At 41.0% G+C, this 118,252-nt stretch overlaps 1 protein-coding gene across 5 annotated transcripts; it reads right to left on the reverse strand.

Moving 5' to 3' along the window:
* Positions 1 to 274: 274 nt before the first annotated feature.
* On the reverse strand, positions 275 to 90,852 carry LOC124777624 (NADH dehydrogenase (ubiquinone) complex I, assembly factor 6). 5 transcript variants are annotated; one of them, XR_007015758.1, is made up of 7 exons: positions 90,484 to 90,849; positions 90,163 to 90,385; positions 70,588 to 70,744; positions 47,467 to 47,705; positions 33,019 to 33,241; positions 2,161 to 2,291; positions 275 to 2,022 (listed from the first exon to the last, which is right to left on the reverse strand). XR_007015758.1 is itself a non-coding variant. In XM_047253096.1 (6 exons), the coding sequence occupies exons 1-5, from the start codon at positions 90,681 to 90,683 to the stop codon at positions 33,056 to 33,058; spliced, it is 1,005 nt and encodes a 334-aa protein (XP_047109052.1). In that variant the 5' UTR covers positions 90,684 to 90,849; the 3' UTR covers positions 275 to 2,022; positions 33,019 to 33,055. The 5 variants fall into 5 exon arrangements, 4 of the variants coding, with proteins under 4 accessions (XP_047109052.1, XP_047109053.1, XP_047109054.1 ...); XM_047253096.1 differs by lacking the exon at positions 2,161 to 2,291; XM_047253097.1 differs by lacking the exons at positions 275 to 2,022; positions 2,161 to 2,291 and adding an exon at positions 22,727 to 22,744.
* Between the last annotated feature and the right edge of the window lie 27,400 nt (positions 90,853 to 118,252).

Here is a 118,252-nt window from a genome sequence, read left to right on the forward strand (position 1 = left end):
AGTGAAACACATGCAAGAATTACTTTCATCCTTAATTTTTGCACACCAGTGTACTTTGTTAACACACAGGTAGGCATGTGGGGTAGAGGTCCACTTACAGGTGCCTGGGGTCATTTAAGTCCCCATATACAATACATACCTTAGATCCTTTCAGTAACGATAATCTTCGCTGTATGGTCTTTGAAATATTCTTCCAGGATAGGGGAAACAAATAACTCATTTAAAAACAACAAACTTGAACAATTTTATTGAATAAACTTGAAAATAACAGTAACAAAAATGTAGTATGGGGAGTTTGCACTAATACTCCTAATACAGTTCATTCTAAATCATCACACATATTATGTTTGCATGAGTTTTGCAAACAAAGGGTTTGCATCTTGAGCATTTCTGTGAAGTTGTTTTTTTTTTTTTTTTTTTTTTTTTTTTTTTTTTTTTTTTTTTTTTTTTTTTTTTTTGCCGTCTTTTCGGAGGCACATTTTGCACTTCCCACGAGAAGGTCCAGGATCATCATGGACCACTACTGACAGTTTTATATCCTCTCCCAAATGTAATTTATCTATACACTGTCACATTCTGATGTGCTTTTCAACCAATGTTCCTCCCAAGTCCCTTGGCAATTTTCATCATAGCAGGTAATCATTTTTCGGGTCAATGTTATACAGCAAATGTGCATTTGTATGCATTACATTTAGAAAATGGAAAAATATAGCTGGTGGCCACCTTCTTGTTTGTCTACCGACATTAAAATTTGTCCATAACTGATCGCATGTATCGACCCCACCTTTGGTACCATTATATAAGGTGATTATTTTAGACTTCACTTTAACATCAGTTGATGTGTCAATGGCATCATCATGATACATTGTTGATAATACTATTACCGTCTTATTTTTGGCAGTAATGTACGATACTAAAGTCACATCTTTAGTGAATCCAGAAACACAGCTATACTTTGTTTTATACTTACTAGGCTGAAATTCTCGTCGAATTTCATGCTTATTTTTTCATAAGGTACCCACAACTGTTAACGTTCTTGTAAGGAGAAGCTGAGCTAGTTGGTAACTAATATTGTCACAAGTTATATTCCTGTTGGTACCTGCACCATGTTCAGTCGAGCTGTTCACAACTGATAATACAGCACTGTCTTGACGAAACAGTTCCTTCAGTTGTGTGTTTTCATATATTTCAAAGTTGACGAAATAATTCATTCTAGCGTCTATTAGTGCAAAAACCTTTATTCCATACCTTTTGGCTTTTTGCAGTAAATAATGTCTAAATGGATATTATCCCCTGAAAGTAGAAGCTGTTCTTCAATTGTACAATAATCACTTGGGCTGAACGCATTTTTACAATTATTATTTATCACAGTGGGAGAGTCCCTCACAGGTGCTAATTTATGTTTTCTTCTAGTTTTAAAGGTGTGAATGTCATCAAATCTTATGACTCTAAGTAAAAACAAAAATCATTTGCATTAAATTGTGAGACAAAAGATTTTTATGTCTTCCCATAAATCCTCATAATTCACATGAGTGGCTTTGTGAAGCCCAGCCAAATAGAGTAGCCCCAAAAATACTAGTAAGTCTTCTCTCATCATATGTTTGGCATCCCACTCTCTGAAATGTTTATTTTTTACTGACTTTATGTACATCATTGTGCAATTTACAACTGAGGTCACTATACGTTCATCAAACAAAATAGAAAATGAATTGATGACAGACACTACACTTCTGAAGTACTGCCTTTCTTCCAGGTAATGGGTTATGATATGTTTCCAAGTTCTGAGGCTCTGGCCAGGTTTTGCTTTTTCCATTTTATAGACTTGTCTTTGCATACAAAAAATTTACCCTCCGGACACTCAACATCGGATTCACTTTGTTCTTGTTCGGTGTCCGAAGTATGCTCACTGTTCTCCTCGTGATCCTCATCTATATCCGTACCTACTAAATCTTCATCTGCTTCGTCCCTCTCCCGCCAATGAAATTCCTCCCATATTTCTTCAGTCATGTGCGATGCAGCCACCTGAAAATATAATAACTGGAAATGGTACACTGGCAAAAGTGGTAATGAAGCATCCACACTTATTTCATCATACTTCATTAATAATTCTATCATTTATACCATTACTCATGGACGATTACAATTCAAAAAGCAACTTACCTCTATACGAAATGATGCACTTTGAGGCGCATGGGCCAGAAATATCTTGCAAGGCTCACAACAACTAGATGGTAAGTTGCAGGGCAATGAAAACACACTGATGGCTTACTGCAGGAAAGAGTGGGAAGGCACTGAAAATGTAAACAATGGCAGGCGGTGCATGTCAGGATGCAACAAGTTGAATCATGCACATGGACAGAAATGAACCCATGCTCCCAGTAAAGGGTTAAAGAAGGACATGTTGCCAGGCAACAAAACTTTATTTATTAAGAAACATCGTGGACTGAAGTTTTGTTTCAATAAATGAAAATAATTTTTAAATTTGTGTTTTTTGAGATAAAATTTATTTGAAAATATATCATCCCTGCCTGTCTTGCTTCCATCAATATGTCTAAGTTTGTCTCTTCTTGTCTGGATGTGTCTCCACAGAGATCTGATTTCCTGTACTCTTATTAGCACCTCTTCATTGGTAACTCTGACTCTTTAGCTACGTTCATTTAGTAAGCGAGTCAGACGGGCCCACCTCTTGGCTGATACATACTTACAGAGTGGGAAGTTAAGCGTTTATCTTTTCCTGTGTTTTTCTCACACTATATTTACTAAATTCCATGCGTGTTTTTCTGTTTAAAAGATGTAATCTCACATTTTGTAAGTGTAAATTTGGGCAATCTGTAGCACAGTTTTTATTTCTAATGAACAGCCACCTACATACCTCACTGAGGCACCAGTGTCCCTTGGTGACACATCAGGAGGGTAGCAAGTTGCATCTCTAGGGTTTGTCTGCTTTTATAGTTTTCTTTTCCAGTTTGTCTTAGTTTACTTTTCCAGTCTTGCTCGAACTGGTAGGAAGTGTGCATACTATGTACTAATGCAGGAGGAGCTGGCTGCAGTATGCGAACAGCTGAATACATTTTGGCTACCGTCAGTCACCTTCGGGCTGCTGCCTCAAGAGTGTAGCAGTGGCAGAGAATCTGGTATGTCGCATGGGACACCAAATTTGTTGCTCGTTTTGCTCACGGGCTCTGCTACTAAGTTACCTCCTAGTGTACCTGATGCTGTGGAACTGCTCCCACAGCAGAACGAATGGTGGGTGGAAGTGCATTTATGTCGCTCGAGGTGGAGGGTCAATGTGGAGACTGAGTGTCTGGCCTCATCCATTCATCCTGTGTGTGGGCAGATGACTGCTCCTTCAGCAGTGTCTGAGCAGGCACAAGGGGGGAGGGCTTTACTAATAATATGGAGCTCGAATGTTAAGTGTGTTATGGAGCCCCAAAGGCATATAGCATACAGGGATAGAAAGAAAGTCAATGTGCACCTGGTATGTCTGCAAGGGGGCCTCATCCAAGATGTGGAGGCTGCCTTGCCTGCGACTTTCGAGCATACAGGTGCAGTCATCTGCAGGTTGTGGTTCAGTTTGGCACGAATGACGCCTGTCCAACGGGTTCAGAGGCCATCCTCAATTCATATAGGCAGCTGGCGAAAGTGGTGAAGACTACTGGCCTCACACATGTGGTGCAAGCTGAGCTCACAGTTTGCATTGTTCCCAGAGTTGATAGGGGATCTTTGATTTGGAGCCGACTGGAAGGTCTCAATCACAGGAATCATCAGCTCTGTGATGGACTTTGGTGCAGCTTTCTAGACCTGTGTTATCAGTTGGGGATTTGTAGGACTCCTCTTGATAGATCAGGGGTGCACTACACAAAGGAAGCAGTTACTCGGGTTGCAGAATACTTGTGGAATGCACACGAGGGTCTTTTATGTGAAGTGGTAGTTTGAGGGACTCCAATGAACAACTGCCAGTTGCTACACAGCAAGGGAAGTCTGACTATGTCCAGATTAAATATGCTTCAACTGTCAAAAGTTAATCAGTAAACATCGAAGCACTTATAATAAAGTTTCCGAAATTTATTGCCCTCCACAAAAGTTATTGCGCTCAAATTATTTTCGGGACGAGGAGCTGAAACACAAGTGGAAAGCTCCAAGATATTTAGTGAGTCCTGGAAAGTAAATCAGAAAGAACGATTAGAGGCCACAGGAGTGGGAATGTTCATTGGAGTTGACAAAAATACTGTCTCTCTTGAGGTCAAAGTTGAGTGTGACAGTGATACTGGGTCACTTATAACAAGTCTAGATGAAATCAAGGAAACTTATGCATGTTTTTACTGGCTACCCGATTCTGTTGTAACAGCTCTAGAGTCATTCAAAGAACGTCCAGGGTGAGTAAATACCCAAATCATGCATTGCTAGTTGAAGGCGACTTTAACCTACTGAGTACAGTCTGGTATATTTATGGATTCATTACAGTGGTGCAGACAGACAGTCATGCAAAGTACTTGTGAACACTTTCTGAAAACTTGAGCAGCTAGGTCAGCAGCCCTTATACAATGAAAATATTTTAGACCTTGTAGCTACAAATGGCCAGATCTTCCCAACAACGTCAGTATAAAAACGGGTAGTAGTGACCATGGTGTCATTACAGCAACTATGCTTACGAAAGTTAATAAATCAGTCAAGAAGGCTAGCGGAATATTTGTGCTAGAAACAGCAGATAAGCAGTTGTTAGCATCTCACTTAGACAGTGAACAGTAAGATGGACATAGAGACATTATGGGCAAAGTTTAAGGAGATCACATATCGTGGTTTAGAGAACTATGTGCCTTGTAAGTAGATTACAAATGGAAAAGACCCAACATGGTTTAATAATAAGATTCAGACATTGCTGATGAAGCAGAGGCTGTTGCACTCTTGGTTCAAAAGAGAACACACAAATGACAAAGCAAAGGCTGGTAGAGATTCATGCTTCTGTGAAAATATCTATGCACAAAGCATACAACTACTACCAACATCATTTTCTTAGTATAAGATCTGGCAGAGAACCCAAGAAAATTCTAGTCCTATGCCCAATCGCTAAGTGGGTGTAAGGATTCCAACCTGTCACTTGCTGATCACTCTGGTGTGGCAGCTGGATAGTGAAACGAAAGCCAAAGTTTTAACTTTCACATTCAAGAAGTCACTGATGCAGCAGAATCATACAAACATATCTTCATTTGACCATCAAACAGACTTCCACATGGACAACATATTAATAAGCATCAATGGCATACAGTTACAACTGAAGGAGTTAAGAACAAATAAGTCACCAGGTCCAGAGCACTCTACATCATTGGCCCCTTACTTATTTTGCTTTTATCATGAATCTCTCACCCAGCACAAAGTCCCTATCAACTGGAGAAAACTCCAGGGACACCTGTGTACAAGAAGGGCAAAAGCATGTACCTGAAAATTACACACCAATATCCCTAATATCGGTTTGCTGCAAAAACCTTCAACATATTCTCAGTTCAATTATAATAAATTTTCTTAAGACTGAGAATGTTATATCAATGAATCAGCATGGTTTTAGAAAACATCACTCATGCAAAACTTAGCCTGCCCTTTTCTCACACAACACATTGCGAACTATGGATGAAGGGCAACAGGCAGATTCCATTTTTTAGGTTTCTGGAAAGAGTTTGACATGGTGCTTCATTGCAGGCTGCTAAAGAAGGTACAAGTCTATGGAATAGGTTCAAGATATGTACAGACTTCTTAAGTTATAGAACACAGTATGTTGTCCTCAATGCCAAAACTTCATCAGAGACAAGAGAATCATCAGGACTACCCCAGAGAAGTGTGATATGACCACTGCTATTCTCTACAGACATAAATGATTTGACAGACATGGTGGCCAGCAATCTGCAGTTATTTGCTGATGATGCTGTGATGTGGATTATGGTGTCATCGTCGTCATCGTTTAGTGACTGTAGGAGGATACAAGGTGACTTAGACAAACTTCGTAGTTGGTGTGATGAATGGCAGCTAGCTCTAAATGTATAAAAATGTAAGTTAATGCATAACAGTAGGAAAAACAAACCCGTAATGTTCAGATACAGCAGTAACAGTGTCTGCTTGACACAGTCACATTGTTTAAATATCTGGGCATAACGTCGCAAAGCCGTATGAAATGGAACGAGCATTTGTTGATTGTCAATCCTTTGGTTTATTGGGAGAATTCTGGGAAAGTGTAGTTCATCTGTAAAGGAGACTGCACATAGGATGCTAGTGCGACGTATTCTTGAGTACAGCTCGAGTGTTTTTCTTCACTTTCTTCTTTTCTCTCCTAAAACGGGTCCTGAAAGAACTGCTCTTCATATTCTTGCTTGCATTAGGGTCAAAGTGACGTATCATACACTGCATCATGCTTATTTTTATTAAGATAATCCTTAGATTGTATTCGCCATAGACAAGTTTGGCTTTCATATGACTGAATAAAATCATCAAGCTGATCATGATTGATCTGTTTCCAAATCACTCGACATGTTACTGGTATGGAAACAAACAGAGAACTCTGGTCTTTGCTTGAACAAGGATGCACAAATCTGATATAATGCTTAAGCACTGATGCTAGCTCACGCTTGCAGTAATGTGGGTGAATGTCTTTAACGACTTCTGGTGACCTGTACAGTCTAAGTATCAGATGTGGTGATTGCCTTTCCCTACAAGGGACCCCAATACAGTTTTTGTATGTTCAGCAAGAAAATAGAACATGTTAATTACATTGGGGCAAATGAGACATTGGACTAGGCCATGATCTAATCCTTGTCTGGGGCTCAGAAGAGGAAGCTTCTCAAAAAAGAACAGGAAGGTAAAAAATATAAATGGAGGGAACTAAAAGGTCTTGCACCTAAGACTTCCAAAAAAGACAGCCTCAGAGTGAAGGGGTTGGTTAGACCCCTTCTACCTCTATCACAGGGACAAGAGAACAAAGGAGGAGTCAGGTACTCCCACTGACACCGAAAAAGCCAAAGCAGGAAACAGGGAAACAGACCTATAGTACTCCCTTAAAGGAGACCACTCCCTGAAAAGCGGATGTGTTGAAAAAGCACACACCAAAGAAACAAAACTTGCTAGCTTTCAGAGTAAAGGAAAATAAAAAAAACACACACACACACACCTATGCCCCTGTGTGGTATGGGCTACACTAACAGTACAAATTCTATTTTTTGGCTGGTGAGATGGTTGTGGTGGGGGTAGTGTCAGGTGTAGTAGGTAAAGGGGGAGGGAGGGAAGAGGCAGGGAGAGGGACTGGGGTTGGGTGGCTAGTGGCTCAGAGGAAGGTGGCCGGTTTGCCTGATTGGAATATGGGAGGCACTGGTCGCAGGTATATGGGCTGGCACAACTGGAGCGGCCGGTGGAAAGCGTGCACTTAAGGTGAATGGGGACATGAACTGGGAGGGGTGACAGAATGGAGAAGGGAAAACTTATGGGTGAAAGGTGCTGGGACAGTGGGTTACCTGAGATTGAAGCCAGAATGTTTAAGGGAGTGGAGGATGTGTTGTAAGGATAACTCTCATCTGCATAGTTCAGAGACATTGGTCGTGGAGGAAAGGATCCAGATGGCTCAGGATGTGATGCAGCCATTGAAATTGAGCATGTTGTGCTACTGGGTGGTCACCTTTGTTCTTGATAACAGTTTGGTGGTGGCCATTCATCCAACTGAAAAACTGGTTAGTAGTCATACCAGCATAAAAGGCTGTGCAGTGTTTGCAGTAGATAGGATATACGACACGGCTGCTTTCACATGTGGTCCAGCCTCTGATGGGGTAGGATAAGCCTGTGACAGGACTGAACTAAGAAGTGCTGGGTAGTTGGAGTGGGCAGTCTCGCACCTTTGTCTGCCACAGGTATATGTTAGTCTAGCAGGCACCACGTAGGGGAAGAGACCTTTGAATGCATGTCTACGAGTCAGTGTATTAGTGTTAGTTTTCTTCCTACTGTGTGTGTCTCTCGACAACTCAATGCTTTTGCTTTTCAGTGAGTGGTATCCTTTAATCCTAAAGTATTTACATTCTACAAGAATTTTCCTACAACATTTATAGACTTGCAGTCTTGATTTTCAGGATGGTGGTTATCCAACAGGGACATCCATTGATCAACATCACTTCACAGCAGATGGTACTTTTTCATATGGCTCTCTTTGAGAAGACTGGGGAGGTGGGGGGGAGGGGGTCACAAGTACAGGACCCAAATTCAGGAGGGTCTATCTGGACAAAGATGCTTTTCTCCTTATCTATTGGGGGGATGGGAACAGTGGATTTTCTTAAGGAGAAGGAGTTCAAGGTATCTCTGTGGGAGGAGGGGAAGCTGCTGGCCAAACCACCAGTTGAGCTCTTTAAGACTACAGTGGTATGTATTTGGGTACCCATACTTCTTAAGCATACTCCCTAAAAGAAAATGTTCAAGCACAGAAGGGTGCAGATCCAGAAGGTTGCAACAGATGATTGGAGAGTAATAAACCTAAAGGTCGTACCGGAAAGCCAAACCTTTGCAAAAAATCCCTCGTGGCAGTACGAGAGCAGGACCTAAAATTATACTTAGGGTTTTTGCAAGTTGCTGTCAGAATAATCAAAGACATCAAAAGTGATCATAGTGGCAAGCTGGAGGCTGCAATTGTTGCAGATAAACCTGCAACACAGTAAAGAGGCAACAGCTACCCTAAGTCATCTTCTGGGAAGAGAGGAGGTGAATGTGACCCTGACTGAGGAACCGTATCTATAGAAACGGGGCCTTTCAAGTCTCAGAGAAACTCAAGGTAAATTGATCTATGCTAGAAATCTAAAGAAATGCAGAAAATGCAGTTATGTTAAGAACAGAATTTGATTCATGTCGATGGCGGACATCTGTTCAAAGGACCTAGTGACCATCAGGAAGGACTAATGTGGCGAAGGAAGCACAAGGGAAATTATATAGGCCGCCTCCTTCCCAGGAGGTAAGGAGACAGATTGATAGTAACTCACAACAGAATTAACAACTGCTGAGTGGATGTGAGGCCAATGTTCACAATGTGGTGTGGGGAAACAGTGACACTAAGAGCAAAACTGAGCACCTATTGGAATTTATACCAGAGAATAATTTGAAAAATCTTGAAACAGTGTAGTGAACCTACCATCAGGAATAGGAAGAGGGAAGAAGTAACTGACATAACTTCTGGGTTACCTCTAATGGGTAGGTACATCAAACAATGGTATGTAGTGATGGAACCATTTTAATCTGACCACATATATTTTAAGTTTGAGGTTGAAATGGGTGTTAAACAGACAATGCCCTACAAGAATCCTAGGAAAACAGATTGAGACTCATTAGGAAACACCTAAACTCCTACTTATTTGAAGCCAGAACTTTGGCAACAAACCCAGTATTTTGAAGAAATGGCAGATGCAGTAACATCTGACATTGCATCATATTTAGCAGAACTGCCCAATCACTAAGAAATGCATATACAGGAATATAACTTTGTAGAACAACAATCTGGAAGTGCAAAGGAAACAGCTAAGAAGACTGTTCATCCTTGCAAGAAAGAAAGGATAATGGGCAAAATATCAAGAGGCCCTTGTCAAATACAAACTTACAATCAAGTGAGTGAAACTATCATCCTAGAAGGTATTCTATGAGGAAGCGGAAGATACAGCTACTTGTGCTAGACTTCATAAAATCCTCTCAAGAATACCAACTAATGCAGGAGCTACTTTAAGGAAGGAGAATGGTGGTTGTAGAAGGGCAACGAGTGTGATACAGGATGTGCTCCTCAAGACTTGCTTTGCTCAATGCACTCTGGCAGATAACACAGACCAGGAACCAGTTCCTAGAGGTACTGCTTTATAGGTAATCACAGGTAAAACTGGAAATCTGCCAGAGGACGTGTTGATCGGGGGGGAAAAAAAAAAGAGTGGGTGCTGGGAATGTTGGTTGGTTGGTTTGGGGTATAAAGGGACCAAACTACAGGGCCATCAGTCCCTTTTTCCTCATGCAAAGAAGTCGCTAGGTAAAACAATTCCCAAAAGGAGTTGGGGAGAGTAAAAGGGTGTAAAACTAATGGGGAACCACAATGAAAGAGAAAATGAAAGAATCGAACCAAAAGGGAAAAACTTACACTAAAAGGAAAAGTAGAGAAAGGTGTTAAAAGCATATAGCAGATGGCCTGGGCTGGCTGATAACAAGAATAAAAATGGATGAGCCAGCCACTCTGAACACACTAAAATAAATCTCCAGCCTAAAAGACAAGACGAGATGAACACACACAGGGAAAGGACAAGCACCAAACCTAACGAAATGCAAAGACAGAGTGGCAAAGAGGTAAAATGGAGGGAGGGTGGAGGCCTGAGAGAGAAGGCTGGGCACCCACCCTTAGACTGTATGATAAAAAAAACCCTAATAAGTAAAACATAAAACTAAATTAAATGGTGGGGCATTGTCACCCAACACCATTGGTAGGGTGCCGGGAAGGTTAAAAGTCCGCTGCAGAGTGGCTAAAATTGGGCAGTCCAACAAGATGTGGATGACAGTCATATGGGAGCCACAGCAACACCGAGGTGGGTCCTTGCGAAGGAGGAGGTGACCATGTGTTAGCCAAGTATGGCTGATGTGGAGCCAGGAAAGGACAATAGAGTTTCTGCAAGTGGCTCGCATGGATGACTGCCACACATTTATTGTCTCCTTGATAACACAGATTTTATTTGGTGTACTGAGGGTGCAGGATACAGTATCCCAGATCGCGAAAACTTTACAACGGAGGGCCGATTGGAGATCAGTCTCCGGCAGGCCGATCTGTGGAGTTGGTTTACCAGTAGCCTGTTTGGCCAGGATGTCAGCAAGTTCATTGCCTGGTATCCCGACATGGCTTGAGATCCAAATGAAGGTCGCTGAACGTTCACTGTTGCTGAGGGCGTAAACAGACTCCTAGATAGTCATTACCAAAGGATGTTGAAGGAAGCACTGGTTGAGAGCTTGTAGGCTGCTTAAGGAGTCAGTACAGATGATGAAGGACTCCCTGGTGGAGGAGCAGATATGCGCAACAGCGCGATAGATGATGAGCAGATATGTGCAACAGCGCGATAGGTGGTGACCAACTCTGCAGTGAAAACACTGCAGCCATCAGGCAAGGAGTGCTGTTCAGTATGTCCAACATGACCATATGCGAAGCCAACAAGACTGTCGACCATTGAGCCATTGGTGTAGACTCTCTCTGAGCCCTGGCACTCACTGAGAAGAGAAAAAGTCCCGGCAGAGGTCCTCAGGTGGAAATGAGCCTTTTGGGCCTTGCGATAGGTCCAGACAAAGCTGTGGCCGAGGCACAGACCATGGATGTGTACATAAGTGGACCCGCAGGAAAAGTGGGAGAGGGAAAGTGCTGAGTTCAGTAAAAAGTGACCAGACATAGACAGCAAGAGGATTACCAGTTCTGGGCCACCATTCCAGAATGTGGATTGCCGTGTTAGGGAAAATGAGACAGTAATTTGGATGGTGAGGTGAACTATGAATGTAGGCAGTATAATTACCAAGCAGTAGTTGCCGCCAGGACCACTATGGAGGAATGGCAGCTTCCACAAGGAGGCTGTTTACTGGGCTTGTTCAGAAGGCTCCACAGTGGTGAATAGGGCCCAGCAGATGCACCGCAGAGGGCAATGCTGAACAATACACCAGGCTTCCATAGTCAATACAGGACTGTAGGCTTCCTTAGTCAATACAGGACTGTACAGGATCTGCAGCAGTGTAGGGCAGCAGTGTAGGACTATCAGTACCGTAGTCGGTGTGGCTCAGGCATTGAACAATATTGAGATGCCGCCAGCACTTATCCTTAATCTGATGAAGCCAAGTTAAGTGGGCATCAAAGACCAGTCCCAAAAAGTGGCAAATCTCCACTACATCAAGTAGTTGGTCATCAAGGTAAAGTTATGGATGAGTGTGGACAGTACGAAGATGACAGAAGTGCATGAGACAAGTCTTGATGGCCGAAAACTGAAAGTCGTGAGTGAGGGTCCATGACTGTGCCTTCCGCACGGCTCCCTGCAGCCGGCATTCAGCCACACCAATAGAATAGGAGAAGAAGGAAATACAAAAATTGTCAGCATATAGGAGGGGGGATAACGGGGACACTACTGCTAGTGCAAGACCATTGATGGCAATTAAAAAGAGTGGGACACTCAGAACAGAGCCCTGTGGGACCCCATTCTCTTGTACATGGGGTGCACTGAGGGGAGCACCAATGCGAACTCTGAAAGTGTTCCATATAAAAACTGGGTGTGGGCCACAGAGGCCCTAGTCATGTAGAGTAACAAGGACATTGTGTCACCAAGTAGTATTGTAGGCCTTCGTAAGGTCAAAAAAAAAAGACGACAGCAATAAGGTGTTGTCACCGCAAAAAGGCTGATTGAATGGCAGACTCCAGACCAAGTTGTCGATGGTGTAGCGCCCTTGGCGAAAACTGCCCTAGGACGGAGCCAGAAGACCCTGAGACTCAAGGAGCCAACGCAACCGCCAGCTAACCATACGTTCAAGCAGCTTGCCCAGATTGCTGGTGAGGCTGATAGGGCGAAACTATCCACATCTAGCAGGTTCTTATCAGGCTTTAGCACTGGAACAATGATACTTCCCACCACTGCAATGGGAATTCTCCATCTCTCCAGTTGCAGTTGAAGACGGCAAGGAGGTGGTGCTGGTAATCTGCTGACAAATGTTTAAGCATATGGGAATGGATGTGGTATGGGCCAGGGGACGTATCAGGACAGTCAGCAAGGGCATTGAGAAATTCCCACTTACTAAAGGGAGCATTACGAGGGGCGTTTGAAAAGTCCGTGCAAAGTCCGAGAGATGGCACCACTGGCGCATATCGAAACCATGTTTAGTTAGTAGCATCTTTGGAAAAAACGCACACCAAGTTTCAGCTATATTTGTCAATTTCTTTGTGTTTGGCATTCATGTGAATCAAGGAAGTCAAGTGACTGTCAAAAAATGGATGAAGAAGAATTTCGTGTGGTGATTAAACATTACTTTATGAAAGGCAAAATACCTCAGGAGACTAAAGAGAAGCTTAATAAACATTACGGTGACTCTGCACCTTCGATTAGAACAGTTTATAAGTGGTTTCAAAATTTTCAGAGTGGCCATGTGGGCACAAGTGATGCTGAACGTTCTTGATGCCCTGTGGAGGTTACGACTCCAGAAATCATTGATAAAATCCATGATATGGTGATAGATGACAGAAGAGTTAAGGTGTGTGTGATTGCTAGTGCTGTGGGCATCTCGAATGAACAGGTACATACTATTTTGCATAAATGTTTGGACATGAGAAAGCTATCCACAAGATGAGTTCCGCGATTGCTCACACTTGACCAAAAATGGAATTGTGTGAAGTGTTGCAAGGATGGTTTGCAGTTGTTCGGGAAAAATCCACAGGACTTTAGGGGTTGTTTCATCACTGTGGATAAAACATGGATACATTACTATACTCTTGAGACTGAACAACAATCTAAACAATGGGTTACCAAGGGAGAATCTGTACCAAAAAAGGCGAAGACCAGTCCTTCAGCCAGAAAGGTTATGGCGACTGTCTCTTGGGATTTGCAAAGGGTAGTCCTCATCGACTATCTGGAAAAGGGTAAAACTATTACAGGTGAATATTATTCATTGTTATTGGACCATTTGAAAACTGGGCTGCAAGAAAAACATCAGTGATTGGACTGCAAAAAAGTCTTTTTCCATCACGACAATGCACCAGCACACACCTCAGCAGTTGTGGTCGCAAAATTAATGAAAATAGGATTCCAACTCGTTTCACATCCCCCCTATTCCCAGAAGTGGCTCCCTCGGACTACTATTTGTTCCCCAATTTGAAGAAATGGCTGGCGGGACAAAGATTTTATTCAAACAAGGAGGTGATTGCAGCAACCAATATCTATTTTGCAGACTTGTAAAATTGCTATTATTCTGAAGGGATCAACAAATTAGGACAGTGTTGGACGAAGTGTATAAGTCTAAAAGGAGACTATGTCCAAAAATAAAAAAAAAGCTTTACCCCAAACACATAAGTAGTTGTTATTTTTGCACGGGCTTCTCAAACGCCCCTCGTATATGGCTCAGAGCACGTGGAGCAAAAGATAGGTGGTGTTGTTCCACTTGCTGCTTGAGGAAACAAAAGGTGAGGCGGTAATTCTCAGATGCAGAAGTGCAAGCATAATGCTCGGCAAGATGTTCTGCGCTTATGTCTGGATCAGCAGATACAGCTCCATGTGTAGAAATTCGGGTCAGAGCTTGGTCCAAACCTGGGAATGGGAGGTTTGTGTTCCAATGGTGGGGATGTAGAGTTCCCAACACTCCTGTTTCCTTCATTTGATGACTAGGCGGACCTGGGAATGGAGCTGTTTGAAAGCTATGAGCTTCTCTAGGGATTGGTGGCGCTTATGATGTTGGAGGGCCCGCCTATGGTCTCTAATGGCTGCAGCGATTTCTGGTGACCACCAAGGCACTGACTTCCACCGGTTGCAATCTGAGGAACAAGGGACTGCTGGTTCAGCTGCAACAACAATGGTAGTAGTGATCGTCTGGCTCACCTCATCAATGTTGCCAGGCAACGGAGATTCAACGGTGGTACTGGAGGTGAAGGCGTCCCAGTCAGCCTTGGGAAGTGCCCATCTGAGCAAGTGCCGACATGAGGGATGCTGGGGGAGGAGCAGGAAGAGTGAAAAGTGGTCACTACAGTATAAACCATCATGGGCTCTCCAGTGTATAGATAAGAGAGAGGACTGCAAACCGAGAGATCAATGGCCAAGTTTGTGCCATATACCACACTGAAATGTGTGGGGGTGCACCAGCACACACCTCAGCAGTTGTGGTCACAAAATTAATGAAAATAGGATTCCAACTCATTTCACATCCCCCCTATTCTCCAGAAGTAGCTCCCTCAGACTACTATTTGTTCCCCAATTTGAAGAAATGGCTGGCGGGACAATGATTTAATTCAAACAAGGAGGTGAGTGCAGCAACCAATAGCTATTTTGCATACTTTGTCATCGCATGCCAGTCTACAAACACATAATAAGCCTGGACAATAAACTTGGCACAAATGGAACTGCACAAAGTGTTATATTGAATGTCTCGATTTTTTTTCCATGGATGTCGAGTTAATTTCAGTCTTGACGTTGCCTCAGTACTGGAAGTGGATGGTTTACGCTTGTCATCGTCTGATGTGAGAATGCCTCTCTACCTGGACTTTAATCATTCGCCGACCGAGATGTCATCACTTACAAAAATGTCAAATTGAGTTAGTAGGTTCCCGACACTGTTATAACAGCCAGTACCCTTATTTCCACCCCACTAAGGGCTATGGGTATTAAAATCAACTAGAAGTAGAAAACAAGGAGGAAGTTAAAAAATTAGTACGGCCAAAACATTGGATGGCACTTCACCATCAGGATGATGGTAGATATTACAGATGGTAATTTCCTGCATTATCCTCACCCTGACAGCCACAGCTTTGAAAGGTGTTTGCAGGGGTACAGGTTTGCTACAGACAGAGGTAAGGACAGAGATAGAAACTCCACCTAACAGCCAGTCATAGTCAGTACAGTTTTTTAGTACCCTGATTGCCATGAAGGGCAGGAGTCTGCATTGCGGGAAACCAGTTTTCCTGAAGGGCAATGCAAAAATCAGATGTAATGCTTAAGAGTTGCCGTAACTCAGCCAGGTGAGAGAAAAAAACTGCTGCAGTTCACTGGAGGATGACATTTTCTGGAACTGGGGAAGGCATGAAGTGATTGAGGAGGCAGGTTATGCCTCAGTATCATCTGCTGCCACCAGTTGAGTATTTGTATCCATTGCCATTGTGGGTGAGGTATTGATCAGACACATATCCTCAGGGGATGCTAAAATCTCCACCTCGTCCTTAGACACCAGTAGGGAGTGGTGGTGTTGAGGCCACTGGAGGTTTCTTAGCAGACTTCTGCATTTGCTAGCCCTCTCACTTCTCCAAAGTAGCTTCAGGCATTGAGCAAGACCGTGAAGCCCTTCGCCCAGCAGCCTGTGGCTTCTTCAGCCACGGGTGAGTGTCCACTATGGCATTAGCGAAGACCTTGGAAGGGAGAGTTCCAAGGGACTTCCATGCGAGAGGAGCCAGAGGAGGCTGTGACCTCTCCAGCTTTGGGGAGGGGACCAGTTTCCCTGGTGTTTGGGGGGATATTGCTCCTGAAGTAGGTGCTTTGGAAGCAATGGACGAAGAGGTGTCCCCAACCACCAAGAGGGCAAGAGGGCAGATGTATTCGGGCAGCCTGGAGGGCCCACTGTATGTGGCACAGATTGTGGAACTACCGTCACAAGTGACGGTGATGTTGAAGTAGCTGCAGCACATGTAGATGTCAGGCAAATGGGATGCAACCTGTAACGGGACATCCTCATCTAGCATTACTTTTCCTCAACAGTAGTTGTCAACACCAGTATTATTTTTTGAACTTTGGACAGGTCAATATTATCTCAGTTGCTTTTCTAAAAACTTTCATATAATTTTATACACAGTATGTTATATTTCAAGCTAAAATTTATGAAAAGGAATTACTTTATAAAATATTTTAGTCTTGATGTTATAATCAATAAGTACTAGTTTGAAAGTACTGTTAAAATTATTTTTTACAAACATTTGAAATTATGAATTATTGGCAGACTTAAAATTTCTATTATTAATGACACAATCCTGTACTGTTTACTATTTCTGGATTCATTTATGAAATAACAATTGAAATTAATAATATAACAGAAACTGGTAAAAATTCATTTGTTAAGAAAAATTGCAAACCCTTTGGAATATTGTTATTTCCACAGAGGGCGAGAGTCGTAAGCATGCCTCTGATGTGATCGGACATATTTTTTTATTTTTGTGCAAACAATGTAATTTTAACTTTGTTAATGTGAAAAATGAAAATACTATATGATATACTAAAATGTGAGAAAATATATTTACATAAAAAAATGCTGCAACAACAATCTTTGAATTTATTTAGTTAAAACCAACAGTGAGGACCTGATGTGAGATTTTTGTATAATAGCTTCAAGAATCAGACCCCTACACAAGCAGAACTGTAGCCATCTCAACATGACAAGCTAAGTAAACTAGGAAGTTTACTGTGATCTTTGTTCCTCTCAAATCTTCATAAAAGACTTAAAAGTGGACAATAGATGGAAGTAGGATGGAGGGAGGAGATTACAAACCATTCAAATTTACGTTTAGCCTCTTGGTAAGTCAGCCAGTCCAGGGTCTTTTACTCCATAATTTTCCAATCCTTCTGGATTACTGTGCAGTCTGGTGAGCAGAGGAAGTGGTGCTCTCCACAGTTCACACATGTGGGAGGAGGTGCACATGGAGTATTTGAATGCAGTGGACGCCCAGTCTTGACATGTGGTGCTGGAATTGCAGTGGGAAGGCATGTGCCCGAATTTTCAGCACTTAAAGCACTGTGAAGGGGGAGGGACATATGGTTTTATGTCACATCAGTAAACCATCACTCTGACCTTTTCAGGCAATGAGACACCCTCAAAGGTCAAGATGAAGGCACCAATAGCAACCCTATCATCTTTGGGCCCCCAATAAGACACGCTAGTTGAAGTGAACACCCCACTGTTCTAAATTGGTGCAGAGCTCACTGTCAGAATGAAGGGAAGGTCGCGATGGGAAATAACTCCCTGGACCATGTTGAGGCTTTTATGGGGAGTGACGGAGACAGGAATATCACCCAGCTGGTCACAGGCAAGCAAAGCCTGGGACTGGGCTGTGGATGCTGTCTGAAACAACATTGACCATTTCTCATTTTGGACAGTGCTGTCACTTCCTCAAACTTATCCTCCAGATGTTCAACAAAAAATAGAGGCTTCGTAGCTAGAAAGGAGACCCCACTTGTTATACTGCAGATTAAATACTGAAGTGAATATAGCTCTCTTCTTTCTGTAGCCCTATGTTCCTCCCATGATGTAGCGAGGGAGGTGAACAATTTAGGATCATACACTAAGCGATCAAAATTATCCAGACACCTGGCTGGAAATGACATACAAGTTCGTGGCGCCCTCCATTGGAAAGGCTGGAATTCAATATGGTGTAGGTCCACCCTTAGCCTTGATGAAAGCTTCCATTCCCACAGGCACACGTTCAATCAGGTGCTGAAGGTTTCTTGGAGAATGACAGCCCATTCTTCACAGAGTGTTGCATTGTGGAGTGCTATTGATGTCGACCTGGCATGAAGTCGGCGTTCCACAACATCCCAAAGGTGTTTCAGGTCAAAACTCTATGCAGACCAGTCCATTACAAGGATGTTATTGTTGTGTAACCACTCTGTCACAGGCCGTGCATTATGAACAAGTGCTCGATCGTGTTGAAAGATGCAATCGCCGTCCCCAGATTGCTCTTCAACATTGGAAAGCAAGAAGGTGCTTAAAACATCAATGTAGGCCTGTGCTGTGGTGTGGTAGTACCATGCAAAACAACAAGGGGTGCAAGCTTTCTCTCTCTCTCTCTCTCTCTCTCTCTCTCTCTCTCTCTCTCTCTCTCTCTCTCTTTTCTACATGAAAAACACGACCACACCATAACATTACTGGCTCTGAATTTTACTATTGGCACTACACACGCTGGCAGATGACATTCACCAGGCATTCGCCATACCCACACCCTGCCATCGGATCCTCACATTGTGTACCGTGATTCATCACTCCACACAATGTTTTTCCACTGTTCAATCATCCATTGCTTACGCTCCTTATATCAAGCGAGGCGTCATTTGGCATTTACCGGCGTGATGTGTGGCTTATGAGCAACCGCTCGACCATGAAATCCAAGTTTCCTCACCTCCCGCCTAACTGTCATACAACATTACAACTCTCTTCAACTGTCTGCGGTCTCTATCAGTCAACAGACGAGGTCGGCCTGTACGCTTTTGTGCTGTATGTGTCCCTTCACATTTCCACTTTACTATCACATCGGAAACAGTGGACCTCGGGATGTTTAGGAGTGCGGAAATCTTGCATACAGACGTATGACACAAGTGACACCCAATCACCTGTTCACATTCGAAGTCCGTGAGTTCTGCGGAGTGCCCCATTCTGCTCTCTCACGATGTCTAATGACTACTGAGGTCGCTGATATGAAGTACCTGGCAGTAGGTGGCAGCACAATGCACCTAATATGAAAAACATATTTTTTGGGGGGGTGTCCAGATACTTTTGATCACATAGTGTACCTGTCAGCATTGTATTCTATCTTTCCCTTCCATTCTTAGAGACTGCTGGCACCATTCTGTTACCAACAAGAGCTGACTCAGTCCATGGCACCACCCAGCCACAGCAAAGGCCACCTGGCATGATGGCCACTGCCAGGAGTCCTGATGCCCCAAGAATATGGGCATTTACTCCTTGGGATACCTGTGGAGTTTGCAGCTCAGGCATCAGCAGTGCGATCCCTGTGTTGTCAGGGGGCTACCACCAAACACGCAGATGACGGCTCACCACAATGGACAGGCTATCGTGCTGGATGTTGGGTGCAGAGAAATTCAGTATTGTCATGGGGGCAAAAGAGGACAGTGAAGAACGGAAGAAGACATTAACCCAGAAGGCGTCCTCACCCAAACAGCTGAACTGCAGATGGAATTGCAGAACCATGATAATAAGAGGTGCAGAAGATCAAACGGCACGATGGATATGCGATGCAGCACATAAGGCATCCTTCCCCAAACGGCCCACACCTCTGTAGAATTCTGAAAGTGTGAGATCACACCCTTAAAGGGGACCAGAACTTAATAGGCCGAAAAGTGGGAGACTCCTTTTAGTCGGCTTACGACAGGCAGGAATACCTCGGGCCTATTCTAACCCCCGAACCTGTAAGGGAGGCGAGGGTTGGGCGTGAGGAGGGAGGGGGATGTTTCAACCACCCAAGTCACCAGGTCCAGATGGTAGCTTTCCAGATCTACAGCAACAAGGAGAAGAAGATTTAATTAGATTCTCACTTAGACTGTTCAGGTCACCCTAGCCATAGGAATAATCACTAATGCTTGGAGGACAGCAATGGCTGTTTTCATTCCAAAGCCAGGGGTTGTCCACAAGGAGGGGTTTTGTCCCCACTACTGTGGAAACTAGTGTTGAATGAACTCACTGAAGCTTTAAATACTAGAGGCTACTTTTGCCAAGGATACACGGACCATTCAGTCATAGTAATACTTGGTAAATTTGTTAATACTGTTAGAGCAATGGCACATTGTGCACTAGAGATTGCAGAAGATTGGTGCAGGAACAGCAGCTCAGGGTCAGTCCCAAGAAAACTGATATGCCATTTACAAGGAAACCAAATCGGGCACAAATACCAGAATCTCAAGCTCCTCAATGAAACTCGACCAGTAGAAGAGGCAGGGAAGTATCTAGAAATAACCTCAGATGAGAAACTGTCATATGACCCCTCACATACAGAATGTGTGTATTCTCATGAGCACTAAAAAGATCTGTAATAAAAATTTGGGTCTAAACTCCTGGAGTACGTATTAGAGGTAAAGCACTATAATAAGACCTATAATAATCCATGGGGCTGCAGTGTGGCGGAATAAAGCAGAACAGAAAGTGGCGGCTAAGGAGATTGGCAAGAAGCAGAGATTGGTCTGTTTAGCTATAACAGGTGGAATTAGCAGCACACTCACTGCTGCAATGGAGACCAGGCTGGACAGACCCCCATTACACCTTCAGGTTACAACGGTGGCAGTGACATGGGTGTGCAGGTTAAAAACTGGAAACAACTGGATCCCCTTAGGATATCCAGAACCTCTCACCAATATAGCGTGTGTGGTAATTATGGGAATTGCCAGGAAAATGCCGGCTGACCATACAGTGATTTCCAGCGCTTCAATAAACCTTTCAGTATAACAATCGGATGATGGGACCAGTGGAAGAATGAATCACAATACCATTCAGGAGACAATCTGGTTTACTGATGAGCTGAAAACAGATGAAGGCACTGGAGTCAGAACATACGCAGTACAGCCTAGAGTAGATAGAGCAGTCTCTAGGAAAGCTGACAACAGTATTCTAGGCAGAAGTATTTGTTATTAGAATGTGCGCGGAGGAGAATTTGCTCCAGTTGCAGAAGATTGTGTTGGAAGTGCAGATTACGCTCAGTTGTTGAAACAGACTGAAAAGAAAAATCTTTTGAATATAATTTTTACACTACATATGTGTGGTGCCTGTTATGCCAGACATGTTACTGCAAGCAAGTAGGTGAATGGACAGTGGGTGCTAAAACTAGCATGTGATAAGTTGAGAATTTGGGTCGGATGGGAAGCATGTCAAGATGGCTGAAGCAATTAAGGTGACTACTCACTTTAAGCGAGAGTCAACTTCCACCATCGAATTATATCGATGACAAATTGTGACTGGAGTCAGTCTCTCTTCTGTCATTTTTGTAAGTTCATAACTAGATTGTGCTAAGATTTTTCCTAGCAATGACGATATCTGAGAACTGAAAGTTCAAATCAATTCAGATTGGAAATAACACAGAGAAACAGAGTAAAAATAAAATGGAACTCCGTTCATTACTAAGTTCATGAAGGCCAGGAGTTGCAGTTCATTGGAAATTTAATCTACTGATGGGTTCAAATTTCTACCTGCAGATAAAGTGTCTTTTGCAATATACACACATACTTTCTTCCTCTCATCTTTCACAACTGTAAGAAACTAAAAAACAATAAAAAGAGGAATTTCATCTGTTCTTCAAAATGTCGTAACACGCTCAGTATTGAATTCTGGCACAGCACCCCTCAATACGTGTACACAGAATAAATGCCATAAACACGTGAATTTTAAGTTTTCCCTCTCTAATGAGTGTTCCAAAATGTTTTCAGATTGCAGCCACTTAATGTCAATTTCTTGCCATGATATTTTGACTAAAAACGAGGCAGCCATCTTTAGCCAAGTTCTCTAGTGAAAATCTCTAAATTTATACCAAAAATTGGAACAGCTACACATGCACATATGTCTTGACTGCACGATCACCAGCATTCTTAATTACTGTCCTCTGTCAAATGTGGCACCATCTAAGGGGCACATGCAAATGCATACCAGTATTATTACATACACTTCCTGCAACAAATTTTAGGTTGGATACATATTTAAAAGTAAAATTTGTCTTTGTGAAAAACTTTAACTACTAATTGGATGCCATGGATGCCACGTCTTAACCATATGAAACCCACCATCACAATTAACAAGATTGTCCGGAAAATGCATTTCTACGGATACCTTAATAATTGAATCTCAGAAGGATCTCAGCATGGCCAAGATTTTTATGGCTGACCAATGTAAGCTTTTCCACACTGACGTGGCAGCCTGTAGACTCCAGCCTTCCACAAACCTTTATGTACTTTATCAAGCCAAGAAGAGCACAGGTCTTTGTAGAAGGGAGAATATTAATTTAACATAATATTTCTTTACTATTCTTCACAAATTAAGACAACATGCTGCCTAAATATGGCAGACATTCCTGGAGTGAAACAACTTTATATTTTCTTTATCGTGTGAGCTGTCATGTTTATTCCTTGTTAAAGCCATGCTAATCTGATGCTGAAAATAACTATTTTCTTTGAACACTCACTGTAAGGGTTCCAGCTCCTTTGCAAGGTTGTCTCCACTAGACAACGTGTGCTTGGAGCACCAGCATTTGAAGGCTGCTCATATGTGACGTGTGGTGGCAGCTAAACATCTGTAAACACAAATCTGCATGTGTAGACTTACGGTAAATGGAATGTCCTGATGACCCATCTACTTTCAACTGACAAAAGGACCTAGAAAAGCTAGACATCCCACTATTACAAGACGGCTTTTAAGTGCCCTCTCTTCAAAGTATAACAGACTTCCATGAAAGATTCTGTGGAGACAGCACTTCAGCTGCTAGAACTTAATCCAAGGAAAAAAATTTACAGCGGAAACTTGGAAGAACATGCGAGAGTTAAAAACAAGTAGAGCGTTAACAATGAGCATCCTTCAAATTCTGGTGAACCCATTTCTGATGGGGACAGCATTGGAAAGGAGTTGGAACCTAAACAATTTGTGCTCAATGAAAATTAATATTCACCACATCAGATTAGCACTGCTTTAGAAAGGAATACATGTGATGTGTCACAAGATAAAGAGGACAAGGAGCTGTTCAACCAGGGCATGCCACACTTACATGGGAAACACTTTGTCTAAGTTAGGCAGAAATCTTTTTTGAAATAATAATAATTTATGATAAAATAATTTTCTGGCCTTACGGTGATGTATGTTGTTCTTGGCACTATAAAGGATGATCTGAGTTTGTGGTCGGCTTGAGACTACAGAATACCATTGTCAGTGTGGTAAAGCCTATATCCATATCAAATGGACAGTACATGAAAGGTACGTGCAACATTCTCACCGTACTCACCTACCACAGTCCAGTAAGGCCGCCATAGTTGAGCATTGTATCTCTAAGGGACATTGCATGAATTATTTTATCATGAAACTTGGCTATTATGAGATTCTTCTGTGTTTTTCTTATTAATTAAGATCTGTATCAACATATGTTAGGCAGAAGATCTTATTAACTGTGATGGTGTAGGACTTGGTGATTTTTTTACTTTTTCATAAAGACAATATTTTGTACTTCATACCACACATCTAGCAAGTATTAATTTTTTTAGTTTGACTACTTAATTTTAACTCTAAGGGCTTGCAATTTTATTGAGGGCATACATGCAGTAACACTGTTGTGCATGCACCTGCACACCTCAGATGGAGCAATATTTAACACATGGTGCTAAATTTGATAGGAAGGTGGTTATGCAGCCAAGACCTATGGACATGAGCCACCTCACCAATTTTTGGAATAAACTTAGCGAAGTGCACCAGGGCACTCTAATTATTAAACACTCCTGAAGACAGGTGCCTGTTTGTCAACTGAAATACTGCAGCAAAAAGTTAAACACTGTCTGGCTGCAACCCAAAACTTTATGGTAACCAATTTTGAAATTTTATGATGGAAAGTAAGTTCTCAACTCACCATCACTCAATACCAAGAGTGTTGTTTGATAGTGACTTGTTGAATGAAGCTTATATCGGTTACTAAGATTTTATTCTGCTCCAGATCTCGCTATGCAGTTAGCTCAAGAAGGTAATGATACTATCATCACTGTAGGTAGATTAGGATTAGTTGGAACAAAAATGAAGACAGGTAAAATGTGATGCGCATGTAATGTAGCAGAAGAAGGATATTCAGTGCCTGGAAGGCATACAGGATCATTTGGAGCACACAAAGAGAATGACATAGCTATGATGAAACCACTTCAAATACCATATTACAATCTTAACAAGCCTGATGATCCTTTAGATCAATGTTTGCAATACAATTTAGTTGAATGCAGAACATTCAAACAGCAAAGGAAGTTTTGCATATTGGCTTTACTATGCAGCAAACCACTAACAGTCACTGACAGCATTAACACACTTGGATCTGAACTCACTGGGTATCACATAAGTTACTACCCTTCTTGCAGTACCTGGAAAATCTTCTCACAAAGACACATGGTATTAATTAGAGCAATGTGGTGCTGATTTGTGTATAGAACCTTGTTTTAAAATATACCATGAGAAAAAAATGTATACATAAAACAAAACATCGCGATCGCTGCCCACCGTGAGACTGAATGCCACACGGTGGCAGTGCACTTTGGGCATATGACAAGGCAAGGAAAGTACATACATGAAGCAGAGATGAATGAAGAATCATTCCACCAATGATACATGCCACAAATGGGGAATTCTACTGACATAAATGACTTTACTTAGGACAGATCATTAGTGCTCAGTACCTGAGAGTGACCATCTTGGAAGGTGAAGCTTGTCAGTTAAGCATGTGCTACTGTCACAAGCATCTATGGCAAGTGGCTGAAGGATGGCCCAATCTTGAAAGGCAACAAGGTGTTGGATGTCCACGCCTTATCACTGAATGTGGAGGTCGGAGGCTTGCCCTCTCTATAAAGAAGTCTAGGTGACAATCTGTGGCAGATCTCGCAAGCAAGCACACTTCTGGTGCAGGCACAATTGTATCGAAATACACCATTCAGTGAACACTGCTGGACAAGGGTCTTCACAGCAGATTACCTCTATTCATTCTCATGTTGACCCAATGAAATCATCAATTACAATTGCAGTGTGCACAGAGACTGGACTGGACTGGACTGGACTGGACTGGACTGGACTGTGGATCAATGGAAATATGTCGTCTTGTCGGATGAATCACATTTCTTGTTACACCATGTCTATGGTTGTGTCTGGATAGGTTGTCATTTAAATGCCATCATTCAGGTGAACGGCTACAGATACGCTGTCGTTCAGGGGAACAGCTGTGGATATGCCATCATTCAGGTGAACGGCTGCAGGTACGCAGTGTTGCAGGTGTACAGCAGCTCTAAATATGCTTGTGGCAACGGCACAGGCTGGTTGGTGCATTCACTTTAGTTTCCATGGACTTGTGATAATATTCAAGGCACCATGAAAGCTGCAGACTACGTGGAAAGTATTGTGGACCACTTTCTTTGTGTCATGCTTGGTGTCTTTCCCAACAGCAATGGCATCTCCCAGCAAGATATGTTTCCATGTCAAAAAGTCAGAATCGTGTAACAGTGGTTTGAGGAACACAATAGCAAACTCATCTTGAGCTCTTGACCATGGAAGTCACCTGATCTGAACAAGATGGAAAACACATGGAATGCTGTCAGGCACCAGCTCTGCATGTACAAATCACCAGTGCATAATTTACAGGACCTGTGTACATGCATCTGGTGCCACATACATCCAGAAACCTATGAAGGTCTTATTGGGTCCATGACATACTGAACTGCTGCTGTATTATGCTACAAAGGCAGACCAACATGCTATTACAGAGGTGGTCATAATGTTTTGGTTCATCAGTGTAATGCTATACAAGAATTGACAAAGCATAGTGTGAGTCTGTAGAAGCAAGATGACTGTATTTAAAAATATGTTTTCTGAACTTTCTTCTACAATATGAATCCCAGTTTTTTCAAAAACATTGTCATGGATGATTCTCTGAAGGCTCATTTGGCAAAATATGAACAATTGACACAATAAAAAAATCTCTGAATACTGTTAAAATTGTCCATATTCTACAGCCCAATAAATAGACAGGCCTGGAAATGAGAGAGAAGGACGTTTATATATCTGATCATATTGTTCAGGATGTATAAGGTTAGTGAGTAAAACAACAGTTTGTAACATTTAACACAGACACTATGGAAGGCCTAATCTTCAGTACCTAGCCTACTTTAAGTTTCTGAGACTCTAGACAGCTTATCTATATAAATTTCAATGGCCTCATCATCAGCTGGTTGTTCACTAGTATCATCCATATCTAACACACTGCCATTTCCATCCTGAATTATGATCCCAAAAAGAAAAACATCATTGTTACGCAGCTGCCATTTATTGTTTATATGGACACATGCCACTTAATTTTTGCTAAAGAATACTTTAAAAAATAATATTTGCAATATCCATATCTAGAATGAATATTTTCATAATTCACCACATACAGATCAGAACTTCTTCATCGTAAGTCGCTGTGCTCATTGCTGAGTGTCGTGACCCCATGTACCAAGTGTCTCCATCCTGGACGGTTGCCTGCTGAAGAGGTAGACCAGAGATGATCTTGATTTGATCCACCCATCTGCTCGCTGCTCTTCCTCTTGGTCTCGTGCCCTCGATCTTTCCTTGCAAGATTATTTTCTCTACATTTTCTCCATCTCTTCTCACAATATGGCCAAAGAACTGGAGAATTTTTTTTGGTGACTTGAAAAGAAAGGCGACTGGAGATATCAAGTTGTTCAATAATGGGCACATTTGTCCTTCTTTTGGTCCATTTTATGTGTAGCATCCTACGACAGCACCAAAGCACAAACGCTTCAATGCGGTGTTTGTCTCTGGCCTTGAGTGTCCATGTTTCGCAACCATAAAAGAAGACAGAAAACACGAGAGTTTCAACAAGCCGGATCTTTGTGCTATTTGTTATTGCTCTGCTCTGCCAGATCTTGGTGAGCTGCTTCACAGCCACTCACCCTAGCGTGATATGTCTTCTTATCTCATCTTCACAACTTCCCGTGCTACAGATGGTTCACACAAGATAGATGAAGGAATCCACGACTTCCAGTTCCTGTAATCAACCTGTGTGCTGGATCTGTTCTTCTCGATCAGTTGTTACGAGTTAAGACTTGCTGAGGTTGATGTATAATCTATATGCTACACTAATATCCTTTATTCTTGTTACTAGCTCAGCAAGTTCATCTCTTCTGTTGACTAAAAGCACAGTGTCATCAGCAAAGTGGAGGTTGTTGATAGTTCTCCCACCAATTAAGATGCCTTTGGTCCGTCCATCAAGAGCTTTCCTAATGACATGTTCTGCATAGATGTTGTACAGTTGTGGGGATAGGACACAACCCTGTCTCACACCTTTTGATACTCTGAAGGAATCAGACGTGCCAGCACTTGTCTTTACAGCTGTGAAGTGATTATTGTACAGTGAAACCTCTTTATAACGTTCCTCCATATAATGTTTTCCTCTATGTTACGTCTGTTTTTTTCGGTCCCGACTAAAAGCCCATATAAACAATGTTAAATTTTACTCTTTGCTGATTTTCCTCTATATTACAGTTTCCTCCATGTAACGCTCATATTTTTGGAATCCTGGTCAATTATTTACCTCTTTAAGTGACTGGATGTAGACGCATCGTTTTCCGTTCTGTGGATTCACAGTTTGCACCGGCTCGGAAAGCCCGCGCTCAGCGTATCTGACATGTCAGCAGCAGAACCCTGTCACGTGACATGTGACGCACATTCTGCTTGTGATCTTTTTGGTGCCAATTCAGTCGATGCTTTCTTGCTTTGTATTCGTAGCGTGTTGTGTGAGCTGAGCAGCAAAAGTTCGTGTGCCTATAGTTCAATTCTTTTATCTTGGCGGTTCGCGCATGCCCGCCAAGACACGGGAGATTGCTGCGTTGCCAGTTGTATGCGCCAAGAGAAGCAGCGCCATAGTATAGTTCGCAAACTTACGTTTAAGGGGGAGCACGCAATTTATGAAGTAAAGCCACCACGGCCGCATTAACCCTTTCGCTGCTACAGAGACGTGCTCCCCGCATTCCGCGATGTGCACGATTTTGTCATCATTGCATTGCTCACCTGTGCAGACACATGGTGTTTCGACTGCTTTGACACACTTTATCATTCGATTTCATAAAAACTATTTGGCCCAAACATTTGATTTTTACACATCTTCTTGACTGATACCTTCCCCCCATAAATGACTTAATTTTGTTTTGATGTTCAATGCAGTTATTGTGCAGCATTAGATGTAAACCATTGCACGAAATTTTGAAGAGTTTGCAGAGGTAAAAGTCCATAGCGTATACTTTTCATATGGTCGATTTTAGTTGCCACTATAAATTTCAAAAAATTACATTCAAACAAATAAAATTCATGAAGTAAGACACTTCGATATTGTTTTTAAATAAAGAAAATATTAAGGATCGAGCAAGGTTTGAACCCAGATCCTTTCGCTTTGCAGCCATACACTTTAACCATTACGCTAACGCAGCTCATCATTCATTGCATCTCGTTAAGGACTTTAAAATATCACGCAAAATACCGACAAACAGTGTTGGTATGACTATGAATTACTCTCGTTTCGTCCAAGTACAATAGGAAATAACAATTACCGCTGTTTGTTATTGCAGAAAAGTGGTTAGTGAGAATGATACAAACACCTTTCCTTGCTATCGCCTGAATTAGGAGGCTTATTGCTTGTTTGGTTTAATTAATTAATAGAATATGAAGCAATTGGTATAAAGAATGCTTTTTCCAAACTTTCTATAAAAGAAAGTCTGCTATCAAGACATTGCTTTTTTTCAATTAGTTTATTTATGACTGAACGTTTCTAAAACTGAAGACACTCGTCCGTGCTCTGCACTGCAGTCGAGCCCTGGCAACGTCGTTCTCTGTTCATTGGCTGACTGTGTTTTGTGACGTTAGATGCGCAGAACGAACCTAAACCGGCCGCCGTCATAAATGACGTGCACTTTAGTAAGTGTGTGTCTTCGATATAACATTTTTTTAAAGCTTTCATCAGTGGACATGAGTGAAAAGTGGAAGAATATTTCTCTGGAAGAGAAGGTTTCTATTATTAAAAAAGTGGAGGCATCTCCTGGCGTGAGTCGCGTGGAGCTAGCAAAGCAATTGGGACTGGCCCCTTCAACACTCAACACTATTATGAAAAACAGATCGTCGATAATGGAAGGGTTTGAGAATTGTGGAAATCTGAAACATATGCGTTTGAAACCATCGACTTACGACGAAATGGAAAAAGTTTTATTAACTTGGTTTCAGCAAGCATGTGCTGCAAACATTCCTATAAACAGAACTATTTTGAAGGAGAAGGCGCTTCAAATATCACTGCAGTTAGGAATGAACAATTTTAAGGCGTCCAATGGATGGATTGATAAATTTCGACAGCGTCATGGTGTTGTGTACAAATCGGAATGTGGAGAAAGTAAAAGTGTGGACGAATCAACTGTAGCTCAGTGGATGCAGACTCTCCTTAATCTGATACAGGGCTACAAACTGCGTGACATTTATAACGCTGACGAAACCGGCATGTTTTTCGATTTAATGCCGGATAAGACATTTACTTTTCGTGGGGAAAATTGCCATGGCGGTAAGAAGAGCACGGAACGTCTTACCGTTTTGTTGTGTACAAACGCCGATGGCAGTGAGAAACTGAAACCTTTGGTTATCGGGAAGCCAAAAAATCCGAGGTGCTTCAAAAACATTTCCACGTTTCCGTGCAAATATACAAACAATGCCAAGGCATGGATGACGAGTGAAATATTTTTACGTTTTCTCAGAGAATTTGACACCAAAATGGGGAGTGCTGCAAGAAAAGTGCTGTTGTTTGTAGATAGATGTGCGGCACATCCATCAGACGTACCCTTTCTGAGAAAAGGGAAAGTAATTTTCCTGCCACCCAACTGCACCAGCCGCCTGCAACCTTTGGACTTGGGCATAATACACGCCCTTAAGGTTAAATATAGGGCAGCCCTTGTAAAAAAGGCCTTGAATTTGATGGGCCAAAGAAAACCGGGAAGCCAGCAAAGCTCACAACTGAAGCTGAGTATTTTACAGGCAATAAATTTAATTACGTACTCATGGAGGGAAGTCAGTGCTGAAACTATTAAAAACTGTTTCACAAAAATGGGATTCTGTGAGAATGAGATGGCAGCTCCTGTGGAAGAGGGGTTGGGTTGTTTAGGGAAGGAGACCAGACAGTGAGGTCATCGGTCTCATCGGATTATGGAAGGATGGGAAAGGAAGTCGGCCGTGCCCTTTCGAAGGAACCATCCTGGCATTTACCTGGACCGATTTAGGGAAATCACGGAAAACTTAAATCAGGATGGCCGGACGCGGGATTGAACCGTCGTCCTCCCGAATGCGAGTCCAGTGTCTAACCACTGCGCCATCTCGCTCGGTCCCTGTGGAAGAAGTTGCAAGTTATTTGCAAGAGTTTCATCAATTAATAGGCAGTGATTCTGTCACTTTTGAGGACTTTGTGGCTGTGGATGACAACGTGGCAACCACAGGAGTACAAAGTATTGAGGAGCTGACTGCAGAGAGAGGCTTGGAGAGTAATAGTGGTAGTGAAAGTGACAGTGACAAGGAAGATGACCGTGTGCCCTCATATAATAAGGCAGCTGAAGCCTTTGAAACATTCAGGAGATACATGAGGGCCCATAGACTTGAGGACAGAACAGTAGTTCAACTTGCTCATTTGGAGCAAGAAATGATTGCCATAGAGTCTAGAAGAAATAGAAAACAAGCAAGCCTGCTTGAATATTTTTAAAAATCATAGGTATGTTATTTTCAAATTGCTTAGGTTCCTAGAGTTTTGTGGAAATTTAAGTTCCATTTCATAATTTAATTATTGAAGTATTTTTTTGTAACTAATTCTTTTTTAATCTGTGCCATTTACTGTGTTTTTATGTAATATGTTCAGTATATCATAAACAAAATTTGGCTCATATTCTATAACTGGGTCAACTGAAGAATGGGATACCACCTGTCAGCTTTGGACAATGATGTCAATCTTAAGAATCGTTACAACTTTTTACCATACAAACTGATCCATTTACTTTCACCCATCCACCTACTGAGCCCCATGTTTTAATTAAAAAAACTAATCAGGTGATACATTGATCATTGGCAATGAATATCATATGTTGTGAAAATTTAAAATGTCATCTGTGGCACCATTTGTCAAAGCTGATTAGTGGTATCCTGATCTTCAGTAATGCCCTACAATTATTATTTGGAAGCCTTCCTCTATACAGTGTTCAGAATTTGTGGTCCCTTGAAAAACGTTATATAGAGGTTTCACTGTATAGACTTTTGATCAATGCTATCAAGAAGGGTGGGACACCGAACTCTGCAAGCACCTGCCACAACTTTTCCCAGACAACACAGTCAAAGGCTTTCCTATAGCCACGGGAGCAGATGGAAACAGGAACACAGAACTCTCACGATTTTTCTGTTATTTGTTTTATGTTGGGGATCTGTTCATGAGTTCATTGCCCTTCGACAAAAACTGCTTGTTCTGTGGATATGTGAGGCTGAATGTACAGCTTCAAACATTGGTTCAGGATGTAGAGCAAAATTTAACTTGCGTGAGATATGAGGGCAGTAGTTTGGTAGTTGGAGCAGTTCCTGATAGATCCTTTCTTGTGTAAGGGGATGAAGAGAGACTTTGACCAGTCATCCGGCCACTCCCCATTTTCCCATATTCTGTTACACAATTAATGCAGCACATCAATACCTTCCTGTCCCACTTCTTTGATCATTTCTCCAGATATACCGTCTACACTAGGGGCTTTATAATTCTTCAAATGTTGAATTGCATTCTATATCTCACTGCGTAAAATTGTAGGTTCCAAAGTAAGTTGCTCAACTGCTTGATCGTCTGTACTGTTGTTAATTCCAGAGTACAGCTTTTCACAGTACTGTTTCCAGCTCTCAACAACATTGTCCTCGTCTCCAATTGGGTTACACTTCTCGTCATCTACCACCCATGTACAAGGATTAAGTTCACCGGTGATGCTGCTGATTTTCTTGAAGAGATCATGTACCTGATTGTGATTTTAATGCTGTTCTATTTCATTACAGATACCATTAATGAAATGTGCTTTGTCCTTTTTACAATTCCATTGTATTACTCTGCACAGGTTCTTGTATCTTTCTTGATCCTGGGTAGTGTGGATACCAGTTTTCCTCAGATGGGTTCTCTCTTCTCACCTTGAACTTATGATTGTAAAAAAGCATTTACCTACGCCGTAAATCGCGGTTCTCTCTTTCATGTTACAGATGTTTGGAAGCTCACATTTATTTTACAGAAACACATTTTGAACTACTCTTGATAATTTATTTTTCAGTTTTCCACTGTACATAAAAGTTACAGATGCACATAAACATAAATTAAACACTATTTTTGTAACTCACAGAATGATAACACAATTAACAGGTTTTATGAGATAATTTTTTTTTATCATTCCAACAATATGTGATAACTTGAGCTAAACAGATATTTCTTGTTTGTGACACATGAGTGACTTCCGTAACGGAAGAGCAAGAAAGGGTTGAGTTTGAGCGAGATATCCAGTACATATTTATATACTACATCCTTGTATAATTAATGTTTCCCATTTCCTGTCTACTAAACAAACACTGCACCCCCCCCCCCCCCTTTTTTTAGCAGCTACTGTACAGAAGTGTGTCTCTAAAGCAGTTGAGTTTCATATTTTTCTTCTCTTGGGAACATTTAACACAGAAATCACTTAGTTCTTTATCACAAATAACTTCCTTTACTCAACGTCTGTAAAACAACGAGACTGATGCAACACTTACCAGCAAGTGTTTATGAACTAAAATGATGTCTCACTTTTCAGAACTTCATTCTGAATCTGTTCCAGTACAAGGCAAGCGGAAGGAGACTATTTCTCCTCTGCAATTTGGCATCAAATACATCAAAATGAAGTAGTCTCAATTTTTCTAGGTATTGACCAACAGGTACACCAGGCAAAAATATCCTGAAGGCAGGTTCTGGAAGATTGGTTTTAATAGAACGAGCCTGCAAGAGAAAAAAAATGATATTATACAGAAAAAGTTCAAAACAGACAGCTGCTAAAAATGGGTGGAACTGTTGTGCAGTAAATAAAACAGGTAATATATAAGGTGGCCAGATACACTAAAACTATAAGGCTGGCTGCAGTGTTACATCACAATTATTGATTCTGCTCCTAACAAGTGGCTTGGTTGTGTTTCTGCACCTATGAAAAAACTTTAGATAATAACAGAAATAACTGAATATGCAGAATGCAATATCAATTAAATACTACCAAAAATAATCTGCTCTGTGATCATAATTTATTGACACACAAGACCTCCGTAAATATAGTCTTCATGAGCTAGGTCCTTGTATGACATGTACACACCTCATGGCAGAGAGACCTTTTTTTGCCACCCATTATGGCAACTGTCTCTGACTGTAACCTTAGATCTGCATCTCACCTTCTGCTAGAATATTCTTAAGAGTGTTTTCATCATCATCTGCATTAGAAATTAGCAAATACTTTCCCAATGGTTTTGACTTGGCTCTATTTCCTACAGCATTTTTCCTACATGATTTATGAAAATAATAGAAAATCTAAACCAGGCAGCTGGGTGGAGATTTGATGCATAGTCCTCCTGACCATGACTCCAGTACATTACCCACTGAACACACTATTCAGCTACACTTATGTTGTGCCCTTGAAGATTTCTGTGAAAACTGCATGGCATAGTGTCCAAATCCTAGGTAGCTAAATAACAGTTATTAGTACCATGAATGATCTGATTAACACTTACAGTTTACAGTGGGCTTTTTATTTCTATAAAAAGATCACCCAGGTCTTTAGTGATAAATGCTCTGCTTTTCCAAAAACACTTTAACAATTACAACATTGCATACAATTTATTGAGTCCTCTGTGAGCTTTGTTAAACAACTGAAATGTTCACACAAATGTGTTTCCGTACTTGCAGAAAACTTCACACGAACTATCCTCTTACCATTCAATATGATCCTTGTTTTATAACCTCAGAGCAACATCTTTACTAAGATTATGAAATACAGATACACAAGAGGATGATGATTGTATGGTCTGTAACTTTATGCTTTGTATTGCTGTGTAATGGATATTCCATATATGTCACAGTGATCTACTGGATAAAAATGCATCAGCTACAGCTACCTATTACCTACAGCTACCTATTACCTACACCTACAAATCACAAATCACTTTAAATGAATGACAGTGGTTACTACACACTGTACCCCATATTAATGTTTCTTCCTATTCAATTCACAAGTGGTGCATGGGGTAAGGAGCACTTAATCCTTTGACTGTCAGAGGCGCACCACCTGCTTGGCGCGCTGAGGCACTGCAGCCCACACGTAATCCAACTACTTGCGCTAAGTATCTGTTTCTCAAGCCGCCGCCGGGGCCGGAGATGCCTGCACTGCCTTACCCAACCTGTGCTGAATATTTATGGAATGACTACGACTCCAGCTGAAGCACTGTGCCCTCTCACGGCTGATACTGGATAAATGCTCTCACTACATAGTTTCTCTGCAGAATCAAACTGAATCTATTTTTCCACCACTAAGAATTATATCTTGCTTGTAGTTTATTTTACACGATTTTTGTAGCTTATGCCGAAAGCTACATGATTCGTTAGATTTACCTCAATAGTTTACGTTCTTTCTTCCACACCTGTTTACAACATCTGCATTTCTCTGTGAGTTCCTCACTGTACTAACTCAATAGCGAATAAAATAAGCCATAGATTACAGATGACTGTGCATTGTTTTTGTTGTTCAAAACATCATATTACACTGTTTATAGGAGAAAGCGACATACAGATCATCATTCATATCGCTTTGCATCAGAATTTACTGTGAGAAACAGTAAGAACAATTATACTTCACTTCATTAAATTTGTTTTGTGATGTGTTTGGAAATTTCACATGGCCAACTATTTGTTTCTGAGAGCACAACAAATTGAGTGCTTTGTCATCTGCCGTCAGATTCTTTACCTGTATAGGTACACTGTGTAAAGTGTTCCACCCAGGTATAGATGCAGCTGTCATTTGCAGATGGTAATCAATGGTGTTATGATTTGGAATTGCCAGAAATGACTGACTAACTGCCACAGATATTTCTTCTTGTGCTGTACTTTTAACTGTTGCACATAAGCACTCAATAGATTTTCTGACATTTGAAAGCTGTGAAATCACTGTCTTTTATTAGCACATTAAATTCACTTATAGAGAAGATTGAAAGCTATTAACTGTAAATGTAGGAGTTCCTTTTACACTTTGTGAATATATTTTCCATCCCTCTTTTTGATCTGGACTTTGGACCAGCACTGGCAAACGTAAATTATATTTCTATTTTGTTTTTTGCTTTTCTGTAAATTTTTTTTTTTTTTTTGTTCTCCAAGTTTTTTTCTGGTAGCATTGCTGTATTCATTCTGTGCTGTGATTAGTAATTCATTTTTGTGTGGCAATTTTCAAAACAGGGTACGACAGACAATGGTACCTTGCAAGTTTTATATTCGTATCTGCTTTCTCAATGCACTTTCTTTTTCCAGCAAATAATGCATCTACAGGTTAGGATACTTTTCTTCGAATGCTCACTTGTTGGAATGTCTACAAAATGCCTTCCCACAAACCTTAGAGAATTATCATCAGAACACCTTCCCTTGCGCTCTGGTGCACATGTTTCCGTAAGTTCCCTTACCAGCGAAACTCTGCTATTGTCATTTTATGACCTGTTAGTGACCTGTGTAGGATATGAGCATTTAAAAATCTCAGTTTGAGAGCATGAAACAAGAACTTCTCACACCACTTCATTGTTTTTTGTATACAATTGGCAGAGCTAAGCAGCATATCAGAACTATCAACTGCTCACATATTCAAGTTGAAATCTACAACACTTTGTGGTTTCTTAATTTTCTCTCCAATAGTCCTGTCAGGCTTTCCTGTGTCAACCATTTCTGTGGTGTTACATGTGATCAACATCTACACCTCCCTTTTGTCACATCACTTTATAGCAAGCATTGTATTAGTGCACATAAATTGAATATTTCCTCATTTCAGTTTCTTCTGAAGTTTTGGCATGTCGCATCTGTTCTTACGGACAGCACCATATGCATTTGTCCCATGACTATGAAGCCAGGAAAATAAGTCTGGGCTTGAGTACCAATTATCGAAGTAGAGGATCTGTCCATATTCTAAACAGTGATTTATTAGTGTAGTCACTACGCACCACTTTCCCCCAAATTGTGGAACTCTCTGTTGATGTCCCTGTAGAAACAATGAAATCTAAGACATAGCCAGTCTCACAATCACATAACACAAATTTTTTTATTACGAATCTACTCTGTTTTGGTGGAATGAATTGTCATTTGGCCGCAGTGTAAGTGAATTATTAGGTCCTGTGACTCTGCCATGACAATAGCAAAACAGCTACACTGCACGCCAAAATGACAGATAGATGTGCTGTTGGTTGACAGGAAAACAGCAATCTGAAAAAGCGCCTATGTTCAATAGTCGCTGGCATTTGCGAATGCGCACGGTTTGGTGCAGCGTTGCCCAAGTTCCCTGAAACACAGTGGTACCAGCACACATCCTCCTGTGCGTCAGGTGAAGGCGTAGGCGTAGGCGTAGGCGAGCAGGGTGCTGACCTGCTGTGGGAGCGTCTTCTGTATCTTGGCCAACTGCGATGTTCACTGACACTGCAACATGCTACCAGCTGAATAATCTGTTATGTCAGTTGATCAACCTTCACCTCTAATGCATCGTACACAGCTTGCTCTACTGTGGTGGCTGTACCCGTGCACTGCATGGCTGATACTGTAATAGGCATGGGTGAGAGAGCATCCAGCACTTTGTCAGCCAATTCCGCCATGGCGTCTAATGATATCTGTGACTGCGTCATGATAATCACCTTGATAGATGGAGGTAAGCATCTGCTCCAGATTGTACACAGCAGATGATCAGGTATGGTACCAGCATCAGTTTTACTTCTAAGATGCTGCAGATACTGTGACAGTCTTCGGTCTCCAATGTCTTCTTGGGTTAGTACCTAATGGAAATCATGTCGGGGTCACCACTTTAGCTGCAGTGTAAATGAATTAGGCCCTGTGACTATGCCATGCCATTAGTAAAACAGCTACAATGCACACCAAAATGTCCTGTAGGTGTGCTTTCAGCTGACGGGAGAACAGCAGTCTGACAAAGTGCCTATGTTCAACTGCCGCTGGCATTTGGAAATGTACACGGTTTGTGCAGCTTGCACATGTTCCCTGATGCCTGTGGTACCAGTACACATCCTTCTGTGCATCAGGATCCCACTTCTGACACCAGAGTCACAGCATCTAATTCATTTACACTGCGGCTAAAGCGGTGATCCCGACATGATCTGGCCTGCCTGTGTGTACGTAACACCAGTAAAGAATGAATGAGAATCAAGTGGCTGCTAACCCAGCAGTATCTAGACTAGCTGTGGGGCAACCATCGTTCTGGCCACAAAACCCGATGCTGTGGTTTGCCCAGGTAGAAGCAAATTTTATTTATTCAGGTATTACCGCAGTCGCATCTAAATTTGAATTGGTGGTGAGCCAATTGGAGCAGCAATTGTGGCAGAAGTGCGAGATATCATCATTGCACCACCTGAAAGAAGTGTATAGATTAGATTAGATTAGATTAGATTTACTTTCATTCCAATTGATCCGTAGTGAGGAGGTCCTCCAGGATGTGGAACATGTCAGAAAAACAACAATACATGACAAATATTTAAACTAAAACAAATAAGCTAATGTACCATTCCACAGGTCCCAAGTGGAATGATCGTCATTTTTTAATGAACACTAAGAGTCATTTTACAAATACTATTGCACTGAATTTAAAATAAAAAAGTTTTTTATTTATTTATAAGGTAAGAAACATGTAATACAACTACTGTAATACTTATTTACAATGAACACATTACTGCACTGAAATGGTGCAGAAGTTAGATTATACTTACACACACACACACACACACACACACACACACACACACACAAATTTTCAGTGAACACATTACTGCACTGAAATTGTGCAGAAGATATGTTGTACTTATATACAAATCAGTTGGTTTTCCTCAGAAATTCATCAATGGAGTAGAAGGAGTTGGCCACCAATAAATCCTTTAGGCTTCTCTTAAACTGAATTTCATTGGTTGTTAAGCTTTTTATGGCTGCTGGCAAGTTATTGAAAATGTGTGTTCCTGAATAATGCACACCTTTTTGTACAAGACTAAGTGACTTTAAATCCTTGTGAAGATTATTCTTATTTCTAGTATTGATTCCATGAATTGAGCTATTGGTTTGAAAAAGTGATATATTTTTAATGACAAATTTCATTAAGGAATAAATATATTGGGAAGCTGTAGTTAGTATCCCTAGTTCCCTAAACAGGCTTCTGCAGGATGTTCTTGAGTTCACACCACATATAATTCTTACTGCACGTTTTTGTGCCCGGAAAACTTTAGCTTGGCTTGATGAATTACCCCAGAAAATAATCCCATATGACATTATGGAATGAAAGTAAGCATAGTATGCCAGCTTTTTCATTTTTATATCCCCTATGTCTGACAAAATTCGCATTGCAAACAGAGATTTGTTAAGACGCTTCAGCAGTTCTGTGGTGTGCTCCTCCATACAAATGGTTGAAGATGGAACTGATCCGCCGCTTATCTGCATCACATGAAGAGTGCATCTATCAGGTACTAACTCAAGAAGATACTGGTGACCGAAGACTATCACAGTCTCTGTGGCATCTTAGAAGTAAAATTGACACTGGTATCATAGCTGATCATCTGCTGCATACAATCTGGAGCAGTCGCTTACCTCCATGCAGTCAGATATGTCGTTAGACGTTGTGGCAGAATTGGCCGACAAGGTGCTAGATGCTGTCTCACCTGTGCCTATGATGGTATTGGCTGTGCAGTGTGCGAGTATAGCCACTATGATAGTGCGAGCTGCATATGATGCATTAGTGGTGAAGGTTGATCAACTGAAATTTGAATTGGTGGTGAGCCAATTGGAGCAGCAATTGTGGCAGAAGTGCGAGATATCATCATTGCACCACCTGAAAGGAGTGTATACAAATGGTTGAAGATGGAACTGATCCGCCGCTTATCTGCATCACATGAAGAGTGCATCTATCAGGTACTAACTCAAGAAGATACTGGTGACCGAAGACTATCACAGTCTCTGTGGCATCTTAGAAGTAAAATTGACACTGGTATCATAGCTGATCATCTGCTGCATACAATCTGGAGCAGTCGCTTACCTCCATGCAGTCAGATATGTCGTTAGACGTTGTGGCAGAATTGGCCGACAAGGTGCTAGATGCTGTCTCACCTGTGCCTATGATGGTATTGGCTGTGCAGTGTGCGAGTATAGCCACTATGATAGTGCGAGCTGCATATGATGCATTAGTGGTGAAGGTTGATCAACTGACGCAACAGATTAGCCAGCTGGTAGCGTCGGGCGCCACATCTAGTGAGAATTTTGGCACATACAGCTGTTTTACTGACGGCATGGCAGAGTTGCAGGTCCTAATTGTGGCTAAAGTCTGAAAGACAACTGTTCTTTGAATAATAATAAACTTTCATCAATGCAGAGTTTCTGATGTGGATCAATGCACAACAGAAAGCTGTTCAAACTTTATTGACAATATTCCTAATTTTGAATTATCTATCTCCTCCAGTATTGGCAGAGTTGTCACTGAAATGTAGCATTCTCATAAGTAACAAAAAGCGATCTCTTGACAACAGTTCACTAACAATTGGAGGATTTAGAAGAACATCTCTGGTCAATTATTCACTAATTTTCATTTTTTTCACACGAGGCATCAGAAGACAAACAGCTATGACACAATAAATTTATTCACATCCAGTATCTTTCCACTTTGATATTCGAGAATGCCCTGATTCTGGAGTATTCTCCTTGATGAATAAATAAAACTGATTCGTTTCATCACCTATATATTTCATCACTTCTTCTGTAAAGAATAACATGAAAACTGACTGAATACTTGGCTCATTCCCTATTTGACACATGTCCCAATAGCTTATCATCAAATGGGTGATTAACTGGCTGAAAATCATTTTACTTCCAGTCAAATTTTTTGCTATGATGTGATTTCTTCGTAGGTGTTTCGCTATCTGAAGATTCAGAACAAGTAACATCTCTTGTTGAAACACGAGTCTGCATTGACACCCCTGCTGATGTGGACTGTTTATGAGTACAGGTTTCCAATTCTGTGGAAGAGCTATCACTTTCATCAAAATCAAGCAGTTCGTCCTCACTGTCGCTCCTCGTAAGAATCTCCACGATTTTTTCCTCAGTGCACCCACTATATCTTGCCTTTTTCTTTGTAAAATACATGATGCGAAGAATACTAAAGCCTAGGCTCACAACAGACAAAGAATCAGATGACAAGCTAGCAGCCAGAACTGCGAAAAGCTACTCGTCAATAGCAGTGAAAGGGTTGAAATGCTCCTTTGCATGCATCTTGTAGGAAAGTTGTGGTAGAACATAAATAATTTAGGAGTGAAGACAACCACTCACCGGAAAGCTTAACTGCTGAGTCATCGACAGGAGCACACAAAACTTGCAGTTTGGTAGGTGGCCTAAGGTAAGTTGGAGGGGTGTCAGTTGGGTGAGGGAGAGAGATGGGAGGCAAGAGGAGGGATTAAGACTGGGTAATCAGCAGCTCATAAGGAAGCAGGAGGGAGGGGTGGCAGATGCAGGGGCTAGGCATGTGGGGAAAGGTGTCGGAGCCAGTGAGGAGCAGTACACAATGAAGGAGACATTGAGATGTGTGTTCGGAGGCGGTGATAGAACAGTGAAAGGGAAAACTTGGGTGGGGGATATGGTGATAGTGGAGGACATGGTGATGAGGCAAGGAGGGATACAGGAGCGAAAGGTGTGTTGGAAGATTATTGCCCACCTGCTTGGTTAAAAAAATAACTGGTGCTGATGGAAAGGATCCAGATGGTCTGGGTTGTGAAGCAGCCATTGAAACTGAGCGTATTGTGCCCAGATGTGCGTTTTGCCACTAGGTGGTCAACTTTGTTCTTGGCCATAGTTTGGTGGTGACCATTCGTTCTGGTGGACACCTTGTTGTTTTTCATACTGGCATAAAAATCTTTGCAGGGATTGCAAAAGAGCTGGCATAAGATTTGAGTGCTTTCACAGATCGCCCTGTCTCTGATGAGGTAGGATAAGCCTGTGGCACAAAATGGAATAGGGAGTACTGAGTTGATGGATTGGGCATGTTGTCTTGTACCTGGGTCTTCCACAGGGATATGATCCTTGTGGCAATGGGTTGGGATTGGGAATGTCACAGGGATGGACTAGGATATTGTGGAAGTTGGGTGGGTGATGGAATGCCACTTTAGGATGGGTGAGAAGTATCTTGGGTAGGATGTCCCTAATTTCAGGGTGAAGGATATGATTCAGTTGTTCCATTATAGGGTGATGAGTGGAGCATGTCTTTGTAGCTGATTCTTGGAGGTAGTGATAGGATTAGGCATAACCCCCCCTCTCCCCCTCCAACCTAGTCTGCGTACAAATTTCCCCTGCCATATCCTCAACCAACCCCAATCCCCACACAACATCTGAGAATTAGGTATAAAGGAGTACCACATCTCTCATCACCCAGTATCAGCCTGGACTCAAACAACCGTATCCTTTACCAGCACTTTGATTATCTATCACCACGCTCTAAATGAGGGACACATTACCCAATATGCTTCCCACCTCTCCCGGAGTGGTGTTTCATCACCCACCCAACCTAAACGTCCTCGTCCAGCCTTACGTCACTCTCACTGCCAATCACTTACCACAAAGATGATATTACTGTGCAACTGGGAACAATATGTTCAGTTTCAATTGCCTCTTCACACCTCTGGCCTCTGGAGTTTTCTTTCCACCATCAGCTTCTCCATACTATGCAGATGAAAGTTATCTTTGTAACACACCCTTCACTCGTGCAACCCTCCTAGCCTTGATCTCCATTAACCCATTGTCCCCACATCTTCATTCCAACAGTTTCCCCTTCCTCTGTCCTCCTATTTCACATATCCACGTCACCTTCATCATGAGACACTCCCCACTGGCTCTGACACCCTTGCCCAACATGCCTAGCCCATGCACCTGCCATGCCTCTTTCCAACATTGTTAGCCAACAAACTGGCTGCCTTCCTCTGATCTACTGACTACCCACTCCTAACCCCTCTTCCTGTCTTCTGCCCCTCTTCCCTTTACACATTCTACCCAACAAATTCCCCATCCCACCCTATTGCACCTGCCAAACTGGAATCCTGGCATTTTATGTCCAGCCGGTAGGTAGGGGCACATGTTTTTTTTGTGTGTGTGTGTGTGTGTGTGTGTGTGTGTGTGTGTGTGTGTGTGTGTGTGTGTGTGTGTGTTGCAGTGGTGGCATCTTATCTTCACACATCTACCAGTTCAGGTTTTTCAACATTTTCTGTCCTCCTTTTTATACATTTGATACAACCTGATTGTCCTATTTGGTAGGGTCCCACACACTTGAACAATATTCTAGGGTGTGTCACAAGAGTGTTAGGAGAACAATCTCTTTGTAGACTGACAGCTTTTTAAGTATCCTTTCAATGAACTTAAGTCTGCCACCTGCTTTACGCATGACTGAGTCTATGTGGTAATTCTAAGTCATATCCATCCACCCCCCCCCCCCCCCAAAAAAAAAAAAAAATTATTACACTGAGATAATAGCAGGACGTATGATTCCAAAGGCAACTTGTTGATATTGTAGTCATGTTTTTCTGTTTTGTGATATGCGCAATTGTACATTTCTGAAATTTTGGAGCAAGAAGTCATCTTTCCACCATTTTGAGTCCTTATGAAGATTTGAAAATATTTGTGTGGCTTTTTTCACATAATGCTTCTTCACGGATTACTGGATTATCTACAAATAACCTGGGGTTGCTATTAACTTTGTCTTCAGTGTCATTAACTCACAACATGAGTGGCATTGGTCCCAATAGTTCCGTAGGGCATGTCTGAAATTGTATCTACATTACTGAAGCTTGTCCATCTAAGAACTGTGCTGTGTTGTCTCTACTAAGAAATTCTCAATCCAGAGACATATTTCTTTTGATACCCATTCAATCATATGCTAATTAATAAATGCTGATGGGGTACTAAGAAATCCATGCTGGTTGGCATGGAGAAGGTCATTCTCTTCAATATACTTCAATATATTTGAGCTCAGAATATCTTGTAATATTCTAGCAAAGATTGATGTCAATGATATTGAATGGTAGTACTGTGGACGTATGTCTTGTAGCTGTGTGTAGCTTCTGCCTTGTCAGTCCAGTTCATCCCTGGTCTGGGGGTGACTTCACTCTCTAGCAGTACCAATTTGCTTAAGTTTTTTGTCCATATGTCTGGTGGATTTACATGAGTCTTTTCTAAACCCTTTTTGACCTGCTGGGTCCAGGGGTATGGTTTTGAGCTGTCGCAATTTTGTGATTGTGTCTTAGGTGTTGGATGTCTGAATACACCCATAAAATTTCAATTTTCTTTTTCTGCTGTTTGCCATGAGATTTGATAATTTTTTGGTTATTTTTCACTGCTGTGGTCCGTGTCCATCTTCTGTTCTTTTGAGGCCAATTATCTTTCTTAGAATTTTGTGTTTTTCTTTTAAAATATCTTCCAGATCACCTTTTCTATGGATAGTAAGCATTTCACTAGCATATACTTTAGACTTGATAACTATGTTATAGTTCCCAATTTTTGTGTCCATGAACATACATTTCTTGTTGTAAATGTTTCGGATTTTACCATATACTCTCCTAAGTTTTTGGATCCAAATTTTCTGTGCTATGTCCTCTCCCCCAGCAGATTTAAGGAGCTCATCTAAATACTTTAATACATGAAATGTATTTGAAGTTGTGAATATGGACATCCATATGGTAAGGTGACTTCTTGCGATAAGTGGGATATCTGGGTCCGAGTTCTAGTCTGGCGCAAATTTTCATTGTTGTCATTCCATTATAGAGCTGATGGTTGTCCATATTCACAACTGCGAACACATTTCATGTATTTCATAATGGATGCAGTCACCACAATGCCTTTTCCTTTGGACATGCATGCATGTCCGAACAAACATCGAGTCGTACTTCTGAACAACACAGACACTGAAATCACAAATACTTTAAGTATGGAACTCTCATTTTGTCTACATTTTGTGATCCGTTTTTGAGTAGGACTTTTGCGCAGATGTACTTAGTTTTTTTAGAGGATGTTTGGAGGCCAACTCTTTCAGTGCATTCTTTAAGAGAGTCTATCGTTTTAATTCACATTGTCTTGTCATCTTGCTAGTACTGCTATAGCATCTTTGAAAGCTATACAAGAAATTTAGATATTTTTAGACCTCTAAGTCATTTGGTTTCCAATAGTTTTGGTTTTTAAATTATTTATTCTACTCTTGCACAACTTTATCCAAACTCAGGTTATAGAGGGTAGGAGACAGATGGTCACCATGCCAAACACTAGTTCTGATCAGAAATGTTTCTGATGCCTCACTGATGAGTTTTACTTTGAAGGTTTTGTTGGAGAGAGTTTGTTTGATGAGATTTGGAGTTTTAGGGTCAGGTCCTTGTTCTTCAAGAATGATAAAAAGGGCCCGTTGAGCAAAGGAAATGCACATCATCTTGCAGTCCATGAAGGAAAGTGTGATCTGTCTGTTCCCTGAGTGCTTTGTATTTTAGTGTTATTTTTAAAGTGGATATTTGTTCTAAACAACTTTGACCAGTATGGAAGCCGGCTTGGTATTCGCCAATATCTCCATGTTTTATTTCAGATGTACTATGTTACGCTTTCTGTGTAAGTTTCTTTACCGTGCCTTTATACCATGGACAGTACTTCTTACAACCAGCTGTTCTACAATGTTCATATCTGTCCCGTGCCTGGTCAACTACTGTTCTAAAATAGTGCCACAGTTCATCTACATGCTCCTGCCCAAAGCTACATGTTCTTCTCTGAGATATGACACTACTGTCTATTTATCTAGTTTACTGAACATTTAAGTCTTCCTCCTTGATTTAATTGCCCTTTGTACTTTAATAATCTATGCTGCTGTAACTGCCTCATGATCACTGATGCCAGTTTCAACGTGGACATCTTCAAAGAGGACAGATCTCTTCGTTCCCATACATCTAATATCTGAACTATCTGTTCTAAATAAATTTCGCAGAAAGTACAGTTACTATTTTTCAGAATATTGTGACACACCCACCACTTCTAAAACTGTAATTATTCCATCCCATCAGGTGGATAATTACTGTCTCTTCTAATGAAGACAGTACAATTTATTTTGTTATGGAGCACAAAGGCTCTTCTCGTATTAACCTTCCATTCAGCTTTGTTTGATGTTTACTTTATTTGCAATCAGTTTTGTTGGCTGAGGTTTTCTCCAAAGTTATCAGTTACTTGGGGGTGACTGGTGGTTGATACATGGACCCAGTTATATCTTTATGCCCATTCTCAATATTAAATCTCGCACAAATGATCTCATTTTATTTACTATGCAATGGATTGAGTTTCTTGTATACTGCAATGAATACACTACCTTCACTTCTCATTCGCCTACCCTTTTGCTATTCACTCATACTTTGATTTACTCAAAAATCTCACAGTTTCAGGCTTCACCTAGTATTATGTGAGCTGTACTAATTTTTAGGACCACTTCAAATTCTGGGACCTTGCTGCCAGTATTTCAGCAGCTGATGACTGGCATTTAAATAGTCTCATTTGGGATAGGGGCATTACTTTGAGCCTTACAATAATACTTTGAAGGACAATACAGTTATTATCTGAACTAGATGAAGAGTCACCTAATTTAAAAAAAAAAAAAAAAAAAAAAAAAGAAAAGAAAGAAAGAAACCCTTGTGCATACCACCACACACACTAATTAGCTGCCTGGGTAGTAGCCTCTGATATAAAGTGCATCCTTTTGCCACTTATCAAGACCCTATGGTTTTGAACCACATGGTACAAATTTGAGAAGTTACAACCTAGATTGTCACATAATCCTCAAAGTCTCTGGTTCAGGCCTTCTACTCCACTAAGAACCAGAGGGATACAAACAATTCGAGGAACAATGTCGCAGATAGTTTTGTTGAAATTCTGTGAGCAAAGCTAGCCTTCTCAACCTTTTTTTGCCACTGGCTGTAAAAATCCAAATATGACCTTGGAGCATCAATAAAATCTCAGTTTAAAAGTCATGTTATTTTGAATAAAACACTTGAGCTTTCAATAACTATCTCTGCCACTGTCATCAGGAGCTGAAATCACTGACTATATTTCAACTCCTGATGACGATGGCAGAGACAGATATCAAAAGCCCAAGTGTTTTATTCAAAGCGGCAGACTTGTAAAGTGAGATTTTACAGAAGCATACCACCACGAAAGACTTGGAACCCAGATGACAGGCATTGTTTCTTGTGTGCACCACAATATACAGCTAGTTGCACCCTGTTCTCTAAATGGCTTCCACAACAGCATCTTCAAACCTGCTGAATGAGACCTCATGTGAGTGCACTATGTAGTCATTCTTATTCCTTACAGTAATTTCCCTAGTGGGTGCCATTAATTGCCAATCAACAAGCTGTTAACCTCTTGTGGTGACATCCCCTTGACATGGAACACAGCAGGCTTCCCAAACTGCGAAGTGTATCATATCAGCTCAGTTCCAATTTCAATGGGAAAGAGCACCTCAATCTTGTTGATTAGAGAGATATATGTGGATGTATTCAGAACATGCAGGATGCCTTACAACCAACAACAAATATGCTTTCTGTAAACTTAAAGGATAATTGTAGGACCATCTAACAAACGATCATAAGTCATAGTACTCTCAAACCACATGCACCTTATCCAGAATATAAATGCATATACGTTATTATTTTTAACTTATGGGGCAACAGGGTACCATTATGATGTAAAAATGAATTTCTGATCACGAGAGGGCATTCAAGCAGCACAGCAAGCTTGCAAGTTTTCTGTAATGCCACACTGTCATTTGTTGGTGTATTAGACTTCTAAAAAGGTATTCCCATTGTGTGTTTCATATGAGCTGCTCCATTATTTTTACAGCTGTTCCTACTCCCTTTCTCCTATCTATATTCCTGTATGCTATATGAGAACACACTGACCTTTTCAAGATGTTGTGAGGCTCTGGCAGCTACTGTGAAGATTATATCACGAGTGTTGTCTGAGCTGCTTCCACGGATAATCTCTTCCTGAGAGACACCTTTCTCCATCATAACATCTTGTGGTAATGGTGGTGCTAGTCTCCTCTCAGCACAATGAGGTACCGAACGAACCATGTTGGTAAGACCCTGTGCTTTTCCTAAGTGACTAGCAGCATGATCAGCATGAATGTTTTTAATGCCTGAAGAAAGAAACAAATAGTCAGCAGATTGTTCTAAGTGAAGGATATTTTCATACACATTTGAAAACTGATTCATAAGATGCAACAACATTAAATGACTTTTCCTTTTTAAAAAAGGAACAGCAGCATGCTTTGTGCAGCGTAATATGTATTTGTGTTATGCTGGTTATAAGATTTTAAAACTGAATTGTATCCTCACTGTGCACCACACACTGTCAATGCACTGATTGGTCTTTTTCTCTTCCCTGCTCCGCCACAGCCTCCTGATGCTGCACATGGCAGCCATGTCCTGCCACCATCAGCCACAGCATGCTCTGCCAGGAAGCACTCACTTCTCTCCTCCCAACGACACCCTACCCCACTCTGGATTGCTGCTTCTGTTCGATTCAGTTGCACTCTGGATGGAGATAGCACTGTGTGCATGAAATGTGCTTGCCTGTTTCTTTGAATGAGTATATGTGTTTTCTTTCTGAATGGGGCTTTGGCTAAAAGCTCAATGTTTAACATCTTTTCACTGTGGCTGTCTGCACCTCACCTTGTCATCTTTATGTCCAGCAGCAATCTATCCTTTTCATAATATTGTTGATAGTTAAAACCTGGACTTTCCTATGTTTGATTTTGTCTAATGGCTTTCCTTTCATCCCACAACCCAGTGATGTTTTCCTTTGTTACTATTCTCTAAAGCATTACTCTACTCAAGCGTCCATTCGTCCCTGCAGTTTTTCCATCACCTTCCAAATTGCACACGCTCTGACATCTGAACCACACTGAATCAACAGTCTCGACTGTGCATGACACTGCTACATGACCGTGCAGATTGTTGGTAAGCATCTCACACTCATTCTTCCACTAATAATTATAATTTTTCCTATTGATCACATTTCCTCCATCATCCTCGCATATTTTCACAAATTATTTTCCACACCTACCTGTGCCACATGCATTTGTGAACCTCGACTTAACCAATACACCCTCCCCCCCACCCTCTCTCTCACTTCCCTTATCCCAACATGTACATACTCCCATATCCCATTGCTTCCATCCTTTCTTCTCCATTTTTTAAACATGTTTGTTCGTATTTGTACATATTATTATTCGTCTTTTTCTGTTATCCGGCTCAAATCACAATCATTTAACACTTCCATTTGTCCATTTTCTACATCATTTCCCATTTCCCTAATGCCACAGTGGACCCCTGCTCCATCTTTTGGTTCAGGAAAGTATCCCTTTCCCTGGCTAAAATGCAGCAGCACACCCTGTTCTTTAAATCCTGCCTAAAACACAGAATTTGTCCAACAACCTAACCATAAAAATTTCTTTCTCTGGATCCTTTCACAATGACCTTCACTTTTTCAGATTCCATCAACCCGTCCCTCATAAACCTGGTTCTCTCCATGGTACAGGCATCCTAGAACCACCTCTGCAAGATACGGCTGCTGTGCAATCCCCTACTACACACATCATGTCTCTTGAAATTGAATCCCTTGCACTCTAGCATCTAGAAGAGCTTTCCAGACAACACCACCTTAAGTATCCACCCTGTCAACATCCTACTCCTGCCTTGAGGTACCACTACCTCATATCTTACACACAGTGTTGCTCCTTGCAACCCCCTCAGAGCACCCAGACCCTACCTGGCTGACTTTTCCAACCTGCCACAATCCCAAAACTCCCAACCAACACGCCACTAAATTGAGAGCCAAAACAATCCCAGAACATAGTTGTCAACGTTTCCACCAAAATCCTCAATCTCATAGAAGTTTCAGCTGCATCCAAAGCCCTCACTTTCAGCCAAATTTAACCATGTTGAACTGGTCAAAGACCTACTCTCCTCCCAATCCCAGCAATGGAAACTCTTCTTCATCACTGACCCCTCCCACCAAAGCCAACCTGATCCCAACACTGAACCACACCTCTCTCATTTTATACTACTCTCCAACTGTGATCCCCCACCTCTCCCACCTAAACACCCCATGGTCACCTTACAGACTTCCTTACCTCCAACTTGGCTCACCATGCTTCCCCACATTCGTCCCTAAGAACACCAACCTTTCAGCACACAAAAGGACAGCCATACACAGCTCCAAAACAGATTCTGATATAATCATCATACCTACAGACAAATGTTCCACTACTGTAGATGTGAATCACAGTGACTTCCAGGTGGAAGGCCTCTGCCAATTGTCTGACTCCTCCACCTACGAAGTCTGCCATAGAGTTCCTACCTCAGAATTTCAATGTAAGCGCCAGTCCCTACTTAAAACCTTAGGCTCTTCCCAGAACCTCTCTCTTGAACCCATTACTCTTCTCACTTTCTGTGACACCCTGCACACCCACCTTCTACACGTTCCCCAAAATCCACAAACCCAACAATCCTGTACACCGCATTGTAGCTGGTTATTGTGCTCCCACTGAAAGAATATGGGCTCTCATTGGCCAACACCTCCAACCAACTGTCCAGAATCTAGCCTCAAACATCAAAGATACCAACCACGTCCTTCAAATTCTCTCCATCATCCCCCACCCCTTGACCCCCTGGATCTTTACTCATTGCTGTTGACACAACTTCTCCATACATCAACATCCCACATGCCCATCTCTCTCCCAACATCCTTCAGACTCCAAACCCATTACCTTATTCCTCATACACCTTACCAACTTTATCCTAACATACAACACTTCTCCTTTGGAGAGAAGGTACACACATGAACCCACAGCACAGCCATGGGCACCTGCATGGCACCCTCTCACGCCATTCTGTTTACGGGCCAACACGAGGAAACCTTCCCAGCCTCCCAAAATCCCAAACACCTTTCTGGTTCATTGATGATATCTTCATGATCTAGACTCAGGGCCAAGACATCCTATCTTCATTCCTTAAAAATTCAACACCTTCTCTCCCATCTGCTTCAGCTGGTCCTTCTCCAACCCAGTAAGTCCTCCCTGGGCATTGACTACCTCTTCTCTGATGGCTCCATCACACATCTGTCCAGCTTAAACCCATCAACCACCAACAGTACTTGCATTTTGGCAGTTGCCATCCCTTCCTCTCATAAAAACACCTCCCAAATATCCTGGCCAATTGGGGACAGCAAATCTGCAGTGGCAAGAACTCCATTGTCCAGTATGTTGTAGGTCTCACAAAGGCCTTCACAGACTGACACAATCCCCAGACCTAGTCCACAAACAGATTTCCTGTGCCATAACCCCCCCCCCCCAAAAAAAACCACATACAAAAGGGCAGCATCTTTGTCATCTAATATGCAGCCTTGGCGAGGGCTTTAATTATCTATCATCATCACCTGAAATGAGTGACATTCTACCCATGATCCTTTCCACTCCTCCTAAAGTGGTGTTCTGATGCTCACCCAACTACCTTGACATCCCAGTCTATACTATGCCAACCCCTTGCCACACACAGATCATATACCTGTGGAAGACTCGGGTGCAAGACCTGCCCAACCCCCCCCCCCCCCCTCAGAACCACGTATTACAGTCTTGACACAAGGTTTCCTACCCAATTAGAGGCCAGGCCACCTGGAAAAGGAGTCATGACATGTACCACCTCTACCCCTGCTGCAATCATTTTACAGCTTTTTATATTGGTATGACAACGGACCAGATGTCCACCACGACAAATGACCACTGCCAAACAATGGCCAAGAGCAAAGTGGAAGTCCTGATGGTACAACATGCAGCTGAACATAACATGCTTCATTTCAGTGGCTGCTTCATAACACAGGCCATCTGGATCTTCCCCTCCACCACCAACTTTTCTGAACTGCACAAATGGGACTTATCTTTACAACACATTCTACACTAGTGAAATTATCCCATCCTCAACCTACTGTTGTACCTTACTGCCCCCACACCCTCCACCAAACAGTTTGTCCTCTCTGTCCCACCGCCTTCCAATTCACACCCTCTTACACTCATCGTCCACACCTCTCTATCAATGTACCCACTGATCTTCCCTCTTTTCCGCTCCTCTCCTTTTCTGCTCCTGGTTCTCCTCCCCGCCCCCAGAGCATCCTGAAGCTGTGCATGGCAGCCTTGTCCTGCGACCATTTAGTCCCTGCATGAGCTGCCTGGCTGCACTGACATCTCTCCCCCTACCTGTACCCTGCTGCCCCTCCTCCTCCTCCTCCTCCTCCTCCTCCTCCATCCCACTCTGGATTCCTGCTTCCACTTGACACAGTTGCATTCTGGCTGGAGCAGCCAGAGGTAATGCTCACATGTGTGTGAGGTGTGCTTCCGCGCGTGTGTGTGTGTGTGTGTGTGTGTGTGTGTGTGTGTGTGTGTGTGTGTGTGTGTGTTTCTTTTCTCCTTCTGATGAAGGCTTTGGCCAAAAGTTCTTTTCGTTGTGCCTGTCTGCAACTCAACATGTCATCTTAATGGTGAGTAGTGATCTATGCTTTTCACAATATTGATGCAGTTTAACGTATCCAACAAGATTAAATCTTTTTAGTTATTTTGTTGAAACATATACAATCTCATTTTCAATACTGAGTTGATACATATTGAAACAGATAATGTGAAATTAACATTTTGTTAACAACATACAGCAAAAATAATCAAATTATGGTATTTAAAGCATACAAAAGCCACAGAAAGAAAGAAAATACAATAAGCTATCCTTTAGTTGATGATTTAATTTGTATACATAAAATTAATTTTAAATTGTATACATGGATAATATTAACACATTTTTATATTTTAACAATGCTGAGGATAAGTTCAAGATGACAAAAACAAATCTAATTGATGATGGGAGTACAACTTAAAAGCTCCCAGGGTGGGCAAGTCTAATTCTCCCCTAGCACCTCATATAGAATAATGGTGGTGCACGTGTAAACTGACAGACTATTTAATCGTATACTTTTCATCTTTTATTTTTCACTTCAGCCTGATACCACGAATACAGATTGTGTGTCATAACTTATCTGAGTGTAGCATCCCTGACTAGGCAATAGTAGAACTATTTTCATTTCAAAGTTTATATACATACAATTCAAATTCACAAAAGTATTGGTTACTTTACTGTCTAACTGCTACTGTCACCTAGCTTGTCATGTCCATTATGCACTGTTATTTAAATAATAATGTTTGTTGCATCAAAGCATAGAGAAATTACAGCTTACATGTATTACCATTACCATTATAAAAAGAACGAACCTCTATCACTTGCAAATTCAGCAGAGGATAAAATATGTATTAAGTATGGTGGTCATGCAAAATTTCGGAGTTTCATGGCAAGAGTCAATTTCCATAAAATTCTTCTGGATTGTAGACCATGGCACATAAAATTATGCACCACTGCTGCAAATGTCTTCCATTAGTGTGTGTAGCATGACTGGGGAAACTCCACTTCAGTTTAATATACTGTCCCTATCCGGCCTCTGTAATTCCTTAAAAGGAGTGCAAATAAAAATCTGTCATGGAATACAAGGTAAGATTATCTGGTGATAACCAAGCAGCAAATATTTCCAATGACAAAGTTTGGAAAGAACAATATTATGAAAAGGACAGATTGCTACTACCTATATACAGGAAGATGCCGAGTCCAAGACATGCACATCAAAAAGACTGCTCTACATTTAAGCTTTCAGCCAAAAGGCCTTCTTCTGAAGTAAAAAATCACACACATATTCTCACAAGCACAACTCCCACACATGACTGCTGTCTCTGGTTGGTGTGATCAGACACAGCAACCAGAGACAGTGGTCACGTTGTCACGGCCAAGTTGTGCTTGTGTGAATGGGTGTGTGTGGTTTTTACTTCACAAGAAGGCCTTTTGGGTGAAAACTTAAATATACAGCAGTCTTTTTGTTGTGTATATTTTCAACTCAATGTCTCCACTATATGATGTATAGCAATCTATCTTTTTCAGAATATTGTTGTCATTCCACCCTGGACTTTGTTGTTTAAAGAATGCTTAGAACAATATAAGTGTATAATATGAAGTAAAACCTGCGACTAAATTCGAAAAGGAAACTGTAGGAATAAACAATAAATACTCCATTCTCACGAAAAGTGACTGTAAATGACATTAAGTAAAAACCAAGTCAATGGTTTCATTAAGAAACTGATCATAGTCCTTCCATTTTTAAATTTCACCAGTGTTATTATAATGACTTTCCATTCAGGTATGACCTACCTTGTTCGTCATGTGTTAATAGAAAAATTAGACAAACTAATTATGAACTATAGTACTTTTGCACTAAATTTGTGAACATTAAGTAGCTGCAAAAGGATATTTTCACCATATGTCATATGTACCTGAATCAGCTCAGCAAGAAGGAACTTGCTACATATGTAAACCAGAGTCTACAGAAAGCATTCCATGAGAAGAAAAAAAGACAAGTCTGTAATTGCGTTGGGTTCACTTTCATAGTAAATTTGCTAAAATGGGCCAAATAAATTGCAGATGCAGAGCAAATGCACAGAATTTAAACCAAAGGCCTATAGCACTGCAAATACTGGGAGGTTATATTTAAACTTTCTCTATTTAACACATTACGACACAGAAACTAATTACTGTACGAGTACCAAACTTGGTAGCATTAATGTCCAAAGTATGGGAAGCACGATTTCTATGCATCACAGCACCACTGCCCAGTTCAAAGTATGGCTACCAGGTGCTGTGATCATTGTGATCATAGTTTCACACACCTGACCAGTTGCAGTGCCCTTGTTGATGTGTCAGTATGACCTTGGACAAAAGGAGCAAGGCATTATTGGTGAAGCTCTATTATCAAACAACATTAATGCTGCAGCTGCACTTTGAGAATACCACCAACTGAAAGGATTACGGAAGGGTCATCTTTCTCCATCTACTGTGAGGAGCATGATGAAGTTCGAATCAACTGGAGAACTGGGCGTTGCTCTGGGAAGAGGCTGATGACCAGTTGCACCACAGGTGGTTGATGAAATTGCTGTTGCTATGGCAGACAACACTGCACGCAATTCCCGATCATTAGACAGTGTGCGTGCTGTGTCAAACAGTTGAACAGTCCATGGTCGAGTGCATAGAATGTGCTTCGAACCCTTCTCAAATGGTATCCATACGAGATCCATATTGTACACAGGACACACAATGGCGTATTGTTGTTTTCGTGCAAGATTGGGCCCCACTTCACATCATTCATTCATGAAGTTCACCTGCTTCTCTGAAACACATTTGGAAATGATCAAATCATCAGCCAATCATTCCCAATTGCTTGGCCGGCACAATCATCTGATCTCACTCCTTGTGATTTCTGGTTGTGGGGCTACCTGAAGAACAGGGATTACCAGAGGATCATTCACAGATGTGCTGCTCTGAAGTGCAGCATATCAAGAGAGGTAGTCAGAATACCTACAGACATGCTTTGTTCTTCTGAGCAGAATGCAATTCCGCACTTGTAGACTCTTCTGGACACTGATGGGCTGCATACTGAGCCCTTTTTGTAGCAGTAATGGTACCAGTACCAGTACGATTTACCACAGCAGCACATTAGAAGTGTTTCAATTGAATTTATTCTGCATTATTTCTCTTCTGTATGTCCTTGACATTAATGCTACCAAGTTTGGTACTTGTACAGTAATTAGTTTCCGTGTTATTTGTGTTAAATAAGGAAAGTTTACTTATAACCACCTGGTACAACTCTCAGTACAAAGAAAATCAATAGTCCACTCTAAAAACATATCTCAATGTTTAACTTCTACTTAATAAAATAAGCAAATTTAAAATTCTACTGCTTAATGAACTCAGAGATAAGCCACCCACTTCCACATCAGAATACTGGCTTACATCAGAGATAATTCATTAGGTGTCACTACATAATTTCAAAGTAAATGAACAGTATTCTAAAACTGAGTGCAAACATAGGTGAGTAGCACAACTGTACCTAACCTCAATGAATTAATTGTTGAGAAATGTTTCAAGTTAATTATCATAAATAGTAGCAAATAAAATCCTGTAGTCACCATTATCTATCCTTTTCCATGCTGGAATTTTAAGTAGTTCATAAATAAAATGGAGCTGTTCCTAAACAAAACAACAAACTGAAGTATGATATAGTAATCTTCAAGGGACTTCAACATCGATTGCTTCACGAAAAGTGGGAACAGGAGGGCACTTCTAAATCTCAGGAAAACAAACAATTGCCTAAAGAAACTAAACACACTCAGTAGAATAACACGCAACTCAATGGCAGCCTTTGACCACATTATTGCAAATGAGATGAAACACTCCTCAACTATGCAGTTCTGCAATGCAAGATTCAAAGATCATCTAACACAAATAGTAATGATCAATATAAATATGGTATACAGTGCCAAGTTACAGCACAAAAAAATCATTGATAAACTTTAAATCAGGAGAATGTTAACTTTTTCAACAACCTGCTAAGTAGAGACAAGTGGACTAAAATGTATGGAGTATAAGATGTAAATGAAAAAATTACCATATTCATAGATACTTGAAGCCACTACTTCCACATTGCTTTTTCCCCAGAAAAATGTAACTACTAAGAGCAAGGCCAGTATCAATTGCTGTATCACAACAATTACAGAATCTCCTGCCTGTAAAAGAGAGCTTTAACACTTGCTAAAATAATGCACAACAGTGATTATCTAAACAATGCACCAAACAAAGTAAAAGCTATGTGTAAGTTTATAAAAGATAAAAATGGCAAAAGATATGTTTCATTTTATTTACAGCAGTTTCAGTGGTCAGTTTTTTGGCTCTTATATTACACTACTGGCCATTAAAATTGCTACTCCACGAAGATGACGTGCTATAGACATGAAATTAAACCGACAGGAAGAAGATGCTGTGATGTGCAAATCATTAGCTTTTCAGAGCATTCACACAAGGTTGGCGCCAATGGCAACACCTGCAACGTGCTGACATGAGGAAAGTTTCCAACCGATTTCTCATACACTAACAGCAGTTGATCGGCGTGGCCTGGTGAAACATTGTTGTGATGCCTCATGTAAGGAGGACAAATGCGTACCATCACGTTTCCGACTTCGATAAAGGTCGGACTGTAGCCTACTGCGACATTGCTGCTCGCGTTGGTCAAGATCCAATGACTGTAGCAGAATATGAAATCAGTGGGTTCAGGAGGGTAATACGAAACACCGTGCTGGATCCCAACGGCCTTGTATCACTAGCAGTCGAGATGACAGGCATCTTATCCGCATGGCTGTAAAAGATCGTGCAATCATGTCTCGATCCCTGAGTCAACAGATGGGGACGTTTGCGAGACAACAACCATCTCCACGAACAGTTTACAGCAGCATGGACAATCAGCTCGGAGACCATGGCTGCGGTTACCCTTGACGCTGCATCACAGACAGGAGCGCGATGGTGTACTCAACAACAAACCTGGGTGCACGAACGGCAAAACAGTTTACAGCAGCATGGACAATCAGCTCGGAGACCATGGCTGCGGTTACCCTTGACGCTGCATCACAGACAGGAGCGCGATGGTGTACTCAACAACAAACCTGGGTGCACGAACGGCAAAACGTCATTTTTTCGGATGAACCCAGATCCTATTTACAGAATCATGATGGTCGCATCCGTGTTTGGCGACATCGCGGTGAACGCACATTGGAAGCGTGTATTCGTCATCGCCATACTGGCGTATCACCCAGTGTGATGGTATGGGGTGCCATTGGTTACACGTCTCTGTCACCTCTTGTTCGCATTGTCGGCACTTTGAACAGTGGCGTTACATTTCAGATGTGTTGCGACCTGTGTCTCTACCCTTCATTCAATCCCTGCGAAACCCTACATTTCAGCAGGATAATGCATGACCACATGTTGCAGGTCCTGTACGGATCTTTCTGGATACAGAAAATGTTCCACTGCTGCCCTGGCCAGCACATTCTCCAGATCTCTCACCAACTGAAAACGTCTGGTCAATGGTGGCCAAGCAACTGGCTCGTCACAATACACCAGTCACTACTCTTGATGAACTGTGCTTTCGTGTTGAAGCTGTATGGGCAGCTGTACCTGTACACGCCATCCAAGCTCTGTTTGACTCAATGCCCAGTCGTATCAACGCCGTTATTATGGGCAGAGGTGGTTGTTCTGGGTACTGATTTCTCAGGATCTATGCACGCAAATTGCATGAAAATGTAATCACATGTCAGTTCTAGTATAATATATTTGTCCAACGAAAACCCATTTATCATCTGCATTTCTTCTTAGTGTAGCAATTTTAATGGCCAGTAGTGTAGTTTCTCACGTTCTTCTACATACAGGCTTTTGGTTTTTAGCACAATGCACTACACTGATACACAATATTTTCTCTTTTCCATGTTTTTATATGTTATATGTATATCGACAAAGTACAATGTACATGTGGATGTATTAAGGGGGGATGTAATGGATTTTGGTCCAAAAACATTGATTTTTCAAAAATATTAATTTCTTGATTTACACAAATTAATCTACGTTGTGTGTGAATTTCATTGTGATAGCTGCTTTAAAAATGCATTTTAATTGTTAAACTGATTAGCTCTGCACTGACGGCTACTCCCACCTTTTTCAACATTTGGGAAACTGTTTGCTTCAGCAGAATTTTTGTCAGTGTGAAGGCTATTTTCTCTCGATATCTTTGGTTGACATCTACATCTCTGGCTGACATCTATCTACATCTCTGGCTGACATCTATCTACATCTCTGGCTGACATCTATCTACATCTCTGGCTGACATCTACATCTTTGTCTGAAAACTTTCTTGGATATGGTTTATTTACGTTTTGACAATACTAACACACATTGGTAGGTGGAAGGTTGAACTGACAAACCTTTATGTGGAAGTCAAGATTTATGCATAATGGGTGGTGGGAAAATGGTGTTTAGGAAACAGAGGTTTCATGGGAAAATAGTTTACCAACAAAAAAAGGGAAGCAGCTTGAAATGAAGAACACAATATCTCAGCGTTAGCATCAACACTTGGGACAGGAGAACTGTACAAGTGCGTGAATGATGTTGATATGGACTCCACTGGATTCAGACTTATTGATTTAGAGCTTCTCTGGCAGGCTATAAAGTTTTCATGTTCATGTGTTAGCACTAAAAATACAGAATACATGATTGTTGTTGAAGAAAGAACAGTGCGAATAGCTTGATAATTTGTAATTCATGTGGCTATGAATTTTCATTTTCCTCCTCCATGAAAACTGACACTGGTACCTATGAAAGCAATTTTAGGTTAGCATATACTCAGAGATGCCTTGGATAGAGCAGGGAAGGAGGTAATTAATTGTGTGGTTTTCTGAACAAGCCTCCACCTTGTGCAAAGTTTGAAAAAAATAAAGAAATGTCTGATGCTGTATGTGATACTTTAAAACTTTCTATGAAGGGAGCAGAGGAGGAATTGGTGGAAATAAGAAAATAGATCCTGGAGTAGATATTCATTACAGTGAATCTCCTACAAATGCTACTGACCTGTGGGTGTCCGCAGATGGGACCTAGATGAAAAGGGGTCACACATCTCTGTACGGAGTTGCATCTATTATTGGTATTGACTCAGGTAAAGTTTTGGATGTAGAAATTATGTCTAAATACTGCCATCAGTGCGCAAAAAGGAAAATGTCCAACAGTGAAGACAGTGAGAAACTGTGACAAGAAAAGCATGTAGTAGCATGCTCTAAAAATTGTAATGGCTCAAGTAGGGGCATGGAGGCTGCTGCAGTTGTAAAGATGTTCTCAGGATATGAGGACCAGTATGGTGTTAGATATACTAAATACCTTGGTCATGGGGGTTCCTCTTCATTCAAAGTTCTAACAGATAAAAATCCGTACAATACAACAATAGAAAAGTTGGAATGTGTTGGCCACACCCAAAAGAGGCTAGGTGGTAGGCTCCATCACTAGCTGAAAGAGAAGGAAGGTGAAGTACTTGAGGATGGAAAACCACTAGGAAGAGAAGGCAGACTTACTCTGAAGGAAATTGATTCTCTTCAGTTATTTTATGGGAGAACTATCAGGAAAAACACACATAATTTAGAGGCAAAGAGGCTAATGTGTGGGCAATTTTCTTCCACAAACTATCCACTGACCAAACACCAAAGCACAACCTGTGTCCAAAAGACGATTGGTGTAAGTTCAACAACAGAAATGAGACGTACTCACATAGACACTCATTACCAGAAGCTGTTATGAATGCAATTAAGCCCACATTCAGATTTATTGCAAACCCTGATTTATTGACGAAGTGCCTTCACGGAAAGACACAACATGCAAATGAAAGCCTCAATAATTTAATTTGGATTACATGCTCCAAAAGAACATTCTGTGGACTTTAAGTACTGCAAATACAGGCCAGGCAGATTCAAACAGGAGAGAAGAGAAACCTGGAGGATGAGGAGTACCAGTATGGAGGATTTTAAAACTGAGGTAAGCTTATTACATGTACAAGTATGAGAAGAAAATCTTTGAACACTATTTTCTCTGTTTTCCATTTTTTACATTATTAGAAACCTTTTCTCAAAAAGTATGTATGTTAATGCTATGAAATTTTCAGGAACTGTTTGCAATGAGTTGCTGTCTCCCTGGAACTAAAAAATAAGAGATCCTGCTGTTACATTCTGATTTTTAGGTGATTTTATGTAGAAAAAAAGTTAATTTTGGATGTGCAAAATTAAATACTCTTTTAGTGATACAATTTTTACCATAAATTAATAACTGTAGTTCAGTGGTGTTATAACCTTCTCAGAACACAACAATTAAATTTTCAGACTAATTGCATGATTAGAATTTGAGTTATGGCTCTTTATAAAAGAGACAATAAAATATTAAAAATTCAAATTTCTGGCAAAATTTTAATCCTGATTATTTTATTATATTTTTCTGTTAAAACACAGCTCTTTTGGTTTCACATGCAAAATTTTAGATCTCCACATTAATAAATATAGGTGTAACGAATTTTTAAATAAATGTTTACATTTTCCATTGCATCCCTCCCTAAAACATGTAAATGAGAAAGTATTGTTTATCAGTGCAGTGCATAGCGCTAAAAATTAAATACCTGTTTGTAGAAGAACACATGGAACTAAAAGTAAGAGCTGAAAAACTGGCCACTGCTTGAAATAAAGCAAAATGCTGTTGGTCCAAATAAGAATTCATACAGTCACAAAAGACTGAATTACTCTCATGTTTCTTTCATACAACCTTAGTTCTGCAGTATCACTGTTTCTACTCAGTAAGTGAATATATCAATATGTATATTACAATGCACACTTTCACATAATTATTTGCTTTATGTATATCCTATCTTAGTTTATATCACATCTTTAATTCTTGAAGTCTACATTATATACTTCACCGTTTGACAAACAAAGAAATTAATACACATGACTTTCCAAGTATCTGTAACACAGCACACTATTGCAGATAAAAGGACCAATAAATAAATTTGACTTATTTATTTCCTTCTGAATGCACTATTGCAGTTTCAATTTTGGCAGCTTTTGTCAACTGATTCATTACTGCCCTTTTGAAATCAACTAATTTTATTTGACTTATTTATTTCCTTCTGAATGCACTATTGCAGTTTCAATTTTGGCAGCTTTTGTCAACTGATTCACTACTGCCCTTTTGAAATCAACTAATTTTACACAATAGTATTTGCGGAAAATGTTTGAGAACCTACACAATACTTTTTAATTTGGTGCTTTAGCAAACCAGATCTGTAAATGGCATTAATTCAATGATCCTGAATGGTAAAATAATGAATATAATGTTCGAACAATGGAAAATCCAGGATGGATTCCTTCTCTGGTATTGAATATAATGTTCTTTATATTTACAATGAAACTCCTATTTTAAGTCTTCAGGTGGCCCAGACTTAAAAAAAAAAAGTACTACACAATGTTTATACAGTAACTTGCGGGAATGAATTTCATCAGTTCTTAAAAAAAATCACAGATGTGCTACAGGAACTATAAACATGTTAAAAATTTGAAATCTGCATCTGGGTACAAGGTGATGAGCTATTTTCTGATATGCTATGACCACAAATTATATGTCAAAACACACATTTTTGAGATCTTTCTTTGTACCCACCCAGAAAAAAGCAAACATTGATGAACATGGTGAATTAAACTGAAAACTGTGACGTATGGCAAAAGGCATTGGAATCTAATATGTGGGGGAGTGCATTTTCCATCTGCAGCCAGTGGCAGTGCAGCATATTTTGGTGACGCGAAGACAGTGACCTATATTGTATTGTTTGAATACTTTTTCTTGTTCATTGTGCTGTGCAGTTGATGTGGAGCATTCTGCAGTATTGTCAACGCATACTATTTGCACTTTGAACTTGTTGCTTGCTGTAGTGCAAACACAGCAGGTTTTGTAGAGGCATGTATATACACACAAGTTTGCTTCACATGTGGTACTTATTTATACCAATTAATATTAAATAAAATTAATCCTGGTGTGATTTCAGTGTTTCTCTGTCCCAGAAATGTTTTACATTTATAACAATCTGCCTGCTGTTACAACGAATTAAACACCATTGAGGAATGGAACAAAGATGAACAACTGTCCACTGAACACATCCTGTTAATTGTGGTGCTGCACATAGCAAATGGAGTAGCCTGTGTTGGCTGCAGTTGGTAGAGTCATGATACATTCTGGAACTGCTGTAAGTAAAATTAATGCATGGTTGTGAAGTGTGTAAGAGGTTTAACTATATAAATTAAACCTAAGTGGAAGCCATGGTCAGTCCATTTGCTATACGCAATTACATCAGCCATTCTTTGGAACAAGTCACCAAGTAATGTGTTGTTTCATTCTATACGCTAGAAGCCACTGATTAGTGTGACATCACCATACAATACAGCTATTGGCTGCAGGTGGAAAACAAACATCCAAGTCATCGTAATCTGGCAGTTTTCACCATATTTCATTTTATGACACAATGTAGGCTGTAGATATTTGCTATTTCCGAGGTGATCATAAAATGAAAGAACCATCAAAACCAAGTGTTTTAAGATATAATTTGTGGTAGCCGTGTGCTCAGAAATGGCTCAATTACCTCGTATATCATTAGCAAAAGTGATAGTCTTTTCAATTACATACCCTACAGTATTACAAAAGGCAAAACCCACTTTTTTTCCTAACAGGTCTACAACGTGATGTAAAATTTTGAAATTTCTTTCTTGTTTGTTTGCGACTTTGAGATTTTAATGTTATGAGTGTTGGTAAATTGCTCCCTAGGAGGAGGAGAATGAAATTCTCACACCGACTATTGATTTATAGCTCCTGTGTGTGTTGATACTTTATAATCCAGTGCTTTAGGAATTTCGAGTGTTTCGTAGGCTAAGGTCTGTAAACCTACTACATGTGTTAGTGTGGTGGGCTGACTGTGAGCCAGTAACAGCTAACTAGCTGGAAATAACTGTCTTTTCCTCTATTCTGACTGACTATAACCTTCGACACTCAGTGCCTGAATTTAAAAGGCTGATGATCGATGGTGCTGCCGAGTACAGTACATCAGAAATACACGCAAAAAGATGAGTCCGAGTTATAAGTGGCACAAGGAGAGATACTGGCTCAGTTCACAACACTTCATGTCAATTGACCTGTTTTTCCATTGCAACCTAGCAGTAGTTGTATCATAATTTCGCGATGAAGCTAAACGTTGCGAGTTGTGTTGGCAATGCCGATTGTGGATTATGTCAGCATTTCGTCTTTCATGTCTCCCCTCTCCATAAAACTGGGGAATTTTTGGCATTGATCTTTAGGGTTTTAACAGCAGCTATGAATTTATGGTGTAGAATTGTGAAAAATGTAAATCGCAGAAAATAAAATCAAAGTTCCATTGTACTACTACAAAATAAAATGAACTAATTTTGAAAGGACAATGATGGCTCACTTGATAATGACAAAGTCTAAACTGCAATAGTGTATCCAGATAACTAAAAGTCAAATGGTGATTTTTTTTTTTTATTAACAATCTTATCGACCAACTAGGATCACGCTGACAACTTCAGTTCTTCTTCTTCCTTTGTTGTTGTTTCCTATTTTTCCAGTACTCCCTCATTTTCTCCCCATGAAGTCTCTTCCTTTCTTCTGTCCATGTTATTCCTGATTTTTTTTTATTTCTTCTGCGTTGAAAGCCTTCCAAATTTAGTATTTTATTTTTAAAATGGTTTCTTTCTGCTATTTCTGATTATTTGATGTTGTTTCTTTCTAGATCTTTCCTTGCTTCTGTAATCCATGTTATTGTCGATTTCTTCTTCCAGAAATATAAGAGTATATACATATCTTCTTGTAAATATTTTTGGTCACACCATATGCTCTTTCCATTTTGTTAATTCTTACATCATTACAGATTTTTCTAGTCTATTCTGTTGTATATTTTCTCGCAGATATTTAAATTTATATACTCATTCTACTTCACCTATTTGTGTTTCTATGAATTTAGGCACTTTTCTTTGTGTTTGTCATGAATTTTGTTTTTTCCGCTGAAATTTTGAGACCAGTTCTGTTTGCTATTTTTTCTACAAGGTTTATTTGAATAACTGCTTCTGTCACGTTTTCTGAAAGAATTGCAAAATCATCCGCAAAAGCCAAGCAGTTCACCTTAATTCCATTTGTTTTCCTTCCTTGAGTTATTGGTTCAATCTTGTGAGTTTTTAACTCGGAATTCCAGATACTTACAATTTTTTCTAGAACACAATTAAACAGTAAAGGTGATAAACCATCACCTTGTCTAACACCAGCTTTTATTTCAAATGGCTGATGTATTTCTCTCATAAATTTGACTTTAGATGTTGTACCTGTTAGTGTTTCAAGAATTATATTTGCTAATTTTGATTTAACACCAAAATCTCTAATGACCTTATCTATTGTTTCTCTGTCTATACAATCAAATGCTTTCTTGAAATCAATAAATGACACTATTATTGGTTTGGTGGTTAACATTCTATGGTAAATTATTGACTTTAACTTTAAAATTTGTTCTGCAAAGGATCTTCTTTTTTGAAAACCACCCTGATATTCTCCCAGTTGTTTGTCTAAAGTGTCTACCACTCTGTTCAGGAGAATGTTTGATAATATTTTGTATGCCACTGCAGAAGTGACACTCCTCTGTAATTATTTGCATTTTGTTTGTCTCCCTTTTTATGTAGCAGGTGGATTAATGCTGTTTTTCATTCAACTGGAATCTTTTCAGTTTTCCAAATGTTCTCAAAAAGCAGCTGTAGATCCATTATGAGTTTTGGTTCTGACCACTTCAATAATTCTGCTGTAATTCAGTCTTCACCACTTGCTTTATTGTTTTAGTGTTTTGATGGCTTCAGGAATTTTTAACTTTGTAGGTGGGAAATCTTCCTCTAGAATTTGAAGTGTCACTGGAAATTCTAATTTATCTGTGGGAACTGGACAGTTTAACAGCTTTTCAAAAAATTTTGCAAAAATTTCATAATTTTGTTATTTAATCCCATTTTGCCAGTTTCATGTTTGAAAAAAATACTTGCTCCATGATATCCTTTAAGTATGTGTTTAAAAGTTTTGTAAAAATTTCTAGTATTATTTTTGGTGAAATTTTCTTCTATTTCAATAAGCTGAGAATTTTCAAAGTTTCTTTTGATTTTCCAGATTATTTTTCATGCTTATTTTCTTTGTTGTCTGAATTGTTCAAAGTCTTCCTCTTTTTTCAAACACCTCATTTTCTCCATTTTTGAGCTCTTTGTATTAGTGCTTCTTCACATTCCTCATTCCACCATGTCGTCTTATTATTCTTGGCCAATCCTAAAGTTTTTTCTGCTGCTCGAGTTATTTGCATCTGGAGTTCACGCCACTCACCATCTTTACTTGCTTCAATTTCTTCTCTATACTTTTCTATATTTCTTTTTGTAATATTAGCTTTAGTGGTGTTGTATCTGATCACTTTCTTGGTCGCCTTTTAGTTTTAGATGGGAGAAATTTTATTTTAATCTTAGGGATATAATGATCTGAATCGAATTCCCCATTTCTGACTGTTTTAACATTCATTATTTCCGTGATACAACTTTTCGATATACCTACGTGATCCAGTTGAAATTCTCCTAGGTTCGGATTTGGATGTCTCCGAGTTCTGGCTTTTCTTGGTAGTTTGCAGAAATGTGTGGACACGAGTTTTAACTGAAACATTTTACGCATATTGATCAGTCTTTCACCATTTCTGTTTGTTCTTGAGTGCACTGGATATTCACCTACAATAGTCCTAAATTTCTTTTCCCTCCCAATTTGTGCAGTGAAGTCACCACGAGGTATTTTAATGTTCTTTTTAGGTATGATAAAAATTTCACATTCTAAAAGATCCCAGAACTGATTTACTTTCTCCAGATTTCTTCTGTTGTCAGCATTTATAGGTGCATGTCAGTTTATGAGCGTGCAACTTTTATTGAAAACATTATCATTTAGATGCTTTTTAATCCATGCTGGAACAAGTGAACTTGGCGGCTGTTAGTGATTGGTGATGAATACCCAATCAGCCACAGATACTTTTAAAATGCTTTATATCAATTCCATAAACGGTTTTGGGCTATCATGTCCATCTTCAGATGGACAACGTTTCAGATCACATTAAAATTTTCAACAACGGCATGTCGTCTGCTCCTGCTCTGGACAAGAATATTTGGATATTTAGCGCCACTTTCTATGTTGTTTCAACAGCAAAAAAGGTGCTAATGATTCTGCATTATTCTAAATCAATGCAAGTTCATTAAATTTACATGCTAATGTAAAATAGTACCTTACATCTTCAGATATTTCTAGGATTCTTTAATTTTGAACAGTAGTCCATACCACAGAAGGTAAAGTGTATTACAAGAACTGTCCAGTTAAGCGTAAGGGTAGTTTGCGGGTAATAGGCTCCTATGTAAAAGATACCAACCATTTCTTCCACCAACTCTCCACAGTTCCTGTTCCTTTACCACATGGTGCCATCCTCATGACTACTGATGCCTCCTCCATATGCACTAACATCCATAATGCCCATGACCTTGCCACTACCAAACGCTACCTTTCCCAGTACCCAACAGATTCCAGCCTACAACATCACTCCTGGTCACCATGACAAACCATATCCTCACTCACCATCTCTTTTGAGGGCATCACCTATTAAGAAATCCAGGGCACAGCAATGGGCACCTACATGGCACCATCCTATGCCAACCTATTCATGGGTCATCTAGAGGAATCCTTCCTAACCACCCAGAACCCAAACCCCTCACCTGATTGAGATTTGCTGATGACACCTTTGTGATCTGGATCAAGGGTGAGAAGACTCTATCCATTTTCTTCCAGAACCTCAACACCTTTTGCCCCATTCACTTCACCTGGTCCTCTTCAACCCAAAGAGCCACCTTCCTTGATATTGGCCTCCACCTCAAAGATGGCTACCTCATTACCACTGTCTACATCAAATCTCCCAGCCACCAGCAATGCCTCCACTTTGACAGCTGCCACCCATTCCATACCAAGAAGTCCCTTCCATACAGCTTAGCCACTGTGGCTATCACATCTGTAGTGATGAGCAGTCCCTCTTGAAATATACCAAGGGTCTCATTCAGGCCTCCACAGACCACGATTACCCTCATCACATTGTACAGAAAGATATCTCCTGCACCTTATATTTCCAGTCATCTAACACCTCCCGAAGTCCCATTGTACAGCCACAGAGAAGCATTTCCCTAGTGAACCAGTACCAACCAGGACTGGAGCAACTGAATCACATTCTCCTTCACGGTTTCAGTTACCTCTCAAAGCGCCCTGAAATGAAAAATTTCCTACCCACTATCTTTCCGAGCCCTCCATGCTCCAAACCTACACACTACCCTAGTCAATCTCTACACAAACCCTGCTCCCAACTTCTTACCTCATGGCCCATATCCCTGCAATAGACCTAGATGCATAGACCGGTCCCATACATCCTTGCACTACCACCTACTCCAGTCACGTCACAAACACATCTATCCCATCAAAGGCAGGGCTGCCTGTGAAACCCGTCGTGTGATTTACAAGCTAAGCTGCAACCATTGTGCTGTGTTCTATGTGGGCATGATAACATACAAGCTTTCTGTCCACACGAATGGTCACCAACAAACTGTGGCCAAAAAACAACTGGACCACCCAGTTGCTGAGCACCCTGCCCAACACAACATTGTTCATCACAGCCTGTGCCATCTGGATCATTCGTTCCCACACAAGCTCTTCTGAATTGCACAAGTGGGAACTCTCCCTGCAATATATCCTAAGTTCCCATAAGCCTCCTGGCCTCAGCCTTCATTAGTCATTGTCCTACAACCACCTATCCCTTCCCTCTTCCCACTCCAGCACTTCGCAGCACACCCAGTCTTTTTCTTTCTCTCCTTTTCCACAGCACTCCTACTACCCCTGCTCTCCATCTAACCTCCTAACTGCACCTAGCTGCCCTAACCTATTCTCCACCTTATACTGGCATCCTCCTACAAGCAGCACTTTACCATTCCCCATCTCTACCCTGCTATCCCTCCCTCACCTCCTCCTTACCCTCCACCACCCAGATTGCTTATCCCATCATGCACTGCTGCCTACAGTACGGCCTCGGCAGCAAGAGACTGTGTTCATGTGTGTGTGAATTGCGTTTGCACGAGTGTTTTTGTGTGTATATTATCTAATTTGGACAAAGGCCTTTCTGATCCAAAGCTTATTTGCTTGACCATCTTTTTGTTGTGCCCATCTGTCACTGAACATCTCCGCTATATGGTAAGTAGCAGTCTATCCTTTTCATAATATTTTCGAATTTCAAAATTTTGTTTTTTGGTTTCACTGTTCATCCAGTCGCCCCACATTGCCATGCCTCAAACAGTGTAGGAAAGCCATTGGACTCCAAAACAGTCATCTTGGAATGGATAAATACAGGTCCTGTATGGTTTCCAAGGGTATCTTCTAACATTTTTCCTTCAAAATAGTGACAAGTTCAGCTAAGGATGTGGAATTGGACAGTGATCACCTGCCCTTCTCTCCAAGAAAGTAGACCACAGAGATTCAATAATCCTGAGATCTGTTGACTGCAGTGGCCAGGGAAGATGCAACAATTCATCCTCATGCTCACAAAACCAGTCCTGGACTATGCAAGCTGTGTGAACAGGGACCCTGTCATCTTGGAATACAGCATCATCATTCGGGAACAAACACTGTACCATGGGATGGACCTGATCAGTCAAAATAGTCGCATAATTCTTGGCAGTAAAGCGACCTCACATAGTGATCAAGAGGCCCATGTAACACCATGATATGGCTGTTGAAATCACTACTAAACCTCCACCACGTTTTACTCTTGGGTCATAAACTCACAGCGTGAAACAAAATTCATCATAGTCCAGGTCTTATGGAGCTCCCTTTGTGTTGTTTTCCTGCTGATAGGCTTCATGAGTACAACATTCAGTTCTGTAGTGACTTTTTGCAGCTGTAGTCCTCTTATTTTTTGACACAATCCTCTTCAATGACCATCTGTCACAATCACTCAGAATACACTTTTGTCCATGTTGTGACTTAGTGGATGATGTTTTTCCACATTCCCTATATGCGGTATTAATCTTCAATTTTGTGCCTCTTGAAACACCAAACACTTCGGCTACCTTAGTTATGGAAGTGCCCACCATATGAGCACTAACAATTTGCACACAGTCAAATTCATTTCAATCCAACATAATGCACTCAGAACACAGAATACTGTTCTGATCAATACTGACACTTGCAACATATTAAGGACATTGACAGGTGCCATTCATGGTCAAATACAGCAGCACAACCTGCAGGCTTGGACAGCACCTGCATTTATGTTCAAGCTTGCATTTCTCATGGTGTTTCCACATCTTTGTCCAAACCTGTATCTCAAATATCTCTCTCTCTCTCTCTCTCTCTCTCTCTCTCACACACACACACACACACACACACACACACACACAAATTATAGCATTTCACATATAGTATGTAGAAGTGACATAATGATGTAAGGCACCATAGACCTGTAATGGGAAGTCCTGCTTGGAATGAAAACAATTACTGACAGCACATATCATCACTATCTTAAAGAAAACATGATGAATAAAGGACAGAAATATTATGAAGCTGTAACTAGTGCTGAATTTTTGAAGTTTCTTTCTTCATGAATGCAAAGAGTGAATTACAAAAATTTCTACTGAATGTAGACTAGACATTTCAAAAGTAAAAATGGGTGCAAAAAAAATTTATTGCTTGTTCCACAAAATCTTAAGGAACACTAGCTCTAACCTAGTTAACCATAATGTGAACATATTTCTAGTTTTTCTCAATAGCAAGAGAGTTATACATATCTCATTTAGTTAGGTGCAGCTTGATGACAGACACAGAACTGAAATTAGCACATTATAGAGCCTGTGAAAATATCTTACTTAATGTGCTCCTTACACTCAGTGCTTTCCTGCTACTAAATGGCATAGTATCAATGTAACATTATGTGATAGGCTAATATTCTGCCCAGTTAGTAGTTGAATTCAGTGACAAACCTCAGAAGAATACAAAAGTGTCCTCCTTTAAATAACAGAATTTAACTGAAAACATTTGAGACAGAAAAGTTATCTAATATGTGCACTACAACCAAATTTCAAATGGGTATTCAGCTCGTGCACTTAATTTATTTAACAGTTCTGAACACAGCAATGAACTTCCACAAACAGTCTGTTACAGGAAATAGGAACTTTCTATTGAATGGACAAGTTTTCGGTGTATTTCAGTGTAACACTAGGCAAATTAATTTGGAAGAAATGAATTTATTTTAATAAGATGAAATTTATCTTCAATGTTGGGTCTCACTCATTGTTGGCATTGAAGTTGAGATAATTTTTTTTTAACACACATGCCTACCCAGTGCTTCCAGAAGCATATAGTATACTGGAGATGTTGACTCTTCTGCATATGACTCCATTTCATCAAGACTCAGAAATGAAGTAGAAAAATGGTTGGAGCGTGCCAATATGAGCCGCTTCAGGTGCCTTTTAGATAATGTATGCCTCTTGATAGCCTACAACAAAAGTTTTCCTGAATTAAAATGTTGTACATAAATTTTCTTTCACATTCGCTGTGTAATATAAAGAAAGGAAGATCATAGTTTAATGCCCTGTCAACAACATAGTTATTAGAGATGAAGCCCAAGCTTGCACTGGAATGGATGGGGAAGCAAACTGGCAGTGTTTGTTTCAAAGGAAACATCCCAGAATTTGTCTTCGGCAATTTAAGGGAACCATGTAACCTAAACCTTAAAGGCCAGATAGGTTTTTGAGTCCCTATTCTCTCAAATGTACATACAGTGTCTTACCACAGTGCCATCTAGCTTTGCCAAAAAGATATTAACTAAAATGTGAATTAAGGACACTAGAATAAAGAATAAAATGTGCCAAAGCATCAATATAAAAATTTGTTAATGAGGTCAGTTGGGCACTTGAAACAGTCTCAGTTTAAATCTAATATCGTTAGAGATTAAAACAGTCTCAAAAAAAATCTGTATTAATCTTTTATGTAAAAGCAGTTACAATGGTTTCAAATACAGTGTCTTTAATCTCACATCTGTCATAGAACTACACGGGTGGAAAAAAGAAATTAAGAATGTCATGGTTTACAAGCAATACAATGAATAAAAATAAACATTCCCTGTTTCCTATACATGATCTTTCCAATCTTATATGAAGGTTATGACTTGGAAGATGTATACACAATATGGACAGCATTTACTGTTTGATACACTGACAATTTCTTTTCAAAATCAAACAGCTGAAACTTTTATCACAGAGTTATTATGGAAACAGAGCAATGAAAGTGTTGGCAGAGGCAGAAAAAGTCAAACTAGGCAGGTTTTTGTGGCCAGTATTTGCATTCTTTGTGATTTTTGTTTGGTGAAACAAGCTCAGAAAGTCGAACTGTTTATACATATTATCATAATAGTGCAAAAGGGGAACATGGATAAATATTGGAGGATGTGTCCGAATCTTCTCTGGGTGTTGTACAAGTTTGTAGATGGTTTAGGGGCAAGTGTGTGGTGTGGAAAAGCTCCAGACAAACCACCAGTGACCATACAACAGTTCTTCATTAACTTATTCAGCTCAAACAGTCTTAAGTGTGCTCTGTTTTCTGGCAAGGTCAGGTACTCTTTCGTAACATTCAGTGTCTTAACTACAGGTGATGGTTTATGGCGAATGGAGTGCATGCCTGCCTGGGAGGCACAGTGCTGAGCTGGTGTTTCAAGTATGCCACCTGAGGTAATATGACACGGCCATGCTTCATTCACAGACAGCCACATTCTTCTCTACTGCAGAAGGTCTCGGTGTCGCAGCAGCATGGTGATGGCATTGCCCAGAGTCAAAGTCTGGACCAATGCTGAAGAGCAGGGATGCCTGTCCAAGCTGGGCCAGATAGTAGTCCCGGTGGCACAGATAAGGCAACGGGTTCAACTGACACAGGCTGGGCATCACATACTGCACCGCTGGTCGATCAATGAAGAGCTGATTCAATTGCAGTTAAATACTGCTGTTTCCTCCTGATTTCACGGTAACATCAGTGTTTTGGGTCATGTAAATTGTTCAGGGCTGGGCAACAACCCCGTTGTTGTAATCAGCTACAATAACTTCTGCAGGCTAGCCTGGTGTAGTCTGTCAACACATTGGAATTGTTAAGCTGCTGAACACGCATTCCACTTGTCAATGCCTGACTTTGTCATGACCAGATTCTGACTTGGCAATGCACTACTGGTTCCAAGTCTCATTTAATAACTTTTAACCTTTACAATAATGTTATCAGACCAATGGCCAAGATCACAGAGTTCACTAATTTGTTTGTGAAGCTTGTGGTGGAGAAGAGTTGATGCTGTTTATTTTATTTAGCATTAAAGGCCACAACTTGTCCAGTTTCAATCCTCCTCCTTTTCTATTACATTATCTTTGTGTTTTCAGATTTCTAAGGTCTCTCTGTACATCCTAGCATAGTAATTACTTTGAACGGCAAAAATGACCTACGGTTAAATTATTGTTCTATACCTTCCTTTCATGACCCCTTTTAAGTGGATGTGTTTCTAGGACTGTAGTGTTTTTACAACATTGCAGAGCCCTTTGGAATGTTTGTAGTTTTTTAGGAATTCAGTGTACCTGCTTGATTTGCCTAGTTAAACTGTGTGGCCAATCTGTACTTTTGCATCTTACTTTGTAGTGTTTCCCTCTGACTGCTGAACATTTGTCTGGGGATCAATGGCACAAAATGTGTACACAGTTTTCAAATGGCAGAAAATGGCTGTAAAAATATTAACTAAATGCACTAGTCGGGTTCAATGCAAAAAACTGGATATCCTTACCATACCTAGTGAGTACATCTCCCACGCTACTGTTAAAACATTACTATGTATTTCACTAACAAATCTATAAATAAACTTGTTTCACTAGCAGGTCGATAAATAATCAATGAATAAAAGCCAGATTAGATTTACTGTACCAAGGAAAACAAACAAAAAATTCAAAACAGCATTTTGTATCAGGGAATAACACTTTATTACAAATAGCTCAAGGACACGTCCTGGAGTCATCAGCAGGTACCCAGTATGGAATGACGCGGTACAAAAATGTGTTCGATATTGTAAGTTATTTGCAAATCACGTGCAATCAAAAGAATATTGTACAATAGGGACCAACCAAATACAGTGCAGTTGTTAAGACACTGACCTTATATTCAGGTAGATGGAGTTTGGACTGTTGGTTGGTTGATTGGTTGGTTTAAAAGAGGGGCAAGGGACCAAACTAAGAGGTCATTGGTCCCTTGTTCCTAATAAAACAATGCCACAAGTGTGAGAATAAAACGGACGAGACATATAACACAAAACAGAACGAAAGGAAAAACCACAATAACAAAGGAAAGGCAACAAACACTAAAAGGAACAAAAGAGGACAAGAAAACAGCAGAGATGCGCTAAAAACAGAAGACACAGAAGAAGCAGATTACAGTGGCTGGCCGACAATGAGAATAAAAAGGGAAAGCCAGCCACTCTGCAACATATTACCACTTCCACCCTAAAAGCACTAGGGTTGAGGACACAGAGGGACAAAGGACATGCGCTAAAACCTACATAGAAGTATAAAACCCACTCTCACAGATAAAACAAAACTAAAGCTGCTGCTGAGACATCATTGCCCAGCACCAAAGGTAGGGAGCTGGGAAAGTTAAAGGTCCGCCGAAGAGCAGCTAAAAGTGAGCAGTCCAGCAAGAGGTGGACAACTGACATTTGGGAGCCACAGGAACACAGAGGAAGGTCCTCGCGATGGAGTAGGTAACCATGCATTAGCCTTGTATGGCCAATGCGGAGCCAAGAGAACAACTGATTCCCTGTGAGAGACCGCATGGAAGACTTCCACACATTTGTCGTCTTCTTAATGACTCGCAGCTTGTTGTGTGTACTGTTACGCCATTCTGTCTCCCAAAGCCTGACAACCCTGTGGTGTAAGACAGAACGCAGATCAGCTTCGGAGATGCCCATCTCCAAAAGCGGTTTCAACGTCACCTGTTTGGCCAGCCTGTCGGCAAGTTCATTGCCTGGGATTCCTATGTGTCCTGGGGTCCACACAAACGCCACTGAATGATGGGACCGTTCCAGGGCATAGATGGACTCCTGGATGGACGCTACCAGAGGACGGCGAGGGTAGCACTGGTCGATAGTTTGTAGGCTGCTCAATGAGTCAGTAAACAGGAAAAATGACACGTCAGGGCATGAGAAGATGTGCTCAAGAGCACAAGATATGGCCGCCAGCTCTGCAGTGAAAACACTGTAGCCATCTGCAAGGAGTACAAAATGCAGAAGTCGTCTGCATACAGAGAAGGTGAGGTGGAGGGCCCAACAGCTGCTGCTAGACCATTAATGGCCACTAGAAATAGATAGATACTCAATACAGAGCCCTGTGGGACTCCATTCTCTTGGATATGGATGGAACTATGGGAGGCACCAACTTGGACATGGAAAGTATGGGGCGACAGGAAGTTTTGGATAAAAATTGGGAGCAGGCCCTGGAGACCCCACTCATACAATGTGGCAAGGATTTTATGTCGCCAGGTCATGTCGTATGCTTTACATAAGTCAAAAAAGACAGCAACCAGGTGTTGGCGTCTGGAAAAGGCTGTTCGGATGGCAGACTCGAGGGACACAAGCTTATCAGTGGTAGAACGATCCTGCAGAAGCAGCCCTGACATGGAGCTAGTAGGCTAAGTGACTCCAGGACCCAACCCAACCACCGACACACCATACAGTCGAGCAGCTTACAAAGAATGTTGGTGAGGCTGATGGGCCAATAGCTATCCACATCAAGCGGATTTTTACCAGGTTTGAGCACCGGAATGGTGGTGCTCTCCCGCCACTGCGATGGAAAGACACCATCACACTAGATCTGGTTGAAGATGATGAGGATATGTCGCTTGTAGTCAGATGAGAGATGTTTAATCATCTGGCTGTGGATCCAATCAGGCCCAGGAACTGTGTCAGGGCAACGTGCAAGGACACTGAGGAGCTCCCACTCTGTAAATGGGGTGTTATGGGATTCACTGTGGCATGTAGTGAATGAGAGGACTTTCCCTTCCAGCCGTCTTAAGAGTGCGAAAGGCTTGAGGTAATTCTCTGACACAGATGCTCGAGCAAAGCCCTCGGCAACCGCGTTTGCGTCGGTAGATAACGCGCCATTTATGATAACACCAGGAACACCTGTTGGGGTTTGGTACCTGAATAGACGTTTGATCTTTACCCAGACTTGGGAAAGTTACAAATGACACCCTATGGTTGAGACTTATCTCTCCCAACACTCCTGCTTCAGTCATTTGACAAGTTGGCGAACGTTCAAAGGCTATAGGTGCTCCAAGGAAGGGTGCCACTTATGGTGCTATAGAGCTCACTGACGCTCCTCTTCCGGTGACCACCAAGGGACTGCCTTACACCAGGGGCACCCTAAAGAGCGAGAGATCATGTTTTCTGACACAGAAACAACTGTTGTTGTTACCTGCTCAACCATGACATCGATGTTACCATGTGGAGATTCAATGGTGGCAGCAGAGGCAAAAGTTTCTCAGTCCACCTTGTTTAAAGCCCATGTGAGCAGGCGTCCATGGGCCTGACGCTGGGGCAGTGACAGGAAGATGGCGAAATGGTCACTACCACACAGGTCATCATGTGCTCTCCAGTGAATAGATGGGAGAAGTCCTGGACTGCAAATTGATAAATCAATGGCCGAATAGCTACCACGAGCCACACTGAAATGTGTGGTGGCCCAGAATTTAAGAGGCAGAGGTCGAACTGAGACAGTAAAGTTTCAACATCTTTGGCTCGGCCAGTAAGCACGGTGCCACCTCACAAGGGGTTATGGGCATTAAAATCTCCCACAAGTAGGAAAGGTTTATGGAGTTGATCAATCAGTGCAGCTAATACATTCAGGGGTACTACACCACCTGGAGGAAGATATACATTCAGGGGTACTACACCATCTGGAGGAAGATATATATTGCGGACAGTTATTTCCTGTGTCACCTTTATTCTGACAGCCACAGCTTCAAGAGGGGTTTGAAGGGGCACAGTGTCACTATAGACTGAGTTATAACATAAATGCAAACTCCGCCTGACACTCGATTATAGTTGCTATAATTCCTGTAATAGTCGCAGAGGGCAGGGGTCTGCATTGCCGGGAACCAGGTTTCCTGAAGGGCAATGCAGAGAGCAGGTGTAAAGCTTAACAGTTGCTGTAGCTCAGCCAGGTGGTGGAAAAACCCCTGCAATTCCAGAGGAGTATGATGTCTTCGTGAGACTGGGAAGGCATGGAACATTCAATGAGTCACCTGCTGCCACTGACTTTTTTGCCTGAGCAGTTTATATCCATTGTGTCTGAGGGTCTGGTGAGATCTAGGTCCTCAGCGGACACCAGAATCTCCACCCCCATCCTCAGACGCAGAGGTTGTAGGTAGCGGTGGTGTGGGTTCAAAAATGGCTCTGAGCACTATGGGACTTAACTGCCGAGGTCATCAATCCCCTAGAACTTAGAACTACTTAAACCTAACTAACCTAAGAACATCGCACACAACCATGCCCGGGGCAGGATTCGACCTGCGACCATAGTGGGCGCGCGGTCCCAGACTGTAGCGCCTAGAACCGCTCGGCCACTCCGGCCGGCGGTGGAGTGGGTGCCACCGCAATTTCCTTGGTCTTAGGGGTCTTCTTTTTGGATTTCTCTCGCTGCTCCTTGGGTTTCCCTGGCTGGAAGGACTTCACTGGGTCAGTCTCTGGGACTGAGGATGAGTGTGAAGTCCTGTAACCGGCTGCTTTTGAGTTCTTCAGCCATTGGTGGGCGTCATCTTTCCCACAAGCAGAAACCTGGGAATGGAGAGACCCAAGGAACCCCCTCCTAGCGAGAGAAGCCAAAGAAGACTTACGCTTCTCCAGCTTAGAAGTGGGGACGGATGTCCCCAATGGTTGGGGAGGGGGGGGGGGGGGGGGGATGTGTTGTTCCTGAAGTAGGTGGTGCATGGTGCAGGAGCAACAGGGAGGGAAATGCCCCCCACCATCAAGGGGACAGGTGTAGTCTTCCAGCTCAGAGGTCACTGTGGTTGGCGGAGCTAATGGTGCCAGAACTTTTGCAGTGGCAGTGTAAGACGATGTCATACATACAGGATGAAGGCGTTAAAATTTTCTCTTAGCCTCAGTGTAGCTCAGTTGGTCCAGGTTACTTGTACTCCATGATTTTCCTTTCATTCTGGAGAATTCTGCAGTCTGGCGAGCAAGGCGAATGGTGCTCTCCGCAGTTGACATAAATAGGAGGCAGGGCACATGGAGTATTGGGATGTGATGGGCGTCCACAATCTCGACATGTGATGCTGGAAGTGCAGCGGGAAGGAAGTGCAGCGGGAAGACATATGGCCGAACTTCCAGCACTTAAAAGCACTGCAGCGGGGGAGGGATATAAGGCTTTACATCACAGCAGCAGACCATCACCTTGACCTTCTCAGGTAATGTATCACCCCTGAAGGTCAAGATGAAGGCACCGGTGGCAACATGATTATCCCTCTGACCCCGGTGGACATGCCGGACAGAATGAACACCTCGCCGCTCTACACTGGTGTGCAGTTCATTGTCAGACTGCAAAAGAAGGTCCCTATGAAATATGATACCGTGGGCCAAATTTTAACTCTTATGGGGCATGATTGTTACAGAAACATTCCCCTGATGGCACAAGTGAGTAACATCCGTGACTGAGCAGAGGATGCTGTTTTGACCAAGACTGATGCAGATCTCATTTTGGACAATCCCTCCAACCTCCCCAAACTTGTTCTCAAAATGTTCAACAAAAACTGAGGCTTCATCGTCATGAAAGATTCCCCATCAGCTCTTGAACATACAAGGTACCGGGGCGAATAAGATCTGCTGCCATCCTTAGCCTGACATTCCTTTCATGGTATGGTCAGGGAGGGGAACGATTTGGGGTCGTACTTCTGTGCGGTGAATTGAGCTCATGAACGCTTAGAGACTGCTGGTGTTTCACCACCTGAAAGAGAAGATGGACTACGCTTCATCGTGTGTCATCTGCCCTGATGCCACCCACTCTGACCACAGGCCCTCCCCACAGGCACCACGTAGCCGCAGCAAAGGCCACCTGACAGGATGGCCATTGCCAGGAGTCCCAATGCCCCACCAGGGGTATGGGCATCTACCCCTTGGCATACATGGTGAGTTAACGGCACAGGCATCAGCAGAGCGATCCCTGTGTTGTCAGGGGGCTATAATCAACAGGGTACATGGCGGCACCACTACAATGGACTGGCTACCGTGCTGGACATCAGGTGCAAAGAAGTCCACGGTCATTGTCAATGCAAAAAGCGACACTGCATAGGGCATGGTGGAAAACGCACACAGGAAGGTGTCCTCGCCCAAGAGGTGGAGAACGAGTGGGACTGAAATGCGACGACGAGAAAGTGGGCTGAAGATCTCAATGCACGATGGACACGATGCACCATGTAAGGCGCCCTTCCCCAATTGGCTCGCTCTTCGGAAAAATTTTGAAGAATGGAGGTCAAACCCTACAGAGGACTGAAACATGTGAAACTCCTTTTAGTCACTTCGTACGGCAGGTAGGAATACCTCAGGCCTATTCTTACTGCCAGACCAGCTGAGGGTGGAGTTTGGTCTGTCATCCGCCAATCGTGGTTTAGATTTTCTGTCATTTTCCTAAATCATTTCAGATAAATGCTGCGATAGTTCGATTAACAAGGCCATGAACAACCACTGACCACCTCGCCTACCCTCGTAGAAACATATTTATGTATTCTATGTGCATGTGTTTTTGGTTTAACTATTTTCATTGTGTTATTATGATAAATCTTTTATCACTGTGAGATGATCACTGAATGAATGAAGAAATATTGGTGCGTGTGTGTTTTCATTTTTATATTTTTTACTGACAGAGAGAAATTATCAGCCATCTCTTCCAAAAGTGTGAGTACAGTGCCATAACCACAAGATTGCTTAATGTTTTGTTGTGCTGAGAGTTTTGTTCATTAACAAATTTATTGCCTTCAATTAAGAAAACCCAAAGATTTGTATCACCATTACTTGTGTGTAATTTGGAGTAAAGGAGACCATTCATTCACTGAATAGTAGAAGCACTGAGCTGTCTACAGACATGCAAAATAGACAAAGAGAACTTGCTAGCTTTCGGAAGACATCCTTTATTGAGCTACAGCATGTGCACAAATGCCCATGTCCACCCTCACACACGCATGCATGCGCACGCACACACGCACACACGCACGCACGCACGCACGCACACACACTACATTGTGGCTGCTCCACAAAAAATGCCGGAAATGCATTTTGGCAGGTGGATTAGGGTGGGGTGTGGGTTGCGTCTAGTATGTTTGGTAGAGGGAGAGGCAAGAAGCAGGAAGACCAAGTTGCAGGGATGGTAGCTAGTGACTCAGGGAGGTGGCAGGTTTGCTGGCTAGGAATGTGGGAGGGAGGGGTGGTAGATGTATGGGCTAGGCATGTGATCCACACAAATCAGAAAGGGTCAAGTGCAGTACAAAATGAAGGTGACGTGGAGACATAAATTTGGAGGGGGTGATAGAACAGAGGAAGGAAACTATACTGGGGCCAGGAGGATTAGAGGAGTGAAGGATGTGTTGCAAGGATACCTCCCAGTCATGTAGTTCAGAAAAACTGGTGGTGGAGGAAAAGATCCAGATGGCCTGGGTTGTGATCAAGCAGCCACTGAAATGATCTGCCCAGCTGCATGTTGTGCAGCTGGGTGGTCAACTTTGTTCTCGTTCACAGTTTGTGGTGGCCACTTATTTTGGTGGATAGCTTGTTGGTTATCATATCAGTGTGAAATGCAGTGCAGGGATTACAGCAGAGTTAGTATGTGATATGGCTGATTTCACAGGTGATGTCTGATGGGGTAGGATAAAACTGTGGCAGGACTGGAATAGGAAGGGTTGGGTGGGTACATAGGGGAGGTCTTGCACCTGGGTCTTTCATAGGGATACGGGCCCTGTGTCAAGGGGTTGGGAGTACAAGTGGCACAAGTATGGACTATGATGATATGTACATTGTGCAGGTGAGGTAATAACACTTGGAATGGAGGGAGGAATGGGGGGGCGGGGGGGAACTTAGGTACAGTGTCGCTCACTTCCAGGCATGATTACATGTATATGCATACTTAAAATGAGTGGGTGAATTGACTGGGATCACTGGTGTGTGGGGTATAAGAGACACCTCTCCAGCTGGTGTATCTGTGAAAATAGTAGCTTCAATGACAGTACTTTGCATAGTTTTAATCTTCAAATGGATAGGATTATATAAAGTTTTGGAAAATTGAGATTCCATAGCAGTATTCTAATCACAAACCGATAAGCTACAAATACAAGTTTCCAGTTTTTGTCCCACCTCTATCTGCCTATATCCTCCTCCCCACTCTCTACATCCCCTCCTCATCCTCTCTTTGTCCATTTCATCCACCCCTTCTCCCTGACTATATCTTCCACCCCCTCCCTCTGACCATATCCTTCTCCCCATCTCTGCCTCCCCCTCTTCCTTTTCAACCTGCCCACCAACTCTTTACATCTTCTGCTTGCCTCATGCATATATAGTGCCCAGGGGTACCAGCCACTACACACATAATGGCTATAATACATGCCTACGAAACACAATGCTCACATGGTCCAGAGCAACCACGGGGGATTTTCAAAAATGCCCCCAGACAGCCAGGTGGCACACTGAGAGCAAGCCAAAAGGAAAAGGCCATTGGCCACATCACAAGACAATCGGGCGTCAGTTACTTGGGGGTAGCAGGTCTCTTCCTGAGCAACAGCTATTTAAGGAAACCCAGGGATCACTGCAGACAATTCCCATCAACAAGAGTTGGGTGACTCGTGCACCAACTGCTTGTAGTCCCTCAATTAAGTTCTCGTCAATGTGTCATTGGCGACAACAGCAAAATGCCAAGAAGTAGGCCTCTGCATTGGAAAAGAGCTTTTTTCAAGTGTTAGTCATTTCAGAGTTTAGTTCCACCTCCAGGAAGTCAGGTGGAGCCAAATCTATAGAATTTTATTTTGTTTGTAACTGCAGAAGAGGCAGAGTTAATTTGTAATTTTAAATTGTGGCATACAGATTTTTGGTTTTCGGAAGGACAATAAAGAAGCTATTGTACTCCTACTGCGACTCTTTCAATTAGGAAAGACAGACAGACTTTGCACCCTCCACCCTTCTTTCTGTCCATTTCCTCCTCTCCCCAGTCCATCCTCTCCTGAATCCATCTCAACCTCTCCCCAGCCATGCTCATTGGTATGTGTACCCCTGCAATACAGTTCAATAAATCAGGTGGATAATACTCCCAAAACATGCCACTCACACAGGGCAGGCTACAATCATTTATTTACCCCTGACATACAGACCACTGTGCAAAGGGGGTCAATAAAGCAGTCTTATACTACTACAACATAACATGTTTGTCTGTCAGATTATCCTACACACTGGGATCTGGAAAAGCACTTCTTGCTCTTGTTATGAAAGTTGTTCTGTTAAGTAGGTTGATATGGAAAGCCAGTACTGTTCCCACACAACAAGCCTGCCATACAAGGCAGCCTACAAGCCAAGGGCCGAAAAAAAAAATGTTTTTGCTTGTATCTCCACTCCTACTGAAGCTATGAGGTTATAAATCCAACACTACTGGGGATTTGCAGGGCCTGCTGTTTCTATGCCAAATTTATTTGAAACTTATCCAGTGGCTTGGGAGGAGATACCAGAAAATAAGAAAAACTATCAAAAGCTTTGACATGTTTGGTAACATTGTTAAACAATGCCTTGTCTTTATATACCAATGTAGATAATCACCCTTGTCCCCTGATATTTTAAAAGATGTTCCCCACTCCATGAATTGCCTGGTTTTCATATATCACTGTGTAAGAGAGTTTAGCACTAGTTGGGGCACCCTCTTGAGCTGACGTGTGTGCTATTGTGTCAAATTTTACCTGGTGCTTGTTCCTTTCATAAATTTGCTTTAGTGTAGTGGGATAATTTTTTCCATGAGTATGTGCTACATAGTTATTATTAGAAGACATTTATCGGGTTTTGTTGAAGTTTTTGTAGCATTTTTCTTGTTATTCCATCTTTGATTTTCCATTAATTTCTAAAATTTTAGTATTTTAATTGTGTTCAATTGTCTGATTCATTCTGAAGGTCGAGTGAAGTCTGAAAAAGTTATGATCATTTTGCTGAATCAGTTTCAAGAAATAACATTCAGAGGAGAATCTAGTAAAATGAAGGTAAAGTTGGGTTTGAAGTTTATTAATGTTTTCCAATAAGTTTCAAACAACATAAGTGACCAGACACTTAAGATCTAATGTTTTTCAAGTGATTATATATATTATACATTCACGTTTACAACTGTTTAATTTCTAAAATTTGAATGTAAGATGTATTTCATTTTTTGTCTACTAATTTTGATATTTTGTTTTTATGGGATGAATTTTGAAGCTGCAGGTAATTTCAGTGATTTTACCATCTATGAACATTTCTAAACACAAATAATATGGTTTCCTTTCTTGAATGCAATTCAGTTGATTAGAAGGGAATTTTTATGAAGTGTGGGAAAATAACATGTTTTGGGGGGTGGGGGTGGGGGTGGGGGTGGAGGGGGAGGTGGGGTGGGGGGGGGAGGGGGTGAAACTGACCACACTGAATGTAACTAGAAATTATCTTTGTTTGGTAGAATTCTATGGTAGTTATATGCACTTAATTTTGTAGTTCCAAGATACAGGAAGTTGTTTACATTGATAATTGTGAAAAATATCAAGAAAGCACGTGCCTATGGACTAAACAAAACTGCAAATATTCTCGTAAAATTTTAGAATTTGAACTGTGAATGGAGCATGAAACAAGCATGTGTAAAGTACGTTGTTCCAAAAGTATGTTTTTCAGCAGGGTTTCTCGGATTGAACAGACTATAATATGGTGGCTCAACAGTCTTTTCTTCTCTTTAGGAAAATACACTGATCAGCCATAACACCATAACCACCGACCTCCTATTGTATAAACCTATTCAGGCTATAGCAATATCACCAGGTGAGGAATTACTGCTTGTCAGAAACACACACAGAGCATGTAATATCAGTGCATGTGCTGTCCATATGTAGACTGGGGAAGGCGCACAATCTATCTGAGTTTCACCGAGAGCAGATTATGGCAGCCCGGGGACTTGGCACAAGCATTTCGGAAACTGCATGGCTTGTTGGGTGTTCGAAAAATGCTGTGGTGACTGTCTTCAAATACATGGTGAAACCACATCCAAACATCGCATGGTAGGGCTGCCACACCTTGTGACAGATTTAGGATGTCGTAGGTTGAGCAGGGTGGTAAAACATGTGGTGAACTGAGGAGGAACCAACATCAGAATTTAATGCTGGGCAGAGTGCAAGTGTGTCTGAACACACAGTGCACTGAACATTGCTAACTATTGGCTCCGCAGCTGACAACCCATGCATGTGCCAATGTTAACACCAAATCAGCAACTACAACAGAAATGGTAATGTGACCACTGGCCCTGGACATTGGCACAGTGGCAAAGCATTGCATAGTCTGATGAATCCCGATACCTTCTTCATCATGCCAATAGGAGAGCATGAATCTGTCGTCTTCCAGAGGAACAGCTTTTTGACGCCCGTACTACAGGGCAGAGCAAGTTGGCGGCAGCATCCATGGGTCAGTGGAGCTTGTGCAAGGCACCGTAACAGCCAAGGAGTATTGTGTTGGTGCAGATCATGTACAACCCTTCATGACAATCATGTGTCCCGACGGCAGTGGTGTTTTTCAACAAGATAATGCTTCATGTCACAAGGCCAGGCATGCGACGGAGTGGTTTGAGGAACACAGTGGCGAGTTCCAATTGATGTGGTGGCCCACCAACTCACCAAATCTTAATCCAATTGAACACATCAGGGATGTGACAAAGTGGCTTCACAGCTCACTGCCCCCCCCCCCCCCCCCCCCCCCTGGAATTTACGAGAATTAGATGTGGTGCTAACTCCCTCCAGTGTCCTACCATGCCATGATGCATAGCTGCTGTTATCCATGCAAAAGGAGGGCATACTAGCTATTTGGTGAGTGGTTGTAAATGTTCTGGCTGATCAGTGTATTACACTGTGCATCTTGGGGCTTTCCATTAAATACTCTCCATGCCACGTTGTTCGTCAAAGGGTATCTGGATGGAGTAGAAAGTGAAGAAAAAAAACTGAACAATATGCCTGGAATTGAATGGGGTATGAGCTGCAAGACCAAATGTTAATGAAGATGTATATAGGGGTTATTATAGCAGTCTTTATCACACAATAAAAGGGCAACCAGCTGAAAATTGATCCAATTATGATGAAAGTAACTTGTCGTGATAACACTGTTAAACACACAAAAATCTTTGTACCATTTCTGACATGTGTGTCTAAGGTTGGAACTTCTCTACTGCCCTATGTACGAGGGCAGTTCAATAAGTAATGCAACACATTTTTTTTCTCGGCCAATTTTGGTTGAAAAAACCGGAAATTTCTTGTGGAATATTTTCAAACATTCCCGCTTCGTCTCGTATAGTTTCATTGACTTCCGACAGGTGGCAGCGCTGTACGGAGCTGTTAAAATGGCGTCTGTAACAGATGTGCGTTGCAAACAACGGGCAGTGATCGAGTTTCTTTTGGCGGAAAACCAGGGCATCTCAGATATTCATAGGCGCTTGCAGAATGTCTACGGTGATCTGGCAGTGGACAAAAGCACGGTGAGTCGTTGGGCAAAGCGTGTGTCATTATCGCCGCAAGGTCAAGCAAGACTGTCTGATCTCCCGCGTGAGGGCCGGCCGTGCACAGCTGTGACTCCTGCAATGGCGGAGCGTGCGAACACACTCGTTCGAGATGATCGACGGATCACCATCAAACAACTCAGTGCTCAACTTGACATCTCTGTTGGTAGTGCTGTCACAATTGTTCACCAGTTGGGATATTCAAAGGTTTGTTCCCGCTGGGTCCCTCGTTGTCGAACCGAACACCATAAAGAGCAAAGGAGAACCATCTGTGCGGAACTGCTTGCTCGTCATGTGGCTGAGGGTGACAATTTCTTGTCAAAGATTGTTACAGGTGATGAAACATGGGTTCATCACTTCGAACCTGAAACAAAACGGCAATCAATGGAGTGGCGCCACACCCACTCCCCTACCAAGAAAAAGTTTAAAGCCATACCCTCAGCCGGTAAAGTCATGGTTACAGTCTTCTGGGACGCTGAAGGGGTTATTCTGTTCGATGTCCTTCCCCATGGTCAAACGATGAACTCTGAAGTGTATTGTGCTACTCTTCAGAAATTGAAGAAACGACTTCAGCGTGTCCGTAGGCACAAAAATCAGAACGAACTTCTCCTTCTTCATGACAATGCAAGACCTCACACAAGTCTTCGCACCCGAGAGGATCTCACAAAACTTCAGTGGACTGTTCTTCCTCATGCACCCTACAGCCCCGATCTCGCACCGTCGGATTTCCATATGTTTGGCCCAATGAAGGACGCAATCCGTGGGATGCACTACGCGGATGAAGAAGAAGTTATTGATGCAGTACGACGTTGGCTCCGACATTGACCAGTGGAATGGTTCCGTGCAGGCATACAGGCCCTCATTTCAAGGTGGCGTAAGGCCGTAGCATTGAATGGAGATTACGTTGAAAAATAGTGTTGTGTAGCTAAAAGATTGGGGAATAACCTGGTGTATTTCAATGCTGAATAAAACAACCCCTGTTTCAGAAAAAAAATGTGTTGCATTACTTATTGAACTGCCCTCGTAGTATATAAAGCGGCTCATTTATATGACAACTGAAGAGAGGGAGGAGTGACAGGAGCTCCATTTTACACAGAACTGTGTTGCAGTAGAGGAACACCTTACAATGTTTTGATATCGTGACATTTACTGACCAGTTCAAATCGGTGTTTCTAACACAAATCAGTTATCTGTATGGGGCAAAAAATTCCTAACAGGTGACAACTTACCAAACTTTACAGACAACGCATTTCAGCTATATAATAAAAATGATGTTTTTTATCCCTTCCAGCCAATGCTACTCATCTACATCAATCAGTAGATATTCACTTTTTTTTTAGGCCATAGAAAAAAAAAGGGGACGAAATTTTTTTAACAGCAGGAAGAAAGGTCACTCCAAGACATCTGCTGTAGAACAGAGTCTATATCCAAACTGTTACAACATATGCTTAATGTACCACCACAAATGCAACAGATCATCAATGACTTTGAAGCCACAGTAATCTTTCCATCAGATATATATAATCTCCGGAAGATAATTCCCAGAAGAGAAGGAACACTACCTTATAGACATCTTCACATGCCCAGGTTGATTAAAGAAACAGTTGTGGAATTTCTAAGCCAAAGGACACAGTTGTCTTGAGCACCTAGCTCGGCGGCCCACATGCAATGGAGATATCTTAGACATTGCAGCTACAAATAAGCTGGATCTTATCAACAATATCAGTACAGAAATGGGGATTAATGATCACAATGCCATTATAGCAATTATGGTTACAAAAGTTAAAAAAACAGTCAAGAAGGCTCGGAGAGTGTTTCTGCTAGATAGAACAGATAAACAGTTGTTAGCATTCCACTTAGAGAATGGACTGACGTCACTTAGTGCTAATAGGAAGGATGTAGAGGGATTATGGGTGAAGTTCAAGCAGAATATAAATCATGGTCTGGAAAGTTATATTCGTAGTTAGTGCATAAAGGATGGAATAAAACCACCATAGTTTAATAACAAAATATGGAATATGCTGAGGAAGCAAAACCTATTGAATTCTCAGTTCAAAAGAGAACACCCAAATGATGACAGGCAAAAGTTGGTAGATTCACGCACCTTTCAGTAGATCTACGCACGAAACACACAACTAACAACCCCCTTAATACCTTAGCAAACCATCTGGCTGAGAACCCAAGAAAATTCTGGTCATATGTAAAATCACTAATAGGCTCTAAGGCTTCTGTTCCGTCTCTTGTTGTCTGGTGAGGAAGTTGAAGTTAGCAAAACGAGAGCCGAAGTTTTCAATTTTGTGTTCAAGAAATCATACACAGGAGTATCATACAAACATACAGTCATTTAACCAATGGACAGACTCCCGTATGCACAACACAATAATAAGCATGCCTGGTGTAGAGAAACAACCGAAAGATTTGAAAGCAAATAATCTCAGTTCGAATGTGATGAATTTTCTTGATACTAAAAAGCATATGCCCACGAATCAGCACGGTTTTAGAAAGCATCGCTTATGCTAAACTCATCTTGCCCTTTTCTCCCATGATGTACTGCGAACTATGGATTAACGGCAACAGGCAGGTTCCATATTTCTAGATTTCCAAGAAGCATTTGACACGATGCCCCATTGCAGGCTGTTACTGAAGGTACAAGCACATGGAATAGGTTCCAACATACCTGATTGGCTCAAAGACTTCTTAAGTATTAGAGCCCAGTACACTGTCCTTGACAGCAAGTGTTCATGAAGGACAAGGGTATCATCATGAATGCCCCAGAGAAGTGTGACAGGACAGCTGTTGTTCTCTACATATACATAAATGATTTGGCAGATGGGCTGGGCAGCAACCTGTGGTTGTCTGCTGATGACGCTGTGGTGTACAATGAGGTGTTAGGAGGATGCAATATGACTTAGACCAAAATTATGATTGGTGTGATGAGTGACAGCAAGCTCTAAATGTGGGAAAATTTAAGTTAATGCAGATAAGTAGGAAAAAATGTGAATGAGTATAAATATCTGGGCATGACGTTTCAAAGCTTTGTGAAATGGAACAAGCATGTGAGGACTGTGGTAGGTGAACGGCTGACTTGAGTTTATTGGGGGAATTTTGGGAAAGTGTGTCTCACCTGTAATAGGTCCGCATATAGGATGCTGGTGCAACCTATTCTTGATTGAAGCAGGACATCAAAGCAATTCAGAGGTGGGCTGCTTGATTTATTACCAGTAGCTTCAACAAAACATAAGCATTACAAAGATGCTTCAGGAGCTCAAATGTAAATCCCTGGATAGATGGCGATGTTCTTTACGAGGAACACTATTGAGAAAATTCAAAGCACCAGTATTTGAAGCGACTCCTGGTCGATTCTACCACCTTGTGCATAAGGATCATGAAGATAAGGTATGAGAAATTAGGGCTCACACGGAGGCATATACTGTCCTATTCTTCCCTTGCGTTATTTGTGAATGGAAAAGGAAAGGAAATGACTAGTAGTGGTACTGGGCACCCTCCACCATGCATCATACGGTGGCTTGCAGAGTATCTATGTAGGTGTAGCTCTGATAAAGTCTTCACCCATTAACGCAGAGGAAGTCAAAAATACACTATGTTTCAATCCTTGTCAGACAGTTTCAACATAAACACTCTCCTCAAATACAAATTATGGTGCCAGTTCCATAAAATCAAAGTCACCTGTAATACTATTTATTTCTCCGGCAAACAGCAACATTCTACTGACACAAAGAAAACTGTAAAACCCATACGAGAAGAAATTGCACCTGCACAACCTGTAAAGTGGTGGAAGAAAGTGATTGTGCTATGATTTTGACGTTAAATTCATACGCTGTAGAGATAAAATTCCAGATGCATTTTACTTTCTTTGGTCAATACTTCACTCATTGAGATTAGTCAATTAATAAATGTAGTAAGTGATTTCTGTACTCCTGAAATACTAACTTCTCAACAGAAATCTAACTTCATTCAAATTTTGTGTTCAAGAGTACAGTGTTTACTGAAATGCAAAAATAAAATTGATTTTATAGTGCTCATACAGAGTATTCTAGTGTAAGACTGTGGTACAAATAAGTTATTTCTGTTTTATTTTTCTATGTGTTTGAAGCTAATTTCATTCTCATCACTTAAAGAGTGGGATTTCTATAAAAGCTGTGTTTCAAACATTTTCTTTAACATATAATATAATCAATTTTGTGTGTGTCTTAGTGTGACAACTGTATATAGCTGCCTTGTTACATGTTAACCTTCATGCCATGTCTTTTTCTTTTTTAAAATACTAACGTCCTGTGCATTAAAATGTGTATGTGGTCACCTTTGTTCCTGATGAGAGGAACATAACTGAACAATTTTTTAAAGTGTTTTTTATAATACTGAAATTCAGTGTGTTTCAATTCCTCAGATACACATGATCATGTTTTCAGGCGGAATAAAAAGATCTTAAGCGGTACAGTAGCATAAAGGTAAGAATCGGGCATCTTCACCTCAGTTTTGGTAGCAATGTGATGACCTCAAAAACATATTAATTCATCGTTAACAAAACACCTATGAAAACAATGTCTCTGCGTAATCTAATTAAATAAATCGTGCCAAATCACTAGCAAAGCATTTATGGCACCTAAACAAAATAAATAATGTCTAACAGTTTTAAAATGTTTCAACACTGACATACTGTGCTTTTCCAAGAAGTTTACAAATAGTTCAAATGGCAGAATGAAATTGTTACTGTTGATCTGCAATGGGCAATGTTAACATTACGAAGTATTTGGTAGCAACTCTCCTTCCAGAACGTTGTAAAGGCGATTGTGTTGCACAGGACAAGCTGTAGAGTATCTCTTATTTCGATAAAATAAAATCTGCATCAGTGAGAGTAGCCTGCTGATTTTGTAAATGTTTGTAAGTCAGTATCATACTATTTTCCATTATTCCTTCGATACAATGGAGAACTCATGTTTTGCAAATTCATTATCGCGTCAGCTGTGAAAAAGTGTGCGATAAATAGTCTATCGTGTTTCGCATCCGTGATGGACTGTGGAATATTTACACGCATGGAAAATGACAATACCTGTTTGACAGTGCGTACTAAACAAATAATACTCACACGATAAAGTTCACTAGCAACTGGTTGCTTTGGCACATGTCCATTGTAAATTTTATCAATGGTTTCTTCCCAGAATTTCAGCCTCATTTGACCAATACGTGGATCACTCACGCTATCCTGAACTCTTGCTGTCTCGATGTTAAATGCACGGATTGCAAAAGCAGAAGTCCGAATATCGTTAGGGAGGAGTAACGTACACAAGAAATTCTCGTAGTCGAAGTTTCTGCAAATTAGAAACACTGAAAGTAGTAAGAGAAATTATTCATCACATTTATGGCACTGACGAGTAATCTTTAATAACAGAGGTTATGAACGACTTACTTAACCATATTCACGCAATACCCTGAAGAAGTTTCTTTGGAAGTACTATATTTCATTAATGACTTCTTACATACTTCGCTGCGTGGCACTGCATAACCATAAGTTCTGCGTAAACTACCGAAGCACTTCATTTGAGCGTTTGAGCTCGCCGCCTGTGCACACCCGGTTCCCCCTATCTCCCCAACTGCAACGATCAACATGCGTATTGTACCAAGCTGCAGCGTGCTTGCATTACACTGGGTCCTCGAGTTCTCGCGTTTTGAGTTTCATGTAGCCCCTAGGCAATAGAAACTATCAGATAAAATAGCTGGAAAAGCCGTCGAGATGCTCAAGTATTATGCCACGAAGAGAAATATTACTTCTGAGCCGAAGAAAATTATATTTTCCTTCATCGTGCCAATTATAAAACTGCCATTTGATACTTTTTTTGCACACTTCAGCTATTACAGAGAAAGGCGCAAAAAAAGAAAAAAAGAAAAAAAGGGAAACCGTATTCTTTCTGTGTGGTGATTATCTTCTTTACCAAATATTAACACAAACGGTTTAACAGCAGAAACTCCAAATCACATTTAGGCTACTCAAAAAATTGATGTACTGCAGTTTATACTTTCCGAATTTGTATACATAAAGGTAGTTTGCTTACATGAAGGTTGGCTCAAAAAAGAATGCTTAGAGGTTTTAAATAAAATAAATGATTTTAAACAAGCCAGCGGCTTTTGAAGAAATGTCACATTTCCTGGAGTACCAAACTTTGTCTCCATAAATTATAAAGTGAACAGTTTCAATCAAGAATGTATTTTTGGAACTAGTTGTGGAGAGCTATGTGATTTAAATACTGTCATAATATTATGTTACAGAATTCCTGGACGTTCTGTCACCAAATTTTTCTGAGAAAAACTTAACAAGAAAGCAAGAAAAAGATTGTGGTTGCAGTAGAGTTCTATCTAAAAACATTGCAGCAGTTGAAACCAGTGACACTGTCAAATTTTGTGTTTTAATCCAGAAATCCAGGTTTAAGTTAAATCTCATTGTGTGGACTAGAGACAACTTCCAGCTAACAATCTGCTTCGATAACATTCTTACTAATTATGAGTCTGACAACACAGGGAAGTTTTCCCTAGATTTAGGGATATCTGATCACTCAGCTTTGTTTACAGATACCCCAAAAACAGAGAAACTAAACTCTGATCTGATATAAGAAGGAATTCCAGTAAAGAAATTTTAGATTTGTTCAGTGATAAGTTAAGCATTATAAACCTGCCTTTAGACCAATACGCTTCCAAGTTACAAAAACTTTGATAAATTTTTAATTTGTTTGTAGATTTATTCAATGAAACATTTCCTCCAAAATCCTATCAAAAGAGAAATTCATGTTAAGCACTATGAGACTTTAATTTAAAAAATTTGTACTGGAAAAAAACTGGCAAGCAGTATTTTCATAAGCAAACAAAGTGAAATCAGAGCAGGGAGTAAATGTTAAATGTCAATGCATTTGGCAGATTAAGATAAAGGATGATATTATTGTAAATCCTGTTAAAGTGTCAAATTGCGTCAATGAAGTCTTTGTTAATGTAGCAAAATATGATGTAGGTTGTAATACCACCAGTATTATGAAAAGGATAGATTGTTATTCACTGTAAAGATGCCGTGTTGAGTTGCAAAAATGGAAAAACTGTTACACATTAAGTTTTTGGCCAAAGCCTTCTTTAGAAAGGGAAAACACACACATTCACACAAGTAAGTACTTCTCATGCACACATGACCACTATCTCCAACTGTTCTGGCTCCAGTCAATGGAAATCTCATCATGGATGATTATATAATTAAAGAAACTTGGCAGCCTTACATTGATGAGCTGTGAAAGATATGCAGCATACGTAAGAAGAATTTGCTGTATCATGTAATGGCCATGAAAAGGTATGGACAATCATTGGGACATGGAAGGGAAACAGTTGCAGATAATCCATCATTTGAAACATCTTGACAGTGTTGTCTCTGATACTGGTTCTACAGACAAAGAAATCATGCAGAGATCCATGCAGGTAGTAACTTCCATGAAATTGTTAAAGATCTAATGTGGAACGAAGAAGTACTGCTAAAATATAAGACAGTCGTCTATGAAACCTATTGTATTCTCATTCTAACACATGGTTGTGAAACACAGACCATGAGAAATAAAGAATAAAGACATCAGCAGAATTCAGGCAGCTGAGATGAGGTTTTTCCATAGCAGAATTGGAGAGATATGGAGGGATAGAAACTGTAATGTGGAAATATGAAAACAGGCTCAAGATATAAGGCTACAAGACAAAATAACCTCACAGTGACTGAAATGGTATGGACATACGTGATGCTTGGATGCCAACAGGCTACAAAGTGTAATTTATAAAATAAAAGTCAGAAATAGAAGACTAAATCTATATCTACATACATACTCCACAAGCTGCTACACAGTGCATGGCAGAGCGTAGCCTGTATGACCACTAGTCATTCCCTTTTTCATTCTGCTCGCAAACAGAGAGAGAGAAAAATGACTGGTTACACCTTTGTCTGAGCCCTAATTTGTTGTATCTCATCTTTGTCATCCTTATATGAATTGTATGTTGGTGACAGTAGAATCATTCTGCAGAAAAAAAGTCTTCTCTCCAGGGATTCCCACTTGAGTTCCTAAAGTACCTCTGTAATACTGAAGTGTTGTTTGGACCTAGCAGCCTACCTCTGAAATGCTTCGATGTCTTCCTTTAACCCAACCTTATGCAGATCCCAAACACTCGAGCAGTACTCAATAATGAGCTGCAGTAGCTTCCTGCGTGCCGTCTCAGATGAACCACACTTTCCCAAAATTCTCCCAGAAGCTAAAGTCGACCATTTGCCATCCTTACCACCATCTTCAAACATTGGGTCCATTTCATATCACTTTGCAGCATTATGCCCAGATATTTAAACAATGTGACTGTGTCAAACAGGACACTAATAATGCTGTATCTGAACATTACAGGTTTGTTTTTCCTGCTCATCTGCATTAAATTACATTTTTCCACATTTAGAGCTAGCTCCCATTCATCACGCCATCTATAAATTTTTTCTAAGTCATCTTGTATCTTCCTACTGTCTGTCAACTTTGACACCTTCCCATACACCAAAGTATCATCAGCGAATAATCACAGATTGCTGCCCATCCTATCTGCCAGATCACTTATGTATATAGAAAATAATGGTGGTCCTATCACACTTTCCTGGGGTAATTCTAATGATACCCTCATCTCTGATGAACATTCACCATCAAAGACAACATACTGGGTTCTATTACTTACGAAATCTTTGAGCCACTCACATATCTGTGGGAACTATTCCATGTGCTTGTACCTTCATTGAAAGCCAGCAGTGGGGCAGCATGTTTTTCAGAAATCTAGAAATATGGAATCTGCCTGTTGTCCTTCATACACAGTTTGCAGTATACCATGTGAGAAAAGAGGAAGCTGAACTTTGCACAAGTGATGCTTCCTTCAAAGTGCTGATTTGTGGATAAAACTGTATTGGTCTCAAGCTAATTTGTTATATTCAAACTGAGTATACGTTCAAGAATTTTTCAGCAAACCAATGTTAAGAATATTGGTCTGTAATTTTGTGTGTCCGTTCTTTTACCCTTCTCGTATACAGGAGTCACCTGCACTTTTGTCCAGTCACTTGAGGCATTGGACTGGGTGAGAGAGTTGTGACAAATGCAAAGAAGACCAAGACTCATTTACAAAGTCATAATGAAGTCTGACTTTGAGAAAGGAGGACATACCTGGGACAACACCGAAGAGAGAAAGAGAAGTTTAAGGACCATAATTAGCAGAGAAGTCTAATTTGCTGACCCATCAAACAAGATGCAATGATGTAGAGGGATGATGATGACAGGCTTAGGAGTTATGGGATCAAAGTATTAATCTAATCCAATCCATTAAATATTGATGCTCACTCAGTCTTATTCACAGATGACACCTCAGTCCTGATAGAAAATGATACAGTACTATAGAAAAAATTTTCGGGTAGTATACAAAATGTTCTAGGAAAAACTGAATACTAGTTCCATAAGAACTGACTAAAATAAAATGTTACAAACACCCAGATAACACAGTTTCTCTCTAAATCAATGACAATGTGTCCTGTAAAAATAGCTCATAACAGTCAATGCTACTCATTATGAAGATGTAAATGTGTAATGGTATTTTAATTGCAACTTTCTGCAACTCAGTGTGTTGCCTTTATGGTGAATAGCATTCTATCCTTTCCTTATACTGTTGATATTCCAACCTGGAGTTTCCATTCTGTCATAATAACCATCTGAGGACAGAAGTAAACCATGTGAAATTCTTGAGCCTAAGCCTGGACAAAAGTTTAAACTGAAAGACAAATATAGGCTTTTTGACAAATTAATTTAATACCATAGCTTTTGCACTGTTTATGTTATTTGGTGTCTCTCATACGGACATCATAAATACAATCTAACAGTTATTTTGAATAAATTATTGGGTAGGGGATAATTTTCTGGGGAAATTCTATAAGCAGAACAAGGCTATTAAACCATTATAAAAATGTGTGCTGCCAATAAAAATGAGTCATAAAATCAATTATTATTTAAGAAATTAAAAATACTAACCATTCCTTCATTGTTCATTTTTGAAATTTTGGGTTTTGTACACAATAACCAAGATGAATTTGAAAATTTTCACTTTAAGCAGTAAACATCACAATGCGAACTTCAAACTTCCCTAACATCACTCAAAGCTTTTATTCAGACACCATGCATTTTAATAGAGAAATATTATCATGGCATTGAAAAAGCCACGGAAGACAGTTTGAAACTTTAAGCAAAGGAATTCTTTAGACTATTAATCTGTAATTAATTTTGCAGTTTTGTATGTACTGAACAAAAGAAATCCCTAAACTGTTAACCTATAACAAATATTGCAAACACCCAACTTCCTTAAAGTAATGCAAAGAGATCTTTTGTACATCATTGTACGTAATGAGACTAATACATCACGTTTCACATACATTTATCTAAACACGATTTTAGGAAGTACTTGATTGATGTGCTTCAGTACTTTTTAGATGAACTGTTTAAACAAAGCCAATAAAGTCTATAAATACTTTCCATGTGTAAGGTCTATATAGCAGTGATAAACAAGATTGTTCTGTAGTTATTAAGTTAATTTCTTAGGGTTAAAATGCTCATTGGATGTATCTTTAAATGTTGTTACATAAATGAAACATATGATGTACCAGTATGTCAGTAATTACCCTTATTCTCTTATTTTTTAATGCTGAGTTTATTACATGGGGCATTCAGTACATAATGCAACAAAGTTCTTTTCTGAAAGCGGGTATGTTTGAGTGTTAATTCCAGTACACCAAATTAGTCCCCACTTTTTTGGCTACAAAACCCTATTTTTTGACATAATCTCCACTCAATGCGATGGCCTTACTGGTCGATGTCGGAGCCAGTACCTAGCTGCATCAATAACCTCCCCATCATCCATGTACTGCTTCCCATAGAGGACATGCCTCGTTACGCCAAACAGATGGAAATCAAAAGGTACAAGATCCAGACTGTTGGGTTGGCAAGGAAGAACAGTCCAATGCAGTTTTGTGGTATCTTCTCACGTGTGCAGACTTATGTGAGTCCTTGTGTTGTCATGGAGAAGGGGAAGTTTACTTGTTTCCTCAATTTCCTCACATGTGGGAGACCTGCGTGAGATCATACAGGTTTGCATAATGACAGATGCCTTGCACAATGACTTGACATGATTTTTTTCACTGCTCCGTCTCTGTAGGCATTCTGCTAGTGCCTGTGAATATCTGTGATGCTCTGGTTTTCTGTCAAAAGAAAATCAATGACAGCTCTCTGCTTGAAATGCACTTCCATTACAGGTGTCATTTTGAAGGCTATACATAGAGCCACCATCTATCAGAATTTCATGAAACTATAGGGGCTGAAGTGGAAATTCTGCATTTTTTCAACTGAAATAAGCCAAGAAAAAAATTGTGTTGCATTACTTGTAGAACACCCCCTTATAGTATTTATGTGGATATGTATGGACTTGTTCAACATCCAAACAACATAGTTGTCCATGGTGTATGTACAGTATACAAAACAAATAAATGAGATTAATGCAATACTTATGTGATCTGCTATTTATAATTTTTTGTCTTTTGTAATATAAGTCTGTAACTTGTACCACCAACCCCTCCAAAAAAATTATGAACTTCTGAATTCAGTAAACTTATTTTTTGTAGCCTTCTTCCATTAGTAATGACCAGTGTTTGTTTTCTCTCTTGAAGAAAGATAAAGAGAGATATTTTGGTTTCCAGACACAAACTTAGAAGGAGTGGGATTCTAACCACCATGGCAGCTTTAGGTTTTCCTTGATTTTCGGTACTTTCTCCCTCAAATTACAGGATGGTTCCTTTCTCCTCATCCCTTTGATTGATCTAATATCCTGTTACTGATGACAATGGTGTCAACAAAATATTAAACTCTAAACTTCCTTCCTACTAACACATGCAGACATATCACTGCATCAGTGTCACTCTGTAACAGTGTCAGCTCTGTGTGTCTCAACCACCTGACAGCATGGTCCAGTTGTAGTACTGGTGTGCAAATTTCAGCCCTTGTCTCTGATAAATAGCAGTCAGTGTGGGGAAATGAACCAGGCTCCTGCTGCAGAGGCCCTTACACAGCAGTGCACAGTAAATGGTCATTGAGGATACACTGTTGGTAGCCCCTTGGTTCATCTGGGCAGTCAGTTTCTCAACCCACAATACACCACAGTTGGTTTTGCATAGCACCATTTTCTCCTGTGTGATATACTTTAACCATAGTGGCATGCAAACAGTTTACACACTTAGCCATTTCAGAAGTGTTTCAACCCTTGGCCCAAAAGCCAATGATCATGCCCTTTCAAACATCTGATAAATTGCTCCATTTCCAAATTGATTGGTCACATTAATGTGACTGGACTGTGTATGTTGCATTGTGTGATGACTGTTGAGGTGTTCGTAATGGAGGTTAATGGTCACTGAGATTATCTGAATATTTAGATGCAAAGGGATTGAAAAGTTCTGTTAACTACAAGCAAGTAGTAGTGGTTGTTAGAAAGTTGTGTAATAAGTAATTATGTACTCTAAATAGGACTATTTTGAAAAATAAGATGCTGTTTCCACAGTTTTATTAGACAGCTGCAGTTTGTCTTCTTTGGTTGTCTAATGTTTTTTTTCATAACACTGGTATTTTTTAAAGAAAATAGTTAACTAAACATGTAAATAAAGAGTCATGTTAACAATACACAGCTATTTATCACAATGAACACTGCTACTTTCTTTGTAGCTAACAAGAATTTTCATTCCACGAAACTAGATAATCAGATATTTTGTTGGAGTCACTGATGAGGCATGTTTTTAGTATTCTTTAGAATTGGTTGAGATCCCCAGCTGGTGGCTCATGTTGGATGGGAGCTTGTTCAATACCTCTGCATCAAAGGACATGAGTTCTCTGAACACTAGAAGATGAGGCCTAGTCTACACGAAAATATTTTTCATGTCTTGTATTGTGATGGTGCAAATCACAGTTTAGATGAAACTGATTTTTACCATGGGCAAACAAATCATTAATGAATGCATAATTGTATTGGAAAATGAGTGTATGATTTCCAAGATCCTTAGACACACCTTTGTAAAATGTGCAGTTATCTACGTTCCCCAACTGCTTGCTTCTGCTGAATAAACACTTAGTTTACTTTAAGTGTGCTGACCCAGAAAATAATTCCATAAGGCAACTTGGCATGAAAATAAGCCCACACTCTTCAGGTTACCTTCCATTTGGAAAGTGGATGCACTCAGCAACTGTATGTGACTTATAAATTATAGAGTGCAGCAATCAGTTGTCTTTGAATTCAAAGAATTGTGACTGAAGACTGAACAACAGGGACTTACATGCATTGAGAATAAAAAATAGTGCCTTGAGAATGGCTAGCTACTAGCAAAAATCTGGATTTGCATAATAAAATCTATAAAGGATGACTGATTGCTGGACTCTATAATTTATAAGGCAACACTCATCTCTTCTGATCAACACTGTGACAGGTGCTTCTGAGAACAAAATGTGCTTGACTGAGCTCCGTGATTAATTCATCTGTGTGTTGGCTCCATTTTAACTCATTATCCAGTTGGACACCAAGAAATTTTACACAGTGAGTTTCACTTAGTTTACAAGCCCCTTGTCCAGGCCCAATGGATGTCTATTGGCTGCCATGTCATCCTCTGCCTTGCCGCATCATGTGGATGTGGTATGGAGGGGCATGTGTTCAGCACATTCCTCTTCTGGGCATTTTGCAGACTTGTCAGACTGTGGAGTTGCTACTTCTCTGTCAGATAGCTCCTCAATTGGTAATAGTGACACTGGTATTGTTATCAGATCAAGCATACAGACAGAAACAGAAGAAATGGTAAACAGCGTTCTGAAATGAATCATTGGCTGGTTTTCTGGAATGGTCTCACCCTCAATTTTACAGACGCAACATATTCCTATATACTACACCAGTGGTAAGTGTAGCACATGGCAAGGAAATATTAAATAGGGTGGAAACATCAAAATCCTTAAGTATCCATATTGATGAGAATTTAAACTGAAGAAATCACATTTTGTAAATCCTAAAATGACTTATTTCAGCCACATTTTCACTTAGAATCATTGCAGATCTTGAAGAGTGACAAATCAGTAAGTTGACAAATTTTGCACATTTTCATTCAATAATGTCATATGGGGTAATGTTCTGGGGTACCTCATCTTTAAGAAAGAAAGTCTTCAATGCTTAAAAATGTGCAGTAAGAATAATATGTGGTGCTCACTCACAATAATCTTTTAGATATCTCTTTAAGGAGTTGGGTATTCTGACTACTGCTTCACAGTATATTTATTTCCTCATCAAGTTTGTTGTAAACGGTCCACTACAGTCCAAAATGAACATACCAGAAGGAAAAATGACAGTCATTTCTCCACATTAATGTCGTCTTTAGCACAAAAAGGTAAGCACAATGAAGGAACAAAAATTTTAGATCACTTACCCAGGGATATAAACTGTCCACAGACAGCAAAGTAAACTTTGAAAACAAACTGAAAAAGTTTCTCTTTGACAAATTCTTCTGTTCCACAAGAAGAATTTCTATTGTTGTTATGTGTAAAAGGTGGTGGGTAGAAATTACTACCTCACATTGTACATTTAAAATAAAATAAAATAAAAAACATATAAGTGTTCCACACAGTCATATTTACAAATTAATTTGCAATGTGAATGTAAAATGACTTATTCCACATTATTACAATTATCATACAAAGTTATCCATGGAACATGGAAGTAACTAACTAATTTGGCAGTACCAGGAATCAAACCCAGGTCCTCCGCATGGCAGCCATCTAGGCTGACCAAGAAGCTACAGAGGCAGATGAGTCTCATTTAGCACATTACCATTAATACCTACTTCTTCCACTAACAGGTCATTATGCTTGTTTGGAATTACATAATAGGAGTGTTTTTGAGATTAAAACTGAGACTGTTAGCTGTGATAATAACAATGAAATAGGATGGAGGAGGTGTTGAATGTTAGAAACACATATGGAAAATATGTTAAAAGTAGACTAAGCTATCAGACAAAGTCCTTCATCAGACATAACAAAACAAACACAGTCATACATGCATAATTCACAAACATGGTACTGTCATTGCTGGTCACTCAGCAGCATTTTGGCTAGTGTAGGTTGTGGGAGCAAGGAAGAGGCAGGGGCAGGGTGGGGGGACAGGAAAGGGGGGAAGAACTGTAGCGCTGCCTGTGGGGGTTTTCAGGGACATGGTCAACAACTCTCAGATGTAGCACCTGGAAATGAAAAGGGGAGAGGAGAGAAGTGAAAGAAGGGGGTATGGTATGGAAGTACACTGAGGCTATGTGAGGCCAGAGTGAGAGCAGGGGAAGGGATAGAGGCTGGTGTGGAAGGGGACACAGGGTGCACTCAGCCATTGTGAGACCAAATGAGGACCTACTTGGTTCAGGAGTAGCAACTCCAGGCACAAAAACCGACGATGGCTGGGAGAGCAGTGATCTGACCACATGTCCCTCCACATTTGCATCCGGTGATGCCTATTGGCTCAGGATGACAGGGCAGTCGGCTGGTACCATAGGGACTTCCAAGACATGTTTAGACGGGAAGAGGGAGAAGGAGGGAGAGATGGACAGATAGATGTATAGACAGATAGATAGATTGATAGATAGATAGACAGAGAGAGAGAGAGAGAGAGAGAGAGAGAGAGAGAGAGAGAGAGAGAGGAAGGGGACTAGCAAAAGTTGAGATTAGGGGTTATGGGAATGAAGGATACATTGTCAGAAGATTTCTCACATGTACAATTCACAAAGTCAGGTGTTGTTGGAAGAATACAAATGGCACAGGCTGTGAAGCAATTATTGAAGTCAAGCACACAATGTTCAGCAGCATGCTCCACTGTGGTAGCACTAATTTTTACTTTGTGGTCGTTATGCAACGTGTATGCTGCAAGGTACAATATGTCCAACTCTGGAACATGAGTCCTTGGAATTTTGTTTTCCAGCTGTCTCTTTGCCACACTTTGGTGATCATTCATACAGACAGACAGTTCATTAGCAGTTACACCCATATAGAACTCACAGTGTTTGTAGCTAAGTTAGTAGGCTACGTGGCTACTTTCCTAAGTAGCCCTCCCACTAATGGGTTAGGAGACGCCTGTGACAGGACTGAGGTAGGTGGTAGTGGGAGGATACATGGGACAGGTCTTGCATTTAGGTCTGTTATAGGGACATGGGCCATGACCCATCAGGTTAGCCAAGAGCACTAATGTGCTGCTTGCTGGACTCAGGTAGGCACGCTGGCCCCATATCAAATCCACCCAGCGGATTAATGACGAGGGCTGGTGTGCCGGCCAACCTGGATGTGGTTTTTAGGTGGTTTTCCACATCCCGCTTGGTGAATACTGGGCTGGCCCCCACATTCCACCTCAGTTATACAACTTGCAGACATTTGAAACACATTTGCACTATTTCATGATTTACACTAGATGCAGACAGTTGGGGTACACAGATTCCATCTCTGTGGGGGGGGGGGGGGGGGGGGAGGGGGGGTACAGGGTGGTAACAGGAATGGCATCTGGCCACCCATTCAAACTAACCATGCCAAATCCGATTGTAACAATGCCAGTCCTGCCACAACTGCGGGATAAAGGTGCCAGCGAAAGATAGGGATATGGGACATGGAGCAGTGGGTTGGAAGCAGAGGTGGAAGTGGGACAGACAAGGATATTGCATAAGTAAGTTGGGCAGCAGAATACCGTTGTGAGGGGGGGTGGGGGAAGATTGTGAGGAGGGTATTTTTCGTCCCATGACACAATGAGAGGTAGCTGAAATCCTGATAGAGAATATGATTCAGTTGCTGCAAACCTGAGTAGTTGAGTCATGAGGAGCCGCTCCTTAGTGGCTGTCACTGCATGTGTGGGGAATAGTAGGTGACTGGAGAGATACAGTGCAGGAGATCTGTTTTTGGAGAGGGTGAAGGGGGTAATTCAGTCTCTGAAGGCTTCAGCAAGACCCCCAGCATATTTAGAGAAGAGCCCCTCATCACTGCAAATGCAGCAGCCATGGGTGGCTAGGATTATAGAAGGGCCTTCTTTGTGTGGGATGGATGGCACCCATCAAAACTGAGATATTATTGGTGACATGTTTTTGATGTGGATGGAAGTACTGACGTTGCCAGCTGTGAGATGGAGGCCAACTGTGATGAAGGTGGCTTTTTGGGCTGAGGAGAAACAGGTGAAGTGACTGAGGGAGAAAGTGTTGAGGTCCTGGAAGAATGTGAATAGGGTCTCCTCACTCACAGTCCAGATCATGAAAATACTGTCAATAAATCTAAACAGAGACAGGGCTTTGGTATTCTGGGTAGCTAGGACAATTCCTCTAGATAGCCCATGAATAGGCTGATATATGGTGGTGCTATGCAGGTGCCCATGGCTGTACTGTAAGTTTGTTTGTAGGTGATGTCTTCAAAGGAGAAGTAATTATGGGTGAGAATATAGTTGGCCAGGGTGACCAGGAAGGAGACTGTATGTTTGGAATCAGTCAGGCACTGGGAAAAGGATGTTCAAAGGTGGCAATACTATGGGTGCTGGAGATCTGCCAGGGTTCTGTCTACCTCTTTCTGAGCCCTGGAATGAGGAATGCTCTAATGTGTAACCACTTTTAGTTAACTTACCCTGACAGACTCAGGACATCTATCTTTTCACGGCAATGTTAACATTTTGAAGCTAACCTACATTATTTTTCAATCCCCATGTGTTCTAATGAAATAACCAATTGCCCTACATTTGTAGGAGTCCACCACCTTTGCATTTTTAAGCCTTCCTGAACGCTTACTCTTACCTAAAGAAGATGACACACTAATGCCAGTAATCATTGCTGCCTGTTTTGTGTGATGATGCTGCCTCTTCCCCTCCCAAACACGTTTATGTACAAGAAGTTCAGTTAATCTTTCATTCTATTTCTACTCAGATGTAGAACATATTTAGTGTGTCTCCATCTCCCAACTGCAACAACAGGCACAGTACTAATGTGAGATTATGTTTCATTCAGCAGCAACTTGTTCAGTTGTGTTTCTACATGTCTCAAAGTTGTGTTAACCCAAGGCTGATCATGCCACTGCAGGATCTGCCACTACCCCCGTTGTATATGCATTTGCTACTCCTATTCCATCCAGGTCACCCTTGATGCTGTAGTCTCTTTCTGTAGCCAGACTGCTCTACCTTTTGAGACTACCTATTCCCTGTCACCAAATTCATCACACAGGAACCTACGTCTTGTGTCACCTTATTTTCACAATACTTGTGACCTGATAAACTGCTCTTAGTTTGTCCTATAGCACCCAACCTAGGCCTTTTCAGTGACTGCTCCCTGTTACTCAGACAGTATCTAACTGAAAGAACAAGTTGTAACCAAGAGCTCCATTACCACAAGTGTTGTAAGAAAAAAATTACAAAACACATATACCATGCAAAAACTATAAATAATCCCTCAAATAAAGCTGAAACAGTTTGGAGTATCATTGAGTAAGTAAATAAAAATAGAGTATCAAATAAAATTGCATCCCTGGATAATAACTGTGACAGAAATGAGATGACTCATTGAAACTATTGGCTTCAGATTTCAATAATTACTTCCTGAGGAAAGAAAAGATTGTACCTGCTTACGGGGAACAAAATACAGAAGCCTTAGATTAACTCCAGGATACTCTGATCGCTCTGCTGGCAAATTTTAGTTTAAAGAGTACTAACTCTGTGGAGACTAGAAAAATTGCAATACTGAAAAAAGGGAAATTCTTCTGGCTATGATAGTTTTTCAAGTGTAATACTAAACTCTTCTGTTGCAATATAATGAAAAGGATAGTTGCTACTCATCATATAGCGGAGATTCTGAGTCGCAGGAAGACACAACAAAAAGACTGTCGGAAAGTTAGCTTTTGGCCAACAAGACCTTTGTCAAAAATAGATAACATACACACACTCACGCAAATGCATCTCACACAGATGTGACCACAGTCTCTGGCAGCTGGAGCCAGACTGTGAGCAGTGGGGCATTACTGGGGAGGCAACTGGGTGGGAGTAAGGAAGAGGCTAGGGCAGGGAGGGGGAGGGATAGCAGGGTAGGGGTGGGGGACTGTAAAGTGCTGCTGGGAGCTTGAAGGAACAACATGGAGAGTGGGGCAGCTAGGTGCAGTTGGGAGGTTAGACAGATGTCGGGGGAGATTGGGGGGGGGGGGGGGGGTGTTAACAGAAAACGAGGTGCATTGGTGGAATAGAGGGCTGTGTAGTGCTGTGCTGGAATGGGAACAGGGAAGGGGCTAAATGTGTAAGGACAATGACTAAATAAGGTTGAGGCCAGGAGGGTTACAAGAACATAGGTTATATTGCAGGGAGAGCTCCCATCTGTACAATTCAGAAAAACTGGTTTTGGTGGGAAGGATCCAGATGGCACAGGCAGTGATGCAGTCACTGAAATGAAAGACATCTTGTTGGGTAGCATTCTCAGCAACAGGGTGGCCACTCATGTGGACATCCAGCTTGTTGGTTGTCATGCCCATGTAGAATGCAGCATACTGGTTACAACTTAACTTGTAGATCACATGACTGGTTTCACAGGTAGTCCTGCCATTGATGGGATAGGTGATGTTTGTAATAGGACTGGAGTAGGTGGTGGTGGGAGGATGTACAGGACAGGTCTTGCATACAGGTCTATTACAGGGTATGAGTCATGAGGCAAGGGTTTGGGAGCAGCAGTTGTGTAGGGATGGATGATGGTATTGTGTAGGTTCATTGGGTGGCAGAATCCCACACTGGGAGAAGTGAGAGGGGTAGTGGGTAGGACATTTCTCATTTCAGGCCACAATGAGAGGTTATCAAGACCCTAGCACAGAATATAATTCAGTTGTTCCAGTCCTGGATGGTGCTGAGTCATTAAGTGGATTACTCCTCTGTGGCTGGACAGTAGGTTCTGGGAGTTGTTGGGTGACTGGAAAGATAAGGCATGGGAGATCTGTTCTTGTACAGGGTTAGAAGGGTAATTACAATCTGTAAAGGCCTCAGTGAGATGTTCAGTATACTTCGAGAAGGCTGCTTGTCACCACAGATGTGACAGCCACAGGTGGCTAGGCTGTATGGAAAGGACTTCTTGGATGGAATGGGTGGCAGTTGTCAAACTGGAGGTATTGCTAGTGGTTGGTGGGTTTGATATGGACAGAGGTACTGATCTAGCCGTCTTTGAGGTGGAGGTCAGCATCGAGGAAAGTGGCTTGATGGGATGAGTGGGGCCAGGTGAAGCGAATGGGGGAGAAGGTGCTGAGATTTTGGAGGAATGTGGAGAGGGTGTCCTCACCCTCGATACAAATCATGAAGATGTCATCTATGAATCTCAACCATCTAGCCCCTTCCCTATTCCCATTCCAGCACTACACAGCTCTCTATTCCACCAACACACCCAGTCTTTTTACTTCTCTCCTTTTCCACTAACCCCTCCTCCCTCCCACCTTGTTCCCCCGCCCTCCGTCTAACCTCCAGACTGCACCTAGCTGCCCCCCTCCCCACCCTGTCCCTGTAAGCTTGCAGCTGCACTTTACCGTCCCCCACCCCTACCCTGCTATCCCTCCCCCTTCCCACCCCAGCGTCCTCCTTACCCCCACCAGTCGCCTCCCCCGTAATGCCCTGCTGCTCACAATCTGGTTCCAGCTGCCAGAGACTGTGGTTATGTGTATGTGAGTTGCATTTGTGTGAGTGTGTGTATGTTGTCTATTTTTGACAAATGCTATGTTGGCCAAAAGCTAACTTTCCAATAGCCTTTTTGTTGTGCCTTTCTGTGACTCAACATCTCTGCTATATGGTGAATAGCAACTATCTTTTTCATTATGTTGGTACATTCTATCCTGGATTTTCCACTGTTTAAACTCTTGTGTTGACTTGACAGGATCAAACTATTTTTGCAATCAGTAAGCAATGATTCAGGGGATGTTTGTGGACGGACTTAAAAATGTAGTAGTGACACCCCTCTGTAAGCAGATATTAAAAGAACACCACTAATTATAGATTAAGTCCCTCTAGCCAATCATTTAAAAAACTGAAAAGTTGTTACAATACAATACTCACTCATTTTGCACAACATGGTAACTGTCTATCACTCTAGCTTTTGTAGAGGATGCTCTACAGAGATGATCTCACAAATGATGGTACACTTGAACAACAAACGATGATGTTTGTTCTGTGATCTTGCTAACATCTTTGATTGTTTGACCATTAATTTCTATTTGGAAAATGAAAGTGTTAGAACTGATGGCACATCTTTTGTAAGGGTAAGTTTTAGCTTCATAAAGAAGCATACGACCATAAAAGCTAGCTGTGTGACAGGAATAAAAGTAAACTCAGATTTGGGATAGGGGGTTGTAAAACATGGCGACTCACACATTTTTGGTGTTGGATCTACTCCTGTTCTTAATCTACACAAACAATACTCCAATCTCCTTTAAATATCTGTTCAAAGGCTGGTATGATTGTTTAATGGCACAGGACCGATACTCAATGATACCAGACACTTTCTGTTACTGATAAGTCAGGCATATGTACAGTATTTAACAATCATTTTCTGAGCACTGTTGGTGAATTAAATAAAAATTTAGTTTCTTCAGGGAATCATATAAATATCTTGGCAAATGCCAAGATTGCTGTCTGCAATACTCCTCTGTGATAATGACAAGGTGAAGTTAGTCAATAATTAAATCATTGTAGACTAAGGACTTTGATGGATATGATGGAGTGCCTAACAGAATATTAAAGTTCTGTGATGCACATGTTAGCTCTGTACTTAGCCATATTTGTAATTTTTCCTTTATGAATGGTCAGTTTCCTGAATGATTAAGGTACTCAGTAATAAACCCATTGTATAAAAAGGGAGAGAGGGATAATGTAGACAATTTTAGACCTATTTCTATGCCATCAGTATTTGCTAACGTTATTGAAGGAGGTGTGTATGTAAGGATAATTGATCATTTTATATCACATAATCAGCTGTCAAATGTGCAGTTCAGCTTTAGAAGAGATGCTATAGTCTCTTTTATCTGTGAGGTATTAGATGGATTAAACTAAATATTTCAAATACCAGGCATATTTTTTTGATTTAACTTAGGTGTTTGATTGTGTTGATCACAAAATATTGCTCCAGAAGTTGGACTATTACAGAATATGGGGAGTAGCTCAAATTGGTTCACCTCTTACTTCAACAACAGACAGCAAAAAGTCATTATTCACAGTGTTGAGAATGGCTGTGATGTGGGGTCTGAGTGGGGTACAGTCAAATGTGAGGTGCCCCAGGGATCAGTGTTGGGGCCACATCTTTTCCGTATTTATATAAAAGATATGACTTCTAGTATTACGAGTAATTCTAAAATATTTCTGTTAACTGATGACACTAGCTTGGTAGTAAAGGATGTTGTGTGCAACATTCTTGGTTTCAAATAGTGCAGTTCAGGACATAAGTTCATGGCTTGTAGAAAATAAACTAATGCTAAATCACAGTAAGACTCTGTTTTTACAGTTTCTAACCCACAAGTCAACAAAACTCGACATTTTCTCTTTGTCTTTAAATATGTCTGCTTGTGTCTGTATGTGTGTGGATGGATATGTGTGTGTGTGCGAGTGTATACCCGTCCTTTTTGCCCCCTAAGGTAAGTCTTTCCACTCCCGGGATTGGAATGACTCCTTACCCTCTCCCTTAAAACCCACATCCTTTTGTCTTTCCCTCTCCTTCCCTCTTTCCTGGTGAGGCAACAGTTTGATGCGAAAGCTTGAATTTTGTGTGTATGTTTGTGTCTGTTTGTGTGTCTGTTGACCTGCCAGCACTTTCATTTGGTAAGTCACATCATCTTTGTTTTTAGGTAAACTCGACATTTTAATTTCACAGAATGCGCTTATGATTAGTGAAACTGAACAGTTCAAATTTCTAAGTGTTCAGAAAGATAGTAAACCGTCGTAGAAAGCTCACATTCAAGATCTTGTTAAAAGACTTAATGCTGCCATTTTTACTATTCAAATGGTATCTGAAGTAAGTGATTGTTCGACATGAAAATTAGTCTACTTTGCTTATTTTCATTCGCTTATGTCATTCACTCGGCAGATATCCAGTCTGCATTTGGATCGCACTTCCTTAACTCTTGTGTAGAAAGATGTGCAGTATACTGTTCCATTCATTTTCAGTAAACTACGACAAGAATTCAAAAATCTTAGCAATAATCCACATACTTTCAAATTGAAACTGAAGAGTTTCCTCCTTCTATTCTGTTGAGGATTCCTTGAAAAATTAAGCTGATTCTTATGTTATATTGTTGATTGCATTTACTTAAATTAATGGCTTGACTTTTTTGGGTTTATAAACATTTTATTTTTATCTGTTATTACTTTTATGTTGTAATTTCATGTACTGATACGTTCCACGTCCTTGGAGATTTGCTCCTCAATTTGATCCTATGGAACCAGACATGTAGATAAAAAAATAACTAAGATACCAAGTGTTACTTGAACAGGCCTATGACTAGTTAACAGTTTAAGGCTTAATCTTACAAAACCTATCAGTTTGCAATTTCAGATGAATGAAAATAGTCTGCTGCTACTAAAAATGTAGCTTACTAGTGATGTGCTATTAAAAAATTATGTAAATTCCCATGAGGTCCAGGTGTATAGCAAGATAAAGTGAAATGAACCAAAAAAGATTCACACAGCTAGAATTTAAGACAGGAAAGTACTATGTATCCTTGCATTTGGGTTCTGTATTCTGGTGCAAAGTTCTTCAACAGTCTCTGAACTGTCATCAAGTGGGAAGTTGGGTAACCCTATAAATTAAAAAGAAAATTATAAACATACTTTATTGGTCTCTGCTACTATAAATTATCTATTTATCTAGATTTTAGGTCTGAATGTCCCTGCTGGCAATACAATAAGTAGTCATGATTGTTGTAAACAGGCCTCGATTCTGATAGCCTGCTGATAGATATCTTATTCTCTGGTATCAATATGATAAGTCTGATATTAAGCTACTAATATGGGATAGACAACAGTTGTTTAATGTAATTGTGGAAGCAGCTTTCCTGTTAATTTTCACTTGAGAGTGCACAAATATTTTGTAGCAGTTCAATACTAATGCATCCTGGACAGCTTTTTAGTGTATACCTTGATGTGTTCTCTATCTGTATAAAGTAAACTTGATAATCATACATCTGTAGAACATCATTACTTTTATCCTTTCATCGAGACTTCGGATGATTATTAAAAGTTCTGTTTCCTGAGAGAAAACCTAAAATACATTTTCTGATTCATTTCTTCGTATATATGATCATAAATTGCAAATGGCTGTGTGATATATTCTCTGGAACCTTCTAAACACACAACCAGAGTTCAGTTGGGAGCTATCACTTCTTTGTATTGAAATTGATCTTAATGGTTTTATGTAATGAGGTAACTCCATGAATTTGGAAACTTATGGTATGACTTATTGTTCATTTTCAGCTCAAAGTCTGAAAGATTGGAAAGTGCTGTGTACATAAATTATTTCTGAAGCATTGTGGCCATCAGATTTCAGAATTGCAATTCTTACTCACCATGGAAATCTGACCATTTAAGACAGCAACATAATGGAGCCCAGAGTTCCACATTAGAGCAATCCATCTGCATGGTGAAGCCAAGTGAGCAGCAAGTCATTCCCCATCACTTGTTAACCCTGAGATTCTGCCTCATTCATTTTCCTTAAGGTGAGCACTTACTGAGTGCAAACCAAATAGAAGTGTAGTCTGTATGACCCAGCTAAGAAAATATGGCAGCTAGCTGTGTCATGACACAGCTTGAGGTTTAATGGTGAGTAAAGGAAGCATATTGAGCCTGTGCACACAGCAACTTTGTGACCTATACACATGCAAGTGAAATCCTTGTGGCCATGCAAGCCATGCTGGTGGCTGTGTTGTTAGCTGAGGTGCTATTGTAATCTTTTGCAACTCATACCAAGTTATGCAAAATTTCTTCACCATGTCTCTTGCACACTACATCTACATCTGCCTAGCTGCTCCACAAGCTACCGTACAGTGCATGGCAGACAGTACCCCGTACCACTACTTGTCATTTTCTTTCCTTTTCCACAAGGGAAAAATGACTGTTTATATGCCTCCGTATGAGCCCTAATTTCTCATATTTTATCTTCGTTGTCCTTATGAGGAATGTAAGTTAGCGGCAATAGAATCATTCGGCAGTCAGCTCCAAATGCCGGTTGTCTAAATTTCCTCAATAGTGTTTCTTGAAAAGAATGTCGCCTTCCCTCCAGTGATCCCCATTTGAGTTCCCGAAGTATCTCTGTAACACTTACATGTTGTTCGACACTACCGATAACAAATCTAGCAGCCTGCCTCTGAATTTCTTCTATGTCATTCTTCAATCCAACCTGGTACAGGTCCCAAGCACTCAAGCAGCACTCGAGAATAGGTCACATCAGCGTCCTATATGAGGTTTCCTTTACAGGTGAACCACTCTTTCCAAAAATTCTCACAATAAACGAAAGTCGACCTTTCACCATCCCTATCACAGTTCTTATACACTCATTCCACCTCATATCTCTTTGCAACATTACGCCCAGACATTTAAACAACTTGACTTTGTCAATCAGTACACTACTAATGCTGTATCTGAACATACAGGTTTGTTTTTTCTACTCATCCATATTAACTTACGGTTTTCCACATTTAGGACTAGCTGCCATACATCACATCAGCTGGAAATTTTGTCTAAGACATCTTGTACCTTCCTACAGTCACCCAACTTCGACACCTTGATGCCCACCCTGTCTGCCAAATCATTTATGTATATAGAGAACAACAGCAGTCCTATCTCACTTCCCTGGGGCACTCCTGATGATACCCTTGTCTCTGATGAACAATCACTGTCGAGAACAACATACTGGGTTCTATTATCCAATGAGTCTTTGAGTGATTCACATATCTGTGAACTTATTCCATATGCTTGTACCTTCATTAACAGCCTGCAGTGGGACATGGTGTCAAATGCTTTCTGGAAATCTAGAAATATGGAATCTACCTGTTGCCTTTTATCCATAGTTCTCAGAATATCATGAGAGAAAAGGATAAGCTGAGTTTTGCATGAGCGATGCTTTCTCAAACCATGCTGATTCATGAACATAAGCTTTTCAGTCGCAAGAAAGTTAATTACGTTCAAACCAAGTATTTGTTGAAGGATTCTGCAGCATACAGAAGTTAGGGATATTGGTCCATAATTTTATGGGTTCTTTCTTTCTTCCTACAGATACTCAACTTTGATACCTTACCGTACACCACAGGATCAGCAAACAACCGCAGATTGACACCCACCCTGTTCACCAATTTATTTATGTTCACACATCACGGAAGTTTTGCATCACCCCGGTTCCCAGAACTCCTGAAGACAGACTTTTACTGGGCTACAACTGCAGTGGATGACCGCTACCTACAGATTATGGCTCAAAGGAAACCTGCCAGCAACACCACCATGTTGAATATTGCTTTTTGTCCAGCCACAGGAAGTTGTGTTACAACTCACACTGTGCACAATAGGCTGCATGATGCGAAACTTCACTCCCGACGTTCATGGCGAGGTACATCTGTGCAACCACCACACCATGCAGCACGGGTACATATGGGCCCAACAACATGCCGAATGGACCGCTCAGGATTGGCATCATGTTCTCTTCACCGATGAGTGTCACATATGCCTTCAACCAGACAATCCTCAGAGATGGGTTTGGAGGCAACCCAGTCAGGCTGAACCCCTTAGACACACTGGCCAGCGAGTGCAGCAAGGTGGAGGTTCGCTGCTGTTTTGGGGTGGCATTACATGGGGCCGACATATGCTGCTGGTGGTCATGTAAGGCGCCATAATAGCTGTACAATACATGAATGCCATCCTCTGACAGAAAGTGCAACCATATTGGCGAGGCATTCGTCTTCATGGACGACAATTCACACTCCCCATCGTGCACATCAAGTGACTGACTTCCTTCAGAATAACAATATCACTCGACTGGAGTGGCCAGCATGTTCTCTAGACATGATCCCTATCGAACATGCCTGGGATATATAGAAAAGGGCTGTTTATGGACAATGTGACCCACCAACAACTCTTAGGGATCCACGCCGAATTGCCGTTGAGGAGTGGGACAATCTGGACTTGAATTGATGAACTTGTGGATAGTATGCCACGACGAATACAGCGACCATCAATGCAAGAGGACGTGCTACTGGGTATTACAGGTACTGGTGTGTCCAGCAGTCTGGACCACCACCTCTGGAGGTCTGGCTGTATGGTGGTACAACATGCAATGTGTGGTTTTCATGAGCAATAAAAAGGGCGGAAATGATGTTTATGTTGATTCCAATTTTCTGTACAGGTTCCGGAACTCTCAGAACTGAGGTGATGCAAAACTTTTTTTGATGTGTGTGTATAGAGAACAATAGCAGTGCTATCACACTTCCCTGGGGCACTCCTGATGATCCCCTTGTCTCTGATGAACACTTGCCGTTGAGGACAACACTCAACTGCAGGCAAACACAATCCTCTTGAATCGCTCACATACAAACAGTGCTCTACTTCACATCATAGCCCTTACACTGAATGCAACTCTTTGGTTTCACACAGCCCAATATGGTTCTAACAGCCCTATCCTAGGCACAACAAAAATCAGTGTAACAACTTAGTCTTAGAGAATGTCAATAAAGAAAGCAGTATACTGATTAGATTTCTGCAAATTTTGTGGTCAATAATCTTATGTGGTGTGGTTATAGAACCTCATTAGAACAGCCTGCATTTAATCACGTTTGTTGGGGGAGAGCATTCAGTATATCTTAATCCAATACACCAGATCCATTTCCTTACTAGGGCCAGACTAGCTCTTCTTGTGTTTACTGTGTTCCATGTAGATGTGGTAAAGTATACATCGAGTAATCTGTGTGGGCAATCAAAGAAAGATGCAAGGAAAAAGGAAGACACACCAAACTTAAGCAAACAACAAAATCTGCGGTTGCAGAACTTAGTATGGTCACAGAAAATGCACTGAAGTATGAAGAAACTGAAGTGTCAAGACAGACCATTTCATTTTGGGACAGTGTTCTGAAGGACAATATTTGAATGTGAGTGGCCGATGAGATTATCAGCGCTCACCAAAGTAAAATCGACTGAGAGCCGACAGCCTCTTACACAACCAATGGGGCTACCCAAGAGTCTTTAGCGGACCCCCCCCCCCCCCCCCCCCCCCCCCCTCCACCACCACTCCACTCGGCATGTGACTGAGTAGCAGTGAAACAGTTGGGGAGTTGGTTGGTTTGGGGAAGGAGACCAGACAGCGTGGTCATCGGTCTCATCGGATTAGGGAAGGATGGGGAAGGAAGTCGGCCGTGCCCTTTCAGAGGAACCATCCCGGCATTTGCCTGGAGTGATTTAGGGAAATCACGGAAAACCTAAATCAGGATGGCCCGACACGGGATTGAACAGTCGTCCTTCCGAATGTGAGTTGAGGAGTGATCACAGTGCAACAGAGGTGGCATGTAGCAAAGACGCTCATTCTACGGACACCACCTGAAAATGACAGCAAGATGGCTATCGAAATACCATGTTACAAGAACGACTGTATGCAGCTGGACACTGGAGAACAATTTTAAGGACCAAGCCATCAACTCATGTTTCAAAAATTTTCTCTATTCTGGGTAACTGCTTGTGGGTCCCGTATCTCTGTTTGTGCTTGTTGGCTGGGTCTTGATGCGCTGCAGTATGAGGAGGGGGAGTCTAATGATTCTGAGGTTTCTAGTGCAGCTTGGAGAGTGCAATTCAGCGTTGTCAAACATTAAGCTGACAGGGGCTTGGGATGGATATATATAAACTGCACAGAGTGAAATTTGCACCCAGTATGCTACCAAGTGAGATGGCGTAGTGGTTAGCACACAAATGCGAGTTTGGGAGGACGGTGGTTCAAACCCGTGTCTGGCCACCATGATTTGCATTTTCCATGATTTCCCTAAATCGCTTCAGGCAAATTCTGGGATGGTTCCTTTGAAAGGGCATGGCTGACTTCCTTTCCCATCCTTCCCTAATCTGACAGGACCAATGACCTCACTGGTCTCCTCCTCCCAAATCAGCCAACTCAATATGCTCATACACCTTGAAATTACCTGCTCACTACGACACAGCCTACCTAAAATCCGAGTCCTCACTCAGCTACTCCCTACACACGCAGTAGTGTCCTGCGTGGCTGTGTCCATGGCCAGTTGACACCGTGATGCAAATGTGCAATGCAAACACATCTTACCGCTGGAGGAAGAGCTATGGCACCATCACTTGTATGCATAATGTTCGACGATATTCCATCTTAAATATGCATATGGTATTGGTTTTACCTGTTTTAACGTTTATATCCGGCTTTTCCTTCTCTTGTGACGCATTCTCTGTCCTAATCTAGAAGATCTGGATTGTCACTTCGTGTTTTTTTCCCTTTTTGGGGGGTGTTGATAGGAAGGTGAATGGATATCAGGGGCCTTAATTACTCTTTGCTTGAATTAAATCAATTGATGGGCCTTACTTCATTTGGTGTATTTTCATAGGTCTGTTGGTGACATACTGTGTGGGAGACACACTTGGGACAGCGGAGCCATGTGCAGCTGCCTTTGCTGAGTTGCTACAAGGTTGAGAACAAGTGACAATGGTGGTGGTGGGGTACTGAGCAGCAGGGCACCATGGGCTTACTGTTGGTCGGATGAAAGGCAACAAGGATTGTCTGGACCGCAAGATCGTGTCTTTAATAGGTTTACAACCGGAGGCTGGAGTATAACAGCATGACGCCGTGGCACCTGTGCTTGAGCGGACACACATTGTATCAGTGCCTTCCTAGAATCGTATCTTGGTAACAATGGATGTCCACCAAGTCAGCAACTCATGTTGGCACAATATTTCGCTCTGTTCTTTAATATTCCCATGCCATGGTCTTCCCATGTGCGCTTTAAAAGAGCAAGCTGACAGGCAGACAGACACTAACAGTTGCTGACATACAAAGGCAAGTCTTTGGGTGGCAAGCCTCTCAGTTTTTGCAGGGCAACAGTAACATAGTAGTTGCAATCATGTTTTTTTAACAGCTGTTCACTTACAAGATGGTTATGTCTATTTTCCTAAGACACACTGGTACCAGTCGCAAGAAAAACAAATGATGCATGTTCATCCATCGCAGATTTTCGCTAAATATTATTTGGTGTCACAAGCATCCATTTATTGGCAAAGTATTATACTTAGTAGGAGACGTGTGACAGATTCGCTGTGATCAGCGGGCTTATAAAGTATCTATACTGTGGTCTGTGTTCCGAAGTGTGCAAAGAAAATGACTATATTCTGTAGTAAGGGGAGGTATGTGTTTGATGTGGAAAATTATGATAGCTGTAAGGAGTGTGAAAGATTTTATGTGGAAAATTTTGTCCAGTCATAAGAATGCTACAGACATTCATATTTTCAGAGCATCAGGAGGGGGTATTTCCAATACTTCACTCACCGTTGAATGTCATTAGATTGAAGCTGCAATTATAAAATGTAATTGAAATTAAAGTGATAAAATATATGTGGCTGGTTTCCTAGGATGATTCTGCCTGAGGTAAGGGGTGCATGGTGGCTGTAGCCTGTGGCCGGAACGATTGATATTTCCGGCTTACAATGGGATCTGTCCAAAATGGCCAGGCTGGAATACAACATGCAGCCATCCAAGTGTCTGAATGGTGAACTAATGCTCAGTATGTGTTAGGCAGCTTCGTGCTCGCATGTGTTCTCTATGGAAATTTGAGAAGATTAAATATGGGCATGTGTTTGTGCTGGGCAATTATTTCCTCCTATTTGAGTTGCCTGGTTGACTGCTTGTGCTGCCATTCTGCACATTTCCTGTCTTTTTTTGATTGAGAGAACATCGATTGTAATGTGTTTTGTGTGCATCTAGATAGTGAAAACCAGGTGGAAGAGATGTTTCCTGGTTCTCTAGACATGAGAAACACCTTAGTGGCCTTTGTAAAGTAGAAAGATAATTTGGAATGTTATATTAGTGACATATGTATTCATTAAAAAAATACAAGTGAAACTACCAGTTTCCTCTATTTTTTCAAATTTTTGTGTAAAGATATTCACAGGCGAAGTAAGTTCCTAATTACTAAGTGGTTTGCAGCATGTTCCACCTCTCGCGGAAGTTCCGGGTTTCTAGAGATATAATTTCCACTCTTTATCTTCGGAATAATATATTGGGAACTATCGTGTAATGGTATGATATTCTGGCAAACCATATGGAAATACATATGTTCTTGTAATCACAGAATTTGGAGATGGGTGTAGAAAGCAAGAAAATCCAATACAAATAAATTGAGTAATAAACTGTAATGAACTGTACTGTTATTGAAGCCAGTCAGATCATTTTAGGAAGCTACTAACTGTATTACATAACAGAAATGAAGCTCAACTACAATGTCATAAATTTAAGAGGTTGTGATCAAAGAACTTCATAAATATGAGTTGTATTAAAGCAACTTATATTATTCTGTAACTTGATATGCAAGTTCTAATAAAAACAACATTATAAGGAGAGAGTGGCTAGCCAGAATTTACATTTAGGAGGTGTAATTCCAGTACTGCTGATAGAGATAAAAGTTACCTCGCTTTTGGAGCTGTCAATTTCTTCTCCAGGGGCCTAAGAGAGATAGATCTGGGAGAGGGGCCAACACCAGGTTGAGAACCCCCCTCCAGTTATGATGAGGGGGAAACAAAGCTGAAGGGGGAGGTGTAAGGGGAATAGCAGATTGTAATATGTTTCACAGAACTGGGTCAGCTTCAGTCCAAAGATAATAGGATGGAGTGAGATGTATTAAGGGAAAAGAGAATTGGAATGAATAGTGCAAATGACTAAATGGGAAGTAAGAAAGGAGATGGAAAAAGACCAATACAAGAGAGAGAGAGAGCGGCAAATATGAAGGCAAAAAAAGAGAGTGAATAATGAAATATTATCAATCAAAAAATACTACAATTGAAGAAGAGTTTAATGGAGGTTAAATCCAAGAGGATGACAGGATGCAAAAAATGTTTGAAAAGCAAGTTACCATCTTTGGAGTACTAATACCAGATAACAGAATCAAAATGCTCCCACAATATAGTAGGCATGAAGGTGCCCCGTGAGTTACGCTGTAAAGTATGTTAAGGATGTAGGTACTGGACTGTTCTTCTGTGTCCATATGCTCAGTCAGTTAAGTGCCAGTCACTCCAGCTTAAAAAACTATGGAAGATAATACACGTTAGTAAACAACAAGCTTGGTTTTTTAAGTTGTTCTGTCTTTGATGGTGTAGGATCTGCCTTGGACAAGCAGTTAATGACAACATAGTCTTGCATGGATCTAATATATGAGTTCGACAAAGATATGACCATTGGGGAAACTTTCTAAATAAAGTGTTTACGGCAAAGTAGAAAGTGTGAACAGGAAAGACATCATACATATTTTAGCATTAAATAATGTGCCAGATGAAAGACTAATACTAACGACACCGTTGGGTGGCTTGCGGAGTATCAATGTAGATGTAGATGTAGATGTAGATGTAGACATTCAACAGAAACTGACCTACGTATTGGAAGAAAACGGAATGCAAAACTAGGAAAGCATTAAAAGAAATTACAGTAATGACAAAAGGCAGAGGAATAATAATATTTCAATAACAATATTAAAATAAGCTAATCACAAACTGAAACAAAAAGGATGGCAGGGAAGGAATAGTGAATGTAAAGTTTGGGGTGAAAGATGGAGCACATAACAAATACTCACCTTCTGAGATTGCAACAGAAAGGTCTTCATGGCTTTGAACTTCACGTTTAAGAATGTCTCTTATTAACAATTACCAGTTAGATTTCAGTTCTGCAGCACTCTGCACACCACACCGAGTCACATTTGCTGCAATTTAATGTTCTGTACTTTAGACTTGTTATTCACGTATTTTTTTATATTTGTGTGTGGTGTATGAAACAATTCCTGTGTTGTCTACTTAATATTCAGCTGATTACCAACATGTAAGAGATCTTTCTTTACAATACA

The sequence above is a fragment of the Schistocerca piceifrons genome, chromosome 2, assembly GCF_021461385.2.
Source record: "Schistocerca piceifrons isolate TAMUIC-IGC-003096 chromosome 2, iqSchPice1.1, whole genome shotgun sequence".
Lineage (NCBI taxonomy): Eukaryota > Metazoa > Arthropoda > Insecta > Orthoptera > Acrididae > Schistocerca > Schistocerca piceifrons.

Excerpts from the sequence above, each read along its gene's own strand:
- LOC124777624 (XM_047253096.1), bottom strand. The coding sequence starts at position 90,683 with ATGTTGATCGTTGCAGTTGGGGAGATAGGGGGAACCGGGTGTGCACAG. Across the intron at positions 70,745-90,162 it reads TTGCTAGTGAACTTTATCGT|GCTATCAAGAGGCATACATT; the intron begins GTGAGTATTATT and ends CTTTTGTTGTAG. Across the intron at positions 47,706-70,587 it reads TATGCTTCTGGAAGCACTGG|GCATTAAAAACATTCATGCT; the intron begins GTAGGCATGTGT and ends TTCTTTCTTCAG.